The sequence below is a fragment of the Limanda limanda genome, chromosome 7 (genome assembly GCF_963576545.1).
Source record: "Limanda limanda chromosome 7, fLimLim1.1, whole genome shotgun sequence".
Lineage (NCBI taxonomy): Eukaryota > Metazoa > Chordata > Actinopteri > Pleuronectiformes > Pleuronectidae > Limanda > Limanda limanda.
Window position 1 is genome coordinate 22,076,452 of NC_083642.1, and position 142,545 is coordinate 22,218,996.

At 40.6% G+C, this 142,545-nt stretch overlaps 5 protein-coding genes across 9 annotated transcripts; 3 read left to right on the forward strand and 2 right to left on the reverse strand.

Moving 5' to 3' along the window:
* The first annotated feature begins 3,086 nt into the window (after positions 1–3,086).
* trim33 (tripartite motif containing 33) lies at positions 3,087–29,020 on the forward strand. Of its 2 annotated transcripts, XM_061075110.1 has the most exons (20): positions 3,087–3,662; positions 8,423–8,541; positions 11,618–11,768; positions 12,053–12,185; positions 13,976–14,092; positions 14,182–14,296; positions 14,745–14,891; positions 15,819–15,936; positions 16,133–16,509; positions 17,100–17,294; positions 19,151–19,351; positions 20,010–20,142; positions 20,657–20,720; positions 20,964–21,117; positions 21,449–21,867; positions 22,454–22,565; positions 22,648–22,722; positions 24,351–24,503; positions 26,387–26,437; positions 28,191–29,020. In XM_061075110.1, exons 1-20 carry the CDS (start codon positions 3,092–3,094, stop codon positions 28,500–28,502), a joined length of 3,717 nt encoding a protein of 1,238 aa, XP_060931093.1. In that variant the 5' UTR covers positions 3,087–3,091; the 3' UTR covers positions 28,503–29,020. The 2 variants fall into 2 exon arrangements, with proteins under 2 accessions (XP_060931093.1, XP_060931094.1); XM_061075111.1 differs by lacking the exon at positions 26,387–26,437.
* Positions 29,021–32,058: 3,038 nt separating this feature from the next.
* slc66a1 (solute carrier family 66 member 1) lies at positions 32,059–38,075 on the forward strand. Its single transcript, XM_061074548.1, has 8 exons — positions 32,059–32,155; positions 32,930–33,123; positions 33,215–33,344; positions 33,715–33,802; positions 34,250–34,404; positions 34,498–34,590; positions 35,861–36,046; positions 37,056–38,075. The coding sequence occupies exons 1-8, from the start codon at positions 32,138–32,140 to the stop codon at positions 37,140–37,142; spliced, it is 951 nt and encodes a 316-aa protein (XP_060930531.1). The 5' UTR covers positions 32,059–32,137; the 3' UTR covers positions 37,143–38,075.
* A 1,023-nt stretch (positions 38,076–39,098) lies between these two features.
* nr1h5 (nuclear receptor subfamily 1, group H, member 5) lies at positions 39,099–51,885 on the forward strand. 3 transcript variants are annotated; one of them, XM_061075081.1, is made up of 11 exons: positions 39,099–39,209; positions 43,453–43,594; positions 46,854–47,249; positions 47,337–47,477; positions 47,931–48,055; positions 49,266–49,364; positions 49,447–49,543; positions 50,272–50,388; positions 50,508–50,597; positions 50,796–50,909; positions 51,188–51,885. In XM_061075081.1, the coding sequence occupies exons 2-11, from the start codon at positions 43,498–43,500 to the stop codon at positions 51,388–51,390; spliced, it is 1,479 nt and encodes a 492-aa protein (XP_060931064.1). In that variant the 5' UTR covers positions 39,099–39,209; positions 43,453–43,497; the 3' UTR covers positions 51,391–51,885. The 3 variants fall into 3 exon arrangements, with proteins under 3 accessions (XP_060931064.1, XP_060931065.1, XP_060931063.1); XM_061075082.1 differs by having other exon boundaries at positions 43,459–43,594; XM_061075080.1 differs by lacking the exon at positions 39,099–39,209 and having other exon boundaries at positions 43,070–43,594.
* Positions 51,574–63,510, reverse strand: brpf3b (bromodomain and PHD finger containing, 3b). 2 transcript variants are annotated; one of them, XM_061075079.1, is made up of 13 exons: positions 63,179–63,510; positions 60,504–62,077; positions 60,180–60,336; positions 59,862–59,993; positions 59,251–59,379; positions 58,552–58,864; positions 57,627–57,923; positions 56,347–56,946; positions 54,700–54,781; positions 54,524–54,612; positions 54,174–54,268; positions 53,433–53,587; positions 51,574–52,933 (listed from the first exon to the last, which is right to left on the reverse strand). In XM_061075079.1, the coding sequence occupies exons 2-13, from the start codon at positions 62,051–62,053 to the stop codon at positions 52,750–52,752; spliced, it is 3,783 nt and encodes a 1,260-aa protein (XP_060931062.1). In that variant the 5' UTR covers positions 62,054–62,077; positions 63,179–63,510; the 3' UTR covers positions 51,574–52,749. The 2 variants fall into 2 exon arrangements, with proteins under 2 accessions (XP_060931062.1, XP_060931061.1); XM_061075078.1 differs by having other exon boundaries at positions 56,347–56,949.
* A 1,354-nt stretch (positions 63,511–64,864) lies between these two features.
* Positions 64,865–75,818, reverse strand: mapk13 (mitogen-activated protein kinase 13). Its single transcript, XM_061075293.1, has 12 exons — positions 75,609–75,818; positions 73,742–73,871; positions 73,504–73,562; positions 72,188–72,293; positions 71,126–71,155; positions 69,976–70,023; positions 68,981–69,095; positions 68,310–68,381; positions 67,694–67,773; positions 66,714–66,792; positions 66,049–66,222; positions 64,865–65,246 (listed from the first exon to the last, which is right to left on the reverse strand). Exons 1-12 carry the CDS (start codon positions 75,713–75,715, stop codon positions 65,161–65,163), a joined length of 1,086 nt encoding a protein of 361 aa, XP_060931276.1. The 5' UTR covers positions 75,716–75,818; the 3' UTR covers positions 64,865–65,160.
* Between the last annotated feature and the right edge of the window lie 66,727 nt (positions 75,819–142,545).

Sequence of the window (142,545 nt, forward strand, 5' to 3'; positions counted from 1 at the left end):
AAGAGTTCTGTTCATTTTTTGTCATTTTCATTCGTTGTATAGGCTGTGTGTGTGTGTGTTTATGTTTCTATAGAAGCACACACATACATAGAAGGCAGTTAGAAGCACTAGAAGACTATATGTGGTAAACCAGTGGGATTTATAATGAAATGGAATGTAATGTAAAATTCCTCATTTCCCTGATACTTTTGATCATGAAATGTGTAGACGCTATGTTTCTTTACAGACTAGACTTTGTATTTTGTGTTGAAATTGTAAATCGAAGAAAAATAATGTATTAAAGCATGTGTACCTTCAACAAATGTTTCTATTTCAGCTGTGTCCAGGTCTATAGGGATGATGTATTATCAAATGTATTCATATAACTCTTAATATTATGACATTTGAGCTTGAAGAGAGAAAATAAAACAGTAGTTAGACTGACCTGCTTTACCTCTTACGTTAAAGGGTGGATATTTTAAAATACTCATCTGTGTTTGACAAGTCTTTTTGGGTGTCTATCATCAGTTCCTGTGGCAAATTCTACACTTTTTTTAATGCTCCCATTTTTGGGGGTCAAAAGGTTACATTTTAAATCCATGTATCCTTGAGGTCTCGTGCACCGTAACGCACCATTGTTAACATCACTACAAAAAGTGCACACGTGGCAAAAAACCCCACAGTGCTAGGGCACCAAGGCCAATATTCACGATTGGACTGTGAGCTCTCCCTCTCAACCAGTCACCTTTCATTATGGTAATTCATGGTGTTACAACTGGCTGCTGTGTTGTCAGCAGTGTCCTCTGCTGCATTTAGCTGCTTATCTTTTTCCCCTTTTTTTATATTGCACAAAAATGTATGCTTAAACTGTAATTATTCAAATTATTTATTTATTTGTTAGTTATTCCCTTTTCTCTACTGCCTTATATTCGTTTGTATGCCTCCAAACCAGTGGCAGCCAATAGCCAGAGACATTATGTTAAGGGTTGTAAGTCCAGACACACATGTCTTTGGTCTCTTGAACATGGTATCTCAAATCTGCCTTTAGGGAATTTCTTCAAGTCCTGACCAGTTTTCACTTAGATTCAAAGATTAAGTGATTAGATTCCAGGGGTCAAAGGTCAGGTCAGGGTGACCTCATATCATTGTGAATGAAATATGTCAGGAACACCTTGAGGGAGTTTCATCTGATTCAAACATTTACTTGGACTGAAGGAAGAACTGATTAGGAAATGGGCGGCAGAAGTCAAAGGTCAAGTTAACTGTGACCTCACATCCATCTTGGATTGGATATCTCAGAAACAGCCTTGAATAATTTCTTCACATTTGGCAGAATCGTGTTGCCTCTCTGTGCTCTCTTTGCTCACAGCATATTTCTGCCCTGTTTGTTTAAGACTATATCCCTGTGTTTTTCCTTATATTAATTCAAGAGTGTGTTCTTTCAGTTTTAGAACAGGACTCAGATATTTCTTTGCTCTAGATCTAAATGTTAAATGTCAAATCTAAATGTTAAATGTTAAACCTAAATATTAAAATCTAAATGCTAAATCTAAAAGTTAAATCTTAATGCTAAATCAGCTTTATCCCCTATACCTGTCAGGTCTTTACACTGTCTCGGTTTATTCATTATATTTGATTTAATGAATTTCTTCTCTCATTTCGCAGTTGAACTGTATTATCCTTGACACTTTGCAATATGGTTCACCAGACATTCTTTCCAATATAGCATTCAAAGTCATGCAGTTCATGCATGAAGTATAATAAATCTCGACTTGCTCAAGTTGTTTTTCACTTTAAGAGGTTATTATCTAATTTAATCCTCTTTCCTGAACTGACGTAAATGAAAGACAGACACTCTTTACTTCTGCTATCGATAGTATCATCTTTATTATTGTCTTCATGTCCATCCAAACCACACAGTAACCTGTGTAGCGGAAAAAACTAAGTGTGGTTGAAACCTATTTTGTAGTTGAAAAGTCAGTTTTTGCAGACCTGTCTAAATACTTTTATGACCTTTCTAAATACATATATAACTTGTCTAAATACTTTTATTACCTGAACTGTTATTGATCTGAACTTTTATGACCTGAAACCTTTATGACCTTATTATTACTTATTTACTCCCAAAAGAACATCATTCCTGTCTGCTTTATCTCCAAAGGAAACATTTGTGAATCAGTTTTCGATGTCTTGATTCATGTCTCAAACTGCGCCTACAGAACCAGTCTGAACCGGCTCAGACAAACAGCCTTAGTTCTCCTACATAAGATCCTTGCATTTGACTGTTCTCCATCTTCACTCTGAGATCCCTGTGACTCTCTCTGTGTTGATCCTTTCTGCCCCTATTAAAATACACAGAGACAAATTTGGTGTTCCAGCCTCTTGTATTTTCAGATTTTCATCACACCTGCTGATGATCAGTACTCTAGCACACTCTGCCATCTGTATGAAGTCCAAAAATGTGTTATTTTACTTGTCAAGACATTGCCATACAGGGACCTCCTTACAACGTGGAGCCATTGAATATGGGCTATACAAATACACTTTGATCGATTTGTTGATTGATTGATTGATTCAAAATCAATCAATAAACCCCCACCAGGCTACACAGACTGAATCGGAGCAGTGCTGAATTGCATGGCACATCTTCATTCTTCGTTAAATATTACACTTCATGCATGGATCAATTATCCTATAACATATATAAATATGTATTTTATCATCTCTGGTATAGTAAATTGGGAAAAAAAGTAGATACAACTCAACACTTCTGTAATGTGAACACAAACTGAACGTATAATTCTGTCTTATTTTAGCCGACATTAGCTTTTAGCTAAATCATGTGACACAAACATTGCAGATATGGGCTCGGCACAGAAAATAACCAGCTATGGTGACAGTACAGTTAAATATATATTTTTAAAATAGTAACTTTATATATAATGTCAAAAAGAATGTAGAAAATAAACATAGAAGGAGAGAAAATAAAAAAAAAACATCAAAGCAGAGCAAATAAACAAAGTCACGCCGTAGCTGACGTCACAACGTAATCCTACGTACTCCTGGCTCGAGAAGTTACGCAGGACGTGCAGCGGTTCAAAGAGGAAGGAAGATGGCGGACAACAAAGACGAGGAGGATATGAAACCCTCCAGTAATTCGGACTCGGCGCCTTCAGCCCAGGACCCCGAGCAGCCGGAGACGAAGGAGGAGACCGCGGTGATAGTGATCGAGGCGGACGTGAAGGGCAGCGAGGAACCGGAGCCCAATGGAACCGCTACGGAGGCACCGACACCCACCAGCGACGCGGGGGACGCGAGCAGCGGCGCGGCTGCTGGAGCCGAGGCGAACGGTCGCGCTAGCAACGCCGCGAGTCCGGCGGCGACGACCGGTTCCACCGCGGAGCCCTCGGCCGCCGAAGCTCCCCCCGCCGGGGAGGCTTCCTCCGGCGGACTCGCTGCTGAGATGTCCCCCCCTCCCACCGCTCCAGCGGCTACGCCGGTTCCCACTCCCATTAATCTGCTGGATACGTGCGCAGTGTGTAAACAAAGTCTCCAGAGCCGGGACTGCGAACCCAAACTTCTGCCTTGTCTTCACTCGTTCTGCCTCAAGTGCATCCCGCAGCCGGAGCGGCAGATCAGCGTGCAGGTCCCGGGCCCGCACGGCCAGACAGACACGCACATAGGTGAGTTCTTAAGAGCTGGATCCACCTGTGGGCAGGAACTCTGCTCTGCCCCCCCCCCATGTTAGTCTGCATCAATTAGTGGGATCGGGTCAGAGATGTAACTAACGGATCCATTTCTAACGGCTGCACAGATGGCTTCGGGGAGCTGGTGACACGTGGAGGTGTTGATATTAGAATCTAAACACACTTGCTTAGTGACAAGGAAGCCCCGCACAGAGGAAGGTGTCTGCACCCCCCCCCCCCCACTCCCCTGGAAGCCGCCATTGGTGCTGCTGTTTATCACTCCTTCCCCAAATGTTAATATTAATATACAATTATTTCTCTGATACATTTGAAATATTTAGATCACTTTCTTCAAATGTAGCTAATTCTCCTCACAGGTAGGATAGAAATTCATGTTGTTTACAAGTTAAATGTTATATCTATATTCCAGCCCTTTTGTGCACCTTGGGCATATCTGTGATGAAAAGTAAAGATTTTAACCATTGGGGCAAAATTAGGCTCCTCTCACCGTTTCCAGCGCTTTTGGGCACTTTGAACATAAGGAGAAGAGAAACCAGTTAGTTGCACCTTTTTCATTGTGGACTTCAAAACTTTGTTTTAAAGAATTCCTTTAATGTTGAAACAAAGATTTCAACGTGTTAAATCTTCATATAAATGTTTATCTAAATCTTCAGGTTGAATATAAATGTAAATGTCTCGTCAAATGTAAAGCTAAATATTTAGGTAACATGCAGATAGCCCACAGCCCTGCCCACATTACAGATGGTGAATTGGTTCTGGAAAGACAAAACATTTTGAATGAATTTTGACATTTGACACCCTATACAAGCTCTATCTGCTTAGGTTAGATGGGGGAAAGGACTGCAGGGGTTCGGAGCGCTCTTTGTAACACGTTGAATGGTCTTTATCCTGCTCAGTTTCTACACATTGCAAAATGTAGAAAAACAAAACAATTTTCAATGGTCAGTCTTTCAAACTTCCATGCTAAATAATTCATTACAGTTCCATGATTTGTGTTCTGCAGTAGCACAAATTCCTATCTTATGAATGAATGTATGAATGAATATATGAATATAAACATAATTTTTAATATATATGTGTAGATGTTCTAAATCAAATGCAAATGCAGAACTACCAGCAAATGTGTTAAGTGGCCATGCTCCCTTTATTGGTAATGTGTTAAAACTCAGCAATGATACGTCTAACCATTTGGAACAAACATCACAGTGTAATTTATCATAGTTGCCATGGTCAATATAGGCAGCCAATATTAAATTGACAGACTTTCACTGCCTTCTAAATGTGTCCATCTGGGTCTCACACTTGGATATATAGTATTATATGTCTTGTAATTATCTTTAACATATATCAGTAAATTGTCAACTATATGACATGAACATGAATGGTTGCTCATTAAACTAGTCAAACTGATAATACACCTCTGCATATCGAAAAGATACTATGAACCCCCGGAAAAGCTGGACTGTTGTAGAAAGTAATTATTGATGGAGACTCAAAGTAATTAAGTATTCCAACTGGATCCAAATGTCGTAAGATAAGAAATGTAGATCCTTTACGATAAGGTACGGTAAGATAAACCTCATGGAGCCCACGCAGGGGACATTCTCTTGTTACAGCAGCAGATAGTAAGAATGAGGTAGATAAGAGAATAAGATAGTCATTAAAGCTAAATACAAAATGAATCAAGCAAAAATGCAGAGAATATGTACATACTATACACCTGTCACTACTGTTTTAAATATTATTTGTAGAGAAAATGTACTTGCTTGAGTAAAGTCTATAGGCATAGGATGATCACACAATGATGAACACTGCGTTTGTGCATTGGTATAACGAGATAGTGAAAAAGACATATTCATAAATAGACTTTTAAAATTACATACGTAGGTGTGATATGCAAAATTAACAAGTATAAAATGATATTTTATATATATACATAAATGGTTAAGAACTCTCTGTTGTTACCAAATAGCAGTATACTAAATAAAATATAACTATATAAAGATGTATCTATACATAAAAAGGGACAAATTCACATTACTATTCAGTATGACATGAATTTGAAAATGGTTTGTAAGCATATGTATAAATGGGTAGATTTCACAATTAGAGGCATACTTAAGTTGTGGAATTATATGATTGGTGTACGTTACGCAGATAATGTGCAAGTTTGTCTCACTATGGGAAAATCTGCAGTGTTACAACAAGAAGGATATTATAAACATACACATCAGTAAAAGAAATGTAAAGATAAAATATAAACGCATGGAAATATAAAAAATAATAAATTTCAACATGTTAACAGCATGTTGTTCATGTGTGTATATGGCTCTTATTAAAATACAATTCTGGGATGTCGCTGTCCTAATTATTTTCGAGAGATTTTCTGGTTAATAGGGGATCTTTTCTTGTACGTATATAATCCTGATCTTCAAATTCCATTACAGCTAAATTAATAACAAAAGTGATAACTATGGGATATGAAAGTAATACTCCAGATCTACAGTTCTTCGGTTTTTCGTGAATGCCAAGCAGTATAATTCCTAACACTGTGTAAGTAGATACATAAACCTGCCTTACCAATATGATGGCTAGCTCAATGTTTTTAAATGATGCACATAGCACACAGTCTGCCAAGTAGGCGCTATGATGTAAGTACAGTTTTGGAAAGCCTAATTGTCAGATACCTGGCAAGAGCTCTACTGATGATATACTGGAAGGTGTCTGGACTAATTTCATGTTTATGTGAACCACAACAGCAGAATAATTTTACTGCGGGCTGCACCACAAAATCCTTTGAAAACTGACCTGAGTACTCGCAGTTTATCAGTCTAAAAATCTGTGTCGTATTCCAGGTTCAAAGAAGGGGCTCTCGTGGTGACGTCTCATATAAATATAATATTACCCCTTGTTTCTCCAGTTTTTAGCTACTTGTGTAGAGTTTTTCCTCCTTGAATTACCTGTCACGAAGCTTAATATAAAGTTTTACTACACATGCTCTCAACGCTATTTTCAGGAACCACATTAGCTTTGGTCTCAGAAGAGATTAAGTATCACATGGTCTGAATTGTATTTCGATAACTTTGATAGTTTTGGGGGTAAAACTGGAATAGATCCTGTTCATGGGGATTTTTTAATTTACCTTTTAATAAAATTAGTAGTTGTTGGTAGAGGGTGCCCCTCAGTTCTTGTAATAATGAAATGCTCAACATATTTTCCACATGACTCTCCTCAGTTTTTTTAATAATTTTTTTTTTATAAATCTACCAACCTTACGTCAATACTTAAATCCTCCAAAAAGTTAGTTAGTAACTACATACATTTGTATCATTGATTTTCATATAGGATTACAAATGATGTCATCACAATTAGCCAATTTAGCCAGGGTATAGTTTCAAGCCCTGTGCTCTACCTGGTCAAAGGAAGGCTGTCTAATAATATGTTATATGAAACAGTGATAGTGACACAGAATAGATCAGTTTGAGTGCTGTTAAATGATGAAAATGTAAAATCCTGTTGAGTTTGTTGAGGTCTTAACCGTCACATGAAATAACTTTGTTGTTTCCTTCTCAGACTGTTAATTCATTCAATCCTCTCCTCTACTTTTCATTTAAAGCAAATGGTGGCACAATGTAGTGCAACACGTTCTTCTTAAATATAAGTTTTAAAATAACTTGAACTAGTTCTCACATGTGTCTTAAGAATGTTTCATCTGCAGCACACATGTTAGACATGTGTGTTAACCTGAAAAATACAAGTCTTTTTTTATTTTAGCATTATTTGTCACTTTATTCTGTAAGGACAATTAAATGTGAACAAAGATATTATTTATATTCTGCTATCCTAAAATTGCCATTTAATTTGAAATGTACATATAAATATATATTTGATCATATTTATGATATTGTGGTTTTCATATTATGAGTAACAATGTCACATTAACACGATTGGGAGCGTCACCTCTGATTTCTGTTTTTTTGGGTTATTATAATTGTGTGTGTGTTGTGTGTGTGTGGTGACAGCTGTATGATGCATTTTTGTAGGTGTTTGTGGGTTGGGGGATAAAAGCGACAGATGTGCGATTGGTGTGTGTGTAGCAGCTGGAGCTCACACAAACCGGCTGTGTGCTGCTTGAGTCAGTGTAGACTGGCTAAAACCGGCTTACACTGGTTCTTACCTCCTCCGGCTGGCTTGAATTAATGGCTTTATGAGTTACCAGAACATTTATGTGAAGTTTAATCTTGTGCATCATATTAAGACTTTAGGAAACAAGTGGCAAATTTAATTCACCAAACTCATTATTTGTCGGCTTGTATGATTACACCGGTAATTCAACTAATTCCATTAAAAAGTCCCAACTAAAGTGATTAAGTGAAACAGTCGTCGTTGTTTGGCGCTGTGATTTAATATTCTAATAAAAATGCCAGGGATGACAGGATTGAATCTTCTGGAAACAAGTGCTAAATCAATTAGCCGCCACGAATAGGCGGCTGGTGTCCCACGAATTTTTAATAACAAAAGGAATTGACCTAAATGAAATTATGGAAATGAGCTGAAAATCTTGCTCAAGGCCCTTTTATTAATTATCTTATTTGAAACAGGACACTTCTTTTCAGGCGTCAGAGGACTTCAAATTGTAGTATTGTGCTTTTTCTCAACAGTGTTGGTTTATTTGGCTTTGTTTACATTTTCCTTTGCACAATGTTTGACTCATGTTCTGTCTCTTTTGTCTTCAGTAAATGTCATGCGGTGTACAGTGTGCCACCAGGACTACAAACAGAGTGACATTGTTGAAAACTACTTTGTCAAAGATACCACAGAAGCAACCAGCACATCTGATGAAAAGTCTGCACAGGTAAGTCTTAATGGTGAACCCAGTGGCAACGTACATATGTGTTTAAACATCAATGTTTGTTAGCTCCGCAGTATTTTGGAGTGGCTTCAGCCGGACCTTTGGTTTCTGATGTTTCATTTTCTACCTTCAATACAAGAATAAGTCTAAATAGGCCTCAAATCCATTTAGTCCAGAACAAATATAAATAGCATGACTAAGATCATACACTTACCTTTCTATTAGCCTCAACCATGTTTTATTTGATTAGATATTTTTAAGCCAAGTATGTAGGTAGACATGGTTAATACTGTAGCATTACAGGAAGGCTTTCTTTTATGAGTGATGCCAGATCCTGTGATTTACATACCACAATGCTATTTCTTATGTTTAATTTAAAGAAAACACATTATTTTTCAGTATTTCAAAAATGTTATCCAGCCAGTCTTGGGTATACTAAAAAAATATGTCAATTTTGTTTCACAAGTCATTGTCTTGGTCTATGCTCAGGCAAATTGTCTGGAACTCAATAGCAATCATTTTTATTGCAATTTTACCATCCCTCCAATAGCAATAGGTCTGTCCTGGAGAGCTATTATTTGTCTTGAATAGGTTCGAAAATGATTCTATTCTGCATTAAATGTGGTCTCTCTTATTCATATTATTCAAGTCATCTTCTTCAGACATTTGTACTCTCCCATTTCTTGTTGAAATAGTTTAAGTTTGTAGACTTTTGAACTGATAAACCTTTTATCAGAACATCTCTGATAGTGAAGAAATACAGTTTTCTTGATATGTTTCAATGGCAAAGATAGACACAGCTCCTACATACAAATTCCACCTAAAAACCTGTGGCTAAAACAGATTAAAACATAGAGAAAGCATTGTGGTTGTTCGGTCATAGATCTTGTTTGTCTTGTTTATAAGAAGATTGCTCCTTTCCTTCAAAGGATCCACAAAATGAATTGAATTATAAATGCATAGTTGCATACCTACTCCATCCAGAGGATGAAGCTTTTTTTATTTTTATTTCAAATGCTTTTTTCTAGTGGCACTAATAAACCCTGACCTTAACTTTAACTTAAAGGTTAATTGTGTTCGATTTAGGTGATGGGATCCATTAACAGAAATTGAATAAAAAATATAGCCGCAAGCGGCAATGAGCGAGTTCGAGCCTTAATTTGCTCAATAGGAGGAAGCAGCAACTCATTAAGAGGAACAAGCTCAATAGGAAGAAGTTGCTCAATAAGAGGAAGCTGCAGAATAGGAAGTGCACCCTAAGTTCAAACACGAAATTCTTAAACACCCCTGTTTTACCATACGAGATAAACCTATTTCAATAGTTTCACGGTGATTGGACAAATATTTAAAGAGTTATGGCCAATTTCCCTCTAAGCCCTGCCCTTGGCAAAAGTTTATGGTTGTTAACTGCTGTGATTGTTGACCAATCGTGATCATTTTTAATAGAAATTTGTATCTCAGTCTCACAATGCTCTATACTGAATATAGTGTTGATTGGTTGAAAAAAGACAAAAAGGAGATTTGACATTACTGTTTTAAAATTTATGCAAATTAGAAAAAATCCATCATGGTGGACATTTTTTGTCCACCATGATGGATTTGTAAGTACACATTGAGTTGGGCTTGTATGTGAAATTGTAGGTCAATTGGACAAACTGTTTGAGGGGCGTGGCCTGTCAAATTTAGTAGCACCCCCATGTGGCGAATTGGGCTCAATTTTCTTACTACTCCATGAAAACTGTGACAGTTTTCATGGAGTACAACATCAGCCGTCACTTTGGTACGAAGCATGCTCACTACGCTATCAAGCAGTCAACGCAAGAACGGGTGGCTGCAGCTCAGAGGTTGGCGGCTAATTTACAGACTCAGCAACATTTTTTTCACAGACAAACTGCGATTAAAAGTCATCTACCAAGGCATGTTTTTTGGTGGCATTGGAAATAGCAAAGGCTAGCAAGCCTTTCTCCGAAGGCGAGTTTTTGTTAAATGGCCTTGCAAATAAGTGCTTCAATATCCAACATCACCACTAGATGTTACTAATTCTACGCACCGAACCTTTAATAGATGAGGTTTGAATGGTGCGATGGTAATCCGAAAGTACAAGAGGCTGGAACGCCAAATTTGTTTTTGCGTATTTTAATAGGGGCGAAACCAACCCAGAGAGTCACAAGGATCTCAGAGTGAAGATGCAGAACAGTCAAATGCAAAGATCTTATATCGGGGAACTAAGGCTGTTTGTCAAAATGCACCTCCAGACAGGATTCAAGACACAGGACATATGTTTCCTTTGGAGATAAAGCAGACAGAAATTCAGTTCTTTGGAGAGTAAATAAATAATAAAAATGTCATAAAGGTTTCAGGTCATACAAGTATTTAGACAGGTCTGCAAAGACTTACTTTTCCACTACAAATGGTTTCTTCTTTACACCAAAATCTGCAGGTATATGCAGGTTTTCAAAATGTGGGTAGAACCTGTTTTAAGGTGATTTGTCTCTGTTTTCCCCCAGAGTAATGTTCAACTTCACAAACAAGGCACTCTCTCATCTCGTTGTATCGCCAAAGTAGTTTATTCACCCAGGTGTCACGTTTTCCACCACTGTTGATCAAAACCAATTAAATCTGTCTACTGCAGAGTCATTTGAACTGCGAATGAATGCTGATTGTATCCATTTGTATCAATTCCATTGGCAGACATAAACCAGATTATAGTGGCTGTTAGTTGTTTTTTTTGATCAGTGGGAATGGGTCTATAGAAAGGGCATACAGCACAGCACAGCTGTATGTTACCATTGACCATGACACTTTACACTTAAATCATCTTGCATGATATAAAAGCATTTCAGCAATGATGCATGTGAAACCTCATATTCCCAGACTAACATCATGTTTAGAACAGTTACAGAGAAATCTCTCAAAATATTACTGTCAAAAAACAAAATGTTTTTTTGATTCTGTCCCAATATACTGCAAAGGACAGTGCCATTATCAACACAACATTTCTTGATGATTGATGACTGCGAGAAGACTTGTGACCCACTCCAGAGTTCTTTCAGATATTAAATAATGTTATCTTCTCTAGGTGTGTACAAGTTGCGAGGACAACGCTGGAACTATAGGCTTCTGTGTGGAATGTGGAGAATGGCTTTGTAAGACCTGCGTGGAGGCCCACCAGAGGGTCAAAATTACCAAGGACCACAAAATTCGCACAAAGGAGGATGCTGATGCCTCTGGTAAGATGGGTGACCTTCAAAGTGAAGGGCAGGACAATATTAACTGTAGAAAAGACTGCTAAAGCCTGAATAGGACAAAATGTAGTTTAAGTACTGTGCATGGAGTGCTGATAGGTTGTTGCCATGGTAACTATGCTGCAGAGTCTTGTTGCTTAGATGGTACCTTCAGCTAGGGAGACCATGCATCCTGAAGCTATAACCAGGGTTTTTTAATCCTTTTTTCCTGTCTGTTGGAAACTGTCATAACTACTTAAAACTCAACTTTGTTTATTGTGTTTTCGCAGAGTCTGTTTGTACGTCAGGACAGAGACCTGTTTTCTGTCCCATTCACAAGCAGGAGCCATTGAAGCTCTACTGTGAGACCTGTGACACTTTAACGTGTAGGGACTGCCAGCTGCAAGAGCACAAGGAGCACAGGTAATGAAGCCTTTATCTACAGTTAGCATAGACTTTACATTTCTGGTGACAGTATGCCATAGCACACAATAGGATTTGAATTGATTGCCTACCACAAAGGCACCTGTTGAGCTCATGAAACATACGTCAAATTTCAACCTGCCATACATATCATTACAACAGCTTTACACAAGTAACGTTAGTCATCTCTTTGGTAAAGGTTATAAAAGGTCAGCAAGTTTATTTAATAATTGTGTGGCTTATGATCACATGGGGTAAGACTATTGAGATACAGATATATCTATCTATATGGATATAGATAAATGTATATCAATCTGCGGGTATATGCAGGTTTATATATATAATTAAGATAATGCACAGCTCCAATGCCTCAGGCAGGACGTGACCTATCTCTAGGCGACGTGCATAGCAGCCGAATGATATTACATCTCTGCTATCTTAAACCGGTGTAGCAGCCATGCTCCCCCTTCTCAAAGTATTATAACAAGTCGCCGGCAAAATAGAAGATTGTGGTCAGAAGAAAAGAAAAGGCGGAGCAGAGAGGGAGAGAATTAGGGAGAGAAAACCTGTTCACCAAGAAGGGACCAGGTCAGTCAAGTGACACTCGCATTGTACAGCAGAAAAGGACTGTGGTCAAGCCAGCCTCCACTTCTGAAACAGGTGGTCAAAAAAATGTCTCAATTTCTCATTAGTACTGTGTGACTAATACTCAAAACCTATAGCGAAGAAAAACTTTAATTCAAGCAACAAAATAACAGAGACTTTCCACAGACTAATTTTTACTTCACAAAGTTCACCACCTTAGATTGTTCATTCAAAAGACGGCAAAGGGCAGTGAGGTATCGTGCTGCCTGCTTGTTTACTAGTCTGAAAACCGTTACATCAACAAATTGGGTTAGCCTACAAAATTAGAGGTCTGGTGCTTTGCGTGAAAAGGGTTGCCTGAGAAGGAGTCAAATTTCGTATTGTCCCAGTCCTACCATGGCATGGACCCAGGGACCCCGTGACCCAGGACAGCTCAACTGCCAAAGCCAGAGGGCGCACAGCCCAGCCTCAGCGCCACCCAGCACAGACACCCAGGGAGCCCTGCACAGCTCCACTAAGTCTGTTAACTGTGTTTATTTTGGTTCTTTTCATACATGTTTAAACCGTTAAAAATGTATTTTTAACGTTTTTAACAGCTCTGTCAGTGATTTACTGCACCACTTGGTGTCTCTATCATTCACACTGCACACTGCCAACCAAATCGAGTCTAACAGAGCGTGCCCTGCCATCTCCTCCAGCTCTCAATACATGGCCTAATTCACAAAATCTGTTGTTTTTACCCAGTTGGAGTTCACACGTGTCCGGTGACGGTGTTTGTTTGTGCTAGTGTCGGAATTAAGAAAAGTATTGACCATTATGTGTTGATATTGTTGCGTCATTTCAAGCAAATCTACGTTTAAACTGTAGTGGGTCAGAGACATCAGCTGAGTGGGTGTTAGTGAGAGAAGAGAGAGAGGCGAAAGAAAGAGCGCGAGCAGAGAGTGCACAGCTAGAAAGATTTTAATCATTTAACAAAAGTATCGATCAGTATGTGATGATCAGTGTTGCCATTTGGTGTTATTTTAAACTGTGTGCGTGTGTGATTTAAAAGTGCAATTGAAAGGGTCTCATGTCCAATTTGTGAACTGTTAATAGCCTGTAGAAACAGTGTTTAGTTTTAAGTTTTGTTTAGCATAAGTCAAATCATGGTTTGTCATTTTGTTTAATATTGTTGAAGTCTATTAGAGTGTCTCTTCTGTTCTCAGGTACCAGTTCCTCGAGGAAGCTTTCCAGAACCAGAAAGGCATCATTGAGACCAGTATAGCCAAGCTCCAGGAAAAGAAAAACTACGTCCATTACTCTGTTTCTCAGGTGCAAAGCAGGTGCGACTTTGTCATCTCCACATTTTTCTCCACTGCAACTCACTGAGACAGTTTCTGTATCTTAGTACACTCTGTTTTTTTTCATCCAGGTTAAAAGAGCTGAATGAGACACACAGGAAGGTTGAGCATGAAATCAAAATTGCAGTGTTTACTCTTATAAATGAGATCAACAAGAAGGGCAAGTCCTTGCTGCAGCAGCTGGAGGTAAGAGAATATTCATGACAGTCATTTTCACCAAGAAGGTCACTGTAAGAAGATAATTGACAAATGTTTTGTATAGTTCTCGTGTCTGGATTCTCTTGAATGTATCTATACATACAAGTACCATGATACATAATTATTAGAATGTCTCCTGCTTTTCAACTACTTCAAATTTGTACCTGCAATCTCTGAAACCAGTTCATATAATGTTGTATGATTCCCTTGCTTCCCATTCGCTGTAATCCTTTTAATTTATTATTGTTTGCTAGGATCTATATGAACTTCTGTAGAAACCCAAACTCCCCATCAGAATCATTGAATATTCCCCAAATTATCTAATTCATCTTGTATTTAACCTATGCCAACATTTTTATCAAACTGTTTAACACTGGTGTTAAAAGTTCTTTCAGTAGCAGACTCCTAACCAAAAATATTCTCCTTTTTTGTCTAGAGTGTATCCAAAGAGCGCACTATGAGGCTTATGGGTCAGCATAAGGATACCACTCAGCTTGCCCAGCAGATCAACCATGTGCTCAACTTCTGCCATTGGGCGATCACAACTGGCAGCAGCACAGCGCTGCTTTACAGCAAGAGGCTGGTAGGTTTTACATTAGCTCCAGATGCTTTGCGTGTACTCAGAACAAAACGGCGTTTGCATCAGAGATACAAGAAGATTGGTTTGCGACCAAAGACGCACTGAATATGGCCATAGTTGAGGGTTCCCATGGCTCCTCGAACATGTGTGGATTTGAAAGGTTAATCAAAGCTTGAAATGAAAAGCGTTTGAATCTTTTAAAACTTTTTTTACAAAACGTTTGAAAATAGGTCTCATGCTGTTTCTCTTCAACTTGTAGGAGTCCATCAAAGTAACATTACAAAACATTCAAGTCTCTCCCTTTTTAGCATCTGTAAAGTAATTCTTGATGTTCAAATTCGTAGTGGTGTAAAAGTAATAAATCTTGATCCCTGTTTCAAACTATGATGCTTTGGATCCTTGAATTGTAGCAGTTTGATTCTGAAAAATCCTCAAAGTCCTTGAGGTCAATGTTTAGGAGGTTGTGGGAATGCTGATAGTTCGGCTACAAATTTTATTGTATGTGTTTTATTATTTTATTTGAATATTTTATAAGAAGTGACTGGAGTTTTAACTGCATGCGACCTATCTGTGAGATGTGGCGTGGTGGATGGTATTATTCTGCCTTGTAAGTTTGCGTCTAGCAGCAAAGCACACAGCATTTAGTTTGGAGTATTCTGCTGGCCCAACCTTTTTGAGATTTATTAGAATAGTTGCAAAACCAGCTTTTCCCCCCACATTATGTGGACATTGGCGCAAACAAGGGAAGCTTCTGCCACGTGTATTCAACTACTTACCACAAGGCAGGCAGCAAATTAGATAACTGAGATAACTTTATTTTTGGATTGTAATGTTTTTTTAAAGGGCAAGTTGACAAATGTTTTTTTTGTTGCCCTGATGTAGCCAGGCATACTAACCTAAGAACATTTATATGTTTTTGTGTGTATGTAGATACTGTTCCAGCTTCGACAGCTCTTCAAAGCTCGACTGGAGCCAGCACCACAGGCCAATGGAGTTGTGCGCTTCTTCTGTGACCCCACCTTCTGGGCCAAAAATGTGGTGAATCTAGGTGAGATTGCAACCAGGAGACTGACTCAAGAAATACAAATGTCCATCACTGAATATCGATTACAGACACATTTGCTTTTCAGACCCCTTTAGCAACGTTCTTCTCCACAAAATAGCAACTAGTGATAAAACTAGAAGCTGCGGGACAGACCGAAAGCAAAAGGAATATTTCATACCTGGTCTTCTTTTAACTTTAGGTAATTTGGTCATTGAGAAACCGCCTCCATCAGCGCAACCGCCCAATGTGTTGGTAGGAGCACCGCCTATTTCACCAGGCCACAGTCATCCCACCAAACACCCAGGACAGATCAACCTGGCCCAGCTCCGGTTGCAGCACATGCAGCAGGCAGCCTATGCACAGCAGAAGCAGCACCACCAGCACCACCAACAGCATCAAGCGCAACAACAGCAGCAGCAGCAACAGCAACAGCATCAACAACAGCATCAACAACAACATCAACAACAGCAGCAGCAGCAGCAGCACCAACAGCAGATCCAACAACAGATGCGCATTGCCTCCCAAATGTCCCAGCAGCACCCCAGACAGGCCGGTCCACCCATGGCTCAGCAGCAGGTACGAACCGAGAAAGAAAGTGATGATCTGTATTCCAATCGATAACACAGGTGATAGGCCATATTGACATGTCATAGTGGGGAAAGCACAGGGCTTACTGATAATAATAATGGGTCCCAGTAATTAATTTCATTATTTTCATCTGTGCTTTTCCTACCGTCATGACATTCAAAATGTCTGCTGTGACTAAGGCTTATTGAAGCTTACCTTAATATTAGTCTTAATCCTACTGACTATTATTATGAAAATTATTGCTTTGGTTAATATTATTAGTAGTATTATTATAAATAGTGCAGTACCCATCGTAAACCTGCTTGTTTGGAATGGGTTATTTGCTTGGTCTGTGTAAATGCTCTGGAGCTAGTTAAGAATTATTCCTTGTGATTAGTGAGTCCTATGGTGCATAAGTGTGATGGTTTGACATGGAAATGACCTTGTACAAGATTACAATTTTTAATAAAGGAGCAGTGAGATGATTTGGTGATAGACTTAATCCAAGTCTTTGAAAAAACAATTATATATTTTGTTCCCATGTTTGTATCACACCTTTCGATATTTACCAACTGTTTGTATGTATGATTTTTTAACAGCCTCCAAGGCTCATTAGTATGCAGCAGCTACCAAGAGGGCCCGGGGGAATGAACGGTGGACCAGGTTCCCCAATGTACCCTTCCTCCCACCACATGCGTCTACCGGGTCCACCCCAGGGCCGAATGCCCACAGCCCAGCCGAGACTCAACGGACAGCAGTATCCCCCCATGATGCAGCCTCAGCTACAGCGACAGGTCAGTACAATCACCCTGATCTCACAATGTGGAAATTATGTCACTTTGGTCTTTTATAGCATATTGTGACTGGTTTATTAGGAATGCCTTTGTGTGTTTGTAACACATTCAATGCTGCAACTGTTGGATTAACTAAAACTGCGTTGATTTGTTAAAAGGTTGTTAAACCCAAAATGTAATTTCAAGTGTGATAGCAGTTAAAGTGTTACAGACAGGAATATAGGAATGCCAAATATAATGTTGAGGCCAAAAATAGACCCAACAGAGAGCACTAACCAGTACATTTTTAATTTAAGACTTTATTTTTTACATTGAAGTGAAAATAGAGTAATATAGAGGACTGTATGTGAAATGAGAAGATGTATGTTCTTAAAAAGGTTGGTGCTGATTCTGACTTTTCATAGTACTTAGGTCAGAGGTGCCAGTATTACAATCAAAGCACTGAATTATCGTGAAAGTTATTTGTATGAGCATCATATACAAATACAAAAATAACCAATGAAATGGTTGAGAGTGGAATTGACCTTTTCATGTCTTTGTGTCGACTTTGATCAAAGGCCTGTAAGCTTTCTTGATAGGTTAATTTCTGCCAGTTATTGTCCCTTTCCACCACTGGAAATTACTCATGGTTTATCGCTTTTTTTATGACAATAATGACAATTTTAAAAAAAAACTGCAACAATGTGAAAGGGTTGGATGCTCCCTCGGCCTAGAAGGGTTTTATAGCAAGTTTCAACTCATTTTCATCTAAGGATAGTGGAGGATTTTAACTGCTCAAAACATATCTCTGAGGCTGGTAGAGACACTAGAGTGAAAGTTAGACTTTGACTCACTTAATAGTAAAAAACACAACTACAAATATGTGCTAATCTTTCCAGAATTAGCCTGTCTACAAAAAAGAAAACATTAGCATTGTTCTGTTTTAATTTTACATTCTGCTGGATGACAAAATATTGTTAGAAGTATTTGCCCTTGATGTGATCACTCCTTCTGGGTCAATTGTAATCAGTGCTGTCTTTATTCTCTGAGCTTCAACTTTAACTTGATTTAAATGTAAATGCTTTGGTCCAGTTTGTTTGATAATTTTCAGGATTAGGTAGAATAATGTACATCAGTTGAAAGAGTAAATGCATTCTTAATTTGATTAATATTTATATATATTTATGGCAGGATTGTAATATGTTTTGGACCATGAGTCAATTGATATGTTTCCATATTCAATTTTTTTTTAATTTCAAATTTACAAATGGCAGTTTAGCTTATCTGAACTTCCATAAACAAAATGCAAGTGAGCAAACTATTACAACGGTGTTTAACCTTAACAGACCTGTTTTTACTTTTCTCAGTCAGAACAGATGCTCATTTGTTTACGGTTTCCTTGGTTTAGCTTAACACTGCCTCACCAACATAGCTAGACATACAGTACATCTGGTTATTTTTTCTCAAGTCAATTATTGTGTACAATATTAACATGTACATTCATTGCCTGCATACAAGACTAGGATAGAGAAACTCCAGATATCCAGCCCCTTTTTCTTTGTGTCCAGATGTCTATAGAATCTGAGATGAGCCACCCAAGGTTTCGTTTCTTACTACAATCAGGGGTTTGGCACCTTTTTTCCTACCTTGTCATTGTTGTGTCTTGTGCAGCATGTGTTGTCACCCAAATGCATGATCATGCAAAAATGTTGTTTTTCACAACAAAGTGTTTTTAGTTTTTCAATTGAGCGAGTGACCAACCTCATTGTTTCCTGTCCTCTGTTCTTTTATACCCTTTCTTTTTCTTTCTTCTCTTCTGTCTTTATCCTTCCCTCCCCCGTTTCTTCCTCCATCCCTCACTCCCCTTTTCTGTGCAGCATTCCAACCCAGGCCACGCAGGATCTTTCCCGGTGGCGTCCCTCCATAATGCCAACCCCACAAGTCCAACCAGTGCCAGTATGGCTGGTGCCCATGCTCACCGAGGGCCTGCCAGTCCCGTCATAGGCCCCATCGAGCTCATTCCCTCCGTTACAAATCCTGAGAACCTGCCCTGCCTACCTGAGATCCCGCCCATTCAGGTGCGCACATTCTTAACATGTTTGTTTCAACCACAATTCTTCATCTGCCAGTTTTAGTATTTTATCGGCCAAATCAATCTTTAAATGTCAGTGAAAGCCAGACATTTAAAATGCTCAATATATTTTAGAAAAAATTAGAAACTTTAACTGTATTTCTTCAAAATATTACATAGTCATTCCTTTTTCACATCAGACAATATGGCTTAAACTGGTGTTACTGATAATATTAACCATAGCTCTGTTCAGTTCAAGTAGAAGACATAACCGTGACGTAACTGTGACAGTGAACCAGCAAGTGAAATACCAGGACCCTAAAATGTAATTCAGCCTGCATGTATTTGTTTGATATTTACACCTGTGCTATTCTTACTGCGTCATGTCAAAATATCTGCCAAAATTAAAAAGGCTGGTGTTATAATGAATAACTGAACGTGAATGAAAAGGAAACAGGGATTTTATAGAAATGTCTAAAATGTGCCATAGTTATGAGGAAAGATCTACAAGTCTCTACAAGATCTACTCAGAAGTCTTACGTCACACAACCACAATTGTCTTTCCTTGGCTGAGAATCGAGTCTTCATTGAATCTGTTATTCCCTTTGATCGCCTTGAGTCACAGCTGATATTTTCCCATTACTTTTCTTCTCCGGCTCTATTAGCTAGAGGATGCCGGTTCTAGCAACCTCGGAAACCTCCTGTCTCGCTACATCACAGCCAGCACACAGCACCAGCTGGGCTCAGTAGACATGAATCCCTCACCTGTACTGTCTACACACTCTCCTGGATCTTCAGGTACACTCATATTCTCATCTAAAAATGTTCTATCATTTTCTGCTTGCTAAAGGTGTCCTAATCAGATTCTTGATAACATCACAGGCTTTATGTAGCCATGTCACACAGCATTCTCAGTCTCACTCAGTCACTCTCAGTGCTCTGCGTTGCTGATGGCTCTGACTGTAAAATACTGTCACTCTACTAATAAATTAGAACATTTCTAGTTTTCTTTCTTAACGTCTCTTTGTCTTTCTTTCTGTCAGTCAACCGCTCCTATGATCAATTTCAAACTTGGTGGGTGTATTTTGTGGAAGCCAGGAAGTGTAGTGTTTACTGTGAAATGCTTTGGATGAGCGGTTTTCGAGAACCTGACCCTAACCCCCGTTTATTATGAAACCCTTTGGTGATGGGGTGACATCATCAGTGATGTTATGACGGGGTTTTTTCAGACTATCCTCTGTCGTGATGGGGATCAATTGGAAGTGATTACTGCTGCTGTATCATCTGTTTCCTGTCTCATCTCGGTTTGCAGGTCTGTCCAATGCCCACACACCAGCACGACCTTCAAGCACATCCAGCACAGGGAGCCGAGGCAGGTAAGAATATAAGATGGAAGCAAAACTCCCTGTTTAAACTTTTAGTAAATATTAACACAGCAGAGTCCACTTACGCATTAGTCAAAATCTTTAGGCTTACAGTAGAGATGTTTGCCCTGTGCTTGATAGGGACTGGAGTCACTGCTGTCTAACTGAACTAAATCATGATAAGCAGTTCATTGGTTTAATGTTAATTTAATGATTGATGATTTTCTCCATTATTTGTTTTTGCGTCTATTTAAGCTGTAGCTCTGCAGGGAGGGCAGGGCCAGGCACCGGAGCTGCCGCCGACCAGGTGAGGGTGAAGCAGGAGCCGGGTACCGAAGAAAGCTACACTTGTCCATCTTCTTCTCTGAAAACAGAGCGCAGCAAAGAGGGCGGGAGGAGCGCCTGCATGGTAGGAACACTATTCTTCATCCAGTAGATAAAAACTGGAAAGATGTCATCATCTGCCTGCAGCTGGTTACCTGTACTTCATGGTGCTGATGGTCAGATCAAAATGTTAAACCTTGTAACACGGTGACATGCCTTGAATGGTGGTAAATGCATAATAACAGTAGATCTTTAAATACATATCAAAGTCAGTGTTTGGCTCCTATGTCTTCATTTTACATTTGACTGCATTCAGTTCGACTTTTTACTAAGTAAAATATGTGAAAATAAGAATACAATGGAAAGATTATCACACCAAGTTAAAAGTAGTTCATATTTTTGTGTGTTTTCCCCAGATGAGCAGTCCTGAGGACAGCCCCCTCCCTCCATTAGGACTCGCAGTCCAAGAGACCTTCAAGTCGCTGGAGGACCTCATCAAAACAGAACCCCAGTCTGAGAAACCTTGCTCTGAAACGAATGGCTCCTATGCAGCCACATCATCCTCTTCCACTTACACTATGACCTCCACTACCTCATTCCCTGAGAACAACAGCAAGGCAGGCCTTCCGCTCACTAATGGAAATGGAGCCAAGATAACGGATAGCAAGGAGAGCACAGCGTCTACTGGAACAGGCAATCCTGCTGGGAAAGAGGATGATCCCAATGAAGACTGGTGTGCTGTTTGTATCAACGGTGGTGACCTGCTGTGCTGCGACCACTGTCCCAAAGTGTTTCACATGAAATGCCATGTACCCACCATAAAAATCTTCCCAAAGTAAGTGCTCTCCCAGCAGCTTTTTTTTTTTCTGAAGCTAGTAAAGTCTGGCTGTGGAACTCTCATAAAACTCACACACATTGCGATGACCTGACTTGGGAACGGTATCATGTGGGGACACGCACTGCAAGACACAAATTCAAAAAAACATCAGGGCAAAATTTAAAAAGAGAAACCGAAAGACAGGAGCAAGAGTAAAACCAGAACATGTCTTAAAAAATAAACAAAGTTGATGCCTCCTTTGGAGAACAGCTCGCAGTGCAGTTCTTCTTCAGTGCCTGTTCAACATTATTCCCAAAGGTGTGTGGCATTGTAACAAAACATTTCCTGATGGGCATATTGGATTCTATATCACCGGTGATGTCACTGTGATTTCATTGAAGTCCATGATGATGTCAAACTTGTGACATCCAACAAATTGCATTTTTAAAATTAATTTGGGATTCGGGGTCTAGACAACACACTCTTTTATTCTGAATGTTCTCGAAACATTTAGCCTTGGCTGCCCATGGTTGACACAGCATATTAAAGGTTAGAGAAAATGTGATTGTGACAAAATGTTCTTGATGTGATTTTTGTGTCTCAGGGGCGACTTCCTCTGCACTTTTTGCCGGAGCCTATCGAGCCCCGAGATTGACTACTGTGATGACAGCAAGAAAATTCAAGGCGAGCAGAACCTGAATCCCCAGGACCAAAGGGTCAGTACATCCACCATTTCCTCAGAGAACCTCATTGTGATATGTACGGAGCCGCTAATTCTCTCTCTTCCTCTCTGTGCAGAGATGTGAGCGCCTCCTGCTGTACATCTTCTGTCATGAGCTCAGCGTTGGCTTTAGGGAACCTGTTCCTAGCTCTGTAAGTGACTCATCACCACACAAACACACACATACACACACAAACACACACACACAGGTGCACAGTTCAGCCTGTCTTCCTATCAGTTGACTGACCATCATTCCACTTTCTCATTCCTGATTGTATGAAAAGACATGTTTGGTGGTTGCCATCTGGCTTCTCAAACCAAAAACTAGAATGGTACTCGTACCCCGTCCAAGAGTGTTTGTGTAATGCTGCTAAGTAACAGACAAACAAACAAACACTGAAGAAAACGTAATCTTATTGGTGCAGGTAAGAAATTAAACTTATTTTAGACAACTTTTTTGGAAATTAGTTTTATTATAGTTAATACATTTTGCAAACCAGAAAAAAATGTGAAATACACAAACCTGAAAGTACCTCAATTGCATTCTATGCGCTGATATTGTTTAATTTAGTGTATTGCATAATGTGTAATTTTCTATGTGATTAATAATTTATTAGTTAGCTCTCGGTAGCCTAGTTTTATTTTATGAGCTCATAACATCCCCGAGACATGCTTTTAATGAAACGCAATACCAGTGAAAATGACTTCATAAAAGCCTGCACGTTGACAAATTAGTGAGCTGTCAACCACGATCACGTTAATGAGTTTTCAAAGGACTTTGTGTTGTGGGGGGAACACGCCATGTGGCTGCACCATTTCCTCTTCAGTTACACCTGGGGGCTATTTTTTTTTACTCTCCCCTCATCTTTATGCCACAAATATCAAGCTACCAAAGAAGGGCAGAAATACCAAAGAGAAATCATCTTAAGTGATCAAGTGACTCTTCCAGGGCCACCTCACTCTGCTGATGTTAGAAACTGTTGTAATATTACCAGGATCTCCAAAGCTCCCAAACTTAAAGAGCTTCCTCTCAGCAGATAAGTTCTTGACAACACTATCAGTTGAACTCATGGTTGCACAATAACAAGTTATTATACATTTTGGAGTGGTTCATAACTATTTAACCTTTTGGGATATTTAATATCGTTTTAATGTGTGGTTTATGTGAGCCACTCTCAAAGGCTGTACCAATGTGTGGCTATAAGCTCATTATGGATATGAAAGTAGCCTGAGTTTTAAATTAATTTCATGTTAAAACCCAAACATCCACTACCCAGTATTAAAACTAGATTTTTTTCGTCACTTACTTCTCTGGTCAGGCCTCTGTATCTCAGAATGAAGATGTGTGCCAACCTACAGCTCAGTTACACATCATGATGCTGTACCCTTTATAAAATAAGTTCTGACGGATGGACTTAATTAATCTGGGTGTATTGTTGTTGTGGACGATGTTTTTTAAGGGACTGTAACTGATCAAACCAGTTACCAACTGTCTTGCGAGACCTGTCAACACTAGAGCCTCAGCCAGATTTAATTGCTATTTATCCTTTTTACAACCAGTGAGTAATGCATACCACCACATGTGGTGTCCTGATAGGGACCAAAAAGATCTTCTATTTTCCAGGTTTTACTTTAGAGCTGATCCATGCTTTCTCTGTTGTTTTACACAAACTACAAGCTCCACTTCCTTCCACCTCTCATGTTCACAGCAAATAGAAACTTTTTCACAATCCTCTGAAATGGTGGAAGTTGTTTTCTAATCCACTTTTGTTTCATGTAGGTGCCCAATTACTACAAGATTATCAAGCATCCCATGGACCTGAAGAAGGCGAAGAAGAAGCTGCAGTTACGAAGCTCCGAGTACTACAATTCCATTCTGGAGTTTGTGTCCGATATGCGCCTTATCTTCAACAACTGTGCAAATTACAATGAGGTGAGCAGCATGAGTGTTTCGCCTGCTTTGGGGAATGACATCTGCTTGTGTCTGTGCATGTTGTCAATGGTTAGATTGGTATGGGTTGAATTTTAAACAGCGTACAGCATATTCAAACATATAGACTGAATACTTTGACCATTATCTTATTCAAGAACAAAAAGACTTATACATAAGCTCTTTAGTTGATAATTCATTGACGAAAACACATTACTGTTAGGTATTATGTATATTCTCCGTAAAGTCAAAGTTGTCCAATACATTAGTCTAACCTTAATGTGAAGATTGAAAAAGGGAACTGGGAAGTTGTGCATTCAGCCTGCATTGTGCTTTAACTTTTATTAACACTGGCTGTTGGAGGATGTTTTCTTACACTGGCTCCAGGAACACTGTCTGAACCCTGTTAACACTGTCAGCATCACTGTGATATATCACAAGTTTGTTTTTAATGGATGGCTGTTGTCACTAATTTTGAAGTTGTGTTATTTTTGTTGACTCTTCACAATGGGGTGTTGGCTGTGTGGGTATCAGTTAAAGTGCTTATGAAACCATGTACCCACACACATGTTCACTGTGTATGCACATGTATCATACTTGAAAACCACATGGGGGAGCTGCTATTTTTTATCAAGGAGATTTACAGTCTTAAAGACCCAGTGACTTCTTTCGGCTGATAGTTATCGTAAAGGAACAGAGCTTCAAAGGATCCCCTCACTCTACATATGTTGTTGTTATGCAAACCAAATTAACAGCAAGTAGGGTCTCAACTTGACAGGGATTCTAGTAATGTTAGATGTATCAATTGATGCATGAGTTAACAATATAGTGAAAGACTATTCAGCTGCACATTGTCATTGTAATGTGATTAGATTACATGAACTTCAAAGTAAGTAGTTAGTCATGACTGGCGGAGTAGTAGTAGTAGTTTTAGGTAGTAATTTAGAGCCCAGCCCATGGAAACACATGTCCAGACTTTTAAGATTGATTTAAGCTCTTTGAATTCATTCTTGTCACATAATGCAAAATTTGTAGGATTAAATAATTATTTAATCTATAACAAAACGTGGCATTATCATATATATATATATATAAACCGTAGAGTAGTGTAACCTAAGAATGAGCCCTTCATATCTATATCGAGAGTGATTCCTCCTTCATCTGAGTCCGCCCAATCCACTGCCATGTTTCTACAGTAGGCCCGACAGGACAAACCAGATACTGTTTCTAGAGAGGCCCTTTCACCTTTTTACATACACACATGGAAAGACAGGGTGAGGGAAGGGGTGTTCAGTTGGTTGCAATCTGAATTCTTACCACTAGGTGGCACTAAATTGTACGCATTATACATATAAGGATTTTTTTCTAAGGGTGAAGAAGTAAGGATGTAGAGTGTTGTAGAAGAGCTCAAAAAGCAGAGGCAGATTGTATAATCTCCAATATGAATAAATAATCCATGATAAATTCTGTTTATTATATCACTGGTAAAGATAACATTCTTAATCCATAATATCAAATAATAAGCTTGAAAGAGTGACTTGTGGTAAAACAGGGAATTAGTCCGTTCCAGAAAGTGCACTAAATGAACCATCATATAGATGGTGCTGTAGTAAATGTACTGCAGAATAATGATAGTCTAATAAACTCTTGATGACCTGATATTATTACATTTGAGCCTTTAGTGTCCCTCAGCCTGCAGGACTGTATGGACCTTTACTCGCTGTTAACTTGTGCAGTAACGACTTTGTGATTCACACATCGTAGGCCCGAGCACAGTAGGCTGTAGCAGATTTCTGGTCTTATCAAATAACCTGCCTGTGCTGTGAACTCTTTTCTTCCCCCTGCTGCTTCACTGTCTTTGTTGTAATGTCATTGCCCTTTTTTAGATGTCTCGAATAATCCAGGTTTATGATGAGGAGAAACAGATTAATAACCAGGTAAGCCGTTTCAAATAGAGCACAGATGCATTGTCTCGTCCCACTGAGGCTCCAAGAAGCATTTTACTCTTCATCCTAGAGAGATTACAGAATCCATGAGCATCAGATTTGGGCACTCAAACAGTTTCAAACTGAAAAAATATATTTACAAAACTGGCTCCAAATATGGATTTGACAGATTACAGGGGGTTTAGAGATTCTGGAATAGCCTTAAATGTCTCCATCTTAATGTCTCATTTGGTTAAATTTACTTTAGCAGAAAATGTATCAGATTCATTGTGAGGGAGGGATCACATGAGCTATTAGGGATTTATCAATTCTGTATCAAAGATTGAAACTGCGACAAGACGGAAGCACTATACCCCAACTCCCTGCCACTCTTACAGATGCAGTCTGTTGAGCTCTCATTTCTTTACTATTATAACAAACATATTTTTTCATATTACTCAAGACTTGTTCAAGTAATGTCACAGCAAGCTTTATACATAGTAAATATAACATAGTACTACTTTTTTGTCTGTTCATGTTGAAGTGATCACATCTGCGGGAAAAGTTACATCATTTCAAATAGCTCAACGATGTTGTCTATCTTGCTGAAGACACTCGGGAGAAAAGCGTAAACAACTTTCCTATCGAGTAAAATCTTCAGGGTAGTTTTGTCTTCTTCATTCAATTGAAGGATCCATTATCAATTCATAGATCCAGATATTGATATTTTTGTCACTAGTTGATCAATTTAGATAAACCGTACATTAATGTTATGGCTTTTTGCTCAGTTCCTGATTAAATCCATGATACTATTAATAATACACCAGGTATAAAAGAGCACTTGGTCACAAGTTTTCTGCAAATGTCTTTCATATCCAAGCAAAATTGTATTGTAACTCAAATATCCCGAAGCAAATCAATATTGAATCAAATTGGAAATTGAATCGAGATCTTGTGATTTGGAAATAAATTGATTTAGTAAATTATTTGAGATACAGGATTCTATTTTTACAACCCCTCACAGTATTTTGTTCATTTAAGTTCAGAGAGTCATAAGCAAACAGCTGCACAGTGGCCTCAGTGTAGACTTTGTTTTGATGTAACATGTTTTTCAAGAGTTTATCTTCATATGAGTGAACTCCTGGGTTTGGGGCTGGTTTCCGGCTGGTTTTAATCTTGATTCTAGGAAATTGGCTTTGAAATCATTTAGTGCCAGTAGAGTTAAGATGGGTCATCCCCTTATAGGGAAGGTGGTGGGTGTTGAAAGGAGATCACCAAGTTAATCTGACAACAGAAAATCTGTTTAAATTCAGAGTTTTTAGTTAATTGCTTTCTATAAACTAGGGAAGTCAGTGGGAGTTGGCTGGGCTTCTAGGTTTTTCTTCACAGGAGTGTTTTAATGTCAGTGGTATTCAAATAATCTGAGTAGCATTAAAGCTTTGCACTTAATTCAGTTCTTCCCTGAAACCTGAAATTTGTTCTCAGTATCGTAAATTAGCTTGGCTGAAATTTTGCCACTTAACTGTGAACTGTGTAAATGCTTCCTGGAACCACAGTGGGACAGGGAGGCAGGACATCTCTGCTCTGTACAACCAGGTTGAGCCGCGGCCACCCTGCTGCCAGGAGTCTTAACCACATCTAATTTATCTCCTCATTGTCCTGTTTGTCCTCCCTGCTTCCCCCCCTTTCCTTCCTCCTCCCACTGTATCGTGCTCTCACACCCGCTCCCTCCATATTGCTCTCCCTTCTCCTCCTCATCTGGCAGGTGGGATCAGAGATGGCGATCTCCGGGAAGGCGGTGGCTCTGTACTTCGAGGAGAAGCTGCAAGAGATGTTTCCGGGGGAGAACTTCCCAGAAGTGCCCGAGCCAGATCCCCAAGATGAAAAGGAAAAGGAAGCGGAGAAAGAGAAAGAGAAGGAGATGGAGGTAGAGAAGGAAAAGGAAAAGGAAAAGGAAAAGGAGAAGGAGAAGGAGAAGGAGAAGGAGGACAATGACACAGACGACGATGATGAGGACTTCATACAGCCCAGACGCAAGCGATTAAAAACTGATGAGAAAGTGTTGCACATCAAGTGAGAACCAACCAATTCAAAAACAAGAGAGGTGAAAAACTGTCTTCCTTGTGTCCTCCCACTTTTCCATTGTTTGATGCAGCAAACAAAAAGGACGATTCGCTGTATAAGCCGCTTGGTTTATCTGATCCTTGCCTTTGAAAGAAATATCAACTACACATGAAGTCTGCCTTCATCAGAACTCTTAAGGACAAAAACATAGAGGAGCTGAATTCCCTCCTTAGACACTTGACTCGCCTGTACAGATTTTGAAGTATGACTTGTTTTGCAGTAGTTAACGATTTGTCTTTTTTCTTTTCTATCATCCATTTCATTTGTAGATTTGTTGTGACAATTGCGTTATGAAAAATTGAAACCCTGTGTTCTGTTTAATGTATTATATATATCCTTTGACATGAAACCTATTGAGTATTTGTATGACTTTGTGGAAGAACTATGTAAATAAGAGAATCTTAACCACTGAAGCTACAGTATAGATGTTTGGGTGCGTCATCAATAAAACCTGTTCTTGAAATATATCAAAGAAAATGTGTGGCGTGAAGTAGGTTCGGGGTTTCCAGGGAGAAGGTCGCCTCAACAAACATGTTCTCACACATTCCTCCTGGTATCTGACCATGTGGAAAGCTCTGATTGATCAGGCTGTCTGAAATATCAACAAACCTATAAATTGATTTGTTTATTTTGTTTGAATATGGCGAAGTTATCCAAGCACTAGGATACAGTTTGATTTTTGGGAGGGATTTTTCCTTAAATTTACTTTAACCATTCAGTCCACTTAAGATTTAATATGGTAATAGTCTCACTGAGCAAGAATCCAGTGAATATACCAGCAAACCCTAAAGAAAGTGGTGTGTTTTAATATGAGGAATCAAGCTATCCAAATATTAAGATGTATTTTGATTTAAGGTTGAATTCTTCCAAACTTTTAATTCATTAAAATGTGTTTGTTTGGAAAAGGTCATGCTCATTCTGAACAGGTATCTATTTAACATTTTATACAAAGTATAGTTTGTCAGTTTGTTTTAGAGTTTTCAAGGATACATTATGTAAGGATGGAACATGTGACAAAAGATAACCCAATATGTTTTGACAAAGATGTGGATAAAGGGGCATGTCAGGATTTTTTTTTTTTTAACTTTCTTTAATAATGCAAAATTAGACTTTTACATTTTCACCAGTTTTCCAGGGAATAACTGTGTAATCAGGCATATTTAGGGGGACTAATATGCGATAGTGTGGAATTTGGTGCAGCTTAAATGATGGGACTGTTGGGCCTTGGTGGAGGAATGCAGATTTCTGCGTGCCGTTATTTTTACCTCAACGAAGGAAGGTTATGTTTTTTCTGTCAGTTACCAAAATCCCACAAAAAAATACTGGAGGGATTACCACCAAACTTGGCAGCAGACAGATCTCGGAAAAACCCATTGGATTTTGGTGTGGCTCTTGATCAGGGGATGGATCCAGGAATTTGTTTCACTTTCTTTAGCTTTGCAAGATGGGATTGTTTCTCAGAGAATAGTGGATCTTGATTAAAATAAAAATGGTATATTTAGGGTGACTGATATTGAGTGTTTCCAATTTGGTGCAGATCCAAATAGAAATCTGGATCAAGTGAATTTGAATGTGGCTTTATAAAGGGACTTTTAGACCTTGGCAGAAGTTTCCACTGCTGAGAGCTATTCTAGTTTAATGCAACTATAGTTGTAGGGAATTGTCATTATAATGTCACAAATAATACCCATGTCCCTGGTTAAAGAACATACTGTATATTCCACTTCATTCTGTGTAAACGTATATGCAGTGCACTGTTTGTGCTCTGTTAGCATTCACCTTGGCTGCTTTCAGCAACAGTACCGTAAGTGCATGAGGAAATTCACAAAAAAATCTAGAAGTCAGCTTACTTGACCACAATCACGTGACAACAGTGGAAACTTGCAGCAAACATGAAAATAAAACTGCAGGAGCTGACGTCGGCGTGTTGATGTGCTGAGTCGTCAGTCTGACTGATGGTCAGCTGACACAGTTTGTTAATCACCTCAGATCTTTTATTGAGTGAAGTCTTCTCTCTCTTTCCCTTTCATCTAAAGTTTGACATTGGATTTGATTGTCTTCTCCAGGTAGGATGTTTACTCTAATTATAATTATAATAATTGTTGTGTGGCAGTAATGGAATCCTGTGTAACTTTCAACAGAGAAGACTGACCTCATAAACTTTTTCTTCTGGGGAAATAGAGACATCACCTTTCTCTCTGCCTATAACTAAAGAAAGGAACAGTTGTCTGCAACGTCTCCGGGTAAGTACATCTGCATATAAGCCTGTGGTTTTAACCCTTATGGACCTGGATATCATATTGTTTTTCACGGCTGCTCACTAAAATCCAAAGCTTGTTGAAGAATGCAGGAGGCCTCAGAACTAATAACTGATTTACCCCGGAGAGCTAAATAACCAGATTTAGCAAGGCTTGTTGATATGTGATGAGAGAACGTGAAAATGTGTGCAAGCTGGAGAATCAGATCTGCACCACTAACTTCTCTCGTTGCTTAAAAAAAAGTTGCGTTAATGTGAAAGCATTTTACGAGCTTGTTCTCAGCATTAATACATATTCTACTATTGGACAGTTTCCACCATGGAATGATGTTTATATAGATCCTCGACTATGTAGAGGAGAAGAAGAATTTTCTTCTCAACCTTCACAGTCTGAACATGTCATCCGAGGGAAAGACTGGGCTGTGATGAATTACATGCTTCAAAAATATTATTATGTCATGATGTCATGGCAGCTTTAACCTCAGAGTCAAAGGCTGTTACTGACTCCTATAATGAACTTGGCAGTTTCATTATTTTCCCAGGCTCCTAGTTACCTACCAGTTCACATCTCTTGCACCTTTAATAAGTGATGATTTTCCCTAACTTGTACCATTGTATTGACTGAGTGATCAATCTGTTACCAGGCAAGGCAGTTATATTTTTAAAGCACATTTCATACGGCAAAGGAAAAGAGATTAAAAAGGAGAGGTTGAGAGATTAAAACAGGTAAGAAAGAAATAAAGAGGATGCATCTGTTTAAAAGTCTTAAATAAGTTGAAGGAAGAAAAGTAATACAAATAAAGATGGTAAAGTACAAATGTTTAAAATGATAAAATTAAAATAGAATAACGACCTTGTAATAAAAACTGCAATGGATGGATAATTCACAAGATCATGCAGCAATTAAAGTATAAAGTAAATAGTTGTCACATGTATTAATCATATATAACATATATATAAATATGAATTGTTAGTTTCATCATTACAGATCCTGTATGATGGAATAATAATACATTAACTGACGTTGTCTCTCCTAATAACCATTAGATTTCAAAAGCAAAATAACTGTTCCTCCCGCCATTGACTGTCTTATTGAATTTACATTGTAATTTCAATTTCAACATTTTTTTTTACAGAATAAATGTACCACTGGCCGTTTGGAAGTGGAGCTTTTATTTTGAAGGCGACTCTGTTTTCCTTTTAGTGACGTTTCAGCGCAGCGGCCAATCAGCTCGCAGCTCCTGATCAGAGCTGTTTATCTGCAGCTTCCGTGTTGTTCCTGTGTGAGTCTGCGGCTGTTCCTCTGTTGTTGTGCTGAGGAGTTCACCGACATGTCAGCAGATATTCAGGCAAGATAAACACGATGCTCCTCTTCTTCTCCTCTCCTCTTCTCCTCTTCTCCTCCTCTGTGTGTACTGCTTTCTACGTGTTGGTCCTGTCCAGCTCCGGACATGTTTTATTCGGTGGCTGTTGTCGGGAGCTTACTTACTGTCTTCATTTGATTTATTCGTCCCTTGCTTTCTGTTGACTTTATTGTCCCTGTGTGAAACGATATGTTTTCCTGTGTAGATAGGCATCCACTCTTAAAGCGACTTAATTCAAACAACCCTGTGTTGATCTAATCAGCGGCTCAATATCTGAGTCTGGACAGAAACCGGCTGTTCTGTTCTGTTGTCCACAACAACCTTTGACCTCGTTTCAACCGTGTGAACTGCGCTGTGTCGGCATCTGTGCGACTAGACACGTTTTGTTGTCATAATAATAACTGATCAAATCAAATGTTGTTTGTATAGCCCATATTCACAAATCAGTTTGCCTGATATGTCTGAACAATGTCTCTGCCCTTAACCCTCGATCCGAGTGAGGACAACTTCCAAAACCCCTTTAACACGGGGAAAGTTAAACGCAGAAATCTGAATTTAAAGAAAGAAAGTAACAGATGAGGATCCCTCTCCCAGGATGTACAGCGGTGCGAGAGATATCTTGCTTCTAACAGAGCGATGGAGAGAGAGAACATTCATTAGGAAAGACAGCGTCTAACATCTGAAGAAAGGTGTATCCGTGTTTAAAGCATTAATGCAAAAAGAGAAGTGGATATTTACCGATGTCTTTCTCTCCTGCAGAGCATGTGGACGGAGCCAGCCCTCACACGGAGTCCCTTTGGATTCGGCGGTCAAGGAAACTTCAGCTCTTTGTGCCCTAATGGCTCCCAGTGGGTTTGGAATGGTCTCGGGGAATGTGCCCAGGATGCCAGGGACATGGCCAGCATCTACCTAGGCCTCCTGTCCATCCTCTGCTTCATGGTGTCTTCTCTTCCGTATGTTTATGGCATCTGTTTCTCAAGGGTAATGATTTTTTATAATCTAAACGTGTGTCTAAGTGTGTAATTTGTGTTGTTGCGATTGCAGACAGTACTACAGCTCGTGCAAAACCGGGAATATGGACAGCGCCCTTTCCATTTGGTTCCTGTTGCTGTGGTTGGGAGGGGACACGTGTAATCTGGTGGGCTCCTTCCTGGCAGACCAGCTTCCACTTCAGGTGACTTGGGATCAAATGTTTGCCTCAGTGTTTTCATCATTATGAACTAGAGCTGCGAGTCAATCTATAACTTTTTTTTTTATCAATAGATTGATCTGTTAAGTGCCAAAAGCAATGAAAACTACTCATCAGAAGTTCTTTAAGGCAGAAATGATATCTTAAGACTAAAGAAGCAAATGTGTGTATTTGATGTTATCAGTAAAGAGGAAAAACACATTGTTGTATTATCAGAGCCTTTACCTGCTAATTAGAATTCATGTGGCCCCAATAACAAAGATTTTCCATGACAAAGACTTTGTGAAGAATATCAAATGTTTCCTTCTTCTCTGATAACGTGTTCTGTGATAACATCTTTCTTCTTCTCTTTCAGACATACACAGCCGTTTATTATGTGTTTGCTGACATACTGATGCTCGCCATGTACTTTTACTACAAGTTAAACAACAGAACGGATGAAAGTGAGTATTTTGCTTTTTTAATTTGTATTTGTTTATTTGCGTTACGGTGCCTTATTTTGGTTCTAGCTCCTTGTGTGGTTTCCTGCTCTTTGTTAAAATGTGGTAAAGGCATGAAAACCCCCACAACTTGCATTTCCCCCTCAATGCTAAAACTGCAGCCACATTCTTTACTGATCCAGCCACCATCACAGCACTGATTATTTCAGTTCTTCTATCTTACACATCTCACATAAATGCTGATGAACAATGGTCCAGCACCAGTCCAGAGAGAGGAAGAGTGTAATCTTGTGATCGCTGTGATGATGTCATCACATGTCTCATGTCGCTGTGGTGTGTGTTGCCTTCACCACCTTTGACACAGTAGCCCCTGTCTGGAGGTCTGTGGGAATGTGCTGAGAGATCTTTCTCAGTATTAACAAATCAACTCCTGTGCCGTCTCTTCTCCAGGAAGGAGGGTTTTGAACGTGGTGGGTGTGGCCTGCGCCCTGGGCGTCACAGCAAACCTCGTCCACCTCCCGGGGCTGGCTGCCCGACAGGAAGTCGTCTCCTCGGGGTTCACAAGTCGCACCTTGCTCTCGACCTCTACCCTGAGCAGTGTCAAGGTGCGTCCTATTCATTTGTTTAATAAGGAACCCATGGAATGAGAATTATTTAGGATTGTTTCCCCTAATCATTTTGTGTCTCTGTCGCTTCAGGTTTTTACCCCCAAAGAGATCATTGGTTTCTCCATTGGCTCAGTGTCATCGGTGCTCTACCTGTGTTCCAGACTTCCTCAGATGTACACTAATGTAAGTATGACAAAGCAGACTCTGCTGCAAACTGTAGACAGACATCGACTGATACTAATACTGATAACATTAATAATGATAATTTTAGCAATTTTAATAATTATAATATTACTTTGCATAACTGTGTCATGCAAAGTTTAATATTTTATGATTACCTTTTTATTTCTGATAACACCTGTTTTATTATCAAACTTATATTATTGAAACCACATCCAATTAAAAAAATTGAAATAGTGAGATTCAGGTAGTTTTGTACGAAGGTAGAGTCTGATATTGGGTCAGGTATCCACGGTTACCCGATGGGTTACAAGTTAAAAAAGTAGATATTTATGACTAAAGATAAGGATAAACTAATATAACGGGTGACAACTTTGAGAATAATATTAAATTATATCAATTATTAAAAGATAGTTGAAAAAAATGAATGTTCACTCATCGTTGACTGACCACTGTGTTGATGGAGGGGTGGGTGAAGTGTTTGAGTCCACAAAACATTTCTGAAGTCTACAGAAGTAAACTTTGTAGCATCCGAATCCGATACAATTGAAGTCAATGTTTACAGAGACTTCAGACATAATAAAACCACAACGAAAAAAAAACATACTGCTCCTGTGGTGTCATCCAAGTGTCAGCAAGCCCGACATTCATATTCGACTCGAAACAGGGTCATTTTCTCTGTGTTTTAAACCTACATGTCCACTGGAAGTGGCTCAGTAAAGAGGGGCCAGACATAGTTTTTCAGAGGGTCTGTGAATGCACCTCGTAGGAATATATCCGAAGACTCTTAGTTTTAAAACACATTGAAAATGACTCTGTTTCGATTTGAATATGAATTTTGCGGACACTTTGATGACACCACACAAAGAATATGGAGGCATGTTGGGTTTTTTCTGTTTTATTACATTTGAAGTGTAGGTCACCATTGACTTTAATTGTATCAGATTCTGCTGCTACAGAGTTTACTTCTGAGACTCCAGATGTGTTTTGCAGTCAAACACTTCACCACCCCCTTCCATTGCCATAGTGGTGAGTAGATAGGGTGCATTTTCCTTTTTTAGGTGAACTATCCCTTTAAAATAAAAAAGCTGTTAAGGCATTACAAGATTTTGTATATTTAAAAATGCACTAACTGAAAAGGTAAAGCGAAAGTCAAAAATGCAATGTACCTAAAACACTATTGAATCTAACCTGCTGATGAGTTTTTTTCGCTTCTGCACTCTCACATATACATTAATGCATAATTTCTTTTGTTCTTCCCACTTCCCCACAGTTCAAGAGGAAGTCGACAGAGGGAGTGTCCTTCTTCCTGTTTGCGCTGGTCATCCTGGGAAACACCACATACGGCCTAAGTGTCTTACTTAAGAACCCAGACGACGGCGATGGCGAGACAAGCTACATGATCCATCATCTGCCCTGGCTCATTGGCAGCCTCGGCACCCTCTCTCTAGACGTCCTTGTATCCTTTCAACAACTCTCTTTAAACAGGCACGGGGCCTGCTGCACGTTTCTCCTTAATCCCATGTACATGCTACATATCAACCAGTCCTGAGCTGTGGCAGAGGGAGGTTCCTCAGATGGTTATGATCTCGTGTCTGTGTGTGTAAAAACGTAATATACAGTCTCAAAGGGCCTCACGGGGAATCTAGCTCGTTGTCAAGAAAGAAACAAGACTATAAAACTTAGCTCAGTGGCCCCTGGAGGCCAAGTGTCTCTTCAAACACTAGTGGTGGACTCAAGTTGCGTCCCTCTTTGTTTTCAGTGAAAAGAATAGCTCAATTTAATTGAATTTTTGAAAATACACTTAAAAATGACTTGCACACCAATGAAGTTTCAGCTGTGCTAACCAGTTACTGAGCTGTCAGGAAAACAGTATTCTTACCGAAAAAATCCAGCACACAGGGCCTGGAAACCCCAGTTTGTTGTTCCAACACTGGTATGTGAATTAAACTAAAAGACTGACGTGTTCAGTATTAAGCCTCCGAGCTGCTGTACCTTTGGACAGAGTCTCGAGCTGTTTTCCCTGTTTCCAGATTAGCTAAAATAATCAGCTCCTGGCTGCAGCTTCATATTTACTGTACAAAGACAAGAGTGGTACCAGTTTTCTCATCTAACTCTCTCAGTAGGTAAATGAGCCGTTTCCCCAAAATGTTGAGAACAGTGATCATCAGCAGAATATCATACCAGCAAATGCAACTTAACCAAAAAAAACTATTTGAGACTCATGGCACATGAATATAGTTTGAGGGATATTTAACTTAAACATCAGAAGGTTTAAAGCTAGAAAATATTTTAGAGCACCAACAATTGTCCAGGAGGAAAAATGTACTATAAAATATAAATTAATTCTCTCTGATGAAGGTGAGGCCCTGCCTCAGTTTTCCCACTGTTCCCAGTCAATAACTGTTCTTGCATTCAACAGATTATTTCCCAGGATTTCTATTGACTCCCTTGACACTCTGGTTCAGATCTCCTTCCAGTTCATCATCTACCGGAAGGGTCCAGGGCCGCTGGACGGCGGCTCAGACGAGACGTCGCCTCTGATCAGGAGCTGAGTGGACAAAACGAACCGGAGGGACACGAGCACTCGCTTTCCGAGAACCCTCCAAATCACATTTAGAGCACAAAATCAAGATGAGAACCAAACTGTACATTTTATTTTAATTTCATTGTTTTTATTTATTTATGCTCTTTTATTGCCAAGTTTACAACGTGTTTTTATCAGCTAAGTAAAGCCACAGATTCTTCACTTGGGTTCAGCTGCAGCGATGTGACTCGTGCTGCTTCTATAGTTTCTAACAAATGTAGATATATGGACATGGCAATATGTGTTACCTCATTCAGCGTTAGATAGATTTAAATGAACATCTTTATGTTTGCTGCTTCAATATTAGTTTTAAAAGGGACGATTGAGGCGTCGGATGTTGATATAAACTCCTGTCAGCCTCCTCTCCTCTTGATTTTAGGTCAACATCAGTTGGATAGAAGACATGCTGTCAGAAGCCTGCTGTTGAGAGCGAACAGTCCACACAGAGGTTTTTTAATACAGAGTATTTTATTTTTTAAGTTGCCAAAAACTCAGATCCTTATGAAATACACATTTGTATGAAGCTGTGACTGATTTTATTTACAGGTTTTAGCTGGTGTTTTTTGGGGGCTCTCCGACAAATGCACGAAATATCACGTCATATTTGGGAAAAGACGAATTATTTTGTAACTTCGTAAACAGTCGTGTGTAAATACATATACCAGCCTTGTCCAAAAGTATTTTTGAGAAATTGTTTTTTGTGCATTTTATTGCTATTTTTAATTGTAATCATACAATCTCATTTTATTTCATTTTTTTAATCTTTTATTGTTTGTTTTTAAAATACAAACAACATTTTCATCTTCAAAAGTTTTGCCCATTTTCATGGTTTATTTTGTACTTTGAGAAATGTTAAATGTGCGGTGGGTCAGTGTACTGTAAGCTTTAAAACAAACAAATAAACAACACTTTTCATCTGTGTCTATCAGTCGTTACCAGCTCCCTTCATTTACTTCAACTGAATTATGAATTTGATCTGATGGCTCCTCTCGAGAAGAAAGACACTCTCCCTCCACAAAAGTTTACTCTGCACCTCCCACGTGTTTTGCAACTCAGCAGAGGTCGCGGCCTACTCTTGGCCTTGAGGTTGACCTTTGACCTTGTGCACCCCTCTGACCTCGACCCCTCCAGCTGCTGTGTTTGACCTGCTCGTGGGAGGCCTTGACAGCCATGTTGTTTTTCTTCATTAGCAGACTCACACTGGCCTCTCAGATGCACCCTCCTCCCTCATAACACACACACACACACACACACATTTTCTCTCACTATTAAAAATAATGCAATCACATAAACTCAAGGGCCCACCCACAGAGGAAGAAGGGTCACTGCTGAAAATATGGAGGGTTCAGTAAGTGTAAGTGTGTGTATGTGTGTATGTGTGTTGCAGTGTGTGGTTGTGAAACAGTGGCAGTGAGATTGTTAAAGAGGATTTGGGGAGTCGGGGGGGAAGAGCTTGTGATAGGGAGCACACATCCATCACCAGGGATGAACAAGAGCCTGTTTATAAACACTCTATACTGGGAATGTCTTAATGAGATGATTCCAGTTTCTTCTAGTGGGGGAGGCAAGGGGATCCTCAAAAGTTGATGGTTCAAATCCCTAGTGCAACTAAAGGGCCCCACACTGGGAATATTGATGGTAGATTTGTGTCATGTGCAGTTTTCCATCATTCACATATATGGTGACACACATTGCTGTTTTTTAAAATCTTTTCTCCAATTCATTCCCATAAAATGTCCATGAATGATCTCTTTTTTTCTCACTGAAACATTTTTGTCCTGCTCGAGAACACGTGAACATTTACAGGAAAAGGATAAGATCTTTGGTCTCAGTGCTGCACGCCCCACTAAACACACATGAGGAGCCACTGTCTCATTTGAAAGGTTCTGTTTACTTTGTGTGTGTGTGTCTGTGTGTGTGTATGTGTGTGTGTGTGTGAGAGAGAGAGAGAATGGAGGCTGGTCTGCAGTCAATGTTACAAAAAGTGAGAGTTGGACAGTGAGAAGACGTCCAGACGCTCTGCAGCTCGTCAGCGGTGAGTCCACAGCCTCTGCTCCTCACTTAACACAGCTGAAGGTGTTGCTAAGTGATGCTGACTCAGAGATCTTGATACAGATGAACTCTGAACCGATGTTCAAATGGGAGGAATTGATCAAACCAAGAGACGTTTTTAAACAAAAAAGGGATGTTTAATGTAACCTTTTGTCATTTTTCTGTCTCAGAATGTTGGTGTGGATCCTCAACACTTAACTCACATTGCAATTTAGCTGTTAGAACCTAAAGACAAACTGATAAAGGGCAAATTGTACTTTTATTTATTTGTACTTTTGTATTTGATATCGACATACAGAGAGAAAACAATCAGACAGACAACTGCAACAATAAAATCTGTCAAACAATAAAAAATGGAAAATAGTGATATCCACCTTATAATACTTATATACCACTTAAAGAGCTTATTTTAAATGCAATTCACACCAGCTAATTAAGGTTACAATAACTATTATGAATGAGACCTTTTACATCCTGCCTTGCAATCCAGTAATGTTTTTTCTCTGGAATTCATAAATTATAATTTATCACACATAACCTACATGTATATATCTATCTATATATATAGATAGATATAAAACAAACAGAGAAGAAAATGGCCAAACAATGTAATTTGAAATTCCAATTTCTCAATAACCCCGACAGAACAAATTCTTTAAGTGGACATAACTAACACTGGACATTCCTTCTCATGATAGCCAGATACCCGTGACTGCACTCATTCGCATATGCTCAGAAATGAACTGTGGACTTTACTCACAAAATCCCGAGGCCACTTTAATGTGAGCGTCAGTTTCCTGCGAGGATCAGTAAACAGTGCGGGCCATTATCGAGCTGCAGCTAGCAGCCAGCAGCTCCCTGATAACAGAGAGGAGCTGGCCACACGGAGATGGCGTCCTGAAGGGATTTATGATGTGCTGAATTTATCTCCAGGCTTTGTTCTGTGAGTGATTCAGGACTAATGAGTCCAAGAGCTTGAACATGCCACCAGTTTGGCTTTTTTGGGTCTGAAACACACAGGAGAAGTTGACTTAGTTGTGTGTTTAAGTTTGGTTTGTTGAGGTTTGTGTTGAGCGGAGCCGCCAGATGTGACTGTTTTGCCAGTGTTCACCTCAGCTTCTCTTTTCAAAGCACATATCATCAAGCGTCTTGGTGCAAAGAAAACTGATCCAGGGAACCAGAGTCCAGTTGAAGTAACCATGTTTTATGCAGTGGTGTATAAAGTACTTGAAAGCCATACTTGAGTAAAAGTACAGATATCTTACTTGAAAGTGACTTCTAGAGACAACAAAGAATCAACACAACAGAATAAACAAGTGCCTCTTGATTCTACCTAAGAACACTAATAGACCTGCCACTAATAGACCAAATTAACCTTTTGTGTCTATTAGCTGTATTTTGTAACTGCCTGGACGTTTACCTGCCTGTATATATGCCCGCCAGCTTGTCCATGCATCTACATGTAAGCCTGTTTATTTATCATTAGACTATCTTCACTGAATGGGCCTGCGTTTGTGTTTGCAGTTGTTTCCAGCAGGGTGACAATACACCTGTGGGGTATCTTGCCTGTAGGGACAACAAAGTGAAGACACAACCCTGCTTGAAGTTGTACACATTAGCCAGTTTGTACAATACATATATAAAGTCTCAACAGCTTCTAAGTTGTGTTGAGTCAGCACAAAGGGCGACTAAGGATTGGAATTGGCAATATATAGATATATAATATCTTTGCAAAAATTATATTGGCATTATAGTGAGTGGATAACTGGGCCTGATTACCCAGGGTTCCATTTGGCGAGGTCCATTAAAAAAAACTGAATTGTGTGCGTGAATATGCAGTAGTCGATGACACAGTGTTTGTTTTTGGTTGTGTTGGCTGAAAATGTTTTTGCGTTGGCTTATATAATTTGTTGTGTTGTTTGTTTTTCCATCTCAACGTCCACGTTTTGTTTACGTGGACGTGTAAGAATTAATAGACTCGGCTAACCAATGATAGTCTATTTGCCAACAGTTAAACCAACTACTTCCAATATTTTCTTTAAGAAAAGTTAACCACTTGCTGCTTCGAGTTATGTATTTATGTGCAGATGTCGACACGAAGCAGGAAAGGGAAAACGAATGTGAATCGAAAAAGGAATACCTTCAAAAAATCATGTAAAGTCACCTAATAAAAGCTCTCAAAAAGCCAATTAATTTGCCTGAATAATAATCCTTACAATTTCAAAAGGGCCTCACATCTGTCAGTGCCTGTCAGTGCCTGTCAGTGCTCGGGCCCTAATAATAAAGCCTGAACCGAGCTCCTGCAGGAGCGAGAGAGCGAGAGAGAGGTGCGCCGTGCGTAAAGGTGCACGTTGCGCCAACCTCCGCTGCTCAAGTAACGAGCCAGTTTTGAGAATGTAAGAAGTAGAAAGTACAGATATTTGTGCTCAAATGTAGCGAGTAAAAGTTAAAAGTCGTCAGGAAAATAAATACTCAAGTAAAGTACAGATTTGTGAAAAATCTACTTAAGTACAGTAACAAAGTATTTCTACTTTGTTACTTCCCACCACTGGTTTTATGTGAACGTGCTCAAAAACCTCCCCATCGTTCTTTTTTGACACTCATCCCCCCCGAAGCGAGCCCTCCAACAGTGTGACACCTCCAGAAGATCCATGGTGACATCTGCATGCTCTCAGATATTGTCCCCATCGCTTAGTGTCACTCTCAGTGCTGCTGCCTGCTCTCTGCTCTCCTTCCATTCCTCGGGGGGGTCAGAGAGAGTCGGGGGAGCGGCCGACGGCTCGTTTTGCCACATGTGTGTTGACGGGTTACGAGACCTAACTGAGAAACAACAGCAGACTTCAGTGGATTCCTGCCATTCTTCACAAAACAATCATATTATAGCAGCATTTGTCTGTGATGCAATCATGCTCTACGCAGATGATACTGTGCTGTTCATTCAACTTAAGGGTGTTGTATACATATGTGTGTGTGTGTGTGTTTTTCTTTTGCAAATTTGTCGTTTTAAGTTGAGATACCATCTTTGGTTTCTGCTTCTTCCTCTTCTATAATGATTTGTCATTGTGAACTGTGCCCACACTTGTACCATTTTACCTTTTGGACATTATCTAAAACACACATACACGCACACACACACACACACACACACGCACACACACACACACACACAGTGCAGCTAGCAACTAAATTCCTGTTTTATTTGTCATCACGATCGATTGCTATCACTCAGTTAAGGCTACAGCTTCAGTGACCGTGACTTTGCTATCCACGGGTCAGCACTGGTTCCCATAATGAGCCAGTGAAAGCGATGGCGTGCGGGTGGGAGGACGCAGTTAATCCTCAGCGAGCATGCTGCATGTCGGACGACCCCGCTCAGAGATGCACGGGTGTTGAGGTCAATCCTCGGAGCCTCGACTCCTCTCGCTCTTTGCTCGGCCTGGTTCACCGTCTGTGGGGGAGTCCGAGGTCCCCGGGCCGCTTAAATCTAATGTCCAATATTAACTGCAGCACAAACAGACCAGTGGTAAACAAAAGGCAGAGTAAACACACTCCCAAGGCTTGGTGGGCAAACGGACACACACACACACACTTATAGAAAATAGCTCATTAGGAGTCATACAGTTTGTTAAACTGGACTGAACATGCCAGAAAGAAAAAAAAACTTTAAAAGCAGCATGTAATGAATAAAATGCTCATAAAAATGATTTCAATTTACTTCATGATAAGATTTTTTTATGATACAACTCGTCAGATTAAATGGAGAAAATGTGTCTTTTGCCCACACACACACACACACACACACACACACACACACACACACACACACACACACACACACACACACACACACACACACTCCATCCATCCTCATTGTCTTCATGACCTGTGAAGTCCCTGCCAGGTCCAGCTGTTTGGACCACAGTCCCATCCCTGTCCTTCCTGGGTGTCCCTGCTTTCCCTTTTGCCCCCCCCTCCACCCCCTGGGGGGACGGTTGAGACCTCCTCCAGCGCATCGTCCACCACTAACCAAGAACCTCAGCTGCACTCTTTCCTCTCTGCTTTTTTAAAAATAGGCTGGGATATCAGACTGAGCTAAGAGACCTGCACGCATCTGGGGGATTAAGGAATGTCTCTGCACGTCCCAGATCCTTCATATCTGTGTGAATGTGTGTGAGTAATTGTCTGTGTGTGTGTGTGTGTCTGTGTGTGTCTGTGTGTGTGTTAAGAGATAGATCCAGTATTAGTAGCTGAAGAGAGGATCTTGTGTCCAGATGAGAGAGTGGACAGAGTTGGAGATGAGCTTTTCAGCGGGGGGGTTTCTCTCCAACTCGGATGGTTACTGCTCCAGCGAGCAGCTCCAGTACTACGGTGAGTGACACTTCTCTCTCTCTTTTTAATATTCCTCATCCTTCTGTTCTCACTTTTCTGCTGTGATGTCAGTTACAGACACATTAGTGACTGACATGAGAATGAATGATGCTCTGTCTTTACTGGAGTGTTGTGATAACAATGTTAACAGCAAGTTATATTTAAATTCAATGAAAGACAGGGTATTCAGGATGTAGCTCTTGCATAGATCAGTGGTGAGTGACTTCAAATGATTCTGTGTAACTTCATTGATTTCACTGGCATGATGATATTTCTTGTTTATGTTTACTACTATGATAAAGGGCTCGTTCACCCAAATTAAAATAACAGTTTTTTCTCACTTACTTCACTTAGCCTCGTTTGAATCTGTCCACGTTATTCCAGATATTCTAATGAAATCCTTATTCTAGTTTCTAACTCTATTCCAATACAACAAATTAACAGAAAATACAAAGCAGCAGCTCGGAGCTTGTTAACTTTTTTACATTTCTGTCATAGAGCTCTCAACTTCAACGCATCCCATCTAAAACATTAAAAAACAAACATCTCTTTCTAAATCCACAGCAGACACGATTAAACTGGTGACAGTTTTTACCTGGGTTACTTGGGCAATAGAACTGCGTATGCTATGGGTGTGTTAGATACATGAATCTGTAATAAATCTGGTAAACAGACCTCTTTAAACCGCTTGGAGTAAATATGATTGCCATAAGTTTTTCTTCCCACCTTTGAGAACTTCATGTCATGAAGAAAATAGTTCTTGAGCCGGCTCGCAACATTCATAGATGGGAGGATGCTGATGTACATCATCAACAAATCCCCCCCCTGTTGTCTCCCCTCTTGGCCTTTAGGAGTGGGGTGAGGCGTGGGGGGGCGGCTATGGGGGGTAGTTTGCGGGTGTTGTTTGGCTTCCTTGCGTGCGTGGGATGGAAGGGAGGCTGAGGAGTGTTTAGACAGCGTTCGAATGGTTTACAAACAGTAAGAACCACAGCTCTGTCACACGCCGAGGAAGCAAGGACCCCCCCCCCCCCCCCCGCCTCCTCCTCCTCCTTCCACGAAATAATCACTGTCACAGTCTGGTGAAGACGGGAAACATCTGGAGAGAAAACCAAAGAGAGGAGACAACAGAAAGGTTAATGAGTGACATTTAAACACGTTTCCAGGATTATTTTCTGGATGAGAGCAGAGGTGTCAATCCACATCAATTTGTCCATAATCACAATCCTCTAATGCTCTGCTCTCTGGAACCAAATGTATCTGTTTTTGATGAGTATTAACTGTAACAGTCATTAGTGACTGATTCATCGTGACAGTGGCGTGCACAGACACTTTAAAGGTCACTTCAGCATTGGTGTAAAGATTCTTTTTACCCGAAAGTCACAGCGGAGAACATTTCAACCATTTCTCCACCGTTTATATATATATATATATATATACCTTATATAAAAGGTAGCTGTTAAGGTGCGGAGCCTCACTTGACATCATCCACTGAAACCACTGCTGATGGTGAAATACAGGCAAATCTTGAAGGGGACGAGAGAGAGAGAGAGGATGCTTCATGGAGGGAAAACTATTATTTGGAGTTGATGTGACTTGACCTTGAGCCCTTGGATCTGTTGGCTTCTGCACTTTTGTACAGTAGCAGCATTAAGTAATCCATCAGTGGTCCTTAGGATCATCTCCACCCGGCTTTGTGACTTTCTAACAGAAAGCAGTTTTCTGAACAACGGGTGTAGAGGCTCAAGTACCTGGGACCTTATTAGATGGGAAGATTTGAGCTAAAACTGGTGTTGAGCTTCATCATGGGAAGAGTAGGATTCAGTGTTTTTTAATCCTGACTCAAAGTCATGTGTCCCCTGATAAATTATCAAATCACACAAGCAAGTTGAGCTTAAAAGTAAAGTTGGTAAGATTTTTCATTTGTTGAGAAATCCTCTTCACAACCTGATAGCCAACAATCCCAGAGAGACTTTCATGACAGATAGTCACAAGTTAGCGAGCGAGTCACCTGTTCATGTGTTCTGGAGGCGTGGCTTTGACAAGAGCGCCGATGGGAGGTGGTGGGATCGGTGGATTTTTTCAAAGTGAAGCTTTTCTAGGATTACCAACCCTAGCTTTAAAGGAATTCTTCAACCTTGTAAAATACAGTAACATCCTTTTTTCGCAGATAATAACAGATATAGTATTACTATCAGCCCTCATCTTCATGTTATAAACAGTTTTACCCTTTAAAAAGACAATGGGGGGGGGGGGGACTCTCCTTTCACACAACAGATCCCACATCAGTCCCAAAAATGCTGGTCCAGCTGTGCATTAGAAAGCTGCCAGTGGTCAAACATGTTTTCTCAACAGAGACAGGACTCAGATGTTTTAATGCTGTAACAACACTTAACGACCAGTACAGACCCAATGACGAGCCCAGGAAAAAATATTAAATTTTTTTTTTTAATGGCAGTGGGAGCTCTCAGCTGCATCCTGTTTCTGGACCAGTTCACAAGGTCTCACTCTGCTATTGGCTTTTTATTGTATCCCCCAAGAGTTATGAAAGGCACCAAAGTCACACGAGTCAAGTCACACCACATTCCCGTCATGCTCTTTAACATGAAATATGAATTCACATTTCTGCCAATGTCTCCCTCCATTGTTATATTTCTTCCTGTGGCTCAGATAATGACTGGATTCACTACTAGGGATACTTCCTATACCTCAACTTCTAAGATGACAGTTATGCACTTGTTCACAGTGGTGGAGGAAGTACTCGAACATTTGACTGAAGTTTATGTACAAATGAATAAACAGAAATGTACGAGAGTGAAAGTAAAAGTACCCCATTAAAAAAAAAAAAGTACTTGATTTTTGAATAAACTGTTAAAATGTAGAATACTTGTTGGGTGTAGCCTATATGCAATAGTCTACTAAATCATTCTGGCAGTGTTTCTTCTTCACCTCCAGCAGGTCCACTTTGCTCTCTTCAAGGGGGCGGGGTCTAATATTACCTAACACGATATGGTGTTATATCAATCTTAAAGGATGACTTTATTTCTTTAAACCAACAGCATAATAGTCTGTAATTTTTTACTTACCTACCAGTTTGTGTGTCTCAGCTCCAAGTGCAGTTGTTCCCACACATATCCTGCTTCATATTTTAAAACAAAAATTTCTTGAAACTGCAGTTTTTAGCAAACGTGACTCACACAGATGTTCATTTTATTTTCAGCGACAGATTAACTCAGAGTTGCTCTATCCATTTCCATCTCAGACATGCTGGCTGACCCTCTGGGCTACCCCCTGCAGGACCCTGAACTCCAGCTGCTCCCTTACAACCAACAACAGTACGCCTCTGCCAACCTGCCCTTCTCCCTCTACGGCTCGCCGCCCTCCTCCACCTCCTCGCCGTCCTCCTCTTCGTCCTCGCAGCTCTGCCACCCCCCGTACCACTACAGCTCCCACTGCCTGGAGGTCCCCTGTGACCCCAGCCCCGAGTCCTACTGTGGGGGTCTGCTTCAGGGGATCGGAGCAGTCGGGCTGCCTCTGGGGCGGAGGTCGCGGCCGGGGTCGTTGGGGAAGAGCAGAGGTCAGGACGAGCTGTGTGTGGTGTGTGGAGATAAAGCATCGGGGTATCACTACAACGCCCTCACCTGTGAGGGATGCAAAGGTATTCCTCACCTCACCGTCTTTGCCTTCAGAGTAATTTACTCTTTGTTTCATCCTTAACGGGTCCCTCTGTCCTTTTTTGTCGCAGGTTTCTTCAGGCGTAGTGTCACTAAAAAGGCTGTGTATCACTGTAAGAGTGGGGGGGCCTGTGAGATGGACATGTACATGAGGAGGAAGTGTCAAGACTGCCGGCTGAGGAAATGCCGTGCTGTGGGAATGCTGGCTGAGTGTAAGAATCAGATGCTTTTGTGGTTTTAACTCCTATGCTGTGAAACACACTCAACATCAGATCAGCAGAATCATTGTCAGTTTAAAAACTAGTTAAAAAAATATCTGTATATACTTTAGATTTTTTTTTCTTGTAATTTTTATATTATTTAAACACATTATTATTATTATTATTATTATCATTTTATTTTTCTGTTTTATTGTTGTTCTTTTACCGGGTTTGTTTAATCGCATTGCTGAGTATGATCTGGCTTTTCTATGATTTTCTATATTTGCTCTTAACACCTTGTAACTCTGGCTTTATAAGACACTATAGAAATACACTTTGTTATTATTATCACTTGTTGAGCTACATCAAATTAACGGTTTAACTTAACGTGATGGAAGCAAAAGATTGGCAAAGAATCTCCTGAAACAAAATGTATTTGAATGATTTGCATATCTCTCTCCCCAGGCCTTCTGACCGAGGTGCAGTGTCAGTCCAAGCGACTGAGGAAAGGAGGTAAAGGCCGAGGACAGGAGGAGGAGGAGCTGACAGACAGCAGGAGGGTCAGCTCCACCAGCAGACTACCTGGACAGGTGCAGCAGGAACCGCTGTCTGTGACTGTTTGCTTGTATGAGAGGATGTAGCCATGGTCCTGACATGGTGGTCCAGGAGGTGGCGCTGTTGGTCATTTGTTGACTGAGATATCTCAACAACTAGAGGCATAATTTAAAACACATTCCCATCAGCCTTAGCTTTTCTTTATGAATAAGTCTAGGTTAACTCATTTTAGCATTTTAAAAGCTTAAACTAAGATTTATAATGTAATCTTTGGCAGCTAAATAGCAGCATGCTAGCAATGTCACTGTTAGCATGATTACAGTAGCATTTAGCATTGTTAGTCATGAAGTCATTGAATATTGGTTTGAAGGACGTTGACGTGGCCTTTAAATCTAAACATTATTATGAAGGTGGTTAACTTTCAAAAATCTGTTAATAAATGCTTCTTTAAGCCGATCTAGCAAATTGAATATAAACAGTATTTGCCCACAAATCCCTAATACAGAATTAAATGAATGTACCATGGCTTTAACATTAAAGGCCCAGTGTGTACGATTTAGGTGAAAGGGATTTATTTGAAGAAATCTTATATTAAATAATCCTTTATTTAAATACTTTATATTTAGGTCAGGAGTGGGTCCTCTCTACGGAGGCCACCATGTTTTTTACAGCATCCCAAACTGGATATACTTAAAACTTTTTGAGTTTTTATCACAACTGAAGTTTACCACAGGTTCTTTCATGTTTGGAAGGGGAGGGGGGGGGGGGGGGTGAGGGGTATTCAGCTGCACCATGCAACTTCACCACTAGATGTCACTAAATGCCACACACTGACCCTTTAAAGGCAGAATCGCTGATAACCTTGGTTTGGTTGTTTGTTGAATGGTTGTTGCTGGTGATCATGTGGTTGATTAGCTCAATGGTTGAGGGCACATACGTGTGACTCAGGAGGTAGAGAGGGTCAAGATTCGATCCCCGGCTCCTCCAGTGTGCGTTAAAGCGATTTCTATATAAGTTATTGAGCTGTATAAGACTTCATTGGATGGTTGATATAAGTTAGCGATTGTCAGCCTGCATGACGATTCAACAAAACAAGAGTAACCTCTTCTCCCCGAGGCCGGTGTCACTGGACATGACAGCAATGATCTGCCATCTCAAATCTTCCAACCTCTCAGATTTACCATAGACAAGTGATATCAGATTAGAGACACTGGTTTAATCTCATGTTGTGTTAACTTCCATCAGACTCTGTCCACCAGTTTAACTCAAGAACAGAAGTACATAGTGGACCGGATGGTGGAGGCCCATCGCCTGTACAGAGCTCAGGGCAGCAGCCACAGCCGGGTAGGTCACAGTGTGGGAACTAAAGCTCCCAAATCAACAGCTTTCATGTTGTCCTCATGATTTCTTGTGTGTATGTGCTCAGTTGTTCGAGTGGCCTTATACAGAAGAAGTGGAGGGTCTGTCTCATGTCGTGTCACCACACCTGGACAGACTGCTGCAGTTCGCCAGGACAGTACCAGGTAGGACAGACAGAAATATCTGACCCTCGAATTCTATTATATTCTGTTTAATAGCCTAATAAGAGTGAGATTCTAATATTTAAAGAAGATAAAAGAGATGAAAGGACCTGAGAGCTTCATAAAAATAAAGAGCACTTGTGAAATATAGCCCTGGTGACTTAACCATTGACCTTTAAAAATGCTTTTTTTGTTTTTTTTAGGACGGTTATACCAACTTAAGCTATTTCAACATTTTAGAACTTTCATTTTCTTCCCAAATATTGAAAACAAAAGAGAGGACTGACCATACTCTTTATTTTTTATTGTAAATTGATCCCATGAAAAGACCAAACTAACAAAGTATGATTTTGTCCCATAAAACTGTCTTCCTACCTTATTGTTCTTGATTATGCAGATGTAGATTCATTTCAAACTCAAGTCAGAATTTCTTTAAAGCTCAGTAATTTACTAATGGAAACATCACAGTGCATGTATGGAGGACATAAAAATTACTTAATCCAAATAGAATTACATTACACATTAAAAAAAAGGGCTTTTTTATAATTTCAAACTGACAGATGGAAAATTGTTTTTCAATATAATTAAAATTAGACACTTAAACGATAAGGACACAGAAAGGCAGTATATTTGAATGCAGTGCCACCTGCTGTCATAACCATTGTGTGTAGCGTGTGATGCTAACATTATGTTCTATCAGAAACAGTAAAGCTATGTTGTTTTTGGTCCAGGTTTTGAGCTCCTGGATTTCTCCGACCAAAGCTCTCTGTTGTCTGTCTCCTCACTGGAGGTCATGTTTCTGCTCTCAGCTCAGCAGTTCTCCAACAACCCAACAAGCTCCAGTCCAGGTGAGTACACCAGCAGGAGACAAAATCAGAAAAAATATGACACATGGCATTTCAGAAAATCAACATTTATGACTTAATGTTGAGTCAGCGAGTACATTTTTCTTTCTTTTTATTATCAGCCCTGCAGGTTTTCAGTACATCAACACACAACTGGCTGAGAAATGTAGAATCGACAGAAAACCTCCAGAGCAGGACGCCGGTCGATTCAGGTAAGTTCAGAAATACACTCCCTTAGAAAAGAATTTGCAATTCCTGGATCCATGTTTTTAGACCCTAAACTTTAACAAGCCCCTCCTGCTCCACACCCCATCCCTCCACCTAGTTTTGTTCAAATCCGTTCAGTAATTTCTATGCTGTCAGACAAATGAAAATAAACATTGGCCATTCTCATTTGTTTGTGCGAACAGGAAGCGGCGAGGATCTCTTCGGCCCGGTGCTCACCTTCTTCCACAGCATGAGAACTCTGCGGGTGACTGAGGCCGAGTACAGCCTGCTCACTGCCACAGCTCTACTCTGCTCAGGTCAGGGCAGGAAACATGTGTTTGGTTTGAACTAATCCAATCAAGTCAGGACATGGAAGTTCTCTGTTTGAGTGTAAATAATCAGTATAAACCTATCTGCAGCTCTTCAGCAGGTCCAGATAGTCAAATACAAGCCTGAATGATTCACTCAGAATGTGCCTGTAGATCTTATCAGAGCTGGAAACAGACGACTGTAGCTGTTCGGCAAGTTTGATTTGTCAGATCAGTGTTAGGATATGAACGCTAAGAGTCAGCGCTCATGTGTCCCTGTCCTACAGACCGGGCGTCCCTGCACATCACCAGCTGTGTTGAGAAGATGCAGGAGCTGATCCTGGACCTGCTGAACAGGGTTTGTGGGGCCCAGGCCAGAGCCACGCGAGGGGGACCACAGAGGTTCGGCCGCCTGCTGGGCCGCCTGACGGAGCTCCGCACCCTCCGGCACAATTACCTCCTGCTGACCAGACAGCAGCCAGGACCCTGACGGAGACAGCTCTGGACTGAATGGATTTATGGACTGCTCTAGTTTTTTGACCAAAGAAATGTTTATAGGTCTTTTTACAACTGTTTTAAGCCGACATGTACATCTCACTTTGCTGAGTGTGGTTAGAACAAAACTAAAATGGCATTTTTACAGACATTTAACTAGTAAAACACAAAACTGCAGTTAAAGTATCACAAAATGTTTTTAATTCAGCATTTAGTTTCCAAAAGGAGGAAATACCGGTTCAGACAAAATATTTGGTGAGCAGGTAAAATATGCAGGTAGTACAAGCTTATAAAAGGTGTATTTGTCCATTTGACAAAATGGGGCTCTCATCAATAAATAGACATTTCTGGGGGGTGGTGAGTGAATGATGGCGATTGAGTCAAATCATCAACCAAACATGATTTAATCTGTTCAAATGTTTGCTGTATGTTTTACTTTTTAAAACCTCACTCCATTTGTTTTAAATAAAATTTAATTCTCAACTTTTAACCAATATAGCTTTATTTCTATAGTTCTGTCTTCCATAAATAAATTATTTCTCTCTGTATTAAAAAAGAGAATTCAAATATAAAGAACAGTTCATTTTGTTGTATGCTCTCAATATACACACACGCACGCACACGGACACACACAGACACGCACACATACACACAACAAAACCACATTACATCAAACAACCTAAGTACACTGCAGCAAGTCAGGAATTATTTTATCTCCACAAATATACACAGCCTCACTTTGCCCCTCGTGGGTTGATTGAAATACGCAATTTTAAAAACGGCAACGTTTAAATTAAAATTGAGTTTTGATAAAACACATACATATGTACACAAAGTGTGCCTTTATAATATACAAGTGTCTTTGTAAAAGTTTAAAATGTAAAAAGCTATTGTATAAAAGATGGCAGTGATCCATTCATTTGTCTTCTGTGGTTCATATAAATATGTCAAATCTCTTTTCTGACAATTTGATTCCTTGGCAGTAGCATTTAACAAAATAGAGGGAACTTCTTTTACATTTGATCCAGACACACACAGTCTCATCACACAGAGGTGGAGAGAGAGAAACCTCCACCCACTCAGATACCTAGGACCTGAAGGTGACTTCATCCATCATCATCATCATCTGGAGCTCCACATCCTCAACACAAGGCAAACACAACCACTCCGTGTCTGACACTAGTGGTTTGGTAATCTACTACAGTCGGGATTCTGTGCTGCCATGGCAACTTCTTCAGAGCACAGTGTGAATATAAATTCAACCCGCAGTGGGACTCGCCCCAGCCGCTGCTTTAAGACCGACGATGGGTGCATAGTGGCTGATGGTGGGGGGGGGGGGCCTCACTGTCGCCCTCTACAGGAAGTTGGAGGCCACGAAGCCTTGGCTGTGGCTGACTCTGCTCTGGTGGATCATAGCCCGGTCATACGCCACCTGGACAGACTTGCGGATGCTGGCCTTGCGGCCCTCCATGATACGCAGCTTGTCCCCTGTGTCGTCTACACCCAAGGGCGTCACCTTCTCACGGGGGAGCCACTGCCTGCAAAACCACACACACATGCAGACTGGGTTTAGGAAGACTTTTGCAACATTGTTTTCAGAGATGCTGAGTAATAATAACTGATAGGCTGGGTATTGGATGTGTGGGGGACAATACCCTTGCTGTAGGGAACTTTATAGTCCTGAGCGCAAAAGTGGTATCTACCAAGTTAATGCTGAATCCAGTCTGCCGAAGACAGTAAAATCTTTACAGATGTTTTAACGCTAGTGCTGCTGATGGTCACTAAGAGAGTCGCCCTTTCTTTTTTTGTTTTAATCCTGAAATTTGATTTCAGGATTTAAAATAAACTACGGATCCAGTGATTTACTTTGGTAACATTAACTATAGGATGGATGTTCACCTGCAAACCCAAACTCTATCTGCACATGCAGCTCTCTCACATAGGGGATGAGGTTAGATGGGTTTAATTTAACTCATCGCCTGCTGGTTTTAATTCAGGCAGCTGAAGTGTCGTGAAAACACACTGTGTGAAACTCACCATGTTCGCTTGTTGTCAAAGAAAAGCACCAGGTAGAGCCTCTCGTTGGCCTCCTCCTGTCTCTGCTCCCCCAGCTGTAGGACGTCTTTGGGTGGGATGGGGATGGGGACCCCATTGTGCAGCAGGCCCTCCTCAGGCATCTCTGGGTCAATGATCTGGTACAAACACAGTCAGTCAAAGAGGGACTTAAAGGACCCATTGTATGCCCATTTTTCCACAGTTGATATGGTTCCTTGGGGTCTTAATGAAATGACTGTAACATATTTTGGTCAAAATACCACAAGGATAATTTAAAACAGCACCCTTTGGCTCGCGAGCTAACGCTAGCTCCGGTGGTGATGATGGCGATGGTGGTCCAAGTCCATGTAGTGAGACTCCCTACATGGGCATGGTTGGAAAATGACGTACACAACGGTCGTAATCCCATTCGACGCACTTTAGCGTATTGTTTCTGACATAGAGGAACCACAACAAATCAAGGGAGTTGTTTTTTCCCAGAGTTTTTGAGACGGTAGACATGCCAGATACCCAAATTAACGTGTAGAAGCACTACAAAAGTGGAATTTTCATAATATGGGCCCTTTAAGGTTTGCTCTTAGCTTTGTACTCTCATACAGTTGTAATATAATCTCAGGAAATCTTATCATTAGTAGTTCTTAAAAAATGGTTTTGTGAAAGCTGCCTATTTCAAAGCTCCACCACCTGTTGACAGCCCAAGTGTTAGATGAAATAGGGGGTTACCAGAGCAGGATAGGAGGGGTATCCACGACACTTTGCCCAAACCAGATCTAGAGGCTCCAGCTCTGCTGCTTCCTCGGTTTTTAGGCTGACGTTCCCTGCAAGACATCAGTAGAATCTTAAAACCATCGGTTTGCGTCCTCAACTTCCAGGAAAAATTGATCGGCTGAATGCAGAGAGCTTCTTTATCTGCACGGACAGGTAATGACTCACATGCTGACTGGTTTAATGCTCAGAAAGAGGGAGCATTCATGTGACCAACAAATATACAAATATAATGTTCCTATAGATAATCAGATTGCTGTTTATGCTGAAGGGAAAAAAAACATTATATTACATTTTCTGAGACATACCGGTGTAATCAGAGTCTCCATTGAGTATCTCCCAGTAGGGAACTTTGGAAAGAGCTGGTTTCCCGAGGCTTCGTTTGGGCGGCGAGCTGCTGTAAGACAGCACGTGGTTTGGTCAGTGTATTGTGCATCATGACTAAAGGCAGACAAGCGACGACCACTGAGACACCAAGTCTTACATTTCTTTTTGGAGGACAGGGCAGGGGCTGTACTCAGAGTCAGAGCCGGCGTCTTTGTGCTTGTTGAAGCCGTTGGTGAGTCCTGAAATCAAATGACATAAATCTCAGAACAGTTCCTGCTGGAATGACAAGACCCAGAGCAAGACTAGAGAGAAAATATGTAAAAGAGCTAAGAAAGGGATTTTCTACATTTAGTCTTAGCTCAGTCACAACGAAAAAACAGCAAATCAAGGCAGTGCTAGGACCATATTCTGTGCAAAGGAGTACAGCACCCATTCATCTTAGATAATAAGAGTAGAGGGTAGCTGAGGCATTGTTTGATTTAGAGATTGAAATAGGAAGAAACAAGCTCATAAGCCATTTCCTCATTTAACCAAAAAGAATATATGAAAGCTAAAATAAAATAGTTTGAAATGTTTAGAATATGGAATCAGTGTTATCTTACTAACCTGATAAAGCAGAAAATTCAATCAAACTGCACCAAATTTCACACACTCATAGATCTCAGTTGCAAACATTTACCAATGGTGGGGGAAAAAAATCGATTCTGTTCAGTATCGCGATATTTTGCGCGTGCGATTATATCGATACTGTAGCACAAAGTATTGCAATTTTATATATTTTTTAAAAATACTTTATTTACAATTTTTGCAATATTTAATTATATATGTAACAGCCCCTGGCTGGCAAAGCATGACGAGGAGAGTTTCAGAGTTTAAAAGATGTGTGTAGTGTGTCTGCTGAAAGGATGTTCTCCACTGCAGGAGATATAGTAACGGCCCAGAGGAGCACTTTAACATCTGACCATGTTGACCAACTCCTTTTTCTGAACAAAAATGCCAATATTCCCAAATTTATTTAACATTTTGGGTCATGACCTTGCAGCCAACTGGACTGGACTCTAGTAGTACACATTTTTGTTAATTTTTCTCAATTTGATTGAAGCTCTAAGTTACTCTTATTTATATGATTATTCTCAGGTTTATGTTACTCTATTATGTCTGCTTTATGTTACTGTATTGTATTTAAATAATTGTAAGTTATGTGCTGGGAGCTCAGCGCTCATGTGAGAGGTCTCCTATTCAGAAAAGAATTACAAAGGTCCTGTGTCCTGAATGTTCAAGGACAAAGTTTTTGAACTACCCTTTCTTAGTTTTTGCACTTCAGTTAATGTGTAGAAGACAATGTTGTTCACAGAATTAAATGTGACATTTAAAAGTTGAGCACTCTTATTTTCCTAATTTTTTGTAATGCCTTTGAATAATATGGGGGACATGAATCGCAATATATCGCAGAATCGAATCGCAATACTTGCTATATCGCAATATGTTAAGAATCAAGATACTATTGAATCGTCACATTTTTGCCAATTCCCACCCCTAAGATCCATGAATTATTTTCTAGGTTAAATCAGTGATAGAAAAACCAACCTATTTCCCAATGTTAATGGTTTCTTCCTTGGCTCATACCCCACCATTCCACCAAGTAACAATACATTTAGATCTGTAGTTTTGACTGATCTTTTGTTTTTAAAGAATGGGATGACGAAATCACAACATCTGTAACTCCACTCCAACCTTTATATTCCTTCAAATCATTTCGTATGACATTTAGTATATATGTTAGTATACATGTGAAATGACTCACCACTTTCCAGTGTATGATTTGGTGTTCTCTCTAGCTCACTATCTGTGCACACGTCTTGCCTAGGGGTCCACGGTTCATTCAGGCTGGGGGGTCCTGGGCTCTTCTGTGGTGTTTTGGAAGGAGTAGAGAGAGGAGTGGAGCATGGGGTGCTGGCTGCAGAGGGGGGTGTTGTGGGGCTGTTGATGGCCTTGTCGTCCTGCAGCCCCTTTCCATTCAGCAGGGAATTTTCTCTGTCTCTGAAAAGCTTTGCTCCATTTTTTGCCTTCTTGAACAACACAGAGGTTCGTCGTCCCACTCCCCCGGTGGTGGGCCGCGGGGGGGCGCCGGGCTCTGGCAGACCATTGGTCACCACCGGCCGTTCACTGTGCAAAACAGGTGGTGACAGAGCTTGCCGTTCCTGTGTTTTAGTGCAATTAATGTTCCCTGTGGCGCTGTCTGAGAGGTCACTGTCCATCTTTAAGCGCTTGCAGGGCCAGCTGGGCGACAGCGGCTCCCCTGTGATTGGCCGCAGGGTGGGAGGCTCCAGTTGTGCGTCCCCCCGTCGTGGAGGAGGGGCCGGCCCTGTAGGTTCCAGTGTTGGTGGCGAAGTGGATTTGAGGTCTTCTGGAAGATGAGAGGGGAAAAATGAAAATCGGTTTGATTTACCATTGATTTGAAATGAATGCCCACTGAGTATGTAGTGTGATGTGGTGGTGTAGTAGTCACACTGGAAAATGATTGACATTTCATTCTTACAGTCTAACCACAGTCCAAACGGAGTTGAACCATTCTGCAGACATGGACGACCTTGTCAAGACGAGTGAATAAATAACTTTGCTCTCACAACTGTGAACCAGCAACATGGTAACATGGCAGCATTCTATGACTGAACTGACACAGATCCCAGGTGTTCTGTTGCCCCCACTACAGTGGCAGGAATCGGTTTGACTGGACTGCCCTGCAGTGAGTGGGATGGTATGGCATGACAGTACGTGGCCAATGGAGAGTGGTGAGTCCATGAGTGATGTACTGAAGAGGTGCAGACATAGAGTGCACTGGGAGAGAGGAGTTGTGAGGCAGCCATGGCTAGAGAGACTCTGTGGGCCCCTACTTACTAGACTGGAGACAGTGGGGTGGTTGGGGTTGGTGCGTGGGGGGGACCCTGGCTCAATAACCTGAGGACAATGTTTCATTAGCTCATGTTCACAACTGGTCTCATCGTTAAAAAAGTGGTTTTTAAATAAAGGTACATGCATTGGCATTTTCATAGTCTAGGAGCGTCAGTGCTTTTCATCGCCCACCTTTGTCCGAAGACGAAATGCCGTTATCTGCCTTGGTCTCTTTGTCATCGTCTTCCTCCTCCTCGTCATCCTCGTCGTCCTCTTCTTCTTTCAGATATCCGTTGTGAAGCCTGTGGCGGGGGTGCTGGCCCTGCCTGTAGCGGATGTTGTTGATCTCGCGGCGAAGAAGGCGCATGCGACGAGTTCGGGCGCCGCTGCATCGCATGGAGGTGACGAAGTCCAGCTTCTCCAGCAGCTCCTTCAGCTGCTCCTCCACTGACATGTGGAGCCGGTTGTCCGGATCCAGCACACTGTCAACTGGACACAACAGAAAGGAGTTAGCCAAACACAACGTTAATATGCATGTTTCACATAGTAGGACAAATTAGAATTTTTTAAACTGAAGCTTTTGTTATCTGACATGCAATGTACTTGCAAATGAGATCCATAAGGATTGCACAGCCATCTTCACTTTCAACAGTCTACTGTAGCTTCCTTCAACAAAGCCCACACATACATCACAAGGGGGATTGAGCAGCAACCCATCTTCAAATTAAAAGGTAAATGGACTTTATTTATTTGGCACGTTTTCAGTGTTTTTTGATTAGTCAAAGCCCTTTACTGTACAATTCGCATTCACCCATACATTCATTCAGTGTTCCTATAGACAGCCCTTCTTTCTATCACACTGTCAATACAGTCATCAGGAGCAATTTGGGATTCAGTATCTTGCCCAAGGACCCTTTATGTGGACCGGAGGGGACCGAGATCGAACCACCAACTACACCACCTCAGCTGCCAAATAAATACGAGTCAAACTAAAACAAAATTGTCAAAATTCAAACACATTCTTAAAAAGTCACCCCTAAAAAGGATAAGCAGTATAGAGGGAGAGAAGGTTGAAGGAACAAATATTTTCCTTTAGAGCCCCAGCACTGTGTCTTACCATCGTCCCAGGTGCAGCTGTAAAAGTCTCTTTTCTGTGGCGACTGTGGGAGGTGCATGCCTGTGTCCAGGTCCAGGCCGGTGTTGGTGGCTTGTCGTTGTGCATGGCGCAGTATAGCCCCTCCTAAATCTCGAAGACGCAGCGCTGCCCGGTGGAAGACTGTCTCCTTGGAATTGTAGAGGAGGCAGTTGGACACCATAAGGTTGAAGTCAGCCTCCAGGTCAGCCACTGAGCGGTAGACGTGACCGTCCAGCTTCAAGCGCATAGCGGAAAAGTCTATGGGCTGGCTGATGAACTCCAGATAATCCGGGACCTGTGGACAAGACAAAGCTCCAAATGTTAACAACAAGAATAGAAATAATAAATGCAAATTTGTGATATTGTAATTTGGTCTGTAACATAACAATTTCTTGTAAATAATATTATAAACATGTTGCAGGGCTGTGCAGACAGGGAACATGTGAAATCCAGATTACAGTGAAAATTAGTTTGTTCTGTGTGTGAGTCATCGGCTTCACTGAAACAAAATTTTAATACTTGAAACTGCTGGTAAGAACATAATCCTGAAGAGTGCTTACACTATCTGGAACAATCCGGTGTTTTTCAATTTAATAACAATGTGCATATCATTGAAATAAATATTTGAATAAATCTGCAGGTTCTTCCAATCATCTCTATATGAACAGTCACATGTCTCACCTCCTTGATGTCTACTGGCTCTGAAAAGATCTGTGCTGTGTCCTTCTCCTGCAGTTGGTCCATAGTGGAGCGGAGCAGCATCAACATTGGGGTCAGCTGCATCTCCAAAGCCTCCTGGTGAACTTTGACCTGTGATTGTTACATGATACACGTGTGATGTCAACACAAGTGAATCCATTAAGATTTCAGACTAGTTAGAAGGTTCAAATGAGGTGAAAGAACACTAAGTTCTATTTTATGAGGGGCTGTGTGATTTTTACTAACTAATAATATGCAGAGAACCTGAGAACACACTAATATCGTAATCAGTCTACAAAGATGTCCATGGATAACCAGAATATCATTTTTCAGTCCTCATCTGGTCAGATATCAACATCCACAGACCACTGGTTGTCCTGTAGATCATAGGGACAACTGTCAATCCTGATGGATTTACAAAGCTATTAGTGTGTTTTCATCCTGGTTAAGCCTCCAAGATCTTGAAGTAGAAGAAGAGCTAAGGAAAGTGAGAGCCTTTGTGCATTCAGAGACGTAAAATGGATTAGCCTGAATAGGACACCCAGTTAGGTTAAAATTCCTGTGAGCATTTGACACTCGTATTTGTTTGTTACCTGTTCTCGTTTGAGTTTCTCCCTCTTGCGGATGAGCTCCACCAGCAGCCGGGCCTTTTCAAGGTCATGCCGAAGCTTCTGCCAATATCTCAGTGCTTCTCTTGCTGCAGAAACCTTCTCATTCACTGGAGGCTACAAAGTACAACATATTTCTTTAGAAATCCACTATACGTACACGGTACCAGATGTGTAGCGAAAGCAAATCAATGATTTTTAGTAATAGCTTGGTGAGACAATTACCACGCACATACACAGAACAATAGCACAAAAAAGCAACACACAGCACACCATCACCACCATTCCTTTTCCTTCCCTGACCTGTTCAATAGTCCTCTGGGTTGGGATGTTAGAGTGCAAACGTCGGACCAGCGGCACATCGTTTCTCGCCTGACGCTTCAGTAACCAGTAGCTGTGCAGCCTTTGCATGAACTGGCTTTTCCTCTGGAAGATGATGCCTTTGCAAATGATGTTCAACCTGTAAAAGTGATGGATAAAGGTTTATTGATCTGTGAATATTACTGACGTGATAAAAACAATAAATGTGTAAATTGTTTTTCAAAAAAGAAAAAAAAGGTGGCAGTTGAATTTTCATGAGCAACAGAATCACAACCTTTTAGCTTCTTCAAAATAAGAGCATCTAACCTGCTTGTGGGTATCTGATGCACTGTAACTTGTGGTGAAGCAGGTTGTTGAGCTGTTGAGTCTGGGCTCTTCTTCCCTTTCTTTTTGTCCGATTTCACATCATCATCAGCCTTTCGGCCCTTTTTTGGTGTTGCTGGACCCGCTGTGTAGGCACTCCGTCCTCTACTCGCCCTCCCTCTGCTGCCCACCACTCTGCCTTCACCCTCCTCATCTGATGCAGTTTCTTGACCTGGAGGTGAATGCGCCTCACAGAATGCCGTCTTCTTAACGGAGAACATGGTCCCGTTGACATTCGTCTCTCGCACAGGATCTATCTTCATAAACAGGCCGGCGCGCTGAGCACATGTGACGTGAAATGCCGTGTAGCAGTTGGCCTTGTGGCACTGAATAGATGCACCACGGCCCTTCTGCTTGCACAGGTAGCAGGTCAATTTCCAGCGTGCTGGGGGAATGTTACTGACCCCTTCCACTGGCTCCAGAAACACTGTGTTGGCAAAACAGACTTCAGGGATCCAGATGGCACAGACCACATGCGCCCAGCGGCCATCACTCGTTTGCTTGAAGGCTCCACCGCGGTTCGGACAAAGAATACAGTCAACAGGTCTCTGAGGGGACTGGAGGCAGCAGCGGCACAGCCACTGGCCCTCTGGGATATAGGGAACTCCATAACACTCCTGGTGCACAGCCAGGTTGCAGGAGTCACAGAAGAGGATGACGTTGCTGTTGAGGCACTCGTCATCTAGGCATACGCAGCAGAAGGCATCATCGTCAACAGTACTCTGAGAGGGGGCCCGGCTGCGGGCGTCCCGGTAAGCTTCCTCCTCCATCCGGTCCACCAGCAGCTCAAAGGTGTCTTGTGAGACAGCCGAGTAACTCTCTGAGGTCCGACCAGCATTGACCATCTCCAGCCAGGCAGTGTCCTCCTCGTCCATATCATATTCTGCCTCAGCCTCCTGCTCCTCAGCTGAGCGCTCCATGTAACGGTAATATGCCGCGGGCAGAGGAGCTGCCTCGACGGGTGTGAAGGTTTCTAGCACACGAAACGTAGGCTCGGGGAGCGTTGTGTGGTGATGGTTTGTTGTGTGTTGCTTTTCAGTTGTCTGCGGATGGGAATTAGAGCAGTGGTTCTTAGAAGGAGGTGGTGATTTGATAGAGGGGCCTTTGGAGTCTTTTCTGCGACCTCGGGGTGTTATTGCTTTGCGGACTGTTTGGGCACTGCTGGCGGGGGGGGATGACTGCTCACTGTTCTCCTTGTTGCTGTTACACTCACTAATGTCCTGAGCCATCATCTCATCTTCAGTGATGACCTCCAGGGGGTCATGAATAGAAATCCGGTGAAGCCTGCCATCCAGTTCCACCTCCACCACCTTCTGGGACTGGGCGTAGGTCAGAGTTTCTCGGCTTGGAGACGCTTTGAGGCTGTAAGGGGACGGAGATCGCTGTCGGGCGGCGCCACGGCCCCGGCCACGCCCACCAACTGTTCCATTGGACTTCTTGACATCTCCATCCCCTGCTGCCGCCACCTGGGCTTTTCGACGTGGCTTCCTCATTGGCCACTGATTACAATTTCCCTTCTGTTGGTTAAATAGAAAAAACGACTGTAAATATTAGGCACCACAAGATGTATACCACACAATATTAATCATTTGATGATGCAACAAGAGAATATGGAAATATTATTATGCCATTATTTCCACTTATAAACTTTCTAAAATAGCATTGAATGAACCTTAAGCAGACAGCAATATCTAACCAGACCTCTGATGTGACAGTTGAAGCTGAACATACATGGATTGGTATTCTTTTGAACTAAAGCAAGACTAAAGGAAATCATCAAACACGAATCCCTATCTGTATTTAATCTCTGCGGTTTCGACATATCAACTTTTCATGTGATCATTATATTACATTTTACTGCCATTACTGTAACAACCAAAGCCAAAATGACAAATATGCTAAGTCTAAGTAAAATGCCTTGCATTGTAGTGTACTGTCCAGTGTTCTTAGGCAGGGCAGTCACATGCAGCGTAAACATTCCTTTACACAACTCTCAATGTCATAACTATACATATCATTATTACGTATGATGCCAGTGAGTCAGCTGCCAAGCTCTTCACTGTCACACGAGTAAATGAGAAAAACTGTGTGTACTTTATTTCAGATCCGTTATGAAGACTTTGATTATTCTCGACTTTATCTCATTTAACTGTTGACAACTTCTCTCGGGGCTAACCACAACACAGCGGGCACATCCAATCCGCTCTCAGGGAACTTTGAGTGATCCACAGCCGAGCCAATCAGCATCGAGAACACCACGGGCTCAGCAGATCAGTGCCCTTATTTCGAGAGTAAAATGTCAGCCATATTTACAGTTTCAAAACGCCGTGAAAGGCTCTTCTGCACTTTTAATCACAGTGTTAATGTGTCACGTTGAAGTATCCTGTCAACACGGTGTGAGAAAGGCGCAGTGTTTGGACACTTATCCGGGAATCTGACATCAAAGTGAAGATAGCAGCTAGCTAGCCTGCTAACTTTAACACACTGACAGTACTGACGACTGCTAATTTTACAACATTGACAAGACGAAGCAGAGACTTGTATCAGTGCTGGTTAACAAGGAGAACCTGGTTTAAACCCACTTCACGAGAAAAGGTGTCCAGCAGGAGCCATCTTACCTATTATTGCGACGGACCGAGCCCCGGAGCTCGTCAGCCGGCGGGGTGAAGCCGCCTCTACAGTAATGGTTGCCCCAGCCAGCCGCTTCACTGGCTGCTCTCTGGAAGCTAACAGCTAGCAGCGTTAGCCTGCTACACTTCGCTGGTACAGCCGGTGTATTTCGTCATTTTATAACTCCTCCGTTTCTCCACAACGCTGCGTTTCGGAGGCAAGCGGTCAACCGCGAAAATGTGCCGAGAACACGAGCGGCATTTCTGCATCAATAGCCCGAGAAACAACTTACTGTCGAGCCAATTTTACGAGAGGCAGAATTACTTGCCTCCCTCGGCTAGCTGGCTAGCTGGTTCGCTGTTTGGAGTGAGTTCTACATGGATGTTAGCCGAAGAGAAAACATGCGACTTCCGAAAACTGCTTTCACAATAAAAGCCCCACTGTGGTATAAATGTGTTTCAAAGCGATTACGTTTAACGTGAGGCCGATTGTAATCACATCTAGCAAGTTACAATTGTCTGCAGTTTTTTATTACACTTCAGTCCCTGCCTTGCTGTAGTTTTCAATTCATATGATTCAATGTGTCAATTAATATTTGTCACATTTAATGTTATGTTTGATCATCTTACATCCAATACACCCCCCTCATACAGTGTGTGTAATGGTCAGCCTTTTAGAATATGAGATATGTTTTTAAGTGATGGAACAATAATAGGTTTAAATTCAGCTGATTTTCTCTGTTCATTGGACATGAGTGATACATTATTTGTAACTAACATATAGGTTTTGAAGCTTGATTTTCAATCCTGAGTGATCGAATGAGTTGTGAAAATCAATTTTGCTTTTCATGTTTACATTATTGAATTTTATTCTGATGAGGAAATGCTTCTGTTCCGCTTGTGTGGTCGCCCGTGGGCTACCTTGACAACAGTGGACGAATAGAAGTTTAGCCCGCCCTCGTGACGTCACACGGTTATAATTTTTCGCGCGCAAGCCATTTAACACATCGTATAGTTTCTATTGATCTCATTAGCAGCTCCGTATCCTCTGAACACGTGGTTTCAGCACGGTGCTGTAAACTAACTCTGGAGTCAGGCTCTGGAAACCTGACACCTGTCCTGTGTCATCCATATGTACACAAAACATCTGTGCACACATGCATGCTCATGTTTATTCTATCTGCATACATGCACGCACACACACGCACACGTATTCAGGGAAAAGGTGCCAGACAAGCATCACATGGTTAAAACCAGTCTCTCTGGCAGAAAGATGTCCTGACCTGGATCATCATTTAAACAGATGACACAGTAAATTAAAATGACCTTTAACACTAAGAATGACCTCTGCACAATATTATATCTAACATTACACAGCAGCCTCTAAGTGTACCAGCCAATCAAATGATATGTTCAAATGCTGCTAAACATTGAGGAGACCCACATGGGTTGAGTTTAAAATTGTGTGTCACATTGATATGGCAGACACTACAGCAGTGTAGAATGAAATCACGAGTCATCAAAACAGAGTCATGAATCAAAGGAGTGTGGTTGCTCTCATCATCATACCCACACACTGTTATGATCATACTCGTTACATGTGACTTCAATATGCTACATAAACCCCCATTGCTGCTAACTAACATACAGAGATGCTATATTAAACATGACAGCATTCATTTGATTGACACAACATTTGGGTTGACTAGGCGTCTTATACTTTAATCCGAAAAAACAATATTACAGTAAATCTTACAGTAAACCCTGTGACGTTCAGTCACAATATATTTGCAAGACACTTCACTGATGTGACACAGAGGGCAGTTTACATTCAGGAAATAATTGCACATTACAAAAAGAAAAAAAGGTAATCTCTCGTTCATGAATCTAAACATATCCAGGCCAGAAGGTACAGAGTGAATCCATGGTGAGAATGTACAAGGGCACGGTCGGCTGTGTTCTGTGTCGGTAGAGGCTGAGAACGCATCAGGTCACGGAGACATGGTCAGAGTGTTTTTCCTCTTGGAGTCCCTCCGTGGGATCGGCACGAAGCTTTTCACCTCTTTGTAACATAACCCTGTGGACAATAAGGGGAAAACCATTTGCTTTCTGCATGTCCACAATGATTCAAACTGACAAATAAGTTGAGGACATATTGCATGGTGTTTTAACATTAATTATTCATTAGCACATAAACAGAAGCCCTGCAGTAGAATATTTGTATAGGTGTAAATAATTCAACGTGGCCAACATGGTGAACACTTAAAAGAAAATGTCCACTTTGACCATTTGAAAAGCACATAGTAAAACTGTTCCACTGTTTACTGTGTCCACTATAGCTGCTTTCAGACGTGCACGTTTTCCAGAGGGGCTCTACGTGAGAAAGCCAATGTTCAAATCTGTTGCTCAGGACATTTTTCATAAATTTTCCTGCAAATAGTCAAGTAAAATGTCATGAATAAGTCAGAGTATAACCAGGGGTGAAAATGTCTAGAATAATTCACAGCAAGATCCTTGAATTATTCCCTGGGAATATGATGAAAACGGTGAGGGGGTGTGTGAAAACCAAACCTCCTTGGTGGAGGTGAATATCTCCGGATGAAAAACAGGTGCAATACACAGAAATCACGTAGAAGAAGATGCCAACTTGGAATCACAAGGATACTACAGAGCTTTTGGCCATAAGGGCCGACAGCAGCGTTGATGTGCTGTAAACAAAAACAGTGATTTCCAACACCCAACCCAATTTCCCAGAGTTCATGTCTGAAAACAGCTTATGAGACACAAGCATATTAATTCATTCTCATTTAACGCTATTAAATTGTTACATGATGGTTATTTCTTTGTAATTAATGGAAAATTATAGTTTGTTCACTTACGCTTCCACTCCTCCAGGGACAGTACAGCATTGTCATGGCTGTCATCATAAGGCGTGGGCTCAGGAAAGTCGTCTGGATCCCTCAGGCCGTCGAAGTACGGGTGCTCCAGAGCCAGTTCTGCTGTAAGCCTCTCATCTCCATCAAGAACCAGCATCTTCTCCAGCAAGTCGATACCTGCAAATGTTCAGAGGAACAAAAACTAGTCTGAACATACAAATCTTCAAACAGTAGATGTCAGTGAATGTGTAAAACGTTTTTATTGACATTAGCCACATGCCAGGTTGCTGCAAACCTTCCAGAAAATGAAGATTAAAATACACAGACAAAACACACAGAACAAAGCATATTCGATTTTTCTGCTGCTAGAGACGTAAAATATCTCACTTATAGATTTTCTCCTGTGCTCTATCTGCCCCACACTGACAGTCCGTGCAGGGGGAGTCATTATTTCACTACATCCCTCAGAGACAGAGAGAAGCTAAACAGACGTAATAAGCAAACGAAACACATGATTACTGTGAAAACAAACTCCCGACCCTGACCTCCTTTGGTGGGCCAGCGCTGGGGGAAGACTCTGGTCATGTCCAGTCTCTGTGTGCGGTCACGGGTAAATACAAACATTTGTGGATGAGTGGTGTGGTGCCAGTCGCTGTATTTCAACTCACCGTTTGCACTGGCTCTGGGGAACAATGTGGAGAAGTCTTTTCTGGGATAGCGGGGAAGAGCCTTAATATAAGTTTTAGCCTGATAGAGAAACAAGCACAAATCAGAAACAGCTTATTTAGAGTGCGTCATTTTGTGAAAGATAAAAATATAATTAGAGCATTTTATTTGCAATCAACAGAATCTCACACAAAGCAACTCATGAGCCTAAACGTTAACAATAAGTAGATAGGTTGTTATTATTGAGTTTGGTAGATTGACTGGTGAAGACCTGTTACTGGTGGTACCTGGTAGATAAAACTCCTAATTTTAACATTATTTACACAGCCTAACTTTAACCTTATATAGAACGAATCCTCCTTCATGTTTTGTTGATGCACTGCCTTTTCTCTAGTGCCACCCTCAGGACAAATTCTAAATCTTCAGCATGCCATTATTGTGGTATGAAATATAAACTGCAGCCTCTGAGGGCTGCTAGTGAGACTTTATTCTTGTTAATGTTATTTTCATGGGTCTGGAGGAAGGATTTGATGAACAGTATGATTTGTAAATCAGTTCTTAGTATTTATCTAATTCTGTTTGACATTTCTTAATATTATTCACCTCAGGGATTTAAAAACCTGTCTGAGTGAGTAATGGCAAAGTACTTTTTTCTGAGTATTATAGATGCAATATTAATATAATTATTTTATATTTTATTCATATTTATATATATTTTTTTAATGTGCCTTAAATGTGTACATGTATGTATGTATGTATACTTTTATTTCCATTTGCTTGTTTGTTCTGTTTTGGGAATACTTTGACTTTCATTATCCTGGAGACCCTTTATTTTATTTTATACGTAAACTTAATCATGCCTGCTGGCATGATTAAGTTTACGTATAAAAAAAGCATAATTTGAAAACACATCTGAGTGATACTGCAGTTTCATGACATGCTGTATTTAAGATACATGAACACATGCAGTAATTTATCTTACCTCTGGACTGTCCAGCTTCTGGATAAACTCTGCTCCCGGCACTCCAGTCACTTTCATGATCTGAGTCAGCTGGTCCATGTCTGGGGTTACGATCAAGGATTTAAAAAACCTGGCAAGTTCTGGTGCTTCAGTAAGTGTGTGTTTCCACACAGATGCAGTGGGAAGTATGGGCTTCCAAGCAGGTCCATAAAGCAGATTGATAAAGGAAAATTAAAGTCATTTGATAAGACAGTGGCAGCTTTATTTGCGAGCCAGTGCTATAAATCAGTGAAGTGCAAAAGGTGCCAAATAGAACATAAAAAGCAAACATAAATCCTGCAGAAGAAGTTTGTAATAGTGCAGTTAAAGCAGCACAGGATGCTGCCTGAGGAAATGTGTTGCTTTTTCTGCATGTAATTCACTGTAACTCCTTTTCCCTCCATGTTGCACCTGATTTATGATGCTCACCATCAAATAAAGCTGTCGCTGTTTAATCAAGAGGCTTTCAATCTCATTTATTATCACAATGATTTGATGGATCTTGATGTGAGGTTATTTTGGTGTTCACTGAAACTTGTCATTACTTAACACGAGATCAACTTCAAAAGTTCATGTCCAGTCAAAGGTGAAAGGATACAGTCTTTTCCTTTGAAAAGAGTCTTTCCATTGATCATTTCTGCCATGATACAGCCCACAGACCAGATGTCCACTAGAATAAACACCAGAGGAAGAAAACATCAGTAAAAATCCAAGCAGGAACCACATCACATCAACACTAGAGGGTTTTAAGGATAGCTCAGTGGAGCAGAAAGGAGGAAGGTGGCATTTAAATGGTAGAGCAAAGTTCCTATTCTCAACAGAGCTCAGAATCTATTGTGCTGTTTACACTGGGGACACTTAGTGCGTAATACAATCCCATGAAGGGTGTAAACTTGCCAGAGAAGCTCTCTGTGCCACATTCTGTCCTGTAGATATAGTTTACAAAATGAGAAACATCCCCTAAATAAACATAAATCCTGGAAAATCCCTTTCATCTCAGGGACAGTTCAGTCGTTCAATCTATCAGGCTGCTGTCAGACCCAATGGAAAGAATCAGATTTATTGTCAGAAGGATTTCATGCACCAATGACATAAATATAAAAAAACTGCTGATTTCTAAAGTAACATAAAAGACAAAAATAAAAGACAGAAATCCCCATGTGACACAAGGCAAACAGTTGCAGTCACTGCACTGAAAGACCAACTGAGTACTAAGACGACAGTGGGGAGGACACGGGTGAGAACATGTAACAGCTATGATTGTCTTACCAGTCTGGGTGTAGTGCATCCAGTTCAGAATGACCTCCGGGGCCCGGTACCAACGGGTCACCACGTAGCCTGTCATCTCAGCATCAGCCCCGCGAGCCAGACCAAAGTCCAGGATCTGCATTAGAAACAAACTCTGATCACCACCGGCACAAAAACACTGAATAAAGTAGTGTAAAGTAGGTATCTGTTAAGTTTATAAACAACATGTTAGATTCTTACGTCTATGACTAACACGTGTGGATGCTTTATATATCACAAACACTATCTGCTTCTATATTAAAATGTTCTGATCAAAAAACCCTTAAATCTGTCTTTTAACGAAAACAACGGACAGTAAATCCATATGCTGTTTCTTGTATATTGCTCATTTTATAATAATAATAACTTATAGAGCACTTTTCAACGAAAGAGTGCTGCACAACGAGAAAACAATGGTTAAAAATACAAAGTGCTGCACAACAGGAAAAAAAGTTAAAAAAGTGGAGGAAGAACATGAATAACACTGGTGATATAATAACAATAGAGGTAAAAGAACCAATAATAGCCTAGTAAATTCAGGAATTTGGCTTCTGAAATTGTTTGTCTTTAGCTGAGACTTGAAAGAAGACATTGTCTCAGACGGCCTTATCTCTCAGGCAATTAATTCCAGAGCCTTGGGGACCCTGATGGCAAACTCTCTGCTGCCCCCCCCCCCCAGTTTTCAGCCTAGATTGAGCAGACCCCAAAGATCACAAGCTGCACAGAGATAAATAAGGATTTAAAAGTTCAGAGATACAGCCTGGGGCCAGACCATGAAGAGCAATAAAATGAACCAATAAAATGTTTAAATTAATCCTAAAACACATTGGGAGCCAGTGTGAAAACGATAAAACAGGTGCAATGTGTTCATATAATACATAATATATTTGATCACATTCTTTTATTGCAGCTGCACCGTCATTTAAATGTGTTCATGTTGTTTATGTTTTTCTTGTCTAATCCTTCAAAGTACCAACCTTCAGTTCACAGTCTTGGTTCACTGCCAAGTTTCCAGGCTTAAGATCCTGTAAAACAGAATGAGCTGAGTGTTGGTTACTTGTTGCACACAGTGATTAACCGAAAATTACAGCGCTGGCACTTTGCAGATTCAGAACTACGCCAAGGGAAGAGCTTTAGCGCTTGTGGTTCCTGTCGCCTCACACGGCTCAGCTCTTTGTCTCAGTCCTGCTGTGGCATTTGTGCAGATTCAGTCACACAACTGAAAAAGTTATCCTGTTAAAAGCAGGATAACACTTCAGACAGAGGACTGAGCCAGGGTGTGCACAACCAAGTTTTCCTCAGGCGAAACACAAACACACAATGACCTGATCACTAACAAGTGCACACACGAGGAGCTCAATGACAATTCAGTTTAGCTGATAAATATGTTGAGATTAAAAAGCTAAGACCGCAACACTGCTCATTAACTGTGAAGTATTTATAACAGAGGGAATATTAATTTACGATTTACTTGCATCTACCACTTATTATTTTATGCACATTTGAATTATTATTTTCCTGCAATAAATAACAACGTTTGTCTTGAGGGCGGGATATGATTTCTTTGGTGTTGTATTACTGGCGCTTCATTGGAGTAACTCTATTTTCCCGCTCCACACCCCCCCACAGGTGTTGGCCCTGGTGCAGCAGGGTGTGAGGACAGCTCCAGACATGCAGTCAGACATCACAGGTGAGTCAACTCATCTTACCTGTTGGGGCAGGGTTTATTCTGACTTGATAGCGATGATAAATTAGATCAACGAGACTCTTGCATGTCCTTCTTAGGTACGGGACTATGTGCACGTTCAAAGAATTGCACAATAACTCTATTGAATTCCACGGAACTTAGTGGAAGGATGGGACATGGGCCAAGAGAGAAGCCGTTAAAGTGTGGGGCAGGAATTTTATTACACTTTATTTACCACTTTCTTTTCCTTTACCAATTTCTGAGTGAATAGTCCATGGATCTAAATTATTTAGAAAATCGGGCGTGTTTAGTGGACTGTCATCTACGAGTGTGCACGATTGACTTTAACCAGACTGCTGGAACTTGGCTGGGGAATCTGCTCTACTGAGTGCCACTCTAGTTTTCTCTAAGCTCTAACTGGCATATTGACTTGCACTTACCCTGTGGATGATTCCAGCGCTGTGGATGTACTGCAGACAGGGAGAGACCACGCAGGCAGACATGGATTAATATTGCATTCACATCCAAATGTAATGCTACGGTTTAACATTTGGTGTATTTTTAATAAGGCTGGTTTTAGTAGAATGGCTGAATGCATAAGTTCACCAAAGTAAGTTCCTGAAAACATACTCGCACAGAGTGGAGTTTTATTTAGAATATACTTATGTCACATGAAATGTAGAAAATAAACTATTGTTCTTAACAATACATCTATACTTCTTTCCATTATATATAGCATTCACCATGATTTTGTCTTATACGGCACAAGAGGTACCTGTACCTCTCATTTTATATAAGTGTGACATAATTACCATAAAACATATCAGCCAGCTTTGAGTCCTGGTATTAACATCCTGAGTGACCCGATTACAAGTGGTCAGCTTTGGTCTGAACGCACCTAATGCTGAGTTGGTCTGGGACACATGTGGCCACATTCTTTTCATTGTATGTAAACAAATGGATCGTGGGGCCACATATAAAGGATCTACTCAGCTGAAGTCCTCTGACCCACAACTGTTTCACAGTGAGTCAAACATATTTTTTACGATTCTCAGTGGCCATGCATTGATTTCCTTGGCCACAGTATCAACACAGATCACCACATAATGATTGATACTTTTCTTATATGGCTCAAATCTGTCTTCATAGCTGCACTACATTCTTTCAGCCCATCCTGACTCCTTTCTCTACTGCTCGCATCAACAGACACACACACACAATGACATCTGACCCATCTACAAGCTGGGTGAGAAGAACAAATAATTTGGTGTTCACAAACATAATTGGCCAACGTGATTATTTGCATATAGAGCGGCAAAGGGATCCGATTGCAAATGGTCACAGGGGAAACATGAAAAAATGTTAAGGTCAGGTGTCAACTGACAAACTTATCGCTGTGAACCTGTTAACGGATCTCTGAGGGCGGATCTTAATTCCAGGTCTGAACAAGGCCTTTGATACCTTCATGATAAAAAATTGAAAGGTTGGATTCCTTTGCTTACCCTGAGTCCACAGAGCATCTGGTAGACAAGGAATTTGACTTTGTCCTCTGAGAGTTGACCTCGCACCTTTGACAGGTCAGTAAACATATAAGGCATCACCAGGTAGCTGAGGAAAAAGGGTAGAGAATTAAGAGATTCAAATTATCACCTCTGCCGATAACTCCAAACACGATATAATTCACATTCGTCCAATCAAAGATCACAACTAAGCATAAAACGAAGCTATCCCTAACCCAGTGAGTCGTCCCATTGTTATTTAACACACCATTAATGCTGTAATCCATGTGTTTTTATGCTTTCATTGAAGGAGCTTAGGGTGCTTGTGTTTGTTTATGTAGGCCTCAATATACAGGATTCTTCCAAATTATTGTTTTCTCTTTATGTGCTTCAGTCCACATTTGAAGCTCTATTCATATGTCTTATTAACTCACTAAACTTAAAACAATTAAATACATTTAAAATAATCATTCGTTTCAATAATGTTCTGTAATTTTGTATAATTTGACAGAGTGTGTGCTATGTCAGGAAGCACACATCAAAATTCCCAAGTGAACCTAAAGGTTATTGTTTAATACTAGTAAGATAAGAATATATCACCATGACAACCACGACACATTTGTTGAGAATTCCTGACTGAACACACTCACTGGTCTGTTTCTTGGCAAGCGGTATAGACTCTTTAGTTTGCGGATTGTATTCATTGCTTCGGTTTTAAGGCTGTTTGGCCCTTTAGCTCCTGTTGAGGAATTCTCAAAGCTACGAGGATGTTTACCTCCGACAAGTAGTTTGTATTTTCGTCTGAGTTTGTTTGTCTGTTGGTTTACAGGACTAAGCAAAAGCTTACCACAAAACTTGGTGGAAGGATGTTCTATGGGTCAGGGACAAACCCATTATCCTTTGACAATATGAGATGTTGATTGTTGATTTCTCAGAGAATAATTCATGGGTATCAGCCATGTTTAGGGGACTAAAATAAAAATAAATCTGGATCTAGTGAATTTAAATGTGGTTTCTTAGGGGGACTGTTGGATCCTGGTGGAAGAACACACTCTACTGGTTCTCAATGCTATACAGTGATAGTTTAGAGTGCTTCCATGTGGCAACAATTTAGGTCAAACCAGATCTTCTTTCAAAATGACAATGACCAAGTCAGTTTTTCTCTTATCAGAGACTCACTTGTTGTTAAGCTAAGCCAAAAACAGAACACAACCATTGTTCCCAGTCCTGTCGGCACTGCTGAAGGTGAACACGATGCATCAGAGGGGCGTTGTCTGACTCTGCCTGAGGGCTATGCTAATATGCTGAAAAATACTCACAAGTCTTGGAAGTCACTGAAGCCTGGGGCAGACGTAAACACATTGAGAAGTCCTATCACCTGGTTGGAAGGAAAAAGAGATGTGACAGTTACAGAGAAGTGGGAGCAGGCATGTTTGAATGAATGTAGAACTGATTATTTGATCTAAAACTCACAATGATTGTGAAATCGTGGTGGCAAAAACAAAACCCCCCAAAACTGCCTGTCTGTTAACAGAAGTAGGAAATAATTCTACTCACATTTTCATGCTTCATGTGCTTGAGCAGCCGCAGCTCTCTGTAGGCCCTCTTTGCAAAGATCTCTGACTGGAAGGGCCTGTGGAGTTTCTTGATGGCCTCTTTAACAGTAGTCTTCTCATTTAATGCTGAGCTGTGGTGAACAATGAAATAACAAGTCAGGCTCTGCCAGCTGAGTGCATGCGTTTGCTACTTTCACTGTTATCCCACTCGTTTGAAGTCGCAGCAGTGGAGGGAAACGACAGAGGCCGGTCTATTTTCAGATTTCACTTTTGGAAAGAAGGAAGCTTTGCATGAATTCAGATGACACAGAAAATATAGTCTCAGATAGAGCTACTGTATGTGGGACTCATCGTCTAACTGATTGTGTGTGTGTGTGTGTGTGTGTGGGTCTGTGGTTTATTGAGTGTCAGCATGTAAATGTTTGGCAGCTGATGATGTTTGCAGTGATCTGCAGGGCATCACACCGTAGGAGGAAAGGCTTGTTGGGCTATTTGGAGCCACATCCACCAACACACTGTACACACATCACTTATGCACAGCGCTGTTGACAACACTGACACATTCATGGAGGATACAACAGTCAGTTTTACATGCAACAGATGATCCACGTCAGATAAACATCTAAAACAAACACTTCACGCATACAGTGGACAACGACATGGTCAAATATGTATCTGTGTGTTATTTTCTTCTCCTCCTGCATCTGCAGTTTCTCACAAGATGTTTTTTATATGAGAGATGTACAAAATTACAGATAATGGTGGTGGTGGCATGATCCCACTTCTTCAGATGGTGCATCTTTTAAAGGTCAGACGTTTGAAGCAGAGAAACCGACCATAACTCCCCCACATCATAAAGCTGAAAGCCCTAGTAACCACAGTCAGTGAGTCATTATCGGCTGGTCTGAGTACACGACCATAGATCTTACACCATTTCATATTTTGAAATGTAGTATGTAGTCATACGCTCGTGGGTAGGTTGTAGGATGGAGGTGCAGTTGGATAATGTTAATAGGAAACGGCTGCAGAGTTGTATGAATGCCAACTCTCGTTCATACTGATTTTATTTTTCTAACAACATGGCACCTGTTAACCAATATAGTTGAGTGATGCTGTCTTTGTATGAATAGATTACCTATATCATGTAATACGAATTATGTTTAATTTCATGTAACTAAATACAAGCAAACACATGTAGAGACATAGAGGGTGTAAAATATACATGATGTTATATGTGTTCACGTACAAATATGTGTGCATGGGTGTTAATGAAATGTCATTTTGGACGTAATCATCTATTTGAATTTTTCTATTCTGTTTTATTCTGTCTTTTTGACTATTTCCTCGTGTGTAACTTTACTTTCTGTATCTGTGCTCAGCTGCTGTGTGATTTTCAGATTGCTTTCATTTCGTTTTTAGTTGTGAAGCACGTTATTACTGACTTTTCACAGGTGTTAGATTATTAAAGTTTATTATTATTATAGATAAATATGGCGTTCACCATTGAAGCTTGTATATAGCAGCATGTGGAGATTTAAGTGCATAGAGGCCATCTTTAACACACAGCTACATCGCCTGTTATGGTACATTAAGCATTTATGAGAGCTACATGTCATGAGCTATGACGCGCTGCTGGCCTGTGTAATAACAACGTGTAATAACTTGTTATACGTCTTACTACAGTGTCATGAGTGTTGACAGCGTGTGTTGGAGTCCAGGATGTAACCTGGGCCCACCTTTGGCTCAGCAGCAGCAGCCACACGCACACACCCACCCACACACAGACACACACAAACACACACAAAAACACACACACACACACACACAAACACACAAACACACCGTATAGTAAAGGCTGTAACACTCACCACACTGTGCCGTACGCCCCGGTGCCTATCTGCTTGAGCCGTGTGTATTTCTCCGGGACCTCCCACACCGTGCTGTTGATCTCCTGCCGGATGAAGTGAGCCTCCATGGTGAAGGTGGGAAGGTGAAGCGCGAAGAAGAAGAAAACTTCTCCTCTCTCCTCCTGATCGCTCGCTCACGACGTTCAGCAAACACCATGAAGCACAACACAGCTCAAGCGCCAGGCGGTGAACAGCGCATGTCACTTCCGGTGTGGCTTTTCAAAATCATGTCCGCGCCAGTCACGAGACGTGTAATGATAAGTCATAATAAACTTTATTTATATGACACCTTTCAAAACACAGGTGCAAGGTACTATACAAATTGAAACGTGAACGAACAAGTGTTATACATGAGAAAAGAGTAAAAAACAAGGTAAAATAAAACAACGGTTTAAAAAGAAGGCAAGCTCAGAACCCAGAGAAAGCACACCTATGAAGATTTGGGGTTAGGGTTAAACTCTGATCCTCAGCTGGGACTGTAATGTCAACAAAAAACTAGCAAACATGCTGTAGTTTAAGGGTAGTGTATCAACACTGGCATCCTGAATTTCAGAATAGAAATTAAATCTCTTCTCCTCAGCCACAAAGCCCTTAAAGGTCAGACACCATCAAATCTGAAAGAGCTCATTGCACCCTGCTACTACTTTCCTGTTTAGTAATTCCAATAGTTAGGACCAGCTTTGGCTAGTCATGAGCCACTACACTGGCGGGGAGGACTTCCCTAGATGCATATTCATATTCCATTGATACACAATACCAACTCCACGTCCTCTCACTCCAGTATCTTTCTCATAGTTTACTCATCTGCCTCCTCCTGTTGTCTTCTGCAGGTATTTCTGCCTCAAGAGCTGCAAACAATCCACTCTCCCCATGATCCTGCTACACATACACTGCTACAGTTAGTACTAATAGTTTTATCAATAGTCTTCTACTTCACTTTATAATACAGAATATGGTCTAGACTTGCTCTATATGACATGGCCCTAAGATAACCTCTGATATGATTTGATATAAAAGGGACCTGAATACTTTTAAAGTTTTGAATTTGCTTGTTACTGGGCCAATAGCTTTATTAGTCATGGCACTAGCCTTTATACTGAAAAGAAAAAAAGCAAACGTCCGGTATAATCCAAACAGTGTTGCACTGTTGTAAACTACAGTCAGTCTATTCCAGCAGACAACATGTTGTCTGTAGCAGTTTGAGGACCAGTCACCGTTGTAGTCTCATACAGGACTCAGTTTTCAGAAACACATTCCACTTTAAAAAAAAGAAGCTTTATCCACTGAGTGGAAAATAAATAAATGACATAAACACCTAACAAACCATGAAGTGCCTGGTGTGAACAATCTGACGGTTTGCCTGCTCCAACATGTCAATGACTCCGTTTGCTCCCACCCACACACAGTAGGTGTTACTTGTCATGAATAATTACTCTACATCGCCTGGAGTTTATGAATCACGACAGTCTACTGCAAGACATTCACAGTTACAGGAGAGGAGCAAAAACATGTACACCTCTTATCAAGTGTGTAAATATCTATATAATTAGATGTTATAAATATCTTTCACCGATTTTTGCTCGCTTGTGTAAACCACAACAACAGGTTTCCAGAAAATCTAATCAACCCTACAATCAGCAGTGTTGTCATGACACATTATCAGGTGCTGCTCCCATGACAGCTGATAAAAGACTGACCTTGTGAGCTACATTTTGCATTTTGTTTTTTTCCTCTTCCTCTGTAAGAGTGTCCTGTTTCAATGATACTCGCTATCAGGTAGTTCAGCTACCAGGACTGCATTGATCAATGTCCGTGCAATACATGGCCTATGGATATATATATATATATATATATATATATAACAATACGACAATACGAAACAATAAGAAATGCAACCTGATAATAATACGAAATACGTAGTTAGATGAGGTGGAAACTATAAGTCTGTGCGTTTCGGAGCAGACTTATGTGTAACAGGAGATCGTAACTAAGATAATAACAACAAAAATCCAAATCTAATTAAATGCTTTTACAGTAAAGCAATACAAAAATCCCATTATGTTACTGATGTGTAATGGCTGTTTGTGAGTTGAGTCAATGCAGCCTCCCTATTTTGGTGGCAGCACTTAAAGTAAAAAGAAAAGGATGAGGTGACTATTTTTTAAGTATGCAATAAGTACGATCTTTACTGCTTGATGGCACAAAATGACCATTATATATCTGGGAGGGTTGAAAGGGTCATGGATCAATAGCAATGACTCAGCTGTTACTTGGCCAGCTGCTGAACTTGCTGGAAATCACTTTCCATCGTGTCCTCTGTTGTGGAGAGATAACAGCCCTCACACCACCTGGAGTGTCAAGACGTAATCTAGTCTCGGTTTCTAAGTGATTAGTGGGCTAGCCTTAAGGAAAACGAAAACAGTCTGCGTGACATGGAGGACTCACTACGAATAACTTGTTTGTCAAATTATCTCAGCTGACGTTCAGTTTCTGTGCTTTTTTCCTAAAAGTTTCCCCACCTACATGTCACGTACTTAATCAGTGGCCAGAGATTGTTTGGCTGAGCAAAGAGAGATGCTTGAAAGCCCCAGAAAAAAGAACAGGTTGACCTTGGTTCTGTCAGAGAACTGCCTCTAAGGTCAAGCTCAAACTTTCCCACACAACTGCAGTTTGTAAACATCAGACAGGTTGAACCGGCAGATGTACATCTGAGCTAAGTTTGAATCCAACAGCACCAAAAAGAACTTTGACCATGTTGATATTTGGCAGATATTATGTTTACCATGTTCGCGTTTTAGCCTGTTAATTTGCTAGTTTTCCCTAATTAGCACTGAACACATGGTATAACAGTGGTGGATCTAAGTCAGTGGGGCCATAAAGGAGTCACACTTTAAACAGAGGGGCCAATTGTATGTCGAACATCCAAGAACAGTTCCTGATTCAGTACATGTTTAAGTCAGTCCTTGTTTACCGTTAGCTCTATAGCTAAAGTCACACATTGTTGAATTGTGTGAATGTGTGAGTTATAGAGCCCCCTGGTGACATTTGGGGGAAACAAAACATTACCTTACCAGACATAATAAGGCGTGGGAATGAGATAAATAACTCTGATCTTTACTAACAAGACCTGCGGAACTAATCTGAAGCCTCTTGGATAAGAGATGAAATGTTTCACTTATTAACATGATGTAGCCTCTATAATCAGCTTTAGTTTGACAAACACTGCACTGACTCTGAGGACACACTGTGGGGGAAACGTATGCAGTCAATAAACACATATGAACCTATTTTTGTGAGCGATGGACATCCTCCATGTCATTCCATTAAATATATATTTAATTTCATAGTATAAACCTATTTGAAGTGAAGGATAAAAGTATAAAACTATGTCTGGTTATCCAGCCGCTTACACTCCCACTAGATCAATATCAGTGACTCTCACAAGTAAAGAAATGTAGATCAATGCAAACAGTCTGTGAGCACATTGCTCTGTAGGTGTCAGGTTGTTTCAGTTCGGCTCCAGCAGCAAAGGTTTATCATTCCCTCTGTAGATCTATATCTGTTATTAAGATACTCATCTCACTGCATTGGCCAGTTAAATACATGCATTCACACATTATTGCTGCTTGTGTCATAAACAGCGTCCTTGCACTGTTTATTTTGTCGTCATTTTAATGAGAGATAACCTTTTGGCACCATTATAACTTAATCTGTATAATCTGTGATTATTATAACCTGCTGTGTATTGTTGTCATCTGACGGCCCTTACAACCTTTACCTATATATCTGTCACTCAAACTGGAGGTCCTCATTTGCAGATGTAGCTGTCACAGCAGCTTGGTTAAATTGTGCCACTATGTCTCAATAACATCTCTGGTTTGCAAAGACTCTCATTTTTATTCATGCAGGGATTTACACAGAGCTTTGGGTCATCAGTAGATTTTGAGATTCTTCACAGGATTGACCTGCTGGTGACTCTAGAGGGAAAGGTTAGGAATCACCAATTGAATCCCTCTGGGGGAGAATGAATGCTAGTTTCTTTGAACTACATCCATGAAGTATATCTATATATATATATATATATTGATATTTCAGTCTGAAGAATCTATCTATGCACTGTCTGACCAGGGGCCCGGGAGCCACACAGCTAGCAAGGCTAAAAATAGTGTGCAGTGAGTCCAGTCTGAGTCTGTAGCCGCAGCACAAGTTTGACTTTGTCTGCAAAAGGAGAAATCTGTCTGGATGAACATCTATGTGTGTCAGATCTTTGGAGGAACTAACTCTTTAACATACATGCACCTCCACACTGAAGAACATACTTACAAGAATACAAATACACTAATGATTTGTATAACCATTACGAAATCAACCCAACCTTTGGTAGTATATTCATTCTAGTAAAGCTTGTCCTAATATACACAGGCAGCCACATAAGGGTTGGGAATGAAGCTGGAGCTCCCAGAGGAAACCCCACCACCAAAAACTGATTTCCAAATGTAAAGTTCTCATCATACATTCAAACCCTATGGACCTTACTGCTGTAACTGTTGAGTAGCAGTGAAGTACAGTAGAGCACATTCGAGTACAGGACTGTACAGCTTCAGTACTTTAAAAATCATTACCCAACAGATGCATCTCAATATAAAGGATGTTAAAGCAGAGTATCACGATATATCCCTGTGCCTGTGTTTTTACGATGGAATTTCTCCTGCAGAGTAACATTTAGAATAACAATCCACTCATGGCACACAATCCACTCCAGTACACTTTATCACCTGGCACTGGTTTACTTTAATGGTCTGACTATAAAATGAGCTGAATGAGCTAAAAGTTTCCTTCACCTTGACCAGAAGCTCGAGAGTTTTTTAGTATATTCTGGCAGCCACACTGTCCCTCTGTCCCGTGGAGTCTGGGGGACGTGCATTTGATTTATGCTTCTCCATACAAATCAAGCAGATTATCTCTATATTGTTCTATATCACTATTTGACATAGTCTCGGTCAGAATTCCCAAAAGGTCAAGTCTACTTTTACATTTCAAGTGAGAGGAAAAGTGGTCTCAGACTTCTGGACCCCACTGTGCCTCCTGGCAGATAAAAAACTGTCACTCGCTCCATCTGGGTAATATCAGTAAAATGCCAAATGTGTCTGAGAAACCCAGAACATGAACATAAATGATTTGGATTACGTTTTGATTAATTAATTAGTTCAGTTTATCTGACTTCATCATATAAGTATCCATTTTGCTGTAGAAAGTATGACAGACTTACCTGAATTGAATGAATTTGCCTTTTCTTCACAACATAACATTTCCATCAATCAATTATCTATACATTATTTTATCTATAACAATTATCCTTTGATGGTCGAAGGGCCAGGAGCTAATCCCAGCTGATATGGGAGAGAGGTAGTGTACACCCTGGTCAGGTCTCCAGCCAATCACAGGGAGAAGCCAGAGGAAACGTAGAACTTCCACGCAAACACAGAACATGCAAACCCCACAAAGAAAGACCCAGAGCAAACAAGAATTTGAACCAGGAGCCTTCTTGCTGTGAGGGAACAGTGCTACCCATATATTATTATACAATTATATTAAATAATAGATTTTCATGCCATTTGCCAATCATGTAAAGCAAAATAGATTCAGTAAAATGATGATGCGTGTTTAGTATTACCCACACAGTGATTGAAATAAACAGTCTGTATTATATACAGCAGCGTCTAGGTGGATTTATTTTTTGCTTAAACAATGAGATGATGATCCCATTTTCAAAACTGTCATCACATATTGTTAAAGCCTGCTAAGCCCCACCACATGTGCTTTGAGCTTTAAGCCTGGGCTGAAATGCTACTTTTGCAAAATATAGCAGATTGATGCCTTCAGCCGCTCCTGATCCTTACTACACACAATCCAACGCAAGCTGACCGTGGCCATGTGAACAAAAGCGATGAATGTGGAAATTGTGAAGGTTGCTGCTTTGATGCTGCAGCTTAACATTTTCTGGAAAAGATGAAATGTAGCCCACAAGATGGCACTGACGTCCTGCAGAGAGCTTCCCGATGAGCTGAGTGCTGCAGTCAGGCTAATTTATCAGATCAGGGACCACTGCAGCTTTGTGCAGACCTGGTTATGTGCACACGTGAACCTATTCCTTCATGTGTTAACAGTTCAGAAAATAAAATAATCTTCATGTTTGGGTTCTTAATGCTCCAAAGCATGCTCTTGTGTCTGACTATGGTGCTGATCCTGAGGTCCATCTTTTCCTGTTATTTTATTTGAATGAATTTTGAGTTTTTGGAGTTGTTGCTCTTCTCTTACAGGAACAATGACTACCACTGCTAATGCTAACCACAGAGTTGTTTTATTTATAATGAATCAGAAATAAAAAAGCATCCCTTCCTGTGTGCAGGAGGATTAATCCCAGGGAAGATATTCCAGGCACTGACCAGGCTGCAAACTTCCAGGCTGCAAACAGCAAAATGTAAAAGCCTCACAGGTCAAATCAATATTCTGCTTAAATAATTGGCAACTGAAACGAAGAGACTGAATGAGATAGTAGCGCATGACACATTTATTTATGTGAACGTGTCACTTTTTTTTGGTTTAAAGTAGAAGCCTTTGGGTGGTACCATGTCTCAGCATACACTGCATGGATTGGTGGATGATGAAACAAGATGGCATGTCCTCTATTCTTGCTTGTGATGCAGATACGGTGGCATGACTTGTGGCACTAAGTCTGACTCCAGACAAAGGCGAACACATGTACACACATATGTACACATAATTGCAGAATATATGGCACACACACCAACAGTCTTGCAGTCACATGGTCTGAGGCTGCATGTCTGTTCACCCCCCCCCCCCATCATTTGTGTTTCAACCCATCTGCCAAAATCCTCTCAAGCAAAATCTGAGTTGACATTTTCCAACACTGAATCAGCAGAGAAAGTAGGTTGGCACGTACGGATGCTGTTGATGAGACACAGGAAGTGAGAGGAGGAGAGGAAGGGGGGGGGAGCAGCTTGTCTCACAAAAGGCCACGGCTGGAGGAAGACATCCATTTGCCCCCTGTGCCACCGGAGCAGACGATGGCATTAACCTAATGAGTCTTTACATAGTAATTAAAGGTTCCCCACTGAATGATACTCGCTGTCGTTCTGTACCGAAGGAGAATTAATTATTAGTATTAATCAATGATGTTATCTGTGGGTGTTACTTGGTTCAGAAGGGAGATGGGCAGACAGTGGCATTTAGCTGTGATTAATGAAGTGACCTACCATACAGCCTTGGCTGAGATCGAGAAAAATCTATTCCATTTCAAAATGACCTCCGGGGAGGGACGGCTGGTTGGAACACCCGTACACTCAGCATTCAAATGCAGCAAAACAGACATGCACACACACACAACCTTCGCCATGACGCACTGGGTGGTGTTGTTGATCCAAAAACTTCAGAAACTATTGTCGGAGGAAGTCACAACTGAGACTCTTTGCTCATATATTCACCAGTTTCTGACACACGACTCAAGATTATCATCACCCTCTTCAAGTATGGTGAACTGACTTTATTCCTTAAAAGCTGTAGCGTGCCATCCCAGCATGCAAATGGGATGTCGTGGTGGTGATAATGATATTAATGGGTGCCCTCTGCTGAGAAATTTCCATACTTTGTCCCATGGGCCTGAGTTGTTCGAGCATGGCATTAACATTTTCATATTGGTAGCATTCCCACTAGAACAGGACCAGCCAAGCATGTAGGCTACATTCATTCTTCACACTGGAAAACAGGAGGGAGGAACCGAGTTTTCCACATGGAAGAGACTCGCCAACGAGGCATGGAACCTGCCTGTGAAGGAAATACACATGTTTGTAGTTGCTATTTATACAACTTCTACAGTATATAATACACATTCTATATTATGTTAAAGCATCAGCTGTTTGATCAGTTGCAGTAAATTTGGAAATGCACACATTTCATATTTGTATATGTAGAGTCAACATGTAAAAGCACTGCATCAGTTCCAGCACATAGTGTGAGAACGTACAGGAGATAATGAGGTGCAGAACCCCTGAGTTATGCTGCAGGGGATGTTTTGAAAAAATCACTGGATGTTTAATGCTTTTATTTTATGCTGCTTTATTTTTTTTTAAAACTGCACAAAGAGACACATGGGGTATAGAGGAGCTGAGATAAAATTACTGGTGACCCCAATAATGTCCAATAAGTAGAAGTACAGCTGATAAACGATAGATAGATAGATAGATAGATAAACGTAATGACAAAAATATATTTTTTTACTTAATTTGTGTTCGTTTTAAATAGAATGTTATATAACCCCTCTCTAATGCAGAGGTTAAAGTAATTCAACATGAATTAATAAACAGTAACAGAAAGACTTCTGCAAAATCCTTTCATGGTTCATTGAAAGATGATAAGTCATATCTTTTATTTCCTGACATGTCCTGTTCATTCAACTGTAACTCACTGCAACACTGTCAAATTTTTATTATAAAATCAATGATAATACCGTAGACCTGCGTCACCTGTGGAAAAACCAAGATCTTATCTTATTGTATTAAAGTCAAGGTCACTGACCCTAATGCAAACAAAAAGAACAGCCTCATCAACAAACCTTACAATGATTAAACATCTTATCTCTCTGAGAACAGGTGTTTAAATTCAGAGAATAACACAACATATTCCATTTTCATTTTGTTTTGTTTTATTTGATAATTTTCTATTTTGTTTAATTTATTAAAATTAGGGGTTTTCATGGTTTGGGTTCTTAATATTTTTGAAGCTTTTTTGTATTTCTATAAAGGGGGCATGCTTTAGCTAAAATTGGGCATGAGCTAAGTGTACGTGTAAGTTTTTTTTGTAAGTCTGGACTCTGTTAGGCTCACATTCATTTGAAGTCATTCATTTGTAGTTTCATCTCTCAGCTGGATGCTCACTTCAGGGAGAGTAGCCATACAACCAATAAATCATCTCCATCTATAAATCTTTTTTTCAGACTATAAACTGATAAACATCTTAACTTTGAAATGACTTTGTAAATATTTCCTGCTTTATGCAAATTAACAAAACCAGTAGGTCCTTTGAGAAAAAAAAAAAAAAATAAATAAAGTTTGTGAACATCAATTTCAGAATGTTTGAGTGTTGAGAAAAGGTCACACCCTCACCTCGAACCTTGTTTCATTGACTGGACTCCAGATTCACTAACTCCTAACTCCAATTAGCTTTTGTAGATGCCATTAGCCTCAGGCTTCACTTAATTTTCATTGAGAACGATAGCGACAAGAGCATGTATTAATAGATTGTGTTTGTTCATAATGTCATTTCAGGGGCTTCACAACTTCTCTTGCCACCATACACGCACTCTTTTAATCCTCTGTTTTTAACCCTTCGCATCCCTCTAAGGGAGTACACAAACATTTTTACTTGAGTAAAAGTACAAATAAACAAACAAAAAATGTAATCAAGTAAAAGAAAAGCTCCTAATGAAGTGCTCTACTACATCATTATGTACTTTGTTATATCCTACCTCTTTCCCTTTCAGTGATGAACTTCATTTAGTTTAAAATGAAAGTGCCTGGTGCAAAATGGTGCTGTTCAGTTTGGAATTAGCCGAGTGAGCAGACAGCTTTCACTGAAGTCACATCATCTCCTCCGATGATCCGGACTCTGATCCCCGATGGTTTACGATCCCAAATACGTCTATTAAATTCAGACGGCCACCTGGTTCTCCTTCCATCTGACCCAGCATCAGGTCAGATCCTAATGAGGATGAAGAGGTAAGTGCCTTCGTTAAAATACCATTCAGAGTGTTGCAGATGTTGCTTTTATTTTGTCACTGATCAACATTTGGTAAACAGATGGGTAATGCACGCACATCTACACAAACAATGCTCACAATAGGTAACACTCCAGTGCTCATCCAAACAGCGATTACCGTCTCGGATGAGGCTGCCCGGGCGATGACAGTACGGAGGGTCCCCATGGTACCACTTTGCCGCGCCTCAGAGGAATGCAAGTCATTGTGCCAGGTTTCATCTCATCCACTCATTAGGATGCTTGCTGGCCAGCACATGACAAACCTCACTTTTACCATTGTTTGTCTGCTAGCAAAGCTGGCCAGTCCTAATAGTAAACATGGAGGGTAATCGCTGCATTTCTGGACTTTTTCGGCAATTATGGGCAATTGGAGGCTAAAACTGGGGTGACCCACAGCATAATGGCACAAGGCAGGTCTCAAATATTCAGGACATTGGCTTTTCATTCCTGAGTGTGAGACTGAGGAAGAAGGAGATAATAATGAGCATTAGCCAGGCTGGTGTATTCATTTGTGAGTATGATGACCCAAATTGTGTCAGAGGTTACAGAGCCACGTGAGTGAGAGGACATAATCAGACAGTAGATCACATCTGCAAAATGTGTCTGTTTGTCTGTACAATGCAGCTTAAATGGCGATTTTGTGTACTTTGTGTGTGTGTGATTTTATTTTGCTACTCTAAGAGGAGAAAAGTGCAGCAAGTGCTGATCAATAAAATTTTACGGCCAATCCTAAATTGCCCTGGTAGCCAATGAAGTGAAGCTAAATTGGGGTATGATGCTGTCTTCTCCCCTTAGCCGCCATCATGGAAAGTGGCTGCAGAATCCTGAACAAGCTGTAATCTGGATATAATCTGCTGCGCTTTACAGCTTTCCAGGGAGGCTTAATGAAGGAGAAGCATGGCGTTGCAGTTTTTAGCAGTGAGTCATGGACAGAAAATGTAATAAAGTACAGTTATGGAAAACTCAACTAGACAACAGTCTTCATGATCCTCCGAGCAGGGATAGCAACTGAAAGTTAGTTTGGATGTGATCAGACAAAAGGCCTGTGAGGGCTAAATATATAACTCACTTACCTTACAGAATATTTGAGGATTATTGCCAATGTGGGCCTTATTTTAACAGTCTTTATTCTTACCAGATATAATAATGTTGCAATCAACAAACAAACCCGAGCGTGTCCCAAGCAGGCTGAAGAAGATCCCTCTTTTATGTTGTGAATCTTGCAGAGTCCACAGTCGTCTTTTTCAATTTTGGTTCTTTTTACATTGGGAAAGTTAGGGGATGTCTGTAAAGTCTAGCCCAGTGGTTCTTAACCTTTTTGGAGGTACTGAACCCTGCAAGCTTCATCAGTGCATTCACCGAACCCTTCGTCATTGGACAAATAAAATATTATTTCTTCAAAACATAGGTATATATTTTGTTAGTGCACAAAATTAACCATGCATCAAGTGCACACAAAATCACGGTGTTCAAAGAACAAAACCAACAAACAGGAATTTCACACAAAAACATAACTAATATAATAAATAATATTTATTGCAAATCAATGTGATTTTTGCTGTTGCCTTTCAGATACAGCTTCAGAAATGCGCGGCTTCACTTTGGCAAGTGCGACCTTTTCTTAATTTTCATGTCTACCATCCTCGAAAAGTATTGCACGCAAAAATAAGTTGTAACAAACGGTGTGAGTATCTCAAGGGTCACCAAAACGTTGAGAGCGTTGTTGTTCTGAAGAGTTGCTGTTGAAGCTGGCTCTGCTGAATGACGTACAATCACAACAGCCACAAGTCGACTACTGAGCGCTTCAAGTTCCCTGCAGCACAGATATCAAAGCTAAGCAATGTGGCGTGATCAGCTGCAGCCAATGACGGCCAAGCGGAGGGGGACTTCACGAATAATTCGAGTGGGCTGAATTTGTTTTGTGTAACTAATTTTTACTAAGCAACAAAATATTTGTAATCTGACAAGGCGAAGAAAAATTGTGTGTTGCCAAATTGTCTTCAGCCAATTTTTTGACGGCCGACAAAAACGTCCAGATATTGCCAGTGTGAACCTGGCTATACTGTGTGTGTCTTGACCCCTGCCGAACCCCCGAGAGTGACTCACCGAACCCCTGGGGTTCGATCGAACCCAGGTTAAGAACCACTGGTCTAGCCTATGTTTATGGTACTTTTCCTTATTTATGATGGTTGCTTCCTGTCCCCACCTGCTGCACTTCCTGTTTCCACCAAAGGAAGCTGACTCCGTTATTTCCAGGCCCTGCTACATTTGCATTTAAAAAAAAAAGTGTTTTAAGACACTACCAGGTGACTTTCCCTGTCACATGCTCATGACAAGATTTCCTGCGGATTATATTGTGCCACCTCCGTCACATTATATTTTATCACAGAAGACACCATCAGTAAGAGAACAGGATGCTATCTGGTATCTGCCATGTTGTGTTGCGTTGCAGTCAACAGTCTTTGACAGTTATCCTTTTGGTTGTTTATTGTTTGCTTTGCTCTGGTTTCCTCAACAGTTGTTTTCCATAGTGAGAAAATGGCCGACAGCAGGACAGCAGACCACACTGAAGCTCAACTGGGACCAATAACCATAATTCAGACAAAGAAATAAAGATAGAAATGTGACATAAATACACACAGAACTGTCAGGTGTGCTGGTTAGTTTACACTAATCTGTGGAGTTTGTGCAGATGCATATTAATGAAAATATACAATTTGTCAGTCTATTTAAATATGCTATTAGACAAATATATAATTAAGGATATTAAGGATAATGTTTATGTTTAGGATTGTTCGGCCTCAGAGGAGATATGCACTGTGCTGAGTGCCACTCTGGTTTGTGACAAATAAAAATAATCAGACCCACAATAAACCCACGGGAACAGCACTCTTTAAATAATTATCATAGTTTGTAGCTGTACAGCTCATTTAGTCTCATTACAAACAAAACAAACATTTTTAAAAGTCTGCATTTATTTTTTTGTAGGGAGAACAGCTTCACAAGCAGATGGGAAACACAATATCCACAGTGTGTATGTGTGTGTGTGTGTTTCCATTTTACCTCATGTTTACTCGTAACAATCCCATGTGTGTTTATGTATTTGTACACACCACTTTTCACACAGCCGGATGCCTCTTGTGTATGCATGAGTCAGTGTTTTCACTTGAAACTGGTTTTACAAGCTAAAAGTACAACATTTTACACTCACAATTATTGCAAATGATGAAATATGCTTTTTGTTTAATTTCTATCCATGGAACGTACTTTCTGTGGGACCTTATAGAGACATTTTCTTCACAGTGGCCTTCTGGGTTGTACAAAACTGAAAATGTAACTATATAACTGTTGGCCCTTATTGTTTAAATGCAGGTATCAGCTCCTCATTGTCAAACACTTCAGATGTGTACATTTTTACTAAAGAATAGCTTAATTCTGAAATACACAGTGTGTGGGATGCTTCGAAGATGAGTGGCTGAGATGTCTGCGATGGTATTGTTTATGCTCCGGGGGAAAAAAATTATATTTTATGACATCAAATAAATAACTTGTGCAGAATAGGATTCGGTGCGTGCTCGAGGCAATGAAACAGCTTGCGAACGCGGACAAACAATGGCCAAGTAATGAATGAATTACTAGAGTTTAAGGGCTGAGCGAGCACATCTGTCCCTGAGATGTTGACTCAGTCAAAACCTTTGGTGAGTAATAGAAGTCAACGCTTTCAGCTATACTAGAAATATTCCTCACACTCCTCGGCCCATTTTAATGACTGCTGCTGCTACAGGTTTTTCAGGCAAAATGAGGTTTACTTATATTTCTTTTCAGTTTTGATCATACTTATATTGCATGATTTGTGTTTCTGTATGTACAGGGACCTTGTTCAATGATTGATGGATGGGTTACGACTATACACACATAAATTACATGCTCCTATAAATAAGATGGAAAGCCTGCGTTTGATATATATGTTTGTCAATAAAAGTTATTCTGGGAAATGTGGGTGAAGTCGAAGAATAACAAGGCGGGTTAAGGAAAGTGGGTACGATCCACAACAGTATTAGTTAATTACTCCGTGCACATTTTAAACACCATAGATTGATGATGCCCAGAAGTGGATAAAGCAATTTGACGGCGGAAGTTTTGTTTGTGTTTTCCAATCGCCTTATTTTGCATTTGCATGATGATAGGCTCATTAGCTCTCATTATGCTTGTTGATTGGGTTACCGACAATAAAAGCACGTAGGCCTATTCTTCCCCGATTAACAGAAACCAATGACTTGTAAGATATTTTTGCCTCTAACTCTTCATTTGTCATCTCAGTAAATACATTAGAAGCTTCCAATCAATCCTGCTTCACCACCGAGTTTCATCCAAATTGCTGGCACGTCACTAAAAAACACTGTGTGGTGCCTATAATTAGGATAATAACTGTGAGTGGGCAGCCTGTGTGTTGGGGAGCATATGTCACAGTGTGTTAGCATCTAGGCTACAACGTGTTACTTACGCCTGCCATGGCCGCCCTGGCTGCCTGTCAGACCAGCCGTGAGGTGACAGTGATGTGTTCTTGTCTGTCAAGTTCACTGGCCCAGAAGACCTGTCACCTGTCAACACAAACACACATGTACACAAACACACGCACACAACGATATGAACACACACAGAGGTTTGGGAAGCTGCCCTTATTAGGACTTGCCTGTTGATTGATTGTGGACAGCCAAAACCAATACCTTAACCATGACCAATTCATACCTAACTCTAACCTGAATCTAGCCACAGTTCATATAACCTTAACCAGGACCTCACCTATTAAGCTCTGCCTCTTTAGGGACCAGGCTTTGGCCCCCATGAGGTTTATGCTGAGAAAGGTCCTAAGGAGGTAACAACAACCAGTTCACTGGCCCAGAAGACCTGTCACCTGTTAACACACACACACACACACACACACACACACACACACACACACACACACACACACACACACACACACACACACACACACACACACACACACACACACACACACACACACACACACACACACACACACACACAAATTAACTTGTTATTATTATGGGGACTAGCTTTTTGTCACTATATGAAAGATAAGTCCCGATAATGTGATAAATACAGCGGGACAAACAGTTGTAACATAGGCTAATAAACGACTAAATTTTCTGAATGAATCTTCTCAAGTGACAAAATAAGTATGTAAGTATGTACTGTATTTATTTGTATCGCTTTGCATTCCCTGATTTTACCTCATTCCAGTGGATTATAGTAATGGTTGGTCAAATTACTGTCATATACACGTTTTTATTCTCTGGTTTAATCAATAATGACTTCATTCTTTGTTTGTTTGGATTATTATTGATCTTCTTTTGTATTTTTACTTGTGTTTTTTGTTTGTGAAGCACTTTTTTACGTCATATTGAGAGGTGCTATAATAATACATGTTAATCTGTCTAAATTGAAAACAAAATTGTTAATCCTCTTTTGTTTTGATTTTATGTGACATTATTTTGATATTTAAATTGATAATAATAATAATAATAATAGTATTAATGACACATTCACATAAGATTTTTTGCTTTTAATAGGATGAATGCACAGATAATGTAAACGACAATGAAAGCTAACTTTCACAATAATAACTGTAATAGTGATAACTCAAAATGATCAGCATTCACATCATTTGATTATTTTCACCTGCAAGCCCGTTTTAATTATAATTTTTTTAATGCTTACAACCATTAATTTTCCCTTTTCCCAATTCATCCTCTTTAGCGTCACTACTGTATATCTGACTCTGCCCTGTGCCCACATGTGAGTCATTGAGGTTTCATGTTGTGGGATCACTCGTCTCCTCTGTCCTTGGGAATAGCCCTCCTCTGACAAACCTCTGCCCTCCACTCTGCAGCACATCCACCTCGCCACACTCCATCTTTCCTTCTCACAAACCCTCCTCCTCCTGCCTCCCTCTCTCTTCTCTCCATTGACCCTTGACTAAGTGTGTATTTGTGTCTCTGACTGAGGCCCAGTGTGTTTGTGCCACATGACCTGAAGCTGCCCATGACCAGTGGTCCACAGCTAAAACGTTAAGGCAGGGGACTCCTTTCCACACCGTATACCTTCTTTACTCTCCACTCCACACTTTGATTATCTCATTTTTCCCCCATTTTACTTTCATTTCCTTTCTTTGCTTATGTCCAGTTTATATTTGAAACCAAAACCAGTATTGATATTGATTGGTTCCAGCCTCTCATAACCCCCACTGGTTGACCTGTGGTTCGTTAAATGTTAAGAGGAAATATATATAGATAAATAAAGACAACTAGATACATTTACCCTTCAGAAAAAGATGATAATCAGAGTTATATCATCATTGTTTGCAGCTACTAGAGTTTTTTTTAAGTTTAGTGTTGAGTCACATAAAGAAAAAAGAAAGCTGAAGTCTTTTAATTCCATCCAAAGGTTTCTTTCTTCATTTTTGCAGAATATTAAACATCACTTCATTATAATACCTGTAACTAGCCTTTTTGATCACATTCACAAAAACTTTGTCCTTTTAAAATGCTGCTCCTTAACTCAGAAGGATTTTCTTAAGCCTTTGTGACCGATCTGAAAAAATCAATTCTTTCAATCAGCCTAAAAAATTCTTCTCGGCCATTGATCTACTTTTAGAGAGGCGGCCAGCAGCTTAGTATTGCCCGGGTAATACCCATGTGAGTCAATGGAAAATCTATTTACTTTGTCTCTAAATCAAATCCTATACGGTATCTTATGCAACCTAATGGAACAGTTTGCAAATGATTTTGGGAGAAATGCTCCGTGTCCCCTCTGACTTTGACTGCAGCTTGAGCTTCCCGAGGCCCCAGAGAGGTTTGATTAACCACATCTGGTCCCGCTCTTTATCGGGATTCATCACAGCAAACTCTTTGGTAATTAGAGAGACCATCCTTCACGTCAAATCAAAAACATGACTGATGGCTATGTTGTGCAATAGGAGTAGACTTGACGTTGGCTAATTATTAATAATCATGAAATATGATTATTAAAATAAAAATTATTATCTATCAAAAATAATTAAATTATTAATTGAAGATGATCAGTAATCAAATAACAATAAAACCACTAATGAGAAAATAGGAATTATCAATTAGAAAGTACAAGCTGTCAATTAACAATGATAAGGTTATCAACCAAGAATAATGAAAATAATTAGTCTAAAACAATAAAATTATCAATTTAAGAATAATACTATCTATATTAATAATTGAGAAAGGGGGGCACCACCCTGGTTACCAGGGACCAACGATGTCAAGCTATAATTATCAGTCTCATAATGATAAATGTCAAATTAATAATGTCAATATTTTAATATTAACGATTACTTAATAAACAGTGAAGGCTTCTAAGTTCGAGCACAGGCGATCATAATCCAGCTGCAATCACATACATATGCACAAATAATCACAGACTACAGATACTTTAATTACAAAAGTATTTATTAAAAAGGGGAAATAAAGTTATAATGTTATTCAATGATTTATCATTTTAACAAGCTCCAATATTTCAAAGGTAAACACAGCAGCAGCACTTATCACAATTCAGAAAATACATGGACAACCTGCGGTCTACCTATGTATGTCTGTCTCTATGTGTGTGTGTGTCTGTGTCAAAGTGTCTCTCTGTGTGTGTGTGTCTATGTGTGTGTGTGTGAAATAAAGTTAGTGTTATTTAATGATTCATCATCTTAACAAACTCCCATATTTCAAAGATAACAACAGCAGCTTATCACAATTTAGAACACGCATGTAACCTCTGGTCCATCTATGTGTCTCTGTGTGTGTGTGTGTCTGTCTGTGTCTATCAATGTGTGTGTGTGTGTGTGTGTGTGTGTGTGCGAGAGAGAGAAAAAGAAGGGGGGTGGCGATGACGCGTAGTGACATCACATCTAAGATGGAGGCCGATCATGATTCGTGGAATCAAGGCCTAAAAACTCTCAAAATGGCGGATTGACTACAAAACAAGATGGCGGAGCCGTTATGAATTTAGAGCCAGGATGGGAGGAGAGAGAGAGCGGAGGCGTGGCAATAATAGACTCAAAATGGTGGGTTTAACTTAACGTTATCCAAAATGGAGAATATGTTAATGACACCATGTGGCCGGAGCGCACACTGGTGGTCGTCACATGAATTACACAAAGGAAATTTTAGACAAAGAGAATTCTTATCTCTGCTTGGCTTTGGGGCCGAATGGTTTCCAGATGTGTTCAGCCTCTCTAAGCATAGATTTAACTATGTGACATGACCTGTATTATAAATACAGGTCAGGAGTGTGTATAGGTCGGTTTAGAAGGAGAGAGAGAGAGAGAGAGAGAGAGAGAGAGAGAGAGAGAACATGAGAAAACATGTAAGGAGAGTCCAAAGAAGCTCTTAAAAATACGTCTGAGATGAGTTAACAGTGATTCACCCCTCAGCCCTCAAGCGAGCGTTGTGGGCCGAGGTTCTGATCGGTGAAATCACTGCAGACTCACACAGACGTTAACAGTGCGGGCGGAGGCGCTTCTCGCGGCCCTATTTACTGCAACACAAAACATTGCGATCCAACCGGAAACCGGAAGTAGCGGCTCGGAGTAGTGGCCGGCTAAAACAATGGAACACGGAAGTTCCATCAACAAAATACACTCAAGTATTAAATCAACACGCTACATATTAAAACTAACATCTGCCCAGACAACATAAGCCTCTTACTGTGACCGTGATTTCGTGGGTTTCCTGCGCCTCGGCGCGAATCTCCCGGAAGTCCAGTGAACAATGTCTTGGCCTCTCAGGCGAGCTCCCGTGAGCACCGCAGCTGGGCCGGACCGGAGCGGATCAGTCATGCTCCGTGACGGGATGAAGCTTGGTCTTCTTCTGCAGCAGCGGAGATCGTGCTGCCTCACAGGGACGTTCGGCTGCTTGTAGCCGTTGTAGATCGTGTGGAGAAAGAATAAAGTAAAGTCCGTGTGGATAAGGAAACAGTCTGAGATCGTCCAGCGAGCAATTTCCTGTTTCGATGTCTAATCGCCTCCTTAGTTACTGAGTCGTGTGGTTAGACCTCTTGAGGTCAGAAAACAACTTGAGCAGCGTGGAAAAGAAGACAAAAAGAGTCTCTTAAAAATACCGAGTTAACTAGTAGAACCCCGGAGGGGTTCTGTTGTTGCTTGGGCATCTGAGTGAAGAGAGAGATTTCTGGGAGCAGAGGGGTTTTGTTCTACCTGGGAGGTACCTGCCCCCCCTGGAGGAGGGGTCAAGGGTCAGTGTTGCCCTCAGCCAATTAGATGTCAGGGTCCCGACCTTAGTGGGCGGGGATTCGACCTCAGTGGGCGTTTCAGAGTCTCATTTGGGTTTTTGCAGAGCGGCCTGCAACATCTCCCCACCAGGCCCTGCTGGAGGGGGGGCACAGTGGGGGTTCAGGACATGCTTCCCCCACCAAGGCGAGGCTCCAGGCTGTCTAGAGAAGGTGTGAATTAAGACTGAAACTGGTTGAACTGGTTTCAGCTGGGCCTTGTAGGCCTCAAGTATTTACAACCGATTGTTTGATGGTCACTCAGGACCTCACCCCCAACAATCCCCCTTTGGCCTGGGAACTGGGTCGTTACCCAGTTTCCAGGGCACGCTAGGGTCGAGAGTCCAGTGATAATCCATGAGAGGTAATCCTTGAGTGGAGTTGAAGCATTGAAAGTTAGTTCATCATGAGGCATAAATGTCTTTGAGGCATGAGTCTAAACAGAGAGAGGTAATTGTCTGGGCAGACAGAGGCTAAACAACATATATTCTAAAACACGGCGCACATTTCAATTTCACATAATGCTTATCGGCAGTTATTGTTAACATACTGATGAATTTCGGTGAAGAGTGAAATGAAAGAAAAGTGGAAAAAGGAACAGAAGAAAATGTTTGAGTAGGTGCTGGTGTTTTGAGGTAATCATGTGTGTTATTCTGTCAAACCAAAACATTTAGAACGGCGAGTCACGTTCTGTTGTTCGCTAATCTGTGAATATATGGTAAATCCTATTTCTAGGTTTGCAAATCTACAGATATTGAAATTTTTCTGCCAAGACTGAATTGCCAACTGTACCCGTGAGGGCTGCACAACCGTAGTGGTAACGACTTCAAAATCCTCAACGAGGTCTAAGGAGTTCACTACCTGAACATACGTTATACGATTTACTGACAGAGGGTCTAAAGCATGCAGCTATTGATGGAGTGAGTGGTTTGAGCGGTCTTTGTTTTAAAATTGGGATTTCTTCCCCCCCCCCCTTTCAGGTGTGGAGGTGAGAGGGGGTTTCTGGCAGCGCCTCGGTCCTTCCCAGTCATTGAAGTCATCTTTAGGAGTGGAGAAGGAGGGCAACTGCTTCTAGTTTCGCCAACGGGGTTCAGTGTCTGGTCTCTTAGGGGAGCCTGGAGGAACACGTGGTACAATGTCTCTCATTGCTTCATCCACACATCTCCGTATTAATTCCTCTGTGCCAGGATGCATCCCATGTGTTGGACTTCGGTCACCATCTCTATACTCCTAGTATTGATGAGGTTTCCTTTGGTTACAGCCCCTACTTCTCTGTGGAGAGGGATTCAGGTGCTGAGGTCGAAACTGTTTGTGGGGCTGGTTGAAATCCTCACCCCCTTGGTTTTGAGGGGCACCCTGTTGGAAGGGTCGTTGTTTCTGGTCCTCTTTGCTGGGGTTCATCTTGGCGTGGGGAAAGTTGTCATCTTCCAGCGCCGGGTCCACATGTGTTGGACTTGAACTGCCAGAACCACGGTGTCGTCTTCGTTACACCCTCGGTTGTCTGGGTCGAAGCGATAAATGTCTTTTTCAAGGGGCTCTTGCCGCCGGTTGCGGATTTCCTCTCTTTGAGGGGGTGCTGAGTCATCAGTGTCTTTTGACTCGAATGTGCCACGGTACTCATCTTCGTGGCCACCATCTCTTGCACCGGGGTTGGAGGACCATCCAGGACGCGACCGTGAGTCATGGTGCGCCTCTGCCTGAGTGGCAGACTGGGAATCTCCTTCAGCCCTCCAGGACGGAGTCCTTCCGTCGTTGTGATGTGGATCAGCATGGCTCCGTGCAGGATGTGTTCCTTCTGGCTGGAGTGGATGCTGTGTGTCCGCTGGACAGGCATTTGATGTTGCCTCATAGCGGTCGCAGGTCACTGCACGTCTAGGGGTTGAGTCCTGCTCCCCCCTTGGTGTTGAGTTGGTCGGGGCTGTCGACTGCTGGGTGTGTCTGGCTCTCCAGAGCGAAGCTTCCTCTGCATGAGGGTTGCGTAGCTGTGCCTGCAGCTTTTCTCCCAGTGTCTCTGCTCCGCTGGCTCCACCGGGGTTGACGTCAGCTCCTGGCCCTGTCATCAGGGATATCAGCTCGAGGGGGGGCAGCTCTGTTTGACTGGGCCCCCCTTTCTGCTGACCTTTGACCTGCGCGTGCTCCTGCACCGCCTGGTCCTGTTCTTTGCGGGTCTCGATGATATGCCGCAGGTGGGAGTTTTTCTCCTGCTCCGCTCGACATGCTGCTTTGCATGGCTCTGAGCGCCTTCGCATGTTCTTGGGTCTGCAGCTCGGCTCTCTGCTGGTAGAGGAGTGTCAGTTGACCCAGAGCATGGGGTAGTTTCGGATGCGGGCCAGTGGGGTTGATGAGTGCATGGACAGTTCTTGATCTTACGATCGCAGGTACTTATTTCATACTCACTCAATTCACTCACCGCATCATTAGAAAAAATTAATCAGACTGGCTACAGTCTCTAATAGGACCTCTGGTCCTGAGGGAGCACTTGCCCCACGGTGTTACATGCTACTCATCTTCTGAGTGCGAAAAGGCACCTGGTGGACTGCTCACGCTTGCTTAGAAAAAGTGGGTAAAACACTTAATTAAAAAAACTACACAACAAGATGCACAGGTGAGCTTCACCCTGTGTCTATAAAGTGTCAATGAAGGATAGCTCGGTGGCTCAATCCTTAAGACCTAGTTGTTCAACAACTAGTCTTCTCAAAACTAGTCTCTCAAATCTAGTTTGTCTCCTTAAGATCAAAAAGCATGCAGAAAATCTCCAATAAAAATTACCAACTACTGAAACGCAGTCAGCAACCAACCAAAGTTACACAAAAGTCTGCTTAGCAAAGGGAATTAAGAATAAAGAAACTTCAAAGAGAAATTAGTTTCGAACCTATGTCTCTCTTCAAAGATTAATCATAATTATTGTGCATTGAGATGACACAACCACTTATATGCTAGAAGCAACCAACCACGGATACACAAGGCACTAGTATACCTGCTTGGGACAGATGCAAAGGGATTACAATAAAAATTTTCAAAGAGAAATAAATTCCTAGAATTATTTTTCTCTTTTCTTAAATTATTTATGATTCTTGTGCCTCGAGAACACAACCACCGATTGCAATCTGCAGCCAATTACGGATACACCAGGCACTGGTAAACCGGTTTGGTAAAAGTTCAAATGAATTAAAAATAAAACTTTGCAAAGAAGAATACATTTCCAAAATTATTTTCTTCTTCAACAACGAATCATGATCAATACCAAATGAGAGAAAGGAAAAGTTTTGAAAAAAAATTAAAAATTTTCAAAAAAATTTAAATTTTTCAAAAAATCAAATTTCTGGAAAAAAAGAATCTGGATTATTGTACACAGTATTATGATACAGCTGGAGTTAGATCGCCTCACAGGGGGCACCATTTATGTTGTGCAATAGGAGTAGACTTGACGTTGGCTAATTATTAATAATCATGAAATATGATTATTAAAATAAAAATTATTATCTATCAAAAATAATTAAATTATTAATTGAAGATGATCAGTAATCAAATAACAATAAAACCACTAATGAGAAAATAGGAATTATCAATTAGAAAGTACAAGCTGTCAATTAACAATGATAAGGTTATCAACCAAGAATAATGAAAATAATTAGTCTAAAACAATAAAATTATCAATTTAAGAATAATACTATCTATATTAATAATTGAGAAAGGGGGGCACCACCCTGGTTACCAGGGACCAACGATGTCAAGCTATAATTATCAGTCTCATAATGATAAATGTCAAATTAATAATGTCAATATTTTAATATTAACGATTACTTAATAAACAGTGAAGGCTTCTAAGTTCGAGCACAGGCGATCATAATCCAGCTGCAATCACATACATATGCACAAATAATCACAGACTACAGATACTTTAATTACAAAAGTATTTATTAAAAAGGGGAAATAAAGTTATAATGTTATTCAATGATTTATCATTTTAACAAGCTCCAATATTTCAAAGGTAAACACAGCAGCAGCACTTATCACAATTCAGAAAATACATGGACAACCTGCGGTCTACCTATGTATGTCTGTCTCTATGTGTGTGTGTGTCTGTGTCAAAGTGTCTCTCTGTGTGTGTGTGTCTATGTGTGTGTGTGTGAAATAAAGTTAGTGTTATTTAATGATTCATCATCTTAACAAACTCCCATATTTCAAAGATAACAACAGCAGCTTATCACAATTTAGAACACGCATGTAACCTCTGGTCCATCTATGTGTCTCTGTGTGTGTGTGTGTCTGTCTGTGTCTATCAATGTGTGTGTGTGTGTGTGTGTGTGTGTGTGCGAGAGAGAGAAAAAGAAGGGGGGTGGCGATGACGCGTAGTGACATCACATCTAAGATGGAGGCCGATCATGATTCGTGGAATCAAGGCCTAAAAACTCTCAAAATGGCGGATTGACTACAAAACAAGATGGCGGAGCCGTTATGAATTTAGAGCCAGGATGGGAGGAGAGAGAGAGCGGAGGCGTGGCAATAATAGACTCAAAATGGTGGGTTTAACTTAACGTTATCCAAAATGGAGAATATGTTAATGACACCATGTGGCCGGAGCGCACACTGGTGGTCGTCACATGAATTACACAAAGGAAATTTTAGACAAAGAGAATTCTTATCTCTGCTTGGCTTTGGGGCCGAATGGTTTCCAGATGTGTTCAGCCTCTCTAAGCATAGATTTAACTATGTGACATGACCTGTATTATAAATACAGGTCAGGAGTGTGTATAGGTCGGTTTAGAAGGAGAGAGAGAGAGAGAGAGAACATGAGAAAACATGTAAGGAGAGTCCAAAGAAGCTCTTAAAAATACGTCTGAGATGAGTTAACAGTGATTCACCCCTCAGCCCTCAAGCGAGCGTTGTGGGCCGAGGTTCTGATCGGTGAAATCACTGCAGACTCACACAGACGTTAACAGTGCGGGCGGAGGCGCTTCTCGCGGCCCTATTTACTGCAACACAAAACATTGCGATCCAACCGGAAACCGGAAGTAGCGGCTCGGAGTAGTGGCCGGCTAAAACAATGGAACACGGAAGTTCCATCAACAAAATACACTCAAGTATTAAATCAACACGCTACATATTAAAACTAACATCTGCCCAGACAACATAAGCCTCTTACTGTGACCGTGATTTCGTGGGTTTCCTGCGCCTCGGCGCGAATCTCCCGGAAGTCCAGTGAACAATGTCTTGGCCTCTCAGGCGAGCTCCCGTGAGCACCGCAGCTGGGCCGGACCGGAGCGGATCAGTCATGCTCCGTGACGGGATGAAGCTTGGTCTTCTTCTGCAGCAGCGGAGATCGTGCTGCCTCACAGGGACGTTCGGCTGCTTGTAGCCGTTGTAGATCGTGTGGAGAAAGAATAAAGTAAAGTCCGTGTGGATAAGGAAACAGTCTGAGATCGTCCAGCGAGCAATTTCCTGTTTCGATGTCTAATCGCCTCCTTAGTTACTGAGTCGTGTGGTTAGACCTCTTGAGGTCAGAAAACAACTTGAGCAGCGTGGAAAAGAAGACAAAAAGAGTCTCTTAAAAATACCGAGTTAACTAGTAGAACCCCGGAGGGGTTCTGTTGTTGCTTGGGCATCTGAGTGAAGAGAGAGATTTCTGGGAGCAGAGGGGTTTTGTTCTACCTGGGAGGTACCTGCCCCCCCTGGAGGAGGGGTCAAGGGTCAGTGTTGCCCTCAGCCAATTAGATGTCAGGGTCCCGACCTTAGTGGGCGGGGATTCGACCTCAGTGGGCGTTTCAGAGTCTCATTTGGGTTTTTGCAGAGCGGCCTGCAACATCTCCCCACCAGGCCCTGCTGGAGGGGGGGCACAGTGGGGGTTCAGGACATGCTTCCCCCACCAAGGCGAGGCTCCAGGCTGTCTAGAGAAGGTGTGAATTAAGACTGAAACTGGTTGAACTGGTTTCAGCTGGGCCTTGTAGGCCTCAAGTATTTACAACCGATTGTTTGATGGTCACTCAGGACCTCACCCCCAACAGCTATTTGTGGTGTTATGAGTGCATGTGTGTATGTGTGTTGGTAGGACACAGCAGAGGAATCTGATTAATGATGCTCATCTCAGCTTCCCTTGGCTGTCCAAATGTAAACAGAGGACTCAACTGTTTGCTTGCAGTGTAATTAGTCAGCGGTGACAGGTCTTTTCTCTCTCTCTCTCTCTCTCTTTGCTCGTCTTGTCAACAGGACAGATACGCACCGTGCTGTCAACAAGCCTGATAGCCAGCACTGGTGGAAAGGTTAAGATTTACATAAAATATAGCAATCTGCTAACACACACTACACATTGGACAGATTTCCCATTACTGCATTTTTTTTCTCTTATTCTTTCCCCTCTGCACTCTCTCCTTTTGTTTTTTTCACCCTTCTAACACAGACTGTCGCTCCGATTGACTCTCGCTCTGGCATGCAGAGCCAAGAATGCATGCATGATTGAGCGCACTAATATACACACAAACAGTCATAAACATTTCTCTTTGTTGAGCAGGTAGACAGCAGAATAACGGTCATCTGTCACAGTCAAGGTAATGCAGTTCTAGTGCGTGCCGTCCTACATAACACTGTATACAATATATATATATATGGACCTCATAGCTTTTATTGTGCAAATGCTGCTGTCATTGAGTCGTCCTCACCAACAGAGAAAACACTGTGACAGACAGCGATGATGGACTCAGTTATTCTGAGGTTAAGCTACTAATCCACAAATGTCTGTCTGTCTGTCTGTCTGTCTGTCTGTCTGTCTGTCTGTCTGTCTGTCTGTCTGTCTGTCTGTCTGTCTGTCTGTCTGTCTGTCTGTCTGTCTGTCTGTCTGTCTGTCTGTCTGTCTGTCTGTCTGTCTGTCTGTCTGTCTGTCTGTCTGTCTGTCTGTCTGTCTGTCTGTCTGTCTGTCTGTCTGTCTGTCTGTCTGTCTGTCTGTAGGTGAAACACATATGTGGCAAACCATTCATCTAGTTGTTTTCACACTAATCCATTGTAAATTGCCTGAGAAAGTGTAGTGCTGATTTTGGTGCGATTTGGATACATTCAATATTAATAATATTAGAACAAACTGGCTAAAGTCACTCTTAAGCAGTCGGTGGGGGTGGGGCAGCGTGTATTAACAGTCAGTTCTCCCAACATATCAATAAATGAGACACAGACAAACACACAGTACAGGTGCAGATCTCTGCTATGGCAACAGCATGGCAATTTGATAAAAGAATTTTTTTTTGTTGCTCCAACGTTTATATTGAGACTTGGGATTGAAGATTTTATCACTTGCTTAACAGAGCTCTGAAATAATAACAGCAGTCCAGTAAATCATTCAAACTTAATATAGACCACACACATGAACAGTAACAAGCAAATACAGTTTCATTTTATGAAAAAAAGGTTGATTATAGAATCTTCATTGCAGAAAAAACATCGAGGACAAACGCATGTTTTCTAATTTCACTCTGCACCATAGACTGTTTATAAAAAGCTCTGCACACAAACAATAACAAAACAACAGTATATTGTTGAACTGTTTGAGGAGGACTCAATTATGAAAAGCAATAAGTACAGTAAGTAGCTCCGGACCACTGGACAACAAAACTGCGCGTTCCAAACAGACAGGTTTGGAATAGGCACTGCACAAGTTTTGAGAATCCAAAGTGCAACATTAACTGAACAAGTCAAGAAAAAATATCCAGTGCGGATGTATGTGTTATGAGCTAGATACCATCAGTAGCTGCAGTGTTCCTTGGTTATTGATGAATTGAATAAACAACATAAACACAAAATAATCTGGTGAAAAAAAATATATCCTTAAACATCAATGGACCATGGTTCTGTTAAAAGAGTGAAAAGGCCATGTCTGGGGTTGACGGGTCACCTTCTGCCACTAAAATGTCAAATTCACCATATCTTCACAAAGCTACTTCATTTTTCACATTAAGGCAAACATGCCCTTGACATTTGAATTTCTCCTTTAATAGGTGCACCTCATCATCTGGAGTTAACACCTTTCTACAGACAGTGAGTCACATATGAATAAAGCATAAGTGTGATGCGTGCAGGCGGGGGTTGAGAGGTCCACTGACAGTTCCTCCGAACGTGAGAATGAGAAACATGTACGTAACTCACAGCATATCCTTACATCCCTTAATTATGGCCTCCTGCCAGTCCCAGGGTTATTTCCAGAGGCATCAAAACAGCTGCATTAGTCAACATTGGTTATTTGCATTTCATTGCATCTGACTCACTGTGTCCTACAGTTACAATGGTCCTGTCTCAAGCTTGCTTCCGTTCTACTTTTTCCTGCATGAGTTCCATGTTTTCTCCCCTTTTTTTACAAAGCACTTACAGCACACTGAGGTGCAAAGTAATTAACTGCATCTACTTAACTTCTATCTGTTCGGTCAGAGTCACTAACTGCATCAAGGAATTGATCTCTTATAGGAAATGGTTACTCAGTTAGAAAATGGCAGATAAATCTCCGTCTGCTGTTTGAGAGAAATAATCTGAGCACCAACGAGGATTCTTCTAAAAGAACAGATTTATTTTAACATACACAAATGTACATACTGTATATACAAAGTTGAAATAACAATATAAAACAACTTAAAGAGGCTAGGATGGTGGGAGGATGCTGCAGGAAACGACATTGGTATCAATTTAAAAGCAAAGTTACTTGTACATTTATTTGCATTACATGAGTTTGTTAGCTTAGATTCAGGAGCAGGGCCACGTCTCTAATCACCAGTCAACCCATCATCACTCTACATTTGTCTCAGATTCTTCGATGCACCCTATCCCTTTCCTGGAAGAAGAGAAAAGGGTCATCTCTCCCCAAATTTGGTCATCCTTCTTCCCTCATCCCTATTTCACCCCTTCATATTATACTACATTTCTTTTGGCAGACACTTTTATCCAAAGAGACTTACAATTAATGCATTCAACATCTATGAGGGACCATTCAGGGGTTCAGTATCTTGCCCAAGGACACTTCGGTATGCAGGTGGGGAAGACTGAGGATCAAACCACCAGCCTTCTTGTTAGAGGACAACCACTCTACCCCTCAGCCATCCTATCTTGCCTCATCCAAACCCACATCCCTCCATCCTGCTTCCCTAATTTGCTTCTCCTCAATATCCAACATATCAAATTGAATTCCATTAAATCAAGTGAAGTCAGGGCGTGTTCCTTAATAGTGAATGTATGTTTGTATGTTATTTTAGAACATAGAACAAAATGTTGAATATCTCTTGTTCGTACGAAGGTCTTCTCCACTGGTTTAATGTTAAGTTCCTAACCACCACCAGATATCAGGGATCACCAGCAGATATTAGCCAGTGGCCAGCCGGCCGGTACCAGTGGCATCCTCTGCTGAAGCGGGCCCACCATAATATGATCAGGCCTGTGTGTCTATATCTAATTCTCCCTCACACTGACTGACTTTGTGTGTAATCATTCGGCTGAAGAACAACAGTCAGCCAATAATGTACAAGTATTTCCACATTTTTACTGGGAATCCCTCTCTATTGGTTATGCCTCCTTCACTGAAGATAAAAAATTACAACAGTGCCATCTTCTGTTACTGATGCTCAGTGATTTGGCAAGGGGGGGGGGGCGTGGTAGTGGTGTTGTGGGGACGATAGGAATGATGGATAGTGTTGTGACAGGTATGGTGTGACTGCTGGTGACAGACCGATCCACAATATGACTCACACACACAGTACATGAGTTCTCTCTTGTGTCAACAGTCAAGGTTGCTGGTGATCAGGGCGAATCATTTTGCGGAGGATACCTTACTATATATATATATACTGAATATTTCACTGAAAACTCATAAGTCAAACTCATAAAACTTGTGACAGTGTTGAAAGTGTCACATGGAATGTGTTTCTATCATGGCATGTACACCTAGTGTTTGTGGCCCAAAATGCATCATTATGCTCGAAACAAGACTCTTTAGTGTTTGTTTAATGTCGAAATTACATTATTCCCCCTAATATTTCTACCCAATCTGTTTTCTCTTGTACCAAATAGATCCATTTGTTTTTCCAGCACAAGTAGAGCTGAAGATTTCAGAGGTAATTAAAACAGAAGTGGGCAACTACCAACAATACAGACAACGTAATACTCCTCAATAAACCCACTGAGAAAGCTTTTAAAGGAGAGATAAGGACAGAGAGCACTACCTGTAAAACACAAAGTGTTGACAATAAAGGTTAACCTAAGTTTATGATATACTTTCACTGCTGGCTGCAACTTTGAGTCACTATTATGGCAAATTAAAACAAATGAATATGTTACTTAAACCTATTTAAACCTACTAAAACAATCTATGTTTTATAATGTAAATGGATCAAATGACTCAGTGAAAAGTTAGACTTGTGACAAAGTCCAATACAAATCTCCACCACCCCATTCAGTATGTTTTATTTGATTATCTTTGGTGTAATTCCTACTGTTGCATTACTGCACTTACTCAAATGCACAATTAATAATCTATCTATCTATCTATCTATCTATCTATCTATCTATCTATCTATCTATCTATCTATCTATCTATCTATCTATCTATCTATCTATCTATCTATCTATCTATCTATCTATCTATCTATCTATCTATCTATCTATCTATCTATCTATCCATCCATCCATCCATCCATCCATCCATCCATCCATCCATCCTTCTATCTATCTATCTATCTATCTATCTATCTATCTATCTATCTATCTATCTATCTATCTATCTATCTATCTATCTATCTATCTATCTATCTATCTATCTATCTATCTATCTATCTATCTATCTATCTATCTATCTATCTATCTATCTATCTATCTATCTATCTATCTATCTATCTATCTATCTATCTATCTATCTATCTATCTGTCTATCTATCTATATATCTATCTATCTATGCATCCCATCCATCATCTATCCATCCATCCCAGTGGCACAATGTCGATGTACTCATCTACACACAGGAACTCAGAAAGTGTAGTCCTGTTTAAATACAGTACATGAGTAAACAGTCTTAATTGTTAATTCAACTAAAACTTGCATCTCACCACAGAGAAGACTTTTATACCATCAAGGCTCCTACCACCACACAAGTCCCTTTGCCTGCCCACCGACTTCCTTCCTTAAAAGATAACCAGACACCCTGCTGGCTCTGAAGCAGGGGGGAGAGAGAGAGAGAGAGAGAGAGAGAGAGAGAGAGAGAGAGAGAGAGAGTTGGCATTAGTCAATAATCTCACTAAGATTTCTCCCCGCTGATTTGCCACCCACTCCCATGAATGCTAAACAGTTCCATCATATCCCGTCTTCATTTACATGATTTTTGGGATCATCTAAAGCTTTACTCCTCCACCCATCTCCTCTCCTCCGTCTCCCTCCTCTCCTTTCCTCCTTCTTTCTGCCGTGCCCTCTTCTTCTATCAAAGTGCTGTATCATTACTCCAGGGATAATCCTGATCCCCTCGCCCTTAGCGATTTTTCCAAGTCTCAAGCCTCACCCTTTAAACTTCTCTGTTTTACAGGGTGTTCAGAGTAGGAGGAGGCTGGGATGTCTTTTTCTGGAGCTACTGCAAAATGATGATGAAACCATATGGAGGCTGGGGGTGGTGATGGCGGGGCTTGCAAGGAGGGGGGAATATGGAAAGGGGGTGGGGGAAGAGGAGGGTGGTGGAGCGACATGGCGGCGTAAATGACTTCTTAGCAGTGCAGCGAGATGTGAAGGACAGACTGACATAAGACAGTGTGGCGAGCAAACTAATGAGCTACACATTTCACGCTGCGGAAGAAAAGGAAAAGAGGGAGGGGAGGGCAAAGACAGGGAGGCGAGATGGAGCAGGAGATAGAGGGATGAGAGGAGGCACGAGAGGATTGGTAGTAGGAGAGGGGGAAGAATGATGGAGACAACAAGAGAGCTGAGGGCTCACATAAGTTGGGAAAAGAAACCGGGCGACAGGAAGTGCGCAAGAGAGAGAGAGAGACAGGAAAGGAGGAGGAGAGGAAGCAGAATAAAAAGTGACATGAAAAATGACCTTTCTTTGCCAGCTTTTCTCATTTATCCTTCCCATGGCAATGAACAATAAAGTTAGATCCAATGAGCTATTGCATGGGTATACAGTTTCACAGGCTGCTTCTACTTTTCATCTTTTTTCATTAGCGTTTGACTTTCAAAGATTTCCAATCATTTGAGAAAAAAAGGGTCCTCCATGAAGCCAAGGGATGTACAGTATCAGAGGGGAGATGAGAATACGACAGAAATGATCAGATATCTGCCATAGTGCCATCCTATATCTGATTTTAATGCAGTTTGATTACATATTCAAAGTTGAATTAATCAATAGAGCATTTTCGGTGAGAAGCTCTCAGCCCTGTGTCTGGGGGTTGCACATAAAGATTCCACTCAAAAATACCGCCAGATTTACTAAAAAATTTAAAAAATCACCTGCAACTTCCCAGTTTTCAAAGTGGCACAAGCTGCTGCAGAACATCTTGTTATTTTTGGCCTCAAACCCTGGACAAAACTTCACACTCGCATCCCTCCTCCTCCTCCTTGGCGTCCTGCAGCGCCAGTCTTTCAGTACCTGGAGTGACGGGTGTTGGAGGAGGCCTGCGGTCTTCAGCTCCTGAATGCGGGATGGCATCCAGCTGGTCTGAGTCACTTCGATGTTTCCTTACCGCCCACCACTCCCTCCCTGCATAATACAACTGAAAGGCTGCGGTAAAGAAAATGCTGGGCTCTACTGTAGTGAGATAAGCCAGTGGTTGTTCAAGCTAACAGTAGAGCAAAACATTACTCTGGAAAATACGGAGCTAGCGCCTTAAAACATGATGTACATGTGTCATTTAATCATCATCATATTAGTATCAGTTGGTTATTATAATTAGTATCATTATTATGAAATTCATGCCATTTAGTATCTAAATTATTTTATTCTGCTCAACAGTAACAACTGTGGAGTGTGTATAAAAATGGAAGTGGACTCAGGGTTTGGAAAGTGAAACCAGTTCAGTGCCTAAAGCCTGTATTCTCTCCGCTGTCCAACAGAGGGCGACTCCATTGGCGGCTAAAGGAAGTTTACTGAAGTTTATGAGAAAATGACCCCACTTCTCACATGATTTATATGGTCAGTTAGCAACAGTTTCTATGGTCTTGATCACTAGTTTCAAATCTTCCTCAATGCAGGATTATGGTCATTTTGTACATTACAGTCCCATTAGGACTAGACTCACTGATTTAACATAGTTGTTTGTGTGTAAAAAGAAATTATTACCAACATTTTACAGTTTTACAGCTACATAAAGATGCTGGATAAACTGACTGTTTTTGTTTTGGTCCGTCCTGTTGTTCAGCTGCTTGTGTTCCTTGCCTCATTAAACTTTGCAGCTAATGCCAGCCACCAATTAACTTGATGAACACAATTTTATTATTACCAATTACAAGCAACTATAAAAAAAAAATGAAAAATATGAAAATAGGACTGAAGTTGTAATGAAGCTGAATGATCTTCAATGTCGAAAAGTCAGAAGCATTAAAAGTAAATCGGGAAAAGGGGATCGAGCTTCCAGACGTGCCCTTCAGGTAGAACAGGGGAGCTTTTTTTCCTTTTCTTTTATTCATAAAATATTCTGTGGTTTGAATAAAACCAGGCTCACAATCATCATCAGTGAAGCAGCTCTTGGTTTTTAATCATGATGACATCACAGATTGATGTGCAGGTTTTCTGATTTGTGGAGCTGTTTGCCATATAAGGATTAAACCGACTCATAAATCACTGGGTTTGACTTTTTAATGAATTGTAATTTACAGGTGTCACGTTTGTGCAGAATGGTGTTACTGTTTCAACTGGTTCACACCAAGCCAGAAGCTTAAAAAGGCAGAACGTGAGAGTACTCAGCACTCCCTCTATCTGTCTCTATTTATCTCTCTCCCTTAACCTCCTCCCCTGCACTATGCTGATATATTATGCTCTTTAAGTCTCCCTCTTTTCCTCTTGTAGTTGAGATAAGAGTTAATTTCCACTGCCTCTTCTGCCTCTCTCATTATTGTAAAAGTCCTTCTTTTCATGCCAAGGAGCCTGGCACTGAGGCAAATTGCTTGTCCTGCTAATACTTTATTAGAGGCTACTGGTGCACACTTACTCCTTCAAAACTCAGTCGGACTCACTCATTCTCTCAATCAATCACACTCACTCCCCTCGGCTTGCCCTGTCTGGTGACCACTTTAGCTAAAAATGGACCAGGTGCGCACGCTCACACACACACACACACACACAGTCTGAGTGGTCACACAACTCTCTAAAGGCGTGTGACAGATGCGAAAAACAGCGGACCTTTGACGATGGACTAAAAAGTGTCACAGTCTGTGTGTCAAATGTGATTATCGCAGCATTCTATTGATTCTTAAATGTGTGAACAATTCTGAAAAAGACATACAAGTGCAAATGCCTTACATCCTTAATGTGGTGTGTCAAATCATTAGTTTAATTGTTCTAGTAGATGTTCATTTTTTTTCTCCAATGGCTCTAATAAGACTAAAAGCCCCACAAAGTGAGGCGTTGTTTCAGTTTTACAAGAGCAAAGAGAAAGGAGAAAAAGTTTGGTTTGGACCTATAGTTAACTTCTCTACCTCCAGGGTCTAAGAGCAGTGCACAGCTAATTCCCTGAGTTTATAGCATCGACCCTTCAGTCTAACCTTTGATTAGAAAGTCAACAAGCCAACTCCTCCAATATATGCTGTGCTTTGTTATGTATGTGAAACATGTGTGCAAATTGTGATGTGAGACAAACTTCAGAAAAAAATATTTACTATTTTACAAATTGTAAACCCAGAGACTACTTTCTACTTTCACGCTTTATTCCACATCTTTGCACTTTAAACAAATATGCATGCATGCAAAGAGGTCCATCCATCCATTAGCTATACCAGGGTGGAGTCAATCCCAGCAGACATTGGCAGAGTGTCAGGTTAAATCCTGCAGCTTGTCAGTCCATCACAACTATTTACACCTACCAGCAATTTAAAGTCCATGATTAACTGATTCTGCGTGGGTTTGGAATATGGTAGGAAGCTGGAGTACATGGATGAGGAGAACATACAAACTTCACACCAGTCGCCTGTCAGATTCAAATCCAGAACCTCCTTGCTGCGAATAGAGAAAGACACATTTTGTTTGTAGAAGTCTACGGTATGTCCTGCTTTATTATTATTTCTCTCATGATATTCATCCTTGTCTCTGTACAAAATCTGTGAATTGGGTCAAACTGCATTTAATACAATCTAAATAATCTCCCCGAATTGGCCCGTTTCACCTGTTTTAAATGCATATTAAATGGATTTCTGCTTTACGCGGCTTGTAAACAGCTTGCAAAGTGACCGATCTCTCTCCAGCTCAACAAGACGCGAAGGTCACGGCCCGTGAATGCAGCTGCCAGAATTCAGCAGCAGCGTTGCCTCCGAAAAACCTCAGGGAGCTGCTGGGGAAGGACATACTGTACCTGAATGAGCCTGAGTGATGAGGTGATATATATAGTAACAGCTATTAGGTTAATATGCAATGAAATGTTTTTTATGGTGTAGCCCAAGATGCCTCTCAGCAGACCTGACCGCAGGTTCACATGTGGACTGCCAGAAGTTTGACATCCACAAATACTCTCAAACACAAGCAATGTATTACGATGAAATACTGGCAGAGGGTAGGTTGTCTACAGATTACAGGCACTGATACGGATTACTGATGAAACATCTGACTAAATTGGATAATTAAAAAAAAAATCCTCAAGTTAATACAAGAGAAGAGAGCACAGCATATATTAATTATTGGGAAATGACAGATGTGTCATAATTACAGGGCACCAATCATTTCATGTGATCTGAAGCAGATATGCAGTGTTGATAATTAAATACAAGACCCAATGGCATATGAATATGTAAGGTTTCACTGTGTGTGTGTGTGTCTGTTTCTACCACCCGCTGTTCAGGATCATTTGGAACATGTAAATGATCCTTTTCTTATTAATGTGTGGTTCCAGCATTGCTGGCAGTGTATCAAGCTTAAACACTGACATTCTGAAATGGACCAGGAAATGATAATAATAATTAGAAAGTGAAGCTCTCCTTGCTCTTGACGCCCCCTCAGGATTGGACGAACCCACTTATTCTACTCTCAAGAATTGAGAGGACCAAATATTCGTGTCATTTTCTTCTTTCTCGTAGCTTGTGCTAAGTCCACATTGGATGGTACCAATATTATGGCTGATTATCGAAGTCCCTATTCAGAAAATGAATGGGATTTTTACATCCGGAACCACACTGTTGTAGAGCTCTGTAGGGTTCAACATTCATACTATGAAGATTTATCACTGCAAATAAACTCTACATAGTTCTCTCAGTGGGATGTAGCATCATGTATTTGGGAACATGAACTTTATAGACACCTCTGATGAAACGCGGCTGAATAGAAACAAACAATGCAACTAATCTACGCTAGGAGTAATATAAGTTTTAAAATAACTCAAACACTGATCAGCGTGACTCACAGGAACACACCGCATCACCTCATGATGCCTCATGTAGACACAAACAGAGCAACAGGAAGCTTGTCTGGGTCGAGACGATGAGGAAATACCCGCCGCGACTGCCGCGAGCTGTAGCCAGCGTCTGACAGGAGGAGGTGAAGCATCTCTGCACTCCGCCCTGCTGCTGTGGCCTCCAACATGCAGCATTGATCTGATTAAGAACATTGTCTCTTACTCTCCCTCTTTCCTCATCAATCCATCCTCTGTTCCACTTGCTTCATTTCCTTTCTTTCTTTCATCCCAGGGCCCCTCCTCCTTCCCTCCTTTCACTCTGCTAATCACTCCCTCCGACTCCCTCGCTTCCATTTTTTCTCTCTTCCTCATCAACATATTACTACAGGGGATCTGGGCCAAGCCTTTACTCCAATGATGGTGATGGTGATAAATGGTGAGGCGAACCAGATCTCCCGCTCTCTGTCTTTTTCTTTCTTCCTTTAGTTCTCGAAGTCTTGCCTTTGTTTTCTTTGATGCACGTTTGAAGCTAATGAGAATGCGGCTTCGGGAGGCAGCTGATGTGCGTTCGAATGATTAGGGACTAAAGCTACTTCCTCGGTCATTGAACATCAATAGAACAAAGTGAGTTGGAAACAAACAGGGTTGACATTAGGTAAAAAGAGTGTTGAAATATACTAAGAAGTTGGTTAAGAAACCCTCTTGTGGAAAACCAATGAAGGGTCGTCACCAACTTGTTAGAGCTTCCACCCCTCAAGTCGTCTTTACTTCTCTATGATAATGATGTGATTCTGCTTCTATCTCTATCTGATTGAAGGGTTATGGAGGACAAAGATCTGTGAACAGAGTGACATGTAGCTGTTGCCTTTGAAGAGACGCAGATGAAGCCTTTTGGCAAATCCCCCCAGGACCCAAGATGGACTCCCCTTGGTTTCAATTATACCAGCCTCAGCTTGGTACTACAGCGTTTACGATCTGCAGTCTCTCTCTCTCTCTGCATGACATCCCCACGTTTCTTGTAGCACCCCGGGACAGTTCTGTCCTTCACCTTTTGATCCAGGCTAGATCAAACACCAGCTGCTCTTTGATGAAAGCAGATCTGGTGGTAGTGCTAAGGATGCCAGGGCATCGGATCCATTTCTGTTTATCACTGGAAAACCCTAACAACCTGGAGCAGCACGCCTGCAGTTATGCTCCTGGTGGGAGTCACTGCAAATAATGGCTTCCACGGTGCAAAATGTGGGTGTAGGATTTGCTGGCTGTTACACTTCCTGGGGTGTTTGAGCTCCACTGCTCGGGTGTGCTGTCGTGTGCCGTTGGAGGAGAATCAAATGATGCATAATGAGTGGCACAGACCCACAAAAAGCTTTAGGACTGAAGTGCAGACCACTACTCTGAAAAGTATTGTCTGTAATAGTGGAAACCAATTATTTCCTCACATATACACTTTAATCTGCCTTGTGTTTTTGGTCTGATGTGTTACAGTTGAACGGGAAAAAAGGGATGAATTGAGTGATTTTTTTATTATTGACTAATCTATAGATTTGTCTTTGCAGCCACACTGGATGATGATTTTCACATTTATTCCACCACCTTGTTCCACACTGAAATGTCTAATAACTACTGAACATATTGCCCTGATATTTTGAACAGACATGAATGTTCATGAGCTGATGGATCCTGATGACCTTGTTGCTACACTGGGTTTCCTGCACCTTCACATCAGGTTGAGGGTTTTGTGAAATGTATTGAAGGTTGAAATCGATTTTACAACAGTTTTAAGTTTTATTGATTCCCATTTACTTCAATTATTTTTTAAATTTCTAGTATTATTATAATCACTTCAGAACTTAACCTTAAAGCATTTGAGTTCTGCTTCGGATGAGTTCTCTTGTTGAATCATCATGAGGTCAAAATTTGTATTTGTCCAATACTTGTTTGGTTTATGAACAAGTTTGTGTTTAATGCTAATATGGTAAATTAAGGCCTTGTCTACACTACTGCGGATACACAAAACACACAAAGACGACAATGAATGCTTAAACAAGCATGCCAGGCCTATAGGTGGGGATAAAGTCTACATCAAAGATCCTTCAAATACCAGAGAAGAATAAAATGGTCATAATATTATTGTACTTATTGTAACAGATCAAGTTTCAATCTTTTACTATAACCACTAGTGATATCATGTTTTGCTACGTAACCCTGAATACTACTCAAAACCAGCCTTTAATCATCCACATTACAATATATTAAAGCCACGGACAAATTGAGGAAAACATTAGAATGAGCTGCAACATTTTGACCACAACGCACTGGGAGATTTATAAAGATCATCGTCAGCGTCTGCTCAGACCTTTTCAGACCTTTACACTGAGGAGGTAAACCCTAAACAACACAGCTCTGGACAGTAATATAAAATGATTAGGGTTGATATGGACATTTACGGCACCTGAATTCATACACAGAAGAAACACAGATACCTGAAGGTCAAATCGAAGGGGGGGGCGGGGGGGGGGGGGGGGCGGCATTGCAGTCAATATCAAAGGACCTTTTGTCAAGTCCTTATTGAAATTCATCAAAAAAAATTGGCCACCCTAAGCCTTTTCAGAAATAAAATTGTCATGCTAATTCATTTTGATTGCCACATTGGAATGGCTAAACAAAATGAATGGCTGCGGCCAGATGCGCCTGCCGAAGCGTAACTCAGGATATTTCATAGTGAATTACCCTTGATCGACTTGCCCCGTGGATCTTGGTGCAAATTCCGATCAAATGCCCACACGTGTGGAATTCCAATCCCCGCTTTGCTAACTCATTGATTTGCATGCCAAAGAGGTACCCATTAAAAAACCCTGGTGAAAAGCAACGCTGCTGACTGGGACTTTTCAAAAATAGAGGAACGGAGATAATTAAACATTTTGTCAGCCTAAGCCTGCACCTCCTGATAGTGAAAGAAAAGGAAAATCCGCCATTTGTAAACCCTTATCATTTGCAGAGCTTTGCAAACACTTACAAAGAATAATAAGTTTCATTTAGCTTCTATTGAGCCTGACATTTGTACTCAAACATATAATTTCACTCCAAACACAAGTTCTTCAGTTGCTTTTCTGGCTGAGAACAGGAACTTAATAAGAAATACAGTGAAAGAGATAAATTCAGAGCAAAGAGTTGATGAACGCATCAAATACAGGACAGACACTGTAGATTAAAAACCACAGACCATAGCAAGAAGGAATAGTGTGGACTAACAAGCCTTCTGTGTTGCATGAGAGACAGGACTCTAGTGTACGAGGGGCGGGGAGGATTCTTTCCAATGAGCCATCTGGACATGGGTCCCCTCAGGGGACACAGAGCTAAACATGCTTGATCTGTCTCTCTCTCTCCATCTCTTTCTGTCTGTCTATCTATCGACATTACACCGATGCATGCTGCCAACCACTCATTTCATACTGCTTGCTCTCTACTTTCTCTACAGGGATTTGATTGTATATTCAAATTTAAACTTTTACAACAAACTAATGTGAACTGATTAATATGTCATCACACCATTTCATATATATTGACTTTAATATCTACAATAGTATCTGAGAGATTTAAGTTAACATTTACCTTTGCTATTTTGCCACATTTTGGTTGTAGTACGTATTGTAGGAATTTGGAATCTGTAAAACTCCTAAATATGATTCATTATGTCATAGATGCTAACACAGACTTTGGAAAGCTGCTTTGAACGTTACAATTTTAAACCTTCAATAACTATACTTTTGGCCACTTGCAACACTGACGTACCATACACCTTTAAGTTTCATACAGCAAACATTTCAGTAAACCGTTTACAACCGCTTGCTTTATAAAGCTGGACGATATATCTCCACTTCCTCCTGCTTTACAAACATTATGCAAAAATACAATAGATACGGCTGCCGCGATCTTCCGTTTCATAAAAACAAATAAGTAATCAAACCAAAGCTTTCCGGAAAAGAAACCACTTGAACATACATTAGGAAGAACTATTACCTACAACTTTTTAGTTTGATCCATGTCCCATCTAGTAACATGGAGGGAGTTGGGGTTTAGGATCTATACTGCAGTCAGCCACCAGGCTTCACCTATAGGGAGCCATCATGATGTCCGTCTTTATAAACAGTCTATGATCCACACTCCACACCACCATCACTACTACATCAGATCTTTTAGCTTCATTTTTGTATAACAGGAGGAAGTGAAGACACATCTTTATTCACAGTATTTTCTTATTTCTAGTAGAAATTAAGCACCATTAGCATTTATTTTTCCAATATCCAATATTCTGTGTCCTTTTAGCCTTGTTGTGTGACTCTATGAACCCCTGAGGGAAATATGTCTCTCTTTAGCTGCTAAATGCTCAACTATGTTCACCAGCTAGCTGCCTCATGTGTCTGTCTGCTGTTTTGGGCTGACCAGGTGTTGCAGTATGTTTTTAATGATTTTTGGCAAAAAGCCGTCGCCTGCTGAATCACCTCTCTTCATTCTTTCAAATTTGACCACTGGACTGTGCAGTCATAGTTAATTCAGAAACAGCCTCTGTAACTAATTTACCAAGTATGTAACAGCTGTGTGTTTGTGTGACAGCTCAACTGAGCTTTGGGTATTTTCATTTTTGCTTTTTAATAACTTTTAAAATAATATTCTATTTCATGCATTCATTTTGATGACATTCTTTGAGTAACATTTAGCTTTTATTTTGACAGTTGGCAGATTGTCAGCGTACATTCATCAATTTAACTCATAAAGCCCTGGGAAAGTTATTAAAAACATTTCCACTTTAAACTTTAACTATTCAAGTAGAAACATTTTCACCTTGAGCGGATTCATATATATATAGTTTGCACCACTCTGTCATCCACTTGCGTAATTCAATTTCCTTAAATAAACGGTTCAGGTTGCTTTGGTTGGCTGGCAGCATGATTAAAATGAACAATTTCATTTTCAAACAGCCTTGTCAAGAGGAACCAGAAGCTGGTTAAAATGAAAGAGTTGAGGCAAGCATAGAGACAGAGATAGAACGGTGGCGTGTGACCAAGATATGCTACAGTTGTTCCTTTGACTCACTCCTGACAGTGAGCTAGCAGTGTAGCCTGATGTTACCCCCCCCCCCTTCCCCCCAGGCTTGATAGAGTAGCTCCCTGCAAAAAATACCTCAACCAGCAGAGGAACTTTATTCATGGCTGCGATTAACAGGACTCCTGACTGTTTTACTCTTTACCCAAAGATGCAGCTTTCTTTGGGCATCTCCTAGAGTCACTGTTTGTGCTGTGGGGGGGAGATTATGAAGTGAAACCAAGTTGAATGAAAATGATTTAAGTGGGGGAAATAAACAAACATGGTCTGGCTGATGCTATTGTGATTTTTACTTCTCTAAAATTTGATCCTTAGTTTTGAGCCATTGCTTCCCTCATTATTTATGATTGTGAACATTTTGGGTTGGGGGTGCTGTGAACTTCTGTCAGGTTTTGAAGTGGGTAAAAAAAGTTGGAAGACAAGTGCTGTAGTGTGTCTGTCTGTCTCTCTCTCTCTGTGTCGTACAGTTGCAGGGATTGGAGGCCCTCAGGGTATCGATTGGGCTTAAAACTGTCAGACTGATGGGAGACGTGATTCACTGAAGAAATTTTGGCCCTGGTACATTTAGCCTCCAACACACACACACACATGCAAATACACACATGCACATGCAAATGCACCCATTTAGGCAAGTGTTCGCACACACACACACACACACGCACACTGTGTGGGTAGTGAGCACATACACAGAAATGAACACACATTAGATCATGCACTGATGCACAAAGGCAAATGCATGTACACACACTGAAATGGGTACCACACACACACACAGACACACACACACACACATGAATGCACACGTTTCCACACAGAGACACACAAACCCTTGGGAGTCCCTCCTGACACCCTCAATCTGTCACAGCTAAAACCCAGAGGACCTTGTCTTCGAGTCAGGAGGGCTGGGACAGTGCACTGAGCTCAGCAGAGTTTGAACTAATCAAGACTGGCAATGACAGACTGCCTGCAATGACAGACATGTTTTTTTCCACTTTTACATATTTCACAGTTGGGGATATCTCGTTTCTTTGGTTGCACATAGGCATGGAAAAAGCAGCCTGTCCTGTCGGGCAAATATGGATCGTGCTTAATCACCCGTCATGGGGCTGAGGCGCGAGTCTGAATGGATAGACAGCTGCAGGTTATTTGCCCATATTTACTGACAATAATTACATGAACAATAACGATTTCTCTTATTAATTCTTTCTGGTTCAGGGGAAATGCAGGGTTTGTCTTTATTATCGCAGCAGGTCAGGGCTGTGAGCTATAAAGCAGCTATTTAGCAGTAAAAATAATAATTAAGTTAAATTATGGGCTTTAATCACTGATAACCATAAGACTTAAGAGGAGCAGAGTGGAGCCCCATAACGGCACATTAGAAAAGCATCGATTTATCACGTCTGTCTTCATTAAGATTCAAACAGAGAGAAAAACTGAGACTTATCGAACACGGAAGTTCTGTGACGAACACAAATATGTGTAAAAGGTAATAAAGTTGTTAAAATGAGTGAAAGCTTAAGACTCTTACATTTTTTATTTTTATGAATGGGCTGTAATAGTGAATTATACATGTGTACTAAATGCTTTTTTCATATGCTCTGGAGCTTCCTTCAGGATTAATCCTTGTCATTAGTGAGTCCTCCTCAAACAGTTTGACAATATACTGTCACATTTGATTGTGTGTGTGCTGGATGTTGTGTGCAGAGCTTCTTTATAAACAGTATGGAGCAGAGTGAGGTTTGCATTTATCCTACCTGATAAATCTGCAATGAAGATCATGTACGTCAATATTGGAAGTATTGTGTGTCAGAATCGCACCAAACTCAACATCGTACTTCCCCAGGCCATGAAGGACACACCTGACAAGTGTAGAGCTGTTAAGATGAAAATTCGTGAGATTTGTGTTCCCACAGATGTTTGTGGAATTAGTAGGTAGATGCCAGGACAAGATCAAAGCCAAGTCAGTCATTCTGTCATTAGTTTGTAAATTCTGTCCACTTGTTTCTTGCTCAAAAATTTAAAACAGCTGATAAATATACAGGTTACCTGTTTCAAGAAGTCTAGGAAATTCCCTGAACAATTGCATTCTACACAGACAACACTTGTCTATAACACTAGGTCATTATTGGTTCATGGTGTTTTCATCAGATTTGTTGACAAACTGAAAATATCAACAGCTATATTCTGTCAGGATGTTTCACCTCCACAATCAACAAAACAGACAAACAATATGTTGGAGGTCCTCTGTTGTTTGTGTATAATACAGCTATTATGTCTCAATTCATCAACACAGACTGCTGTCCTTGAATAGAAAATACTGTTTCTTTTGACATTTAATGAGGCTTCGCACTTGACTTTGAGCTGTTGTTGCATTTGTCCTTTTTCTCACGTGAGAACCCAGCGTCCTCCGTGGCATCTGGATGTTCTCTTTGTGCGCGTCCCAGGGATGAGTGGCCATTGTTGTCCGAAGGCAATATGCGTTCAAATAAACAACCAAGTCCTCAGCGGTAGGCCTGTTAATTGTCTGTGCAGCACGCAGAGCTGGGGATCAGCGAGACAGATGCAGCAGGAAGCAGTCGTGATGAATTGACCCTGGTGTTAAATGGTGTCACTTAACCTTTTAAAATTCGATAAACAAGTCAGCCCTCATGGAGATCCATACTCTCATCACAGAGAATTTCCTGCTGTGTAAATGGGTCAATGGCAAAATTTGACCCTTGACAACCTCTTTTCAGGATGGTCCACGAGTCGGCCCTGACACTTAGAGCTGCACTTCACCATTAGCTTTGCATCGCTATTCTTACACCAATTCGATCATAGTAATACATATGCAAATGATTCCCTCATGCCTCTTATGATAGTCACATCTAGCACAGATGGAATTGCATGAAATGTTCTTTTGTGTTAAATGCACAGTTTTCTCTCAACATTATGAGCATATATCCCCCTTTCTGTGTTTTTGAATTAATTACAAAATAAAAATTTTTTTTTGCGGTCTTTGGTTTTGAATGCCAGTGCATTAATTTGCTTTTAGTCTGTGATGTTTTGTTTTCTTGCGTTTCTTAGTCCTCTTTGCAAAGCAATTCGTAACGGCGTAAGGTTTTGAAAGTTGCTATATGAATAAAGTTGTTATTAATATTTGTAAGATTATTGAGTAACAGCTCTATAAATTGACATGCGCCTCAGGTGAACCAATCCCGAGTAGACACGAATTGAGGACATGTTAAATGTTATTTAATATTCAATCAATATTGTAATTTTGTCTTGTAATTACATTTACAAGACACATTGATCACTTTTACATGACTTTCTTGGATACTGAATATCATCCATCATATTTTCCTCATTTGTAAGCATAATATCCAACACTGATGTGGAGTGCTTCTAAATCACCACCCTCTTTGTTCTTGTACATGATGAAACAACATGTTCTGAATAAACTCATTAACCTCATGGTTATAGCAAACACTCCACACAGAAATATGCTCTTGAAAATCAGCCACAGTTGTAATCTCTTCAGCATCTGATGATTTGTAAATATAAATCAGTAATCCTCTACCTATATATCTTATCTACATATGTTTATATTATTTAAACTAAATTCTGTTTGGATCATTTCAGTTTTTTTCGATTTTTGCTTTTACAATGAAGATGAGTGGGAGAGCATCAGTCGAGCATTAAATTAATGCATTTTAGTTCATCTGCATTTGTATATAAACAGATTAAGCTTTTTTGAAGGTTGAGATTTACATTCATGTTTTGATTTAACAGAAACAAGCTTAGGTTCCAGTCACTGAGTTTATGAGATTCTCAGTTTGGAAACTCTTCTGCTCGGCTGCGTTTTCGTCTGAACGAACAGAAACTGAGAGTTACCCTTTAATTTACAGGCCATTCACCATGTGTTAATCACGTAATAATATGAAGAAATTGTTAAGAGACAATAAAGTAAAATCGGCAAAGATCATTATAATGACAGGTAGCAATAGAATTACCGGGTAATTACATAGTAAAATAGAAGCAGAGTAGAGGGATTTGGTCGGTAATTCTATAAGAATGAATTGTTATAGCAAAAGGTGGTATAGCCCACATGTAAGGGATAAAACACGTGGGTCGTTCAGGCCACAATATAGGCTAGCTTAGTATTTTGGTAGTTACAGAGTATTCTTTGAAATATATGGGTAGTTTCAACATATATAAGAGCATGGTAGAAAGATTAGTTTAATTACTTTCTTATGGTCTTTAAATTGAAGCCTGCCCAGAAATGTGTTTGGATGAAATATGTAAATATTCTCGTATACTAAAAGTAGACAAGGTAGGAATCATGAAATATAATTATCTTTATGATAATGATATTACCTTCCCACTTAAAATAAATCCATTACAATAAGGTATACAAATGGTTAATACTCAGTAACTACCAAAGTATTGCATTATCCTCTGATGGAGATTGTTGAATGTTTAAATGTTGTGAACCGCTGGGACCATTTTATCCACTACACTAGTAAGAGAGTGAATGCAGATGCTGCAAACAGTTCTTGGTTCTTTAAGCAGAATTGAGTGATGAGCATAAGTACCATAAACATTTATGGATGATGAATGACTGAATCCCCTGAACTGACTGAGAATGGTGCTGTAAAACAGAATAAAATGTACATATAAAGTTAAGATTCAGTAACTTATCTAACTAATTCTTACTAACTGAGCAACTCTGTAAAACATCAGGTTCAATTACTTTATTACAGGAATTATCACCAACAAACTGAATAGCTATAGATAGCTTAGTTACTGTGGCTCAGGGGTTAGCACAGTCGTCCTCTAACAGGAAGGTTGCTGACTCGATCCACTTCTTCCCCTTCCCGCAGAAGTGTCCTTGGGTAAGATACCGAAGACCAAATTGCCCCTTCTTATAGAGAAAGTGCTGCACATAGATGAACTGTGTAAATGTGCATGTGTGTTTGAAAGGGTGGATGTAAAACTGTACTGTAAATTACAGTTTAGTTAATTAGCTATCATTAGTTAACAAATAATGAATTAGACAACACACATAAGCAGAAGCAGCTCAGCAAACATATGCGTGAGACAATTTTACAGAATTGCAACAACTGTTGTTCCAAATAAAAACTTTTACACTCTTCATGACCCCATTAGGACCTAAGGACCCCACAGTGTAGCCTGGGCTGACCAAAAGGTGACTGACTAAATCAGGTGGCTGATATTTACTTTACTGTTACTAAACAATTTCTTCATATTACTATGTTATAAACGGACTGTAAATTAGAGTTTACACACACACATGATCTTAATTTGACATTGCATTGACCTTTATTCGCTGTGGATGGCCTAACCAAAACCTTATCGCTAACCTTGACCTAAGAAGAAATTATATTTTGCCTTATCAGCACTGCATTGGTCCCTATGAGGTATACTGGTCCTGACAAACACACACACACACATGCATGTTGCGCAGCCATCCTTATAAGGACTTAGCATTGACTTCCTTTTATTGTGGACAGCCTTACCAAAACATCCCCAACCTTAACTATGGCCAATTTGTGTCTAACTCTAACCTTAACCTAAACACAATTCACATCTTATCCTTAACCTTAACCGGGACCTCAGACATGATGTTTATCCTCATTAGGATTAGGTCCCCATGAGGTCATTGGTCAAGTCTGACAAGGTCAGTGTTTATGCTGGAAAAGGTCTTAAAGGTCCCGTGCAAAAGTACAGCCACACAATTTCTTCTTTAAAGATAGAAAAATCACCAAGGGAATAAGGGCTCACCAACCTCTCCTCCAAGACATCTGAGCATCGAATTGAAACCAGGTTAATAAAGCTCTAAGAGAAAAGACCCAGTTATAAGTTACCAGTTGGACAAACAGCTAACCTGCCTCTCTTGCTGCAATGTGGTGAGCTTGCTGCGTGGGCTAATCCTCTCCTAAGAGTCGTGTTACTATTAGGTTGGAGAAGTAAGAGGTGGTTCATTTGTTGTTCAAATGCATGGATAACTAACTGTTATTTGTCTATTCTCATCTGCTCTGTCGCAAAACTCTTTGATACAATTTCTTCACAACATCGACAAAATCACATATGTCTGTATCTTTTTTATTTTGCCTAATATTTTAGGTTCTTTTGACATATTGTACGAGACATTGTTTCTTTATTTCCAAACTTCCCTCAAGTCACTTTGTTTTTTCAACTCTGTGCCAGAGCTGCTCATTCCTCACCACACAGATTACTTTTTCTGATATATATAGCACTCTGAACTCCTTCAGTATCTGCCATAATTCTTGTCCAGTACCAATTAGTGTTTTTTTGTCGGAAGTTATTACTTGCTATCTCTATCCAAAAACAATTGGTCCAAAGCACTCTCACTTGCCTTACTGATTTTTTTTTTTTTTCGTATTTGAGCATATTGTTTTAATTTTACTGACACATTGCAATAGCCGACAAAGCCGAGGGCATCTGGTCACATTAAGGTATATATGACTGCAGTACCAGACATAATATAGATCAAATATCTCTTCATGAAGACAATTTACTACTGTACACTAATGTCAATTCAGTAAGATTCTACAAAAATATTATAAAAGCTGAACCAATTTGGTACCTTCTCCGAATCTCCGTCAACAGAATAAATGGGAATGAAAAGCAACTGAGGAGCGATGCACATTCAATAAATGCTGTCACAATTTAAGAGAGCAGGTGGACCCAAAAGCAGCAGTGAGACAGGAGGCAGGTCCAATTCTAGAAACTGAATTTATTGAAAACACAAAATAAGGGGCAGGAAACAAACTGCAAACTGAAACTGTTCAGGAAAAACAAAGCAGGATAAGGAACTTGAGATGACAGATACCAAACAGACGACTTGACAAAGACAGAAGTGAGGATTTTACTTAAATACAAAATAAAGTGGGAAACCGGGTATGAACACAAATCTAAACACAAGAAATAACGTCCATAACTAAAGAGTCTTAGGCAGAATCATGAAAATTGCTATATATTGTGTTTGCCCATTTTTACACAACATAAAAGATCTGTTACTTACAGTTTTGTGTTTTCTCTTGTTAAGCCTATAACTTTACAATTCATTTTTAACTGTATTTGCATTACAATAAATTTGACGTCATAATGGACAAAATATCAAGGTTAAATTACTGGCATTAACAGGCCAATAGCTAAATATGGAGTGAATGAGAGGGTTGCTTTCCTTTTTCCATAGGCACAGTTGTATTATCTCAAACAACTGAAGTTCTCCCAGTGGAAGAACCAAGCAGATAACCATATTCCTCTTTCCAAGAGCTGCAGGACAAAAACAAATGGAACATATGAGGATTTTTTCAGTTATATTCAGGTTAGAGATTATGAGAAAACATACACGCAAGACTACAGAACTGCAAATCCAGATATTCTTGATGGTTGTTTGAACAGGCAGGCAGATACAGATGACTTGATATCTTTCATTTACAATGTTCAACAAAACATTAATACCCCTTCATTTGAGTTTTATGGAAAGATAAGGTGGGTCAACAATCTCAAACCATTGGGGAAGAAAGCTATATTCATACTTGCTTCGAAATTTGCTAGACATTGCCTGATTAAAGTGCTGCATGTTGTACAATTCATAATGTAAACTCAACTAAATATTTACAGATGTTTCCGCACTTTGCAGCAAATGCTGGATCCAAGAAGTCACTTTAATCCACAGTTTTGTAATTTGCCTCAGAATAGAGAGCCTTTGGAATGAAATATTCAGTATCTTCTCCAATAAACTGAAAATCGCTAAAGTGATTATATTGGGAAAACCGGAGGCTTTAAGTAAACTTGCTGCCTCTCAAAAACACTTTGTCTCCTTTGGGCTGATAGCAGCTAAAAAAACAACTTAATGTCTGAAAAAAAAAGTCAAACCTCATTCAGTGAAGCTGTGGATCACAGAACTCACCCATACATTACACCTGAAGAGAATTAGGTTTATCTTGAACGATAAATTGAATACGTCAAAACATGGTGAGCATAAATTTCATTTTCTCATCAACAACCTACAAATTAAACACAAAGTAGCAGTGTTAGGTGGTTGTGGGACAGGTTTATGAATATCCACCTTTTCTTTTTCCTTTCCCTCTCTCTTTTGTTTTATGTCTTGTTTCTAGTCTGGTCCAAAAAAAAAGAAAGCAGTACCCTTTTCTGTACAATTATCTTATTTTATCACAAATGCATGAATAAATTATTCGAAACCAATATTGCTTCTATGTAATGTCTTGATGTAATGTAGCATACACAGTCCGACAGTGCAACCCAGATCTTCAAAAAACATGCAAATAATTCTCATTACTTCTCCAATACTGTCAATATTTCACCTCACTGTTTCCTATTAGTGTAAAAAATTTATGATGACTCCATCGGTTCAATTTGGCTCCAGCTCCTTGTTCCTAGACTCGCTAAATGAGCCGAGTGAAGGATGTTGTGCTCTTCTGCATAAACGCTCCAAGCAAAACAGAGTTTATTAAGACCCATAAAAAACAACATTAAAATTCACAACCAGGGGAGCGTCGCCTGACCCCTGGAGAATGATAAATTAGCTTGTGTTGCTCTAGCAAAACGACCATTTTATACTTTCATCTTCCCCCCAGAGCTCGCTCCTCTCTAGTGGGGAGGCACCGAAAACATGGCTCCAGACTGAGGCTTCGGCAGCGAGCGAACGTTTTCAGATGAAGCCGTTATCATTTCACCCGCTTCTCCCTCACAGGGAATCACTCAGTGGTGTGAGTGACATTTAATTCAGCTGCATGTCTGCTTTACACATTCGTCAGTGTCAAGCGGATATGGCGAGGTGCCACGCTCCACATACCTTCACCTGTAAGCAGGTCTGAAGTGAACACTGAAATGTCTGTTGTAATAATAGAGAGGTCAGGAAAATAAAAAGCTGAAATCTCTCCAGGAATCGTTGGGTCGATATAAGCTGCTTAGGGCCCAGAGCAGTGATACCTTTGATTGTATTCTACTGTTTAAAGGGTTCTTCACAACCAGTGCTGCTCTGCTTATCTGGGAAAGGTTGTAATAGTTGATAGCAGCTCCACCTCATTGTACGTTTGACGGATGGAGCAACAGATTTGGTGTGACAGCCTCACTTTCCCAACAGGCAGAACACGCAGGTGTCTAGGCAGCCTTTGTTAAAATATGGACGTAGAATTGGACAAAATGGAAAACACATCAATGACCCACATGAAGAGTGATATTAGCACTAAGTCTTAGTACTAGTCCTTGCAATGCAACCCAGGAAGCTGCTGCCCCGTAAGCGTTTACCTTTAATGACGCCTCACTTGCAAACCAGAGCCCCTTGCGAGTCATCACTGGCAACTCATTAGCACTATGCTAAGCTAATGGATCAGTAAATGGATTTTTATGTGGGCATTAATGCTAATTCGCTACAGTGCTGCTCCGTTCAACGACGGCGTGTTAAGCATGCCCGTCACAGACTCGGGGGGGTGTTTGTGTCTCATTAGGCCCGGCCGGGGATCTATTGTGGTCGACCAGGTCTCGGTGGCACAGACAGGAACACAATGATGAGAGGCCTGCAGCCCTGAAACACTTGTTCATCCTGCACCTGAAGGTTTCGCTGCAGAAAAAACGGGAAATCTGCTCGAATTACCACAACCGATCAATTGTCAGATGTTGTTGTGTTGCATGATGGCTGTTACTGGGCTGGCAATGACACAAACTGTATGTTTTTGATAAGAATTGTTCAGGTGTGCAGCCCAGAAATAAAGCTTGTCTGTGGGACTGAGGAAATGATTGTTGACCTAAGACACAAGTCATACACTGACCATTTAGTTTATGACTGTCAAATTAAGTTTGATATTAACACTGAGTCTATTGTCAAACGTTGGCAACAGAGAATCCATTTGATGTCAGTCAGTGACTGTCAGTCATGTCAATGAGCGGATTTTAAGTATCTTTTATTGTTCCTTTTAATTTTATTGTTTACAGTGATGCCTTCAGGCGGCCGTTATCTTGTACCGCTGAGGAGCACTAACCCATTCTGCAAATCTTTCATTCCTCCTGCTATCAGGTTGCTTAACTCAGACAGTAGTCATTTTACATGACGTATTTTATGACTGTGCCTTTTACATGATAACGAATGTAACAAATGTCTATTTATTATCTATTTATTGTCTTTTTTAATGCTATTTATGTTATCTCCTTAATCTTTATCTTGATGTCCTTCACCGACCTCTGTTTTCTGACCTTTACTTTTCGACATGTGTCATATTGGATGTTGTTTGTGTAGTGAGGTGATTCTCTATGTTGCCGTATCTTTAATGTCAGATGAATTGTGGACGAGATGTCTCACACGGGCGCATTCATGGAAAACAGCAATGCAAAAGTTTTTTGTTGTGTTGTGGCTTTTACAGTTGTGTTGTGGATTCATGTTTTCCACTAATGCGCTAGTGTGGGACATCCCGCCCAACATACTGATGCCTAGTAATATATTTCAACACATGTAATGCATCATAAGACTTGCTGCAACCTTTTATTATGCATAATGTTCTCCTCTAACAAAAGCCAATCCAACAATTAACATAATAATCATGTCAAGCCTCACTCCTGCCAGTGCTCAACTTTTTCTTTCTGCGTAAACAGTTATAAGTACTGATGAACTGCACAGTTCTTCCTGCATCCAGAATACACAAAGATAACTTGACAGAGCAGCTTCATGACAGCTCATTGTCTGCTTCTGGTAAACTCAGACTGTTCCGATAAACCAGTGTACACACTGTGCTGTACCATGGTTGGCAGGAGGCTGGATACCACCTTCGTACCATTTGTTGATCCTGACAGCAGCCCACATTCAAAAACCCTGAAACAGCAAGACAGACATTCAGAATGGAAGAAAGCAGCAGTGGGGCCTCGCTGAAAGAACATCTCTAACTGTGGGAGGTGAGTGGGAATACTGGCTCAGCAGCAAGCGCAGGAACCACATGTCTCCTCTTTCTACAGCCGAGAGGAACACACAACACTGTTCATTATACTGCATGGTACGTTTTGACCCTTCCTCCACTAAAGGTGACCTATTTTTGCCATGTTCCTGAAAATAACTAAGTTATGTGGAACTAAATGTTCTGAGACAGAGATACTTTCGTTTCTAGGAACATAACCCTCCATATATAAACACATGTAGAGAAATGATTTATTATTTAACGAACCTTTAAAATAGTTTTACTGAAAATGTTGTGATGGATGAAGTGAAATACAAGCAACTGGTTTACTCGACAATGTACAAAATGTTGATGATCAAAACTCTTACTTCTGTTACATTTAATTGAAATGCACCTTATATTCAGCTAAGATTAGTGTGGCCAAGATTAGCTTCTTGGGATAGAATCCTGTTTGAGGTTTGCATGTTCTCCCAGTGTCTGCTTCCTCCGGGTAATCCGGCTTCTTCCCACAGTCCAAACACATGTCGATTGTCTGAAGGTTAATAGGAGACTTTTAATCAACCGTGGGTGTGAATGTGAATGATTGTTTGTCTCTGTTTGTCTCTGTATGTACGCTGGTGACCTGTCCCAATGTCAGCTGGGATTGGATCATGCCTCTGTGCGAAATATAAGAATTCTAGATAATGGCAGCCACACATGTCTTCTCCCACTTGTAGGTTCTTTAAAATATTTTTGTTGCAGGTTTCATTCTAAGAGATCATACTACACAAGTCATAAAAGACATATTGTATATTTTCATCTTTGGGAGGCGTCCATGTTATAAAGTGGCAAATTTGTGATGCACAGTGCAGCCTAGGTATGAAAAATAAATCACTCCACACACGCAATTTATGTTATTTTTCGATAACCACACACCCCATTGTGAGTCATCTCTCACACAAACATTTTTATAATCGAATATACCGCCGTGGTAGTCTGCGTTATAATACATCATATACTCGGAAGGGTTACCCAATTTCATTTTAGTCTGTGCAAGAAAACTTTTGTTGTTCCAGTTTGTCTCAGTTACTGTTGCTTTGTCATTTTTGGGAAGTAATTGGCCTGAAGTTTCATACTTTTCACCCAAAGCCACTTTCGTAACAAGCACAGAGTGAAATAAAAGGACAAGACATTTATATATAGACGTTTGAGGCACTTTTTAGGCCTTAGCTTGGGGCCACTTGATAGTCCCTCACCCACACTGCATCAGAGCTCGAGTGTCAGAACTCACAGAAGTTGGTTTAATGATATGTGATGTGAACACATTTTCAGAGCACTCAGAAGAGCAGAAGGTCTAGATCTTTTGTCATTTCTAGATTTTACTAAAAGATTCAGTGTGAATGGAGAAGCGCTGACGGTGAGTCAAATCAAAAGGGACAATTTATTTACGCTGAGAGAAAACCAAAGAGGCGATAAAGAGAGACCATATGAAATCAGATATATGGGATCAGGTGGAAAATGTTGTTTTTTTTAAATCTCACTCCACAAACTTGTTTACCTGGAAAAGACACACCCACCCTTGTAATGTTATTATATTGCAAAATCTAATCAGCATAATGCTTTTCCTTGGCCCTTACCATAACCAACTCGTACTTAGCCCTGTCCTTAACCTAATCACAATTCATATCTTACTCTTAACCTTAACCAGGTCCTCAGAAATTACATTTTGCCTCTTTATTACAGGGTTTTGTTCCCCATGAGGTCAACTGGTCCTGAAAAAGTCAGTGGTGGAAAAGGTCCTAAAGTGGTTAAGTCCCCATAATGTGACTGTCTAAACAGATTTAGGTCCCCATAACATAAGCAATACCTGGACCACCCATCCACATACACACACATACACCAAATCCACACGTCTCAGGCCCCAGGAATCGAAACTGTCTTTATGTATTCATATGCTTAACTTGTTTCAGACGAATAAAAGAAAAAAAAACAGGCAGAAATGGGAAAACCTGTACAATATAATGTAATTTACTGCAACCTACCTGCAACAAGCAGGACACTGTGCAGATTACTGCAGCTTGTCACACTGTGGTACTTGGACTGTGTTTTATTATATCATACTGTTGTTCATATTCTCATTTTCTTCAACTCCGCTTTCAATGAGATCCACATCACATAAAACACGAATTAAAATCGCAATCAGCAAATAACACTTCCAGCAGCCTGCCAAAAACATTTCATATGAAAATATTCAGTTTAGTCAAGGATTCTGAACTACATTTAATCACACATAAATTGATTTTTAATTACAGAATTTAACTTACCGTATGTGACATATTTTTAGATCTTTACCCAGTTTCAATAATATTTTCCCCCAAAATAAATATCTCTATGTATTAAAGAAAAAAACAAGAAAAGATAAAGAAAAGGCAAACACATCTACAAAGATTCAAATGAAATCCAACATCTGTAAAATCACAAATGCTCTTTGCCAGATGGTGAGCTCTGGTCTGGGCGTGTCCCAAAAATATACAAGAGTATGAATAATGCATTGAACATTACTTATTTCACAGTGTATATCTGCATGTGCACACATTCTCTCTCTCTCTCTCTCTCTCTCTCTCTCTCACACACACACACACACACACACACACACACACACACACACACACATACAGGCACATACCCACCAACTCACATACACTCAAAATACAGACGATAACAATGAGCCAGGGGTCCACATGTGCCAAATGCTCCCGGTGACGTGTACAAGATGTGTGAGGCTCATTGACAGAAAACAACTTGTCTAATCTATGTTGGCACCACGTAATTAAAAAAACATGAGATATAAGCTAAATCATCCAAAATGTCCACATTTCACCTTCATTCACGGAGGAAAGACAGTCAACTCGTCTGTCGTCTCTTCTGCAACATCCCAATCCACTTTCATGCTTTTTCTCGTCCACCTTGTCCGTAACTGTGTGAGTAGAGATTTTGGAGGCATCGGCCTTGTAAAGTTTCACCCCGCCAAATGAGAGGGAGGTGTTCAAAAGGCTAGAATCCAATGGACAGGCTGGCTCAACAGTAAAGCCATTACTCTTTAAAAGAAACTCGGCTGGAATATAACCCTGGACAGTTTCACAGCAGTCACGATAAAGAGCAGGGCTGACTTCTGAGAGACAAAGTGTAATTCAAGCCACAAAGAAAAATCCTTCAAGGAGCCGTCACCTTGCAGACCGGGCGGTGACTCACTCAAAACAACAGGTAAAGTACTTCAATGAATATTCCATCATCTGCTGTTAACTGATCCTTACAGGGGTCTTGTTCTATGATGAGTCCGTGAATTTGGCTGCAGTGAAGATTGGATTGCGATGGTGTACCATGCTGCTCACTTGAGACTTCTCAGAGTTCTTACAAGTTGCTGCCAAGAGTCTTCCACTGCGGTGATGGGAGAAGCTCAGGGATGATTGTTTTTTGTTAATTTAATTTCTTTTCAACTGAAGATCAGGCCTGGTGTCAGGTTTTGGAGCCTTGTAGGTGAATCGACATAATGTTCGGTTGTAGTGACTGGCATCAGTTCCTTTTTGAATCATGGATGTCAGTGAGCCTGTTGGGGAAATGGAGGAAAAACACAGGGATCAGATCAAAATCACATCAAATCCAAAATGTGTTACACTTTTTTTCCTCCAATTGCTATTTAACAGTGTGGTCTTTCAGTTTGAGAGCAGGACTTACTGATTTCTCATTCACATTTTGTAATTCTTTCAGCTCCTGCTCTCGGATTTCTCCTCAGGTCTTGGATAATTCTTTCTGCACTTGGATTAAGCAATAATTCCTTCAAATTCCCCAATTCCCCAAACGTTAGCTTTTTGCCTTTAAGAGTCCTGTACGGCCAGCTTGAAAAACAACAGCTTGAGTTTTCGTTTTTAGTTTAAGTTGATGTTATGTGAACAATGTTGCTCACTGCAAAAATTCCAAGAACAGAGGATAAATCTGAGAGCAGAAGTTTCACTTGGACGCAGAAGAAGTGTGAGCTTGGGCAGAAGAGCTGAAGCTGGAGCAGAGAAAATCTTAGTACAAGCAGGGTTTATTTGTGTGAGAGCATTAAAGATTCAAAAGATGAAATACGTCCCGCTCTCAAATTAAAAGACCACGATCTTAAAAAAGATAGAAAAAAACCACACCTACGTTTTCAGCCATAAACTTTGTTGAATCGTCTCTTTTATGTTAAAATGATGACAGCAAGTCTCACTAGGTCAAATGTAGCGTAACATTTCATTTAGTGTAACACAGGACCAAAATGAAACCATTAACATAAAGACGACAGCGTCACGAAACAAGGTTAAATGTGCAGAGAGAAGTGTTTGTCTTCCTGTTATAAATGTAATAAACTTAGCGACTCATTTAATTATCATGTCATCTGCATGATAATTAAGTGATGCGCTAAGTCGCTCTTTCACCATTACCTCTATCTAATAAATGTTGAAATTGATGAGAAATATTATGAGGGTCTTCATTGTGAGAGCAACTCATTCTCGTGATGGTCTTTGATTAATGCTTCAATGGAAAAACAGGGTTTAAAACCCATCACTGATTCATACTGTGAGACATTTATCTTCTTTTATATCTCGATTCACTGATGTTTTTGTGCCATTTCTACCTTTGCTGCAGGAGGCTCCAAAATAATATTAGCTTTGTTCCATTAAGTGATGCTAAACATTTATGTAATGGACAAGTCTGAATGAAAAACTGATTGCTAACACCAGCAGTTTTATGAATAACAGATCTGACTTATTCTGCTTTAACGAAGCTAATTCTATGAAGAATTCTAAAAAGGGTCTATGAGAGTACACACTAATATATTTATTTTTATATACAATATATATTTCATCTCAAGTGAAATTCTGCAGTTAATGGTTTAATTTAACCAATAATTTCATTAGGAAACCCATTTGAATGATATGTCATGAATATGTCATATGGATAAATCCATAAATGTTAATGCAGAACTGATTCGGGGTGACAGTGGACAAATGTGACACCCAGGACCGACCATATAAATCATTCAGACACTTAAATATGAGTTGGCAAATCCACACAGAATTGCACAAATTCCCAGGGCTTGCAAATAAATATTTATGACGCCCCCAATTCCCCTTTTCTCCCCTGTCCTTGGTTGCGTGATTCATTTTGTTTTCTCAGAGGAAGAGGGAAAATCAATCTTAGAATATTGGCTAGGAGACATAAAGCATGCAGATTCCAAATGCCCCTGGATTTGCAGAATATAAAAGCTTCCCAGACACTCAGTCAATGTTCTCAGGAGAGGAATTCAGTTTAATCTTCAGCAGATTTCCTTGTTTTTTAGAGAAAATACATTTTTTTATGGAAGCTCACCTCCCAGCAAAATATGGATGACCGGTCCTCCTTTACTCGCAGACATTTCATAAGCAGGTATCGACTTGGAGGGAACGTCAGGAAGGCAAGCAACATTTTAAAGAATATTTTACTGGGAAATTTAGAAAATAGTATAAATAATTTTCTTTCAGTTCTTGCGTTTGTGGAAGAAAAAGAGCCCAGAATAAAAATCTGTGTTTCGCTTTGGTCATAAAAGAAAGCCTTGACACTTTATGCAGCCGCTCTCTTTGATGTAACCAGTAGGGCCTTTTTATGTTCATCCTTGTGGATTTCCCAAAATCCAATAGTCGTCTTTGATTTCTCTTCTTTTCATAGATACATCAAAGTGACTGAATCCTGAGAAATGGTAGATTCCATTGTGTCTCCTCCAAGTTCTGGATGCTCTCTATTTCAGCTCAGTAGTGAGAGTGGAAAACACTTGATGAATAGACAATAATATCAGACTCATTCCAGCTCTGAGCTACACTGACCCTTAGAGCAGACTCTGCTGTTCATTAAGTTTCCCTGAAAAGAAACTATTTCTGCCTTTCTTGGAGATGCACCAATCAAAAGTGTCCGGTTTCTTGCGCTGTATGTCAAAGTGACCCCAACTTGCACCTGGTATGCAAAGTAGAATAAAATACATCATTACCTGCTGTGTTCCTCTGCATCCTACGACGGCTCCTTGGGCATAGGCTGGAAAAGAGAAGCAGAAGGTCAGCATCCGAGGAACAGAGGACCGGCCTTCACCAACGTTTTATTCAACTTTCCTTAAGCATATTAGCCTTGGACACAAAGCAGCATATGTCCATTTAAAAGCACAGATGGCATGTATTCCAATTATATGTAAGGCGAGATGGAGGAAGATGAAGGTTATTTTCTTCTCTCCCTGTTTTTATGACCTCTGAGGACACTGCTTCTCTCCTCGAGCGGAAAATACAAGCGAGTAATGGCCACCTCATCATCCGCGTTAACGAGTGAGAGACATTCCCTTTCTTCCATCAGTGGCATCACACAGACAGAACATTTTTTATCACATTAGCTGTAGGGCAGGGTGATAAACAGTGTTCCACTTTGTTTCTCTGTGAACAACAACTTCTTGCATTCATCTTAAGGAGAACACATGAAAACACACACTTTTCCCCTTGACCGGAGGAAGAAAACAGCTCCCTTGCCTTCTTAATATTGTTGAATGAGCCACTTTTTCGTAGATAATGACTCTGCTAATCATAATCAAGAAGCTAATGGTCTGTTTAGCCAATCGGAGGAGCCAAGGCGAAACGGCTGCCTGGGCATTGCATTGGCATTCCCAGCAGTCCCCGCTCTCTTGGCTGTGCCAGGCTTCTCTGCAGCAGCGAGGCAGACTTGGTATTCCGCTGCCCACCCAGCCTGACGTCCTGCGATCCGTCGTTCTGTCTGTCCGACCGGGTCGGCCGGCTGCGGCACTGTCGAGGAAATTCAGTCCTCTGAAGAGGCACTGATCCATCACACCTCTTCTGCAGCATGTCATCTAAATGCTAAGTACTTCCACTACATCTTTAAATCAAAACAAGAAAAGAAATGAGCGCAGGGCGAGCAGTTGGATAAAAGCTTATAAGAGCACAATAGAATCTGCAGAGCAAACCCTTAGCTTTTTGATTACATTCATTTTCGAGGTAGAGGAAACGTGGGTGAGGAGACACTGGGTGATAGGAATGTGCCCAGAGACCTTGTTATCCCTTCAAATGTACATGGAAAAAGGAAAATGGATAGTTATATGTACACAACCCCTGAAGGTTCCTTTAAAGAGAATAGTATGTTATTGGCATTCTCTCCAAAAACCATCACCAATGCATCTGAGCTGCTCCCCCAACAGATCCCCTCGCCTCTCGCTCATCTGCCTGCCTCAGTGCAACTCGTGGCTATCGATCGGAGGGATTCTTGAAGTCAGAGCAGAGTGCTAAGGCGGCAGAAGCGGACGGCACTATTAACTGCTCCTACTAATTAAAAGGGTAACAAGGTGAATTTGGCCCCACGGGACAAACCGTGCCGGCTGTTTGCCTTCCATGCACACCGGTAAACAGTGCTCACCACCGCCAGTGCTTACACGACAGGAATCCAAGGACACAGAAGACATATTTATCTCCCGCTGGCGTTGAGGAGGAGGGAGATTCACAGATAAGGAGAGAGAGAGAGAGAGAGAGAGAGAGAGAGAGAGAGAGAGAGAGAGAGAGAGAGAGAGAGAGAGAGAGAGAGAGAGAGAGAGAAAGTGGGGAACAGACTAATAAAAGCTTTGCTAATTGGTTTTGTTGTGGTGAAATTGAAGCCTTTGGACCTCGTCTCTCTGCTCGGGGGTGCCCTTGTTTCATCATCACTTGTAAACACTGAGCACTGTGCATAAATGATAAAGTTTCACAGTTCAAATGAGGTGCATAGCCTGGATCTTTGAGGGAGCGCCAGCGGAGATTGGCAAAAAAATATTTAGGGATTCAATTAACTTCCTTCCTTATCATCAACACAGCATATTTTAGGACCAAAGTGTTTTTTTAAATACAGCATGTTTCCGACACACAAATATCCTCAGCAAAGGTAACATTGCAACTCCCTGAAACCTTTGTGTCCGAGAGAGGGAAATGGCTGCAGGTACATCAGACAGCTTGTTTTGTCAGTGCTCAGGAGGAAACAAAGCAGCGACAGTATATCTGGTGGCACTTCAAGCTGCAGGATTCTCACCAGCAGCCCAGCCAGCCATTACAGGGACAGGCACTGTGCCATCACTGCAGTAAGTAAAAGACCTCTCCCAGAGGTCTTTCAAAACAAATGAAGTCCTGCACAGGACTTAGTTGGTTTCATCACCTGGAAACTCACAAAGGTCCAAGACCATTACTGGCCACTCAAGCTGCTGTTGTCATTAGGCTAACAAGCACAGCTATATAGCTCACTGAAGACCCTGAGTCACTGAGCCTGATGCAGAGCTGATGTTCGACTACAAATATATGTCCAACATCCCTGCAAAATTCATGATTCAGTAAGGTGTATATTTAAGTTAGTCCTGAAGTTGTATACTTCAAAAAACGTAATTTATTATAACAGAAGCACTACAGGGGCCAATCAGATTTCAGCTTTCCAACCCCTGGATCTGCCCCTGCTGAGGGAGACTAGTGCTGAGTTTGAAAACACCAACTCATTCACTAGTACTGAATACTACTTCACATGACACAGTCTTTTGATGGATTAGTCATTTTTTTACCACTAATCACATAAACTTTTCATTTTTGCTGAACATTTTCAGTTATATTTGTCCTGGACAGATACTGGTTTAAGTGCATTTCTGTACGACTGGGAAAACCAATAGTTATAGTACAAGAATCTGCCTTAATTTTTGTAAATGCAAATTACAGCACCTCGATAATGCAGTTTAAGATGCAGATTAATATAAAACATCAGCAATGCACTAGCTCAAACCAGTAATGAAACTTTGATGAAAATGGATTCAGACTTGATATAAATTGTGATGGATAACTCGACTCAAGCAAGAGCGCGTGTATTGATTTTCATACTGAAGGAAAGTAATGCAAAGCAAAGGACATGTGGAGTGGAAAGTAAAATGCACAGCAGCATGAGGCTGTGATGTGTATGTAGAGCGGAGTCAACGGGCTGAAGAACATATTTTAGTCTTACAATATATTTTATATTATTATTAGTACTGGTGCATAAACATGTGAGCAGGTGGTTTAATCTATAACAATATGCATCATTAGTTATCATTTGATATAAAATCTTAACCTGCAAAGTACTTACAGCTGTCACATAAACATTGTGCAATTTAGAGAACATATGGTCAAGTCAACTCATTTATGTAGACTAATAAATTAAATGAAATATGTCTTATCGGGCCGATCAAGAGGCTTTGAAATGTGCTCAGTGCACAACACTACTGATCCTTCCACCCTCAGGATACGGAAAAACTGCATCTATTTTTCACGATGGCGCCGCGTGAGTCGCAGCGTGTGGCCGCAGCTCCAACCTCCTTTCTGAGGTTTGTGTCAATCTACATTTTTGATGGTTGTTGCCTTCTATTTTAATTTTACTGCCTATTTCAATTATATTTTCAAGTTATTTTGCCGACCACTTTTTGATTATCTGCCGTGTAACAAGTGAATTTCCCTCATAAGGGATCAATAAATCTTATCTTATCAATAAATATGTGATAATCTAAGAAATACCCAACACAATTTGTTCTATGACAGTGAATGTAGTATGAGAGATGCATAACAATTAAAAACCAGTGCAAGTACTGGAAATTATTTTAGTTTCTACTTGAGTACAGTATTGTGAGTAATTATATCTAATTTCTAGCAGATCTGGGGGTTATGTTTTCAGGGCGGATCCAGCATCTAAAATTGCACAACAAAAGATAGATTGCTAATGTCTGTTGATCAGTGGAGGCATCACTAAACAATGTATTAAAAATGCATAAACAAAAGATGCAAAGGGCACAAAAGGCATCAGCGCTTTGAAACAGGATGCTGCAGAGCTCGCCTGGATGTGTCCAGTGCATAAAGAGGCTCTGTGCAATTATTATTACAAAAACCCCTGTGCTGAAATGTGGCCTGTGGCTGTGGCAATCTTCACACCAGATGAAGCTGTGGAGACGAGCAGCGTGCCGGCTAAAACACAAATGGCAGTTCAAAGCCCGGCTATGACAGTACTTCAAAAAGGGGAGTGGGATAAAGCGATCGCAAAGTGACAGCACTGGAGACCACATTCATCCCCGGTCACAGACAGAGAAGAGAGGGGGGTCAACATGTGCCTGGCAAAGTCAATGTGAATAAAGGACTGGCTTAATAGATGATGGCAGCACCAGAGAAATAAATAAAAAAACAATGTGTTGCAGTTTTACACCCGTGGACGACTACTAAAGAAAGTAGGAGATACTGTCAATGTAATCATGAAGCTGACTCACACAGAATATTGTGCATGTTCAATAGCACAACGCAGGGGCTCGCTTCAGAAATTTAGCTTTTTTTCTGAACATCTCTATCAATCTAACCTATTTCAATATATTTTCGGCATCAGTTCACGCGCTATCTCCTAAAGACTGATTATCATGCCACAGCACCTGACAAACAGATGAGCTGAGGCCCAAGCTGCAAATTTTTCTTTTTCCATTTGATAAGCAGAAGATTGGTGAACGCAGCTGAAATAGAGTATTTGCTTATCCACTGTAACCTCCATGTAGTCTGTCTGTTTGGCAGGGACTTGCACGCTGTTTGAACATCAGTCATTTTGGAAATGTTCGTCCAAAGGCTACAGTATGTTCTCCCCGAGGATCCAGAGAGAAGCTGTCACATGCAATATGGCAGGGCTACTCGCGGTTCACAAACGGCAAAGTATATGAGAGCCTGGAGGTGAGCCAGTGAAACACAAAACGTATGAGCGGCACTCTAACGCTCCTCTGCCTGATGTCTGGATCAAAGACAGGGTGGTGGTGCATCCGAGTTAATAGATTGACAAAATGATAGTTTTGGTTTATTGCAGATATGCAGCTCTCTTGGTACATAATGCTGCACAACATGAATCCTTCTTTTACCAAAAGGGTTTTGCTAACACAAGAAAAAGAAAAATGGATGTACGTGAAAAGTTGATAGTTATAACAATATGTGTTTCACATTATGACATACACACTTATAACATAATCATGTGAAACATTTTATACTTTTAGAGAAACCGCTCTTTTTGGTGTTTTATTGTCTTTTTGTTTTAGTGGATGTTTGTCAGAGTTTGTCTGTATCTTTTTGTAGTTTGGTCTTTTTTTCATTTCCCTAAACCAACCATTCAGGATTAATAGATTAATTGTATTGTATTGTTTGGAGTTATTACATAAAATGTTTTACGTTAAACTGATCTGTTACAGCAATATTTTTTCTATATATTTGAACCCAACAGTGCAGAAATAGATTCAATTAATTTGAATTTTCTTCCAGGTGAACAGATTTCAATAATATCAACTGCAAATGAGACTGAGAACCAGCAGAGCACGGTGCACATCATGCATATCTAATATTTGAAAGTACTCTTTTTCAATGAATTTCAAAGATACAAATATTTCTCTAATGACCTCCGGTCCTGATTTCCTCTGTGATTTCCCCGCTGGTTTAGAAATGAGACCATTTACACCACATCCTCTTACTCGGGGGCACATTTTTACTCTGTGTTGTCTTCAGAACTAGGAGTTACTATTCAAGAAACAACCTACTTTACTTCTCTCATTATGCGTTTTATTTAGGCTAAATGAATGCTGCTGGTCACAGCGCTGCAGCTCCAAATGAAAGTGATTTAACCATCAAAGACCACCTTTATCTAAAGATGGCAGCCCACTGAGAATACAAATCTGTTGGCAGGAGGTTCAGAAGGCAGCACTGTGACAAATACAAGTCGGAGAAGAACAAAAAAAACTACAATTTACATAACCCCCCCAAAAAGGTAAGTGCAAAGTCACATACACGCTAATGCAACTGCACATTTGACTGAAAGCCAAAGAAAAGAACAGCACCTCTTGAAAATAGATTTTGTTCTCAGTGGGATGAGCTGCTTGGATTGCGATTTGGTTTCATAAGAGTGGAAAATGTGCCCATAAAAATTACATCACATGACAAATAAAAGATTGGCGGCTAATGTGATCCCTCCCCTCACCAGCAGCAGCAGTTAGTCCTTTCAGCGGAATCTTTCTGCAGGATTATTGTTATTCAGTAGCAGCAGTGGCCACAGAATGTTTTTAATACTTTTGCAATACATGGATCTGTGCAAAATACTGTTCCGGGGTGTGCACACATGAATCATATATGCATCACCCTATGCAGACTGGAGGTTTAAATATAACAAAGACAAAGCAGCTTTTAAAGGCAATAAATCAGAAGGACAAAGGCACCTCTGCTTCTCTGGTTGACTAATGTTATATTAGATCTCAACTGGTTGTGTTGCATCAGCAGCAAGAGAGCAAAATGTAAGTGAGATGTGTGGGTGTCTGCATCTGCATCTTTTACAGCTTATTAAACATAGAAAAAGTCAAGCATGTGTTACTGCTACAGACCTAATACAAAAATATATAAAATACAAAAAATATACTTACTAAAATTCACCTATGGTATGTTTAAGAGGAGCAAAATGCCACACCTGAGTGTTTGAGTTACATCAGTCAAAGACCTCACAGTGGACTGAGATTCTTCACATCGAGCTTTCCTTCTCAGTTAGTGTGAAGCTCCTTCAGGGGACATTTCGGTCCCCAGAGGAAGATTCAGAGGGACCACTCCTCGCTTTAATGCTGCTCCCTGGTGTAAAGTAATTCTGCTAATTCCCGACCACTCTGTGTAGATGTCTGCGACGAGAACAGGCAGCTTCAAACCCGGATCTAAAAAGACTCTGAGAGCAACTTAATACGAAATAATCTCTGGCTTTTGTTTGTTGTTTCACATTTCAGATCCGGCATTAGCGGAGTTATCATGCATTAGTGTGGAGGTTTGACATGTTTATTATGCTATATATACATCACTCTCACCCTGAGCATCCCACCAAACCCTGTTCCATTTGTTACTTTATATGAACAAAGTGTTAACTATTCGTACTGAACAGCTAAATCGGATCTAACTGAAAAAATAACCCTCATGTATAGATCATACATCCACAATCAAATAAAGGCGTATCAGTGTATCTTCTGTTCAAAACCAACAAGCTCATAGTCTATCTTTGAATACTGTGACTCTCCTACCTCATGTCAGGTTTTCAACCATTTATTGTTCTCCACTGTCGATATGAATCCCTTAAGAATTCAGCTTAAAAATACGAATCCGTGTTTTCCAGTTGAGAGTAGTAGTTTAGAGCAAACATTGCTGCAGATGACTGGAACTGGAGAAAACTATTTTCAGCGGTGGATTTATACACATTTAATTAAATTAAATTAAAATTAAATGAGGGTGTATGTGGTAGTAAGGCAAGTGAAATAAAGTGTTCCTGGTACTGTTGCATGTGTGTGATATATTATATATATTTTATTTGGACAATGACTGAGCTCCATGGCACAGAGGAATGAGATCATGTTTATCATTATGAGATTTGCTTGTAGTTATTACCATGATAAATTCATTGTTGCTGTTTTTTCATGGGACTGATCTGAACAAAATAAATACAATCACGAGACCTAGCAAATGCCAGTAGGGCAGAGAAAAGGTCACCTGCCTGTTTCACAGTTTGAATCAGCAGTATTAAGAAATCTAAATAAACTGTAGAAAACTTTAGAAATAAGAAACTGAATTGCAGTTTCTGGAGAAGTGAAATAATGCCACCTCAACATTATCTTTCACCATCTGTATTGAAATTCCATTTGAAATAAGACCACATGCCAGGACATTTCTTGGCAGTGCACCTGAGCCTCAATTTGAAACCTTATTGTCTTTCTGTTGACTTTTACTTTAGCGCTCCATCCTCTCTCATCTCTTTTCACTAACGACACAAAGCCGAGCAGAGATCTGTCGTCTGCACAGCGACTCTCCAGCCTCACCACCTAATCAACCATTCATTTCGAGAAGCTCGCAGACAAACAGCCATGTTGCTGCGTCGCCTGAGAAGAGAAGCAAACTCATTAGAAGTGTGTCTCGGGTCGGAGGGGTTGCAGTGACCATGGTGATACATGACTTGGCTGCCAGGTTGTGTGTCGTAGACACTGAAGCTTTTTAAACCGAGGTGCTAGCGAGCTTTATATAACTGCATCATCTGTCCTTCTCTTCCCTCCGTTAGAAGAGGTGAGAATTTCATATCTCAATCAGTGTGAACAGGAACATTTGTATGGATGCATTGCCACCGAAACAATCCAGCTTCTCCTCGTGTTTTGCCCTCATGCATCACATTTGTCACATTTTTAATTCAAACACCTGTTTTATTTTCTCTCTGTTTCTCAGTATGGTGCATCATCTTTTTTTCTTTTTCAAATCAAGATTTTTCTTTCGGTCACATGGCGTCCTTTCAAAAATGTTTCAGAGGTAACTGGCTATGATGTCTTCATGTTTACAGACACACTGGCAGGACTACACACATGGGAACACAGAGCACATAGCTGGAGGAGGCGATCAGTGCTAAAAAAAAATGATTCAAGCCTTTCTGACCTCCCGGGTGGTGCAGAGTGTGTGTGTGTGTGTGTGTGTGTGTGTGTGTGTGTGTGTGTGTGTGTGTGTGTGTGTGTGTGTGTGTGTGTGTGTGTGTGTGTTCTACTCTCCTTGGTTTGGCAAAAATCTCCAACAGCAACAGTTTTTTTTCTGTCCAGGCTACACACTATAGCTGAGCAGTGGCAGGTGCTGTGTGGGTGTAGGAATATTTATTTTCCTGGCGACTGTCGAGTATTGTCTGAGGGTCGGAGGGCACATGAGCTGCAGTCTGAATATAATCCACTCAGGGTTACAAGTGTCTTAAAATTTGGGGAAACAGTCTGATCTTTAAAGAGGGTTTCCTTTTGAGCCATTCACTTGATTAGCAAAAGTTAATAATAGACCACAGTGGTGGTCTCACCAAGCAGGGAGCAAGTGATGCAATCTCACAACCCTTCTGCTTGCCTGAAAGGAGAAAAAGTCATTTCACTGTTTTAAATTCTGTCTGTCTTGCCAATTTTCAACCTGACGGCCTTTTCCACCCTCCGCACACTCTCACACATCCGGCAGGCTGTGCGCTCTCGTGTAACCCAGCCATTCTCATCCACACCCTCCCTGTCAAGTGTATGAAACCAATCTCATAACTCCTCGCCCCACCCCTCCTGA

What these genes read in the sequence shown, in the direction of transcription:
- trim33 (XM_061075110.1), top strand. Translation starts at nt 3,092, where the DNA reads ATGGCGGACAACAAAGACGAGGAGGATATGAAACCCTCCAGTAATTCG. An exon ending in TGAATCCCCAGGACCAAAGG is followed by an intron (nt 22,566 to 22,647) that starts GTCAGTACATCC and finishes CTCTCTGTGCAG; the next exon opens with AGATGTGAGCGCCTCCTGCT. An exon ending in ACTGTGCAAATTACAATGAG is followed by an intron (nt 24,504 to 26,386) that starts GTGAGCAGCATG and finishes GCCCTTTTTTAG; the next exon opens with ATGTCTCGAATAATCCAGGT.
- slc66a1 (XM_061074548.1), top strand. An exon ending in TTCCTCAGATGTACACTAAT is followed by an intron (nt 34,591 to 35,860) that starts GTAAGTATGACA and finishes ACTTCCCCACAG; the next exon opens with TTCAAGAGGAAGTCGACAGA. An exon ending in CCCTCTCTCTAGACGTCCTT is followed by an intron (nt 36,047 to 37,055) that starts GTATCCTTTCAA and finishes ACTCTGGTTCAG; the next exon opens with ATCTCCTTCCAGTTCATCAT.
- nr1h5 (XM_061075081.1), top strand. Translation starts at nt 43,498, where the DNA reads ATGAGAGAGTGGACAGAGTTGGAGATGAGCTTTTCAGCGGGGGGGTTT. An exon ending in CCCAACAAGCTCCAGTCCAG is followed by an intron (nt 50,389 to 50,507) that starts GTGAGTACACCA and finishes TTTTATTATCAG; the next exon opens with CCCTGCAGGTTTTCAGTACA. An exon ending in CAGGACGCCGGTCGATTCAG is followed by an intron (nt 50,598 to 50,795) that starts GTAAGTTCAGAA and finishes TTGTGCGAACAG; the next exon opens with GAAGCGGCGAGGATCTCTTC.
- brpf3b (XM_061075078.1), bottom strand. Translation starts at nt 62,053, where the DNA reads ATGAGGAAGCCACGTCGAAAAGCCCAGGTGGCGGCAGCAGGGGATGGA. An exon ending in AGCCAGTAGACATCAAGGAG is followed by an intron (nt 58,865 to 59,250) that starts GTGAGACATGTG and finishes TCTTGTCCACAG; the next exon opens with GTCCCGGATTATCTGGAGTT. An exon ending in TTTGACAACAAGCGAACATG is followed by an intron (nt 52,934 to 53,432) that starts GTGAGTTTCACA and finishes GTGGTTTTGCAG; the next exon opens with GCAGTGGCTCCCCCGTGAGA.
- mapk13 (XM_061075293.1), bottom strand. Translation starts at nt 75,715, where the DNA reads ATGGAGGCTCACTTCATCCGGCAGGAGATCAACAGCACGGTGTGGGAG. An exon ending in AGCACATGAAGCATGAAAAT is followed by an intron (nt 73,563 to 73,741) that starts GTGAGTAGAATT and finishes CCTTCCAACCAG; the next exon opens with GTGATAGGACTTCTCAATGT. An exon ending in TCTTTTCAAAGGAAAAGACT is followed by an intron (nt 67,774 to 68,309) that starts GTATCCTTTCAC and finishes TCGTAACCCCAG; the next exon opens with ACATGGACCAGCTGACTCAG.